General features: G+C 38.5%; 7 long non-coding RNA genes, 4 pseudogenes and 22 gene segments (V, D, J or C); 23 read left to right on the top strand and 10 right to left on the bottom strand.

Annotated features, from left to right (window-relative positions):
* The first annotated feature begins 7,762 nt into the window (after nt 1-7,762).
* On the top strand, nt 7,763-8,911 carry LOC125277365. The segment is given in 2 exon segments: nt 7,763-7,900; nt 8,032-8,911. Coding segments are annotated over 2 exon segments (396 nt in total).
* A 142-nt stretch (nt 8,912-9,053) lies between these two features.
* LOC125277397 lies at nt 9,054-10,703 on the bottom strand. Its single transcript, XR_007186890.1, has 2 exons — nt 10,478-10,703; nt 9,054-9,508 (listed from the first exon to the last, which is right to left on the bottom strand). It is a non-coding gene; the product is annotated as an uncharacterized LOC125277397 (long non-coding RNA).
* Nucleotides 10,704-11,217: 514 nt separating this feature from the next.
* LOC125277386 lies at nt 11,218-11,672 on the top strand. The segment is given in 2 exon segments: nt 11,218-11,266; nt 11,356-11,672. Coding segments are annotated over 2 exon segments (366 nt in total).
* Nucleotides 11,673-15,486: 3,814 nt separating this feature from the next.
* Nucleotides 15,487-16,109, top strand: LOC125277375. The segment is given in 2 exon segments: nt 15,487-15,535; nt 15,625-16,109. Coding segments are annotated over 2 exon segments (384 nt in total).
* A 3,232-nt stretch (nt 16,110-19,341) lies between these two features.
* Nucleotides 19,342-19,805, top strand: LOC125276366. The segment is given in 2 exon segments: nt 19,342-19,390; nt 19,480-19,805. Coding segments are annotated over 2 exon segments (375 nt in total).
* A 683-nt stretch (nt 19,806-20,488) lies between these two features.
* Nucleotides 20,489-21,057, bottom strand: LOC125276365. The segment is given in 2 exon segments: nt 20,489-20,943; nt 21,045-21,057. Coding segments are annotated over 2 exon segments (330 nt in total).
* A 1,543-nt stretch (nt 21,058-22,600) lies between these two features.
* Nucleotides 22,601-23,113, top strand: LOC125277391. The segment is given in 2 exon segments: nt 22,601-22,667; nt 22,764-23,113. Coding segments are annotated over 2 exon segments (387 nt in total).
* A 4,451-nt stretch (nt 23,114-27,564) lies between these two features.
* Nucleotides 27,565-27,928, top strand: LOC125277404. Its single transcript, XR_007186896.1, has 2 exons — nt 27,565-27,700; nt 27,787-27,928. It is a non-coding gene; the product is annotated as an uncharacterized LOC125277404 (long non-coding RNA).
* Nucleotides 27,929-31,732: 3,804 nt separating this feature from the next.
* LOC125276364 lies at nt 31,733-32,222 on the top strand. The segment is given in 2 exon segments: nt 31,733-31,781; nt 31,864-32,222. Coding segments are annotated over 2 exon segments (408 nt in total).
* Nucleotides 32,223-34,001: 1,779 nt separating this feature from the next.
* On the top strand, nt 34,002-34,650 carry LOC125276363. The segment is given in 2 exon segments: nt 34,002-34,206; nt 34,316-34,650. Coding segments are annotated over 2 exon segments (432 nt in total).
* Nucleotides 34,651-39,921: 5,271 nt separating this feature from the next.
* LOC125277376 lies at nt 39,922-40,861 on the top strand. The segment is given in 2 exon segments: nt 39,922-40,114; nt 40,222-40,861. Coding segments are annotated over 2 exon segments (384 nt in total).
* Nucleotides 40,862-41,836: 975 nt separating this feature from the next.
* Nucleotides 41,837-42,487, top strand: LOC125276362. The segment is given in 2 exon segments: nt 41,837-42,038; nt 42,147-42,487. Coding segments are annotated over 2 exon segments (438 nt in total).
* Nucleotides 42,488-45,825: 3,338 nt separating this feature from the next.
* Nucleotides 45,826-50,401, top strand: LOC125277388. The segment is given in 2 exon segments: nt 45,826-45,856; nt 49,208-50,401. A coding segment is annotated over 1 exon segment (318 nt).
* On the bottom strand, nt 46,949-49,098 carry LOC125277402. Its single transcript, XR_007186894.1, has 2 exons — nt 48,350-49,098; nt 46,949-47,403 (listed from the first exon to the last, which is right to left on the bottom strand). It is a non-coding gene; the product is annotated as an uncharacterized LOC125277402 (long non-coding RNA).
* Nucleotides 50,402-53,322: 2,921 nt separating the features above from the next.
* LOC125277353 lies at nt 53,323-53,926 on the top strand. The segment is given in 2 exon segments: nt 53,323-53,462; nt 53,571-53,926. Coding segments are annotated over 2 exon segments (438 nt in total).
* A 618-nt stretch (nt 53,927-54,544) lies between these two features.
* Nucleotides 54,545-55,113, bottom strand: LOC125276361. The segment is given in 2 exon segments: nt 54,545-54,999; nt 55,101-55,113. Coding segments are annotated over 2 exon segments (330 nt in total).
* A 1,450-nt stretch (nt 55,114-56,563) lies between these two features.
* On the top strand, nt 56,564-57,158 carry LOC125277387. The segment is given in 2 exon segments: nt 56,564-56,761; nt 56,844-57,158. Coding segments are annotated over 2 exon segments (363 nt in total).
* A 1,763-nt stretch (nt 57,159-58,921) lies between these two features.
* On the top strand, nt 58,922-60,499 carry LOC125277380 (annotated as a pseudogene).
* Nucleotides 60,500-65,174: 4,675 nt separating this feature from the next.
* LOC125277399 lies at nt 65,175-67,015 on the bottom strand. The gene is made up of 2 exons (XR_007186891.1): nt 66,763-67,015; nt 65,175-65,629 (listed from the first exon to the last, which is right to left on the bottom strand). It is a non-coding gene; the product is annotated as an uncharacterized LOC125277399 (long non-coding RNA).
* Nucleotides 67,016-69,154: 2,139 nt separating this feature from the next.
* LOC125277361 lies at nt 69,155-69,768 on the top strand. The segment is given in 2 exon segments: nt 69,155-69,325; nt 69,434-69,768. Coding segments are annotated over 2 exon segments (432 nt in total).
* A 1,653-nt stretch (nt 69,769-71,421) lies between these two features.
* LOC125276360 lies at nt 71,422-73,145 on the top strand. The segment is given in 3 exon segments: nt 71,422-71,476; nt 71,588-71,787; nt 73,011-73,145. Coding segments are annotated over 3 exon segments (390 nt in total).
* Nucleotides 73,146-78,881: 5,736 nt separating this feature from the next.
* Nucleotides 78,882-82,656, top strand: LOC125277389. The segment is given in 2 exon segments: nt 78,882-78,916; nt 82,319-82,656. A coding segment is annotated over 1 exon segment (297 nt).
* On the bottom strand, nt 80,058-82,209 carry LOC125277392. Its single transcript, XR_007186885.1, has 2 exons — nt 81,467-82,209; nt 80,058-80,512 (listed from the first exon to the last, which is right to left on the bottom strand). It is a non-coding gene; the product is annotated as an uncharacterized LOC125277392 (long non-coding RNA).
* Nucleotides 82,655-85,094, bottom strand: LOC125276359 (annotated as a pseudogene).
* Nucleotides 85,095-86,092: 998 nt separating this feature from the next.
* Nucleotides 86,093-86,464, top strand: LOC125277390 (the record flags this gene model as incomplete). The annotated part of the segment is given in 2 exon segments: nt 86,093-86,145; nt 86,235-86,464. Coding segments are annotated over 2 exon segments (279 nt in total), but the record flags the coding sequence as incomplete, so codon positions are not given.
* Nucleotides 86,465-87,462: 998 nt separating this feature from the next.
* Nucleotides 87,463-89,689, bottom strand: LOC125276357 (annotated as a pseudogene).
* A 161-nt stretch (nt 89,690-89,850) lies between these two features.
* LOC125277379 lies at nt 89,851-90,584 on the top strand. The segment is given in 2 exon segments: nt 89,851-90,018; nt 90,121-90,584. Coding segments are annotated over 2 exon segments (375 nt in total).
* Nucleotides 90,585-92,046: 1,462 nt separating this feature from the next.
* Nucleotides 92,047-92,700, top strand: LOC125277357. The segment is given in 2 exon segments: nt 92,047-92,186; nt 92,295-92,700. Coding segments are annotated over 2 exon segments (435 nt in total).
* Nucleotides 92,701-99,440: 6,740 nt separating this feature from the next.
* On the bottom strand, nt 99,441-100,350 carry LOC125276356 (annotated as a pseudogene).
* A 2,023-nt stretch (nt 100,351-102,373) lies between these two features.
* Nucleotides 102,374-103,171, top strand: LOC125277366. The segment is given in 2 exon segments: nt 102,374-102,434; nt 102,563-103,171. Coding segments are annotated over 2 exon segments (396 nt in total).
* Nucleotides 103,172-103,594: 423 nt separating this feature from the next.
* Nucleotides 103,595-105,146, bottom strand: LOC125277394. Its single transcript, XR_007186887.1, has 2 exons — nt 105,008-105,146; nt 103,595-104,049 (listed from the first exon to the last, which is right to left on the bottom strand). It is a non-coding gene; the product is annotated as an uncharacterized LOC125277394 (long non-coding RNA).
* A 40-nt stretch (nt 105,147-105,186) lies between these two features.
* Nucleotides 105,187-108,051, top strand: LOC125277401. The gene is made up of 4 exons (XR_007186893.1): nt 105,187-105,320; nt 105,636-105,811; nt 105,894-107,784; nt 107,915-108,051. It is a non-coding gene; the product is annotated as an uncharacterized LOC125277401 (long non-coding RNA).
* A 6,058-nt stretch (nt 108,052-114,109) lies between these two features.
* LOC125277650 lies at nt 114,110-114,757 on the top strand. The segment is given in 2 exon segments: nt 114,110-114,323; nt 114,432-114,757. Coding segments are annotated over 2 exon segments (423 nt in total).
* The last annotated feature ends 12,600 nt before the right edge of the window (nt 114,758-127,357 follow it).

The following is a 127,357-nucleotide window of genomic DNA, read 5'->3' as shown; positions in this document are numbered from 1 at the left end:
ATCAATCTCTGACTGGATTTACATCGTGTTTGCATTGTTAGTTATGGTGAAAGCATTTCTGGAGTGCAGAAATGTAGTTGTAATGACGAGATCACTGCATTCACACCATCAACAGACTGTCTGTCATCTGCTCAGTTTCTCATCACTGCAACCTTCCCTGTGATGAACAGATCTAAATATAAGGCAATAATCAACACTTTTCACCATTCGTTCATTTAGACAGCTGTAATAGTAAAAATGTAGTGATAGTATTCGAGAAGGTTTCACATGTAAACAATCAGAGCGCTAAAATCAGAGTGGAAATAGCCATTTATTTCTAAATTATTACAATTATTTGATGTAAAAATCATATTAACATTATAAGTGCACCTCAGGAAACATTATAAATAATAATAAATCAGTTGGTGAAGCGACTCAGACGCCTGCAGTGAAATCTGTTCATCTAGGAAACACATTCACCATGTCCTGTAAAAGCAGTCCTGACGTCTATCAGAGTTGGGATCATCAACCTCTATCCTGGTTCAGTGATAAAGAGTCAAAAACCTCCGTCAGTCAGAGTCACAGTGATTTGTGCTAGAAACACTGAATAAGTTCATTCACAAATATGAGGGCTGCAGCAGATGAGAAGATTTGAAGTCAATAACATCATTTTAGAGCTTCAGACGACTGAGAATATCGAGCACAGGTGAGATTATCAGAGATCCAAACACTGAAGGGTTCATCCTAGACCATTTGTCTATTTAACCCCAAATTTATCTGTGTATCATCTAGATACCCTGAAGACATCAAACAAGTGATCAACAGAGTTTGGATTCATCAGATTGTTGAGAAGATATAGTTTTATAAGTGTATTGAGCCATGGCTAAATGAACTATCTTCTAAACGCTTCGACTAATTAAAATCCTTTTGATAACTTTTGTCATTAGTGTCTCTAGATGACATGCACAATTTCGTGTGAATCGGTCAAGTGATTTAGGAGATCGAAAAAAGTTTTCGGCAACTCAAAATGGCCGACGGACTACAACATGTTGTACTAATGTTGTCCACTAGAGGGAACCACAGGAGAAGAAATCTATTTTTCTATCAGTTTCCATCAGTTTGAATCCAAAATTCACAGAACTTCATACACATGGACAACAAGACTTTCTGAGTAAACATGACGAGTTTCAGGAAAGTTTTTTAAATCAGTCATTTATATGAATGGGATTCAGAGATGAATGTCATAATACTAATGCTATCCACCAGAGGGAGCCACAGGACAACAAATCCTTTCAGATCTCTTGATGAAAGTCTGTGTAAATGGTTCAATAGATTGACTTGTAGTATAAAAAATGCATATAAGCCTAAATTCATTATAGTTTCATAAAGTTTAATAAAGCCCAATATAATTATTTCCAAAATACTTACAGATCAATCATTTTTATATTAATATTCATTTTATACTATACTATTGAAAACATATTTGTTGTTGCCAGACGTGACAATATTATCTGTCTATTTTAATATAGTACATAGAATAATACTTCCATAAAGAGATACTTAAAGACTCATATTTTATTTGGAAAGACACATGGCCATTGCTGTACCGTCTACTACACGATTCAAAGTGTTTCTGGATTGAAGTTTCTGAGCTGTAAAAGATCCCAATAACAATTCAAGCTACAAGTTAATCCTATTATGCTAGAGGATGTTCGTGTGCATTAAAGCTGTCTAAAGACCAAGAGTTTGTCTTACATTGGCCATATAACCTGTTACGGCCAGGACTACAGTACCTGTTTGTCACTTTGGGTGGCGCAATTGCATACAGTGCTATAATATATAGTGTTTAACCGTTTAAATACACACTGGAGCCCCATCGAATAAATTCATCACTGCATTAACTCATTATTATTCACCTCGTCCTTTCCTGTTCATCAGTGTGTCTGTCTGTTCACACCGTCCTCTAGTGGCACAGTGATGTAGTGCAAGATAACATGAATAAAACTGTTGAAGGGTTTCTGTCATCAGTACAGCTGTGATCACCTGCGGTCTCGTACCTGCAGCCGAATTACAGTCGAGCTGATGATCACTAAAGCGCTTTTGCTCATGTGATTTTGATTAGATGATGATAAGTTTCATCTACATTTAATTTTCACTGTTTTTTCACATGTGGTTTGAATTGTTCTAAATTTTATGCTACATTTTTAAAGTTCACACTTATTGGTGAATCATGGTTACATGATACATATTTGATGTTGTGATTGACAGGATGAGATGAACGAGCTCCTCCTGAACCTTCATTTAGAGCCTCATTTAAATACAGAATGAGTTCATTTGCATATTGATCAGATGCTTCAGTGCTCTGAGAGTGTTTATAGTGCTGTGAGTTTAACACTTCATCACTGACACACACAACAATCTTCATCAACATGACCTTCATCATCATCTTCATCTGGACTCTCACAGCGTTTGCTCAAGGTTTGTGGAGCACAAGTTTGATATCAATTCATTTCTTCAAGTATATTGTCAAAGTTTTGAGTTGATTTTCTTCTTGTTGTGTGTTTCAGAGTGTAGAGGACAGATCACCGTCACTCAGAGTCCCTCAATGACAGCAGCTCAACCAGGACAAACTCTGAACATCAACTGTAAAACCAGCAGTAATGTGCATGGTGGTAATCATTTAGCCTGGTACTTACAGAAACCTGGAGAAGCTCCTAAACTCCTGATTTATTATACAAAAAGCCTCCAGTCAGGAACTCCATCTAGATTCAGTGGCAGTGGATCTAACAGTGATTTCACTCTGACCATCAGTGGAGTCCAGACTGAAGATGCTGGACATTATTACTGTCAGAGTTTCCACGTTATCAGTAGTAAATATGTGTTCACACAGTGATAAAGAGTCGTACAAAAACCTCCGTCAGTCAGAGTCACAGTGACTGAACTGATACTGCAGCTGCTCACACACTTTCACACACTTTCACACACACTCAACAACAGACACACTAAATCATAAAGGGATTCTCTCAGAAAGGTTTCTTTAGATCACTGTAAACTGAACACAATCACAAACTTCAGCAAATGTAGTTGTAAACAGAAGCATGTATGTTCATTCATCTTCAGCTGTCAATCATAACACAAGAGCAGCATATATAAACAGCAGCTTACGTCACTCCAGTGAGAATATTCTTCCTGCGTCCCTCCATCACTCCATCTCCACCTTTATGTCCATTTTAATTCATTTCAGAAGTCCTGATGTTCACAGTCGAGTCTTGTGACAGAAACAGATCCTCCATCATGGACACGACAGATGTGTTTACCTGCAGCATTAGTGCTGGTGATTTACAGACTCTTTCTGCAAGTTACATCGTTACGCCAGTAGATGGAGACAAGAGACTGACTTTATGAGTGAATCAATGAATTATTAATCAACTGATTTGTTCAAAACACTGAATCATTCAGGAAAGAAACAAGCATATTTGATGGCTCTGTCCCAATGAAGAGGCTGCATGTTCGTTCTGAAGATCAACCAATGAAATGATCCTTCACAGCCGCACTGAAATGTTATTGGTTCACGCTATAGTCAGTCTCTGAAGGCAGGAAATCAACTCCTTTTTTCCCTTATTAATTTAATTATTGCCTCCAATCTTCTTGACATCATATCATTTTATTTTATTTCATATATATATGGCTCAGAATATCAAGTCAAACAGTGAAACTGAGTGGAGTTAAACTCATTTGCGTCACATTTGTGATTGTGTTCCTCTGAGAATTGAGCAGATCTCGTTTCATCATGTATCTGCAGGTGTTTTCATGCTCCACTGAGTGAAGTTTATTTATAAAATATGAGCTAAAGCCCTGATCCAATGAAAGAGCCGAAACAAAAATGACACAAAAAAGGACGTAATGTTACAATTATGTTTTATTGACTGAACTGTAATGAAATCAAGACTGTAAAAGCACACATATAGTCATCAGATCTACTCTGAACACTGCTGTCTCCTCACAGTGTCTCCAGTGGACGCAGACTGGCCGCTCCGTGTGGCCTCACAGCTCACCGAGACGCTCTTCATCCACTCCTCCTCAGAGAGAGTCAGGCTGCTGCTCCAGCTGTACAGACCGTCCTTCTCCAGGAGCCCAGCGCTGCTCGCTCAGTGACTGAACTGATACTGCAGCTGCTCAAAGGAGGATCTGAAACAACTTTGTCACACAAACATCTGAAATAAAATCATCTAAATTAAGCTTTTTTATAAATTATTGAGGTCAGAATTCAAAGCATTAGCTGAGAGAAACAGACAAAGTCCATCAGTGTCACTGTTAAATTTCCTCATATTCATACCCTCTTTAGACTAAAAATGTTGTGGAAAATGTATATCTGCACATCCTTGAGATTTTGTGCTCTTATAGATCAGTGACATGATTGAGATCTACATGTGAGTCGTCCACCATATTGGATCAGTCAGATCTGGTCCGTGAACACTGGAGAGCAAGTGAACTCCTGACTGCATCTGCAACCTCTGTAATAAAGTTTCATGAGAACTAGTTAAATAGTAAAATCACTGTGGGGCATCGATTATAAAACACAAAGTTCATTAGTTGCTTTTATTTGAGATATGGATCAACATGTGGATCAAGGTGTGGTTATTATACAAAAGAACAACAATACTGACATAAATCACAAGTATAAAATCATCAAACACTCATAAATAGTTGCAGAAACCTCAAGCAGCAAAACAATCAAATCAACTTCCACTTGATGAACACACACAGTCCTCTATCAGAACACAGTCCAGACCTCAACTCTCATTCTAGTGATTTCCAGCATGTCCACGAGCTCCAAGAGGAAGATGTGTGGCAGATATTTAAGGAATAATCAGTATCGCCCTCTACTGCCTCATTCCCTTCATAACCTCATTCACATATGAATATCTATATATGCAATAGACATTAGCTGCTATTTTCACAGCATTTAGTTGATCATTAATGTGATTTTACATATTGAGTTATACAACAACACAAACCAGCACATCCTCACCTCTGAAAGGTTTTCCTCTGTCCGTCTGGAGTTTAAAGCTCAGTGGTTTATATGCTGCACAATGCTGTGATATTTTTGATGAAAGTCATTGATTTGTAAGTGTGAGTGATGAACAGCGTCATGTTGACCGTTGTGTCGATGTGTCCGGAGCGGTCGAATGGGCCTCTATGACACCACCTTATGTTTAACATCATTTTTAAATTCTAATAAAAATTCTTTTCATTTTTAATTCTTAATAAAGGTGTATTTAAGATGAAGAAACCTTCATTTAACACAGGGTCAACAACAATTCTGCCACCATATTTTATTTTCACCTTGTGATATCTATATTTAATATACTTCACCCAGCTAACACATTTTTGTTCAGAGAATGTTTTCCTCCAACGTTATGAGAACATTTAAAACTCTTCTGCAAACAATGTATAAATAATGTTTTTGTGCTAACCTTTTGAGAACTTTATTAAATACCAGATAACGTTGAACAAACACTCTATTAATGTTACTGGAAGAACGTTTATTCATAACTTTGAGAGAACATTTCCAGAACGTTAGCCAAAGTTACGAGAGCATTGCCTGTTAGCTGTAGGAGCTTGTTCAAGTTCACTGAGAGAGCTCCACTGATCAGAGAAAGAGGTTTAGCAAATCACCAAACAAATAACTAATCTAAGCACATATATGCAGTATAAAGCAGTAGTGCAGTTATAGTCCACAATAATCATAAGACTGGAATACTGTGTTTCACACTCACACACCCTTCTGATGAAACTGACCATCCTTTCCTCAGTTTCTCCTCAACTGAAGCTTTGTGCACAATGGTGCAAATACCAGTAAATTGACTAGCACAAACCTTAGTAAATCACCTTGCGTGATTCATTTAAATATTCTCCTCCCATAAATGTCTGAAAGGGAAACTCCTACAAATGCATGTGCAATAATGTCAGGTGCAGAAATAACTACTCACTCTTTTCAGCACTAATTTGTGTGTCTTTAGTAAATCCTGACAATAGTGTTTTAATGCCAAAAGAGGGTTTGCGCTTGTGCTAGCTGTTAGTAAATCTGACCCTTACTGTGATCTGATCTGTGACAGACGGGTTTGACTCAACTAGAATCAGAGAAAACTGAGAGAGTAAACTGATATCAGATCAAACAACCATAGCTTGTTTTTTTTGTTTGTTTTTTGTTTTTTTGTGTATCAAACTCTGCACTGGTCTGAACCTTCTCTGTGACCTCTGACCCCTCCAGCGTCCAGCTCACCTGCGCCCCCTGCATGTAAGGGAATATGTGTGTGTTTTGGTTCAATGTTGTGACCACGTTATCTGACATGACACAGTTCAGAAAGTCTCAGAGAAGGTCTGATGATGTTCTTTCTGCAGAATAAACTCGACCTGTATTCAACCCCTGATGTGTTTTATACACGTTTGTTTCTCACAGTTTTAGAAAGTGTTTCTGGATTGGTGTTTCTGAGCTGTAAAGGATCCCAAAGACAATTCAAGCTACATGCTAAACCTATTATGTTAGGTGGTGAACACGTGCATTAAAGCTATCCAAAGACCAAGTGTTTGTCTTATGTTGGACATATACCCTGTTAAAGGTGCCCTAGAACGTTTTTTTTACAAGATGTAATATAAGTCTAAGGTGTCCCCTGAATGTGTCTGTGAAGTTTCAACTCAAAATACCCCATGGATTTTTTTAATACATTTTTTTAACTGCCTATTTTGGGGCATCATTAGAAATGTGCCGATTCAGGCTGCGGCCCACTTAAATCCTTGCGCTCCCCGCCCCGAGCTCTCGACTCTATATACATTGCATAAACAAAGTTCACACAGCTAATAGAATCCTCAAAATGGATCTTTACAAAGTGTTCATCATGCATACTGCATGCATGCATCGGATCATGTGAGTATAGTATTTATTTGGATGTTTACATTTGATTCTGAATAAGTTTGCATATGCAAAATTTGGGGGCGTACATATTAATGATCCCGACTGTTACGTAACAGTCGGTGTTATGCTGAGATTCGCCTGTTCTTCGGAGGTCTTTTAAACAAATGAGATTTACATAAGAAGGAGGAAACAATGGAGTTTGAGACTCACTGTATGTCATTTCCATGTACTGAACTCTTGATATTCAACTATGCCAAGGTCAATTCAATTTTCCATTCTATGGCACCTTTAAGTAAACTTTGCAGGGCTTGTACCCTTTGGCTCAAACAATGACTTTAGGTCAGATTTCAGGCTGTGTGGCTTTAAGTCAGTTGTAGTTGTGTTTCATTTTCTGAGAGTGCAAACACTGATTCAATGCCATTACCATTGAGTTTTTGTTGAAATTTCAGCATTTTTTCAACATTAATTAAGGGTGCAAAAGTGATATTGATTCAATGAGGTTAACGTTGACACATTAACATTTTACATTATTTCGATCATTGCTTGCTATCTGGGTGTGATCCTCTCAGAATAGAGCAGCTCCGTCTCCAGTGACCATGTTCAAACCCCAAGAGCTTCATTTGACATTTCCTGCTAAATGCAGCTGTTCTCAACTATTACAATCAATCAAAACCAATTTCAGTGTCTAAGTCTTGGAGAAATAAGGCATTATTGTTTTTCAGCTGGGCTCAAAATAATGCAACAAGTCATCAGTACATTTTGCCTTCTAGCAAAGCTTTCACAAACAAAATGACAAAACAGTGTTTCTGCTGTCTTCAGGTAAATGATCTGGAGTGTGTTTGCATATTGATCAGATGCTTCAGTGCTCTGAGAGTGTTTATAGTGCTGTGAGTTTAACACTTCATCACTGAGAGCTTTTCTTCATTCAAACTGAAATTAAACCACCAACAAGCAGAATGATGATCATCAGCGTCTGTATCTGGACTCTCATTCTTTCTGTTCAAGGTTAATTTACTCTATTATTAACTCAAAATGTGATTTATATGCATGTTTGTGATGTTCGGTACAGATTTTGTACTGGACACTTTGACTTTAATAACTGTTGCAAATATGATCTTATGAAAAATCATTCACAGGAATTACAGGACAAGTTTCTGTGACTCAGACTCCCTCAGCAGCAGCTGTTCAACCAGGAGAAACAGTTACTATAAACTGTAAAACTAGCAGAGGAATTGGAGATCGTTCAGCGGGTTGCCGTAAATGTCTCGCCTGGTATCTGCAGAAACCTGGAGAAGCTCCTAAACTCCTCATTTATTACATTAATTCACGACAGTCAGGAACTCCATCTAGATTCACTGGCAATGGAGCAGATTATGGAACAGATTTCACTCTGACCATCAGTGGAGTCCAGACTGAAGATGCTGGACATTATTACTGTCAGAGTCGACACTATATCAACAGTAACTGGGTGTTCACACAGTGATAAAGAGTCGTACAAAAACCTCCGTCAGTCAGAGTCACAGTGACTGAACTGATACTGCAGCTGCTCACACACTTTCACACACTTTCACACACTACTGACACACAGAGGACAAACACAGGAACTACACATGTGCTCAAAACTGACTTGTGACTGAAATCAGCTCTATTAGACTGTGATCTGTCCTGTGACAGACGGGTTTGACTCAAATATGCTCAGAATCAGAGAAAACAGAGTGTGTAAATTGATATGTAGATTCATATGTTGTTTTGTTTTTGTACATTAAACTACACTAAAGTCATGGTGTATCAGTAACATGCAGATGTTTTTCAAGCAGCTCCTTCATCTAAAGCTGTTTCTAAATGTATTACTCATAACTCATTTCTCATGAGCAGAAGTGAAAGTGTTCCAGTTGAGAGCGTTGAACCAATCAAAGAGTGAAACTGTGAGTTTGAGCTGAAAATCACATTTGCATTGGCAGGTTTAGTGATTGTGATCCTCTCAGAATAGAGCAGCTCCGTCTCCAGTGACCATGTTCAAACCCCAAGAGCTTCATTTGACATTTCCTGCTAAATGCAGCTGTTCTCAACTATTACAATCAATCAAAAGCAGCTGAAACTTTAGTGCAGGACTTTGAATGAACGACACACTGATCAATGATGCAGTCGGACACAAATGTAACGCGTTCAGAAGCTTTATTGAATGAACAGCAATGGCAGCACATTGAAAGACTGCTTCAGTATTGAGCTGTAAATCACGTGACTGCTGTGAATCCTGCCGGACGCTCAGATACGGCTCGTCTGGACCGGAGAAACATCAGCACTGGGAGCTCTTGAGGAACGAGGCCTCGTGATCAGCTCCGTCATGTCTTACTCTGCAGACGAAGCGATCCGCGCCTTCCCAGCGTGCTTTGCTGAGGCTCAGGACGCTGCTGCGGCTGTAGCGTCCGTCCCGCTCGCTCTCTGCGCTGGTCTGAACCCCCTCGCTGACCTCTGACCCGTCCAGCGTCCAGCTCACCGTCGCCCCCTGTGGAGAGTAAGAGCTGAGCAGGCAGAGCAGTGCGGCTGAGTCTCCAGAGATCTGCAGAGAAGAGGGCGGCAGCAGAGACACGGAGGGCTTCACTGCGGGACCAGCTGCACAAACACACACAAACAACACCAACGTCTTTAGATCATCAATTAGTCAGATGTCACACACAGTAATGGAGGAAAAATCACAATCATTTCATCTTTACAGAAATTCCACATCACTGCTTTCTTTCATAAACCACATAGTAATGATCCTGCATTTACATTTCAATATTCTCAGTTCAAATAAAATATTCACTGATACTAAATATATGAAGTATAAGATATATGAATAAATATAAATCAGTTCTCTGAAGCAGACATGATATACAGCAAATATTACAGTCATTTCATCTTTTCTGAATAAGGTTCAGTTTAATCTTAAACTGATTTTAAAAACATTGTCCACAAACTGATGATTTATATGTAGAAAACAAATTTAAATGATCATTTCATTATTAACTTAAGACACTCACAATCATAATCATCAGCAAATGTAAGATAAAATTATGAATTTTTCATATCTTTCTCTCTGTCTGATGATGACGCCTACAAAATTATAATTATTTTGTCCGTATCATCAAACTTTTGTTTTGTGCATTACAAAATTTCAGAATTATCAAATTTACCAAAAAATATGGACACAATTATGTATTTTAAGAAATAATTGAAAATGTCAGAAAATATTGCAATCAATATATTAAAAAACAAACAATGTTAGTTATTATAATATCTGAAAATACACATGTAAAAAGAAATAAATATATAAAAGCGACATAAAATATACCTTGCAGTGAAAAAAAGATAAATATCATGAAATATCACTGAATATAAACATGTAATTGTGAAACAGCAGACAAATTTAAAGAAACTATAAAACAATTAAATTTACTATGAAATATTGCAGTTAATTTTTTTTCAAACTCTTTTATAATTTTTAAAACCTTGTTGCAAAATGCTTGTGTGAATAATCTAAAAACAAAACAATTATATAATTATATATATAAACATTTTTAGAGAATTTTAGAGACTTACTGATGGTCAGTTTAGTTCCTCCACCGAAAGTCCACCACAGTGCTTCATTCTAGTGAAAGCGTCGTACAAAAACCTCCGTCACACTCAAATGAACACAAACTCCAGCAGAGAAAGAGACGAACGACACTCACACACACTGATATGAGACTCAACAGCAGCTCTTCTCAACATCAACATGATTGAGCTGAAAACACACACTAAATATTCATCTTTAAATGAAATACTTGTTATTGTTACTTGTTATAATCAGTCAAAAACTACATTGATCACATTTACAAACACATGTGATTTAAACTCCACTAATTCAATTAAACTGCTTCATAATTAAATATTTTAATGAAACAGTGATGAAAATGAAATCCATCCAGATTGAGATGGTCATTCTCTATTGGATGACCTTTGACCTGTTCTACAGTATCATGATGATATCAAATCTGCAGCACAGGTATTAAATGCTCTCAGCATCAAAGTCTGAATGAAACTGATCATTAAAACAGTGTTAAGAGGGAGAAGATCCACCCAAAATAACATGAAGTAAATCAGGAGTGTCTGTTTCTGAAAATGATCAATAGAAATTTATTAGCAAAGATACTAAATGACAAAACAGTGTTTCTGCTGTCTTCAGGTAAATGATCTGGAGTGTGTTTGCATATTGATCAGATGCTTCAGTGCTCTGAGAGTGTTTATAGTGCTGTGAGTTTAACACTTCATCACTGACACACACAACAATCTTCATCAACATGACCTTCATCATCATCTTCATCTGGACTCTCACAGCGTTTGCTCAAGGTTTGTGGAGCACAAGTTTGATATCAATTCATTTCTTCAAGTATATTGTCAAAGTTTTGAGTTGATTTTCTTCTTGTTGTGTGTTTCAGAGTGTAGAGGACAGATCACCGTCACTCAGAGTCCCTCAATGACAGCAGCTCAACCAGGACAAACTGTGAACATCAACTGTAGAACCAGCACAGATGTGTATGGTGGTTATTATTTAGCCTGGTACTTACAGAAACCTGGAGAAGCTCCAAAACTCCTGATTTATTATGCAAACACCCTCCAGACAGGAACTCCATCTAGATTCAGTGGCAGTGGATCTAACAGTGATTTCACTCTGACCATCAGTGGAGTCCAGACTGAAGATGCTGGACATTATTACTGTCAGATTTTACATAATGGTCCAGTGTTCACACAGTGATAAAGAGTCGTACAAAAACCTCCGTCAGTCAGAGTCACAGTGACTGAACTGATACTGCAGCTGCTCACACACTTTCACACACAGAGGACAAACACAGGAACTACACATGTGCTCAAAACTTTAAGTAAAATCTACTCTAAGGCTGCGTTTACACTTGGCATTAATATGCGATCACCGTGATCCGATCAAGGAGATCAGATCATTAGCCAATTAGGACACGGTGCGTTTATATTTAATCACATTAAGTGGCCTCTGTTTTTGGATAACTGATCGGATTTCTGTTTCCCGCACAATATTTAAATTAGGCGCGTTTGAAAGGCAGACGCTTCAAATGGCTTCATAGCGTAAAACAACTTTTACTTTAGTCTGTATCTAGAGCAAACAGCACAGAATTTTTGCTATTTATTCCACAAAAGTACAATCGATCACAAATAGAGAGCTTATTCTACCACTTTAAGTTTCCAACATTAATCTTGTAGGCCTACAGTGAAAAAAAAAAAAATTTCAATGCATTTCATGATTGAAAGGAGCGTGCAACATTTGTAATGTTTGTGTGTAACGGCAGAATCCGAACACTTTGAATTAAAGAAATAAAAGAACGTACATCACATTAAAGGTTCTCTAAGCAATCCTGAGCGGATTAACTTCCTGTTGACGTTCAAAACAGAGGCTAGCTAGACCCTCCCTCCGCCTCCTCCTCCCCTCCCATCCGTGCTTCCTGAAACAGTCATGAACGCGCATTTAAAATCATTCTTGTCGGTTATTGGCTGGAGCATGTTTATTATGATTCGTGGTCCAGGCTGGACCAGTTTGTTTTTGTTGCCGTTTTCGGAGCTTGTGGCGACTACAGAGACCTCGTTTTTTTACAGTGTGTTCAGGGGACAGGCAGCTATCGGATAGTGAAGAGATGTTTGCTGTATGTGACAAAAAATGTTTTGGCCTAAAAACGCTCAGAGGACCTTTAATTATAACTAAACGAGGATAGGTTATAGTACACCAGGGGTGTATTCCAGAAAGGAGGGTTAACTTACTGTCACAACCCTGAACTCTCGGTTGATTAACCCAAACCTTGCTTACTCGTGGTATGCTGGTTCCAAAAATGCGTCCGGGAGTAAGTTCAGCCAACCCAGAGTATGTTCCCGGTTAACACACAAGACATTCTCAACAGAGTGATGAATCGATGATTCACCATGGAAACAGACGCTAAGAAAAAGCGCGCCATTCTACTTCATTCTTCTTCTTTTGTTTAATGGCGATTTACATAACCTACTTGGTGCACATCACCACCTATTGGGTGGTTATGCAATCATTTTTTATTCTTAATATTGTTTGATGCTAATTATTTAATAAGATATCACATATATGATATGTATTTTATTATAGAAATTATAGTATAGAAAATGTCCTGTTACAAAGGATAAAAAGCAGATCCATGTGTGAGATGACAATAAAATACATTCATATATTAGAATTGAATAAACAGTTATATATTGTATAATATAACATTATGTATATAACTGTAACTATATAACAAATTTAGATACATTAATATAACCATATTGATAATATAACATGCATCTGAATTCCTCTTAAACTAACTAACCCTTGAACATAACCTGCTCCGGAGCAAGTTATGTTCAGAGAGCGAGTTGCTATGGTTACTTACATACCCTAAAACTTACCTCCGTTTTTGGAACCGAAAGTTGAGGTTATCCGCTTACTTACTCTTAAACATACCCAGGTATGTCACATCACCTGCTTTCTGGAATACCCCCCAGATAAGAGTAAAGACGGTACAAATTAAGAAATGTCCATTGCTTTCACTCACTTGGCTTTACTTTTTGATGCAATCTCCAGTCTTTGATCAAATTATTTTTTTTAAATGAAAAAAATACTTCCAGAGTTGAAAAATAACTGGGTTGATCATGTTAAACAAGTCACATCAAGTTAAGCATGCAATATTGGAAATAAACTGAAACAATAAAAACATAGGCCTACGCGATCGCCTCGTTTAGATATTGTTGCGCAATTAAAATTAAAACTGACACACAAGGTATCATGTAAGTCTAAATAAACTGTTTTAAAGATAGACGTTTATTGTAAAGTTCAAAGAACTTTAATTTCTTGTCAAAACAGTGTCTGTCTATTATTTTCTGACAGCCACGCGGAGAGACATGGGCGGGGATTTAAATGACGTCGTCCTCTGAATGTAGATGCGATGACTGGATCACGTTTACATTACACTGAGATCCGACCACAATGCGTCCTCAACTACCTCCGAATCAGGACACGTTGATCGGATAACATTCCGATCACAAACGCGTTTACACTTGTCTTTTCAATGCGTATGTGAACAACATCCTGATACAGGTCGCATGTTAATGCCAAGTGTAAACGCAGCCTTATATGGCCAGATTCACTAAACAGGGCAAATTACAGAGAGAGCATAATTCGAAAAAAGTGCTGATGTGATTGGAAAGTTCTGCACTGAATCTACTGACGACGCTCAAATTAAAGAACACAGACGCAGCCATAATGACCAACACAATCAACCAAGAGCAGCGCAAATTATCGTTTAGTTTAAGACATGTTTTTTGGGGCAGTAAATAATGGCGCAAATACCAGTAAGTTGACTAGCACAAACCTTAGTAAATCACCCTGTGTGATTCATTTAAATATTCTCCTCCCATAAATTTTGCATCTGAAAGGGAAACTTCTACAAATGCATGTGCAATAAGGTCAGCCGCAAAAATGACTGTGCTCATGCTTTTCAGTGCTAATTTTCCTCTGCGTGTCTTTAGTAAATCCTGACAGTAGTGTTTTAACACCAAAAGAGGGTTTGCGCTTGTGCTAGCTGTTAGTAAATCTGACCCTTAGACTGCGATCTGATCTGTGACAGACGGGTCTAAACCTTCTCTGTGACCTCTGACCCCTCCAGCGTCCAGCTCACCTGCGCCCCCTGCATGTAAGGGAATATGTGTGTGTTTTGGTTCAATGTTGTGACCACGTTATCTGACATGACACAGTTCAGAAAGTCTCAGAGAAGGTCTGATGATGTTCTTTCTGCAGAATAAACTCCACCTGTATTCAACCCCTGATGTGTTTTATACACGTTTGTTTCTCACAGCTATAGAAAGTGTTTCTGGATTGATGTTTCTGAGCTGTAAAGGATCCCAAAGACAATTCAAGCTACATGCTAAACTTAATATGTTAGGTGGTGTATACGTGCATTAAAGCTATCCAAAGGCCAAGTGTTTGTCTTATGTTGGCCATATACCCTGTTAAGTAAACTTTGCAGGGCTTGTACTCTTTGGCTCAAACAATGACTTTAGGCCAGAAATAAAATACTGTTTGTCACTTTTGCAACCGTTACAGTTACACAAACAGGAGCCCGACTGAATAAATTCATCACTGTATTAACTGTCCTTGTTAATCTCTGTCCGATCCTGTTCATCACTGGTACTTCTGTCTGTTCACACCGCCCTCTAGTGGCGCAGTGATGTAGTGCAAGATAACATGAATAAAACTGTTGAAGGGTTTCTGTCATCAGTACAGCTGTGATCACCTGCGGTCTCGTACCTGCAGCCGAATTACAGTCGAGCTGATGATGCTTAGATAATGATGATATAGATTTGAAACATATAATCGTATCACAATTTAAATTGGTCATAAATTGTATGCTACATTTAGAGCCTCATTTAAATACAGAATGAGTTCATTTGCATATTGATCAGATGCTTCAGTGCTCTGAGAGTGTTTATAGTGCTGTGAGTTTAACACTTCATCACTGACACACACAACAATCTTCATCAACATGACCTTCATCATCATCTTCATCTGGACTCTCACAGCGTTTGCTCAAGGTTTGTGGAGCACAAGTTTGATATCAATTCATTTCTTCAAGTATATTGTCAAAGTTTTGAGTTGATTTTCTTCTTGTTGTGTGTTTCAGAGTGTAGAGGACAGATCACCGTCACTCAGAGTCCCTCAATGACAGCAGCTCAACCAGGACAAACACTTATAATACACTGTAAAACTAGCAGTGATGTGTACAAGGATGGTTCGGGGGGTCGCTTAGCCTGGTACTTACAGAGACTCGGAGAAACTCCTAAACTCCTGATTTATTATACAAGCACCCTCCAGTCAGGAACTCCATCTAGATTCAGTGGCAGTGGATCTAACAGTGATTTCACTCTGACCATCAGTGGAGTCCAGACTGAAGATGCTGGACATTATTACTGTCAGAGTTATCACTGGATCAACAGTAAACATGTGTTCACACAGTGATAAAGAGTCGTACAAAAACCTCCGTCAGTCAGAGTCACAGTGACTGAACTGATACTGCAGCTGCTCACACACTTTCACACACTTTCACACACACTCAACAGCAGAAACACAAATATGATCTTAATATCAGCTTTGTTGAGCTTCATCAGTATTTCTTAAGATATTTAGAAATTAGATATCATCATTTTTAGATCATTTATGGTTTATTTATCCTCATTTCCACTCACTCAGTATTTTAAAGTCATTAATATTTTTGATCATGTACTTTTATTATTTTTTCTTCCTAATCTTAGTTATACAGTAAAGATCTGAGGAACTGAAGCTGTCGATCACACAGCGAGAGTTTATCTGGACACTTCCCAAAACTCCTGTTATAATCAGTGACGCTCTTACACTACACAATCAATCTCTGACTGGATTTACATCGTGTTTGCATTGTTAGTTATGGTGAAAGCATTTCTGGAGTGCAGAAATGTAGTTGTAATGACGAGATCACTGCATTCACACCATCAACAGACTGTCTGTCATCTGCTCAGTTTCTCATCACTGCAACCTTCCCTGTGATGAACAGATCTAAATATAAGGCAATAATCAACACTTTTCACCATTCGTTCATTTAGACAGCTGTAATAGTAAAAATGTAGTGATAGTATTCGAGAAGGTTTCACATGTAAACAATCAGAGCGCTAAAATCAGAGTGGAAATAGCCATTTATTTCTAAATTATGACAATTATTTGATGTAAAAAATCATATTGACATTATAAGTGCACCTCAGGAAACATTATAAATAATAATAAATCAGTCGGTGAAGCGACTCAGACGCCTGCAGTGAAATCTGTTCATCTAGGAAACACATTCACCATGTCCTGTAAAAGCAGTCCTGACGTCTATCAGAGTTGGGATCATCAACCTCTATCCTGGTTCAGTGATAAAGAGTCAAAAACCTCCGTCAGTCAGAGTCACAGTGATTTGTGCTAGAAACACTGAATAAGTTCATTCACAAATATGAGGCTGCAGCAGATGAGAAGATTTTAAGTCAATAACATCATTTTAGAGCTTCAGACGACTGAGAATATCGAGCACAGGTGAGATTATCAGAGATCCAAACACTGAAGGGTTCATCCTAGACCATTTGTCTATTTAACCCCAAATTTATCTGTGTATCATCTAGATACCCTGAAGACATCAAACAAGTGATCAACAGAATTTGGATTCATCAGATTGTTGAGAAGATATAGTTTTATAAGTGTATTGAGCCATGGCTAAATGAACTATCTTCTAAACGCTTTGACTAATTAAAATCCTTTTGATAACTTTTGTCATTAGTGTCTATAGATGACATGCAAAATTTCGTGTGAATCAGTTAAGTGGTTTAGGAGACGAAAAAAAAATGTTTTTAGAGACTCAAAATGGCCGACGGACTACAACATGTTGTACTAATGTTGTCCACTAGAGGGAACCACAGGAGAAGAAATCTATTTTTCTATCAGTTTCCATCAGTTTGAATGTTTGAATCCAAAATTCACAGAACTTCATACACATGGACAACAAGACTTTCTGAGTAAACATGCCGAGTTTCAGAAACTTTTTTTTTTAAATCAGTCATTTATATGAATGGGATTCAGAGATGAAGGTCATAATACTAATGCTGTCCACCAGAGGGAGCCACAGGACAACAAATCCTTTCAGATCTCTTTATGAAAGTCTGTAAATGGTTCAATATTTGTAGTATAAAAAATGCATATAGGCCTAAATTCATTAAAGTTTCATAAAGTTTAATAAAGCCCAATATGATTAGTTCGCAAAAAACTGTAATCTCCAAAATACTTGCAGATCATTGATTTTTATATTAATATTCATTTTATACTATTGAAAACATATTTGTCAAGTTGCCAGACGTTCAACTGAAGGAAAGAGATGATATCATCTGTCTATTTTAATATAGTACATAGAATAATACTTCCATAAAGAGATACTTAAAGAGTCATATTTCACTTGAAAAGACACATGGCCATTGCTGTACCGTCTACTACACGATTCAAAGTGTTTCTGGATTGAAGTTTCTGAGCTGTAAAAGATCCCAATAACAATTCAAGCTACAAGTTAATCCTATTATGCTAGAGGATGTTCATGTGCATTAAAGCTGTCTAAAGACCAAGAGTTTGTCTTACATTGGCCATATAACCTGTTACGGCCAATTTGTAGGTCACTATATTAGGCAGCCTGTATGTATCCTTTGGCTCAACCAATGACTTTAGGCCAGGACTACAGTACCTGTTTGTTACTTTGGGTGGCGCAATTGCATATAGTGCTATAATATATAAATATATAGACCCCTTAAAAGTTTGTAAACATTGCAACGTTTTCTGGTGGGCGGGGTTTAGCTGGAGGCAAAAAGAGACGCTGGACTCAATGTTGACAAGCGTAAGCTAGCATGTTTTAGGAGGGATTTATTAAACATAGATGCAGAAGAAGGTTCAGAATTGTCCGAATATGTACAGTAACTGACTCTGCAGGACCATGACAGCTATTTTTGTAAATTAACTTAAGTTTTGGATATTTCCTAGACAACATATGAATTACTTTCGGGTGGTTCAGGGAATTTTTTCAAGGCTTATTGTCTAATGTAACCTAACGCTGGGCTAACTATGATTATGGCTAGCAATGTGGATTATTTTAAGAGAACATTCAAAGGATGGCACACACATCTATCGCTGTATGTTTGTTTAACATTTAAGCTAGCTAGTGCGCTGAAAGTTGGCGACTTTTCACCTATAAAACAGAAACTTGCTGATTTGTACTAGATAAAAATCAACACACCATTACATATGCATCGATTATTTTACCTGATATGAAGTGTGCACTGCAAACACAAGTATTATTTATGATCGTCTCCATCCAGTCTGTACGCCGTATTGCATTCAACCACAATTATCTTTTTGATTTCTGTGAAGGAATGTCTGCCGGGATCTGGTAAAACTTTAGTTTTGAACCAAAAGTCCTGTTCCTTCTATTCTGGCAGCCAAAAACACAAGAAGACGACATTTTAAAGTCAAAACCTCAAACTTTTAGCGCGCCTGCAATGAGTTCTTATTTATGTTTTGCCTCCAGCTAGAGCGGTGATGTCACAGTGACGTAGGCGATTAAGGGGTCTATATAAGTCATAGAAGAAACTTCCTGTTCATCAGTGGTGTGTCTGTCTGTTCACTCCGCCCTCTAGTGGCACAGTGATGTAGTGCAAGATAACATGAATTTACAGCCTCATTTAAATACAGAATGAGTTCATTTGCATATTGATCAGATGCTTCAGTGCTCTGAGAGTGTTTATAGTGCTGTGAGTTTAACACTTCATCACTGACACACACAACAATCTTCATCAACATGACCTTCATCATCATCTTCATCTGGACTCTCACAGCATTTGCTCAAGGTTTGTGGAGCACAAGTTTGATATCAATTCATTTCTTCAAGTATATTGTCAAAGTTTTGAGTTGATTTTCTTCTTGTTGTGTGTTTCAGAGTGTAGAGGACAGATCACCGTCACTCAGAGTCCCTCAATGACAGCAGCTCAACCAGGACAAACTGTGAACATCAACTGTAGAACCAGCAGAGATGTGGCCAGTTATTCCGGAACATATTTTTTCAGCTGGTACTTACAGAAACCTGGAGAAGCTCCTAAACTCCTGATTTATTATACAAACCGCCTCCAGTCAGGAACTCCATCTAGATTCAGTGGCAGTGGATCTAACAGTGATTTCACTCTGACCATCAGTGGAGTCCAGACTGAAGATACTGGACATTATTACTGTCAGAGTTATCACAGTGGTGGTGTGTTCACACAGTGATAAAGAGTCGTACAAAAACCTCCGTCAGTCAGAGTCACAGTGACTGAACTGATACTGCAGCTGCTCACACACTTTCACACACTACTGACACACAGAGGACAAACACAGGAACTACACATGTGCTCAAAACTGACTTATGACTGAAATCAGCTCTATTAGACTGTGATCTGTCCTGTGACAGACGGGTTTGACTCAGATATGCTCAGAATCAGAGAAAACAGAGTGTGTAAATTGATATGAAATCAAACTAACAATAATGGTGTCATATGTTGTTTTGTTTTTGTACATTAAACTACACTAAAGTCATGGTGTATCAGTAACATGCAGATGTTTTTCACGCAGCTCCTTCATCTAAAGCTGTTTATAAATGTATTACTCATAACTCATTTCTCATGAGCAGAAGTGAAAGTGTTCCAGTTGAGAGCGTTGAACCAATCAAAGAGTGAAACTGTGAGTTTGAGGTGAAAATCACATTTGCATTGGCAGGTTTAGTGATTGTGATCCTCTCAGAATAGAGCAGCTCCGTCTCCAGTGACCATGTTCAAACCCCAAGAGCTTCATTTGACATTTCCTGCTAAATGCAGCTGTTCTCAACTATTACAATCAATCAAAAGCAGCTGAAACTTTAGTGCAGGACTTTGAATGAACGACACACTGATCAATGATGCAGTCGGACACAAATGTAACGCGTTCAGAAGCTTTATTGAATGAACAGCAATGGCAGCACATTGAAAGACTGCTTCAGTATTGAGCTGTAAATCACGTGACTGCTGTGAATCCTGCCGGACGCTCAGATACGGCTCGTCTGGACCGGAGAAACATCAGCACTGGGAGCTCTTGAGGAACGAGGCCTCGTGATCAGCTCCGTCATGTCTTACTCTGCAGACGAAGCGATCCGCGCCTTCCCAGCGTGCTTTGCTGAGGCTCAGGACGCTGCTGCGGCTGTAGCGCCCGTTCCGCTCGCTCTCTGCGCTGGTCTGAACCCCCTCGGTGACCTCTGACCCGTCCAGCGTCCAGCTCACCGTCGCCCCCTGTGGAGAGTAAGAGCTGAGCAGGCAGAGCAGTGCGGCTGAGTCTCCAGAGATCTGCAGAGAAGAGGGCGGCAGCAGAGACACGGAGGGCTTCACTGCGGGACCAGCTGCACAAACACACACAAACAACACCAACGTCTTTAGATCATCAATTAGTCAGATGTCACACACAGTAATGGAGGAAAAATCACAATCATTTCATCTTTACAGAAATTCCACATCACTGCTTTCTTTCATAAACCACATAGTAATGATCCTGCATTTAAATTTCAATATTCTCAGTTCAAATAAAATATTCACTGATACTAAATATATGAAGTATAAGATATATGAATAAATATAAATCAGTTCTCTGAAGCAGACATGATATACAGCAAATATTACAGTCATTTCATCTTTTCTGAATAAGGTTCAGTTTAATCTCAAACTGATTTTAAAAACATTGTCCACAAACTGATGATTTATATGTAGAAAACAAATTTAAATGATAATTTCATTATTAACTTAAGACACTCACAATCATAATTATCAGCAAATGTAAGATAAAATTATGAATTTTTCCAAATCTTTCTCTTTGTCTGATGATGACGCCTACAAAACTAAATTATTTTGTCAGTATCATCAAACTTTTCTTTCATGCATTACAACATTTCTGAATTATTAAATTTACCAAAAATTATGGACACAATTATGTATTTTAAGAAATAATTGAAAATGTCAGAAAATATTGCAATCAATATATTAAAAAACAAACAATGTTAGTTATTATAATATCTGAAATTACTCTTGTAAAAAGAAATAAATATTATAAAAGCAACATAAAATATGCCTTGCAATGAAAAAAAAAATATATCATGAAATATCACTAAATATAAATATGTAATTGTGAAACAGAAGACAAATTTAAAGAAACTATGAAACTATTAAATTTACTATGAAATATTGCAGTTACATTTTTTCAAACTATTTTATAATTTTTAAAACCTTGTTGCAAAATGCTTGTTTGAATAATCTAAAAACAAAACAATTATATATAAAGATTTTTAGAGAATTTTAGAGACTTACTGATGGTCAGTTTAGTTCCTCCACCGAAAGTCCACCACAGTGCTTCATTCTAGTGAAAGCGTCGTACAAAAACCTCCGTCACACTCAAATGAACACAAACTCCAGCAGAGAAAGAGACGAACGACACTCACACACACTGATATGAGACTCAACAGCAGCTCTTCTCAACATTAAATAATGATTATTGGACTGAAGTGACTTTCACAGAAACAGCCTCATCATCTCTAAATGTCTCTTGATGCATGAAAAATAAGAATATAACTGTAAACAAATAACAAATCAAAGTTTAAAAAAAAAATTAAATAATTCAGAAAATGTATGTATGTATGTATTAATCACACATTAGATATCCTAAGTATGGGATTTAAATAATCATGTGTTTCTCAAAGCAAGTTTTAATGATTAAAGCAATTTTAAGTTTTGATGACCTGTGACCTCTGGAATGACCTTTGCCCTCACAGTGATGTACTTGTTTCTGATAGTGATGCAACTTCAGAAAATCCTCAGAAAGCCTCTAAACTCATAATTCCATGTTTCTGAATCATAACATGAGAAAAGATCCTAAACACTGTTATTTTTATTTGCATTATCTGTTGTAATCCTTACACAGATTTACATAGAGATTATTTGCATCGCAGCACAAGCTTCAGGAGGATTTATAACTCTGTTTTTATAAGAACTTTATAACTCTGAGAATCTGAACCAACAGCAACCATGAGCTTCATCACCATCTTCATCTGGATATTAACTATCTACTGTTTCACAGGTGAGGAAATCTGAAGTTAAACAAACTCTATTAGAACTGATTATTTGTGCTAGAAATATTGTCAAAATATTTAATTCTGAATTCTTCTTGATGTAGAATCAAGAGGTGAAGTGACAGTCACTCAGACGCCTGCAGTGAAATCTGTTCGTCCAGGAGACTCAGTTACTGTATCCTGTAAAACCAGTCCTGACGTCTATCAGGGTTGGGGTTATCAACCTCTACACTGGTACTTACAGAAACCTGGAGAAGCTCCTAAACTCTTGATTTATAAAGCAAGCACCCTCCAGTCAGGAACTCCATCTAGATTCAGTGGCAGTGGATCTAACAGTGATTTCACTCTGACCATCAGTGGAGTCCAGACTGAAGATGCTGGACATTATTACTGTCTGAGTTTCCACTATATCAACAGTAAAAATGTGTTCACACAGTGATAAAGAGTCGTACAAAAACCTCCGTCAGTCAGAGTCACAGTGACTGAACTGATACTGCAGCTGCTCAAAAGAGGATCTGAAACAACATCGTCACACAAACATCTGAAATAAAATCATCTAAATTAATCTGCCACTCTTAATAATTATAGAGGTCAGAAAGAGATTTTGTGCTCTTATAGATCAGTCACACGTTTGAGATCTGACTGATTTCAGTTGCCGCCTTTTATTAATAATAGATATTAATTTTCATAATTCTCCATGGTTATTTGATTTGAGTATCTCATCCTAACATGTCATTTGTACACTATACACTGTATTCATACTATATACTGCAGACAGTAAGAGTTTTATATCAGCTGCTGTTTTAATTGTAGTCCTGATCAACAGTTCAGTTCAGACACGCCTCTCCCTCCTCTGCACCAATCACAGCCTCTGATCAGAAAGAGCAAGATAAGAATATTAATTTGTGCTTTTAACTGATTTTTTATTGAAAACTTATTCACAAAACTATGAGAAGATACAAACTGGTATCTGATGATAACATGAGCTGATAAACCTCAGTGTAACTGATGAATATGAACAAACCTCTGATCCAATGGAGAGAAACTGGAACAGGAGAAACTTCTTCAGCTGGTACTTACAGAAACCTGGAGAAGCTCCTGAACTCCTGATTTATTCCACAAACTGCCTCAACAGTGTCATTTACTGAAGTCAAACAGTGAATCTGAGCGAGTTAAACTCATATTTCATCATCAGGTGGAGTGATTGTGTTTCTCTCAGAATAGAGCAGATGTTCATCGTCCTCAGAGGAGTTTGATGATCCTGTGACTCCAGAAACACTCAAAAACATGTAGAAAAGTGTTTTTCAAACTCAAATCAAATCAAACTTTATTTATAAAGCACTTAAAAACAACCAAAGTTGACCAAAGTGCTGTACAGAAAAATATATAAAACATAAAATACTCAACTCATACAAGACATAAAAACAAAAACAAATTAAGAAACAAATGTCAAAATCAGGTGTCAAAGGCCAAAGAGAAAAGGTGGGTTTTAAGAAGTGACTTAAAAGAAGACAATGAAGAGGCCCGTCTAACGGGCAGAGGCAGATCATTCCACAGTTTAGGAGCTGCTACAGCAAAGGCACGGTCCCCTCTGAGCGTCCGTTTGTTTTGGGCACATTCAGGAGCAGCTGATCAGCTGACCTGAGAGAACGGATGGGTCTATAAGGGTGTAGCAGCTCAGAAACGTAGGGTGGAGCAAGACCATTTAGAGATTTAAAAACAAATAAGAGAATTTGAAAATGGATCCTAAAATGTATGGGCAGCCAGTGAAGTGAGGCTAAAATAGGGGAAATGTGCTCGTATTTGCGTTAACAGACGTGCTGCAGCGTTTTGAACCATCTGCAGACGAGCAACAGAAGACCCACTAACCCCCACATACAGTGCGTTACAGTAATCCAGCCGAGTGGTAACAAAGGCGTGGATTACTGTCTCAGAGTGTTGCCTCGAAAGAAATGGCTTTACTTTGGCCAGCTGCCTCAATTGAAAAAAGCTTGATTTAACGACTGCCCTGATCTGACTGTCAAGCTTGAGGTCAGCGTCGATTTTAACCCCTAGGTTAGTGATTGTTTGCTTGTTGTACTGGGCCAAGGCCCCAAAATCAACAGAAGAGGTCCCAACAGTGCCACCAAAAACCATCACCTCTGTCTTTTTTACATTAAAACTTAAAAAAGTAAGAGACATCCAGGCCTGTATATCAGCAAGACACTCGAGTAACGGTCCGACAGTGTCGTTCTCTTTAAGAGGAACATAAATCATCTGCGTAAAAGTGGAAAGACATGCCATGCTTCCTGATTATTGAACCTAGTGGGAGCAAATACAAAGAGAAGAGAAGTGGGCCTAAAACTGAGCCCTGTGGGACCCCACAAGACAGAGGAGCAGAGGAGGACTCAGAGTCACCACAACTGACACAGAAAGTCTGACCATCCAGGTAGGACCGAAACCATTCAAGTGCTAATGCTTGATGCCCACCCACTGCTCCAAACGTGAGATCAGGATTTCATGGTTCAGCAGTTAAATCAAGAAGCACAAGAATAACAGAATCACCAGAGTCAGTAGCTAAAAATATACCATTAAACACTTTTAAAAGAGCAGATTCTGTGCTGTGCAAAGTTTTAAAACCGGACTGGAACATTATTATGGGCTTTCAAAAAGGCCATTAATTGACTGCAGACTATCTTTTCAAGGATTTTTGAAAGAAAAGGTAGTTTGGAGATAGGCCTAAAATTTGCAAGATCTACAGGATCCACACCAGGTTTTTTAATCAGAGGTTGCACTACTGCATGTTTAAAATTTTTAGGAACCACACCTGAAGACAGACTGCTATTAACAACTGCAAGAACATATGGCCCTACAGTAGGAAAGACCTCTTTAAAAAAGCCGAGGAGGAACAGCATCATGTGGAGAACCTGAGGGCTTCAAATGATCAACAGTCTCCTGTAACACAGACAAGGTCACAGGCTCAAACCTGTCAAAAACAGCAGAACAGAGGACAGGGATTGAGGGGTCATAAGCAGAAGGTGAAATAAGAGCTCTGGTGGAAGTGACCTTATCAATAAAAAATGCATCAATACAGACTGTTTGCGGAGCATTAAGAACAGAATCAATAGTTTTAAAACACGAGGCTTGTTACAGTTTGACAGAATAATTCCAGATAAATACTGTCTTTTAGCATCTTTCACAATTGTCTGATAATGACGCCAGCAGTCCCTTAGCATTTGAAGTGATACATGCAGTCTGTCCTTTTTCCATTTGCGCTCAGCTCTACGGCACTCGCGTCTGACAGCACGAGCCGTGTCATTCAACCAAGGCTCAGAGTTAGCTTTAGGCTGCCTAATTTTTTGCATTTTGAAATGTAGAATCTATAAATGTTCAATAATATAAAAGCAATATCACACTTGTAATCGTGATGTTGGTCTGATATTGGGATTAAACAGCGCTCCTGTTCATCTGATGTTGCTTTATCAATAAAGGATTATATTAACATGTGAAATGTTTTGTGAAATCTCAATGAAACCACATGAAACCATCTTAAACCTGTCACTGCTGAAGCGTTTGCATAGAGAGAGTGTTTTACATGAGCGACACACGCTTCAGTGCTCTGCATGTGTTTATAACTCTGTCAAACATCAAACATGATCAACAACTGTTTTTCACTAGAACTGAACCTACAACCAACAAAAATGACTTTCAGCACCATATTGATCTGGACGCTGGCAGTATTATGTCGAGGTTTGTGTCAGTAAAGATTACAGACATTATTTACTTGTTATTTTAAACTCCTGATTTATTTTACAAGCACCCTCCAGTCAGGAACTCCATCTAGATTCAGTGGCAGTAAATTATCTAACAGTGATTTCACTCTGACCATCAGTGGAGTTCAGACTGAAGATGCTGGACATTATTACTGTCAGAGTTTCCATGAAATCAACAGTAAATGGGTGTTCACACAGTGATAAAGAGTCGTACAAAAACCTCCGTCAGTCAGAGTCACAGTGACTGAACTGATACTGCAGCTGCTCACACACTTTCACACACTTTCACACACACTCAACAGTGCAGAAACACAAATATGATCTTAATATCAGCTTTGTTGAGCTTCATCAGTATTTCTTAAGATATTTAGAAATTAGATATCATCATTTTTAGATCATTTATGGTTTATTTATCCTCATTTCCACTCACTCAGTATTTTAAAGTCATTGATATTTTTGATCATGTACTTTTATTATTTTTTCTTCCTAATCTTAGTTATACAGTAAAGATCTGAGGAACTGAAGCTGTCGATCACACAGCGAGAGTTTATCTGGACACTTCCCAAAACTCCTGTTATAATCAGTGACGCTCTTACACTACACAATCAATCTCTGACTGGATTTACATCGTGTTTGCATTGTTAGTTATGGTGAAAGCATTTCTGGAGTGCAGAAATTTAGTTGTAATGACGAGATCACTGCATTCACACCATCAACAGACTGTCTGTCATCTGCTCAGTTTCTCATCACTGCAACCTTCCCTGTGATGAACAGATCGAAATATAAGGCAATAATCAACACTTTTCACCATTCGTTCATTTAGACAGCTGTAATAGTAAAAATGTAGTGATAGTATTCGAGAAGGTTTCACATGTAAACAATCACAGTGCTAAAATCAGAGTGGAAATAACCATTTATTTCTAAATTATGACAATTATTTGATGTAAAAATCATATTAACATTATAAGTGCACCTCAGGAAACATTATAAATAATCATAAATCAGTTGGTGAAGCGACTCAGACGCCTGCAGTGAAATCTGTTCATCTAGGAAACACATTCACCATGTCCTGTAAAAGCAGTCCTGACGTCTATCAGAGTTGGGATCATCAACCTCTATCCTGGTTCAGTGATAAAGAGTCAAAAGCCTCCGTCAGTCAGAGTCACAGTGATTTGTGCTAGAAACACTGAATAAGTTCATTCGCAAATATGAGGGCTGCAGCAGATGAGAAGATTTGAAGTCAATAACATCATTTTAGAGCTTCAGACGACTGAGAATATCGAGCACAGGTGAGATTATCAGAGATCCAAACACTGAAGGGTTCATCCTAGACCATTTGTCTATTTAACCCCAAATTTATCTGTGTATCATCTAGATACCCTGAAGACATCAAACAAGTGATCAACAGAATTTGGATTCATCAGATTGTTGAGAAGATATAGTTTTATAAGTGTATTGAGCCATGGCTAAATGAACTATCTTCTAAACGCTTTGACTAATTAAAATCCTTTTGATAACTTTTGTCATTAGTGTCTGTAGATGACATGCAAAATTTCATGTGAATCAGTCAAGTGGTTTAGGAGATCGAAAAAAGTTTTTAGCAACTCAAAATAGCCTGCATGTTGTACTAATGTTGTCCACTAGAGGGAACCACAGGATAAGAAATCTAGTTTTTTCTATCAGTTTCCATCAGTTTAAAAGTTTGAATCCAAAAATCACAGAACTTCATACACATGGACAACAAGACTTTCTGAGTAAACATGCCGAGTTTCAGGAACTTTTTTTAAATCAGTCATTTATATGAATGGGATTCAGAGATGAAGGTCATAATACTAATGCTGTCCACCAGAGGGAGCCACAGGACAACAAATCCTTTCAGATCTCTTTATGAAAGTCTGTGTAAATGGTTCAATAGATTGACTTGTAGTATAAAAAATGCATATAGGCCTAAATTCATTATAGTTTCATAAAGTTTAATAAAGCCCAATATAATTAGTTTGCAAAAAAAACAAACTGTAATCTCCATAAGACTTACAGATCATTAATTTTTATGTTAATATTCATTTTATACTATACTATTGAAAACATATTTGTTGACGTGACTGAATGTATTGCCGTTCAATTGAAGGAAAGAGACAATATTATCTGTCTATTTTAATATAGTACATAGAATAATACTTCCATAAAGAGACACTTAAAGACTCATATTTTATTTGAAAAGACACATGGCCATTGCTGTACCGTCTACTACACGATTCAAAGTGTTTCTGGATTAAAGTTTCTGAGCTGTAAAAGATCCCAATAACAATTCAAGCTACAAGTTAATCCTATTATGCTAGAGGATGTTCATGTGCATTAAAGCTGTCTAAAGACCAAGAGTTTGTCTTACATTGGCCATATAACCTGTTACGGCCAGGACTACAGTACCTGTTTGTTACTCTGGGTGGCGCAATTGCATACAGTGCTATAATATATAGTGTTTAACCGTTTAAATACACACTGGAGCCCCATCGAATAAATTCATCACTGCATTAACTCATTATTATTCACCTCGTCCTTTCCTGTTCATCAGTGTGTCTGTCTGTTCACACCGCCCTCTAGTGGCACAGTGATGTAGTGCAAGATAACATGAATAAAACTGTTGAAGGGTTTCTGTCATCAGTACAGCTGTGATCACCTGCGGTCTCGTACCTGCAGCCGAATTACAGTCGAACTGATGATCACTAAAGCATTTTTGCTCATGTGATTTTGCTTAGATGATTCAATTCAATTCACATTTATTTGTATAGCGCTTTTCATGATACATATCATTTCAAAGCAGCTTTACAGAGAATGCATGTCAACATTACAATTTAAGAATGCAGTTAGCAAATATTGTAATAATTTAGGCAATTAATTTACAATCATTGTTAGCAGTTCAACTGAACGTAGAAGCAATGAGCTCCTGAAAAATGAATTACATTAACAATAATAGGATATAGAAATTGGGCAATGTGCATGTTAATCCAGATGATTGCGTCTTCTGAAGTCCTCGCCGGAGTTGGTGCCGTCTCTTCATAGGTGTTGCTCATCTGAGGTCTTCTTAAGAGGCTGGATCCAAACTGAAGCAGATGTACTCTCTAGTCAGAACAGAAAAACAGAAAAGCAAATGGAGAATAATTAGCGTAGCTGCTGTTCATAACATTAAGCAAAGATAGTCACATGCAATTGATCTGATATGAGATGCATTATGTGAACGCTTGGCTAAAGAGATGCGTCTTTAATCTAGATTTAAACTGGGTGAGTGAGTCTGAGCCCCGAACATTATCAGGAAGGCTATTCCAGAGTTTCAGAGCCAAATGTAAAAACGCTCTCCCTCCTTTAGTGGACTTAGATATCCTAGTTACAACCAGAAGTCCAGAGTTTTGTGATCTTAAAGAGCGTGAAGGATTGTAGGGCGACAGAAGATCAGTTAAGTACACAGGAGCTAAACCATTTAGAGCCTTATAGGTCATTAGCAACACTTTATAATCGATACGGAACTTAATGGGTAACCAGTGTAGAGATGATAAAATTGGTGTTATATGATCATATTTTCTTGAACTGGTAAGAACTCTAGCAGCTGAATTTTGTACTAATTGTAGTTTATTTATTGAGGAAGCAGGACAACCAGCTAATAATGCATTACAGTAATCTAGTCGAGACGTCATGAAAGCATGAACTAACTTTTCTGCATCAGAAATAGTTAACATATTCCGTATCTTAGCAATGTTTCTTAGGGTGGAAGAAGGCTGTTTTTGTAACATATGAAATATGATTTCAAAGGACAAGTTGCTGTCTAATATAACACCCAGGTCTTTAACTGTCGAGGATGGAGTAACAGTACATCCTTCTAAATGCAGATTGTAGTCTGAGAGATTCTGTGTACAGGTTTTTGGCCCAATAAGTAATACTTCAGTCTTATCTGAATTTAATAGAAGAAAATTACTAGTCATCCAATGTTTTACTTCTTTAACACACTCTGTCAGATTGGATAATTTAGAGATTTCATCTGGTTGTGTTGAAATATATAACTGAGTATCATCGGCATAGCAGTGGAAACTAATTCCATGTTTTCTTATAATATTGCCGAGTGGCAGCATGTAGATTGAAAATAGCAGAGGGCCAAACACAGATCCTTGTGGCACTCCATAGTTTACTATCGTTATCTTAGATTTTTCCCCGTTTATATAAACAAAATTGTGACGGTCTGATAGGTACAACCTAAACCACCTTAATGCCTGTCCCTGAATACCAGTGTAATTTTGTAGTCGATCTAGGAGTATTTTATGATCTATAGTGTCGAACGCAGCACTGAGATCAAGTAACACTAGTATTGAGACACAGCCTTGGTCAGAAGCTAGAAGTAAGTCGTTTGTAATTTTAACGAGCGCAGTTTCTGTGCTATGATGAGATCTGAATCCTAAATGAAATTTTTCATAGATAGCGTTTTTTTGCAAGGAGGAGCACAATTGGACTGACACCACTTTTTTCTAGTATTTTAGACATAAATGGAAGATTTGAAATGGGTCTGTAATTTGCTAATACGTTTGGATCTAATTGTGGTTTCTTAATGAGAGGCTTAATAACTGCTAGCTTGAACGGTCGTGGGACGTGACCTAGAGATAAAGACGAGTTGATAATATTGAGAAGAGGCTCTTCTGCTACAGGTTACAATTCTTTCAGTAGTTTAGTGGGTATTGGATCTAATAAACATGTTGTTGGTTTAGACGCAGTGATAAGTTTATGTAGCTCTTCCTGTCCTATAGTTGTAAAGCACTGCAACTGTTCTTGAGGGGCGATAATTGAGGCTGAATCATAAAACTCTGTTAAAGGTTGTACATTTACAATTATATTTCTGATGCTCAGTAAAGAAATTCATAAAGTCATCACTACTAAACTGCAATGAAATGTTTTGTTCTGGTGATGTCTGTTTATTTGTTAATCTAGCCACTGTACTAAACAAGAACCTTGGATTGTTTTGGTTATTTGATGATGATGATGATGAGTTTCATCTACATTTCATTTTCACTGTTTTTTCACACGTGGTTTGAATTGTTCTAAATTTTATGCCACATTTTTAAAGTTCAGTTATTGGTATATCATGATTACATGATCCATATTTGAAGTTGTGATTGACAGGATGAGATGAACGAGCTCCTCCTGAACCTTCATTTAGAGCCTCATTTAAATACAGAATGAGTTCATTTGCATATTGATCAGATGCTTCAGTGCTCTGAGAGTGTTTATAGTGCTGTGTGTTTAACACTTCATCACTGACACACACAACAATCTTCATCAACATGACCTTCATCATCATCTTCATCTGGACTCTCACAGCGTTTGCTCAAGGTTTGTGGAGCACAAGTTTGATATCAATTCATTTCTTCAAGTATATTGTCAAAGTTTTGAGTTGATTTTCTTCTTGTTTCAGAGTGTAGAGGACAGATCACCGTCACTCAGAGTCCCTCAATGACAGCAGCTCAACCAGAACAAACTGTGAACATCAACTGTAAAACCAGCACAGATGTGCAGAGATGGCCTAGTGGAGATGAAGGTTTAGCCTGGTACTTACAGAAACCTGGAGAAGCTCCTAAACTCCTGATTTATTATGCAAACAACCTCCAGTCAGGAACTCCATCTAGATTCAGTGGCAGTGGATCTAACAGTGATTTCACTCTGACCATCAGTGGAGTCCAGACTGAAGATGCTGGACTTTATTACTGTCAGAGTTTCCATTGCAGAAGACGTTCTGATGGTCATTGTGTGGGTGACCATGTGTTCACACAGTGATAAAGAGTCGTACAAAAACCTCCGTCAGTCAGAGTCACAGTGACTGAACTGATACTGCAGCTGCTCACACACTTTCACACACTTTCACACACACTCAACAACAGACACTCAAAACAATACTACATAAAGAAATTCACTTCAAAACGTTTCCTTCGTTCACTGTGAATCTATCACAAAATTTTAACAAAGCAAGTTACATTGTTATGCCAGTAGATGGTGACAAGAGACTGGCTTAATGAGTGAGTGAATAATTAAGTCATGAATCTAATGCCGAGTTCACACTGCCTGATTTTAGCCCAACAGATTTTGCGAAATCGCCAACAAAAATGAAATCAGAGGCAAATAGGTGCTCATTCGCGCAAATGACAAAGCAATTCTTGCTGGCTAACATTTCGAGACTGGAATTATTAAAAATGACCTTGCATTATCTTTATCACTTCCCGCGTGTTTGGTTGTGAAACGTAGTTTGCGGACCAGAAAGAGTTGACGGCAATTCTTCCTAGTCATGCAATGTGAAACCCTCTGTCGCTGATCCATCATGTATGCACAGCAGAGACTGAACGCTACCCCAGATAGTCGTGCAGTGTGAAAAAAACAGTGATCTGATGACTTTAAAATCACGCAGTGTGAACTCGGCATAAGGCTATGTTCCGCTGTCAGTTTAATCCGATTAATTGTGTATCCAATTGAAATCTGATCTAAAATTATTGACATCCACACTGTGTATCGCAACTGTTCAGATCCGATTTGTGTGTCCATGCGGCTCTTTAGTTTTCCTGAATATCTGCATTGATTTCTATGGCAATGATGTTGCATTAGTAGACATACATTAAAAACAACAACAACCAACATGGAGGGGTTTGCAATACAGATGTTGTCTTATTTACAACATGACATTGTGAAGCTACTCCATCTTATAATACAGCGGAGGGAGGCTGGTATGTTTGGCTTTATTCTGCTCCGTCGTCTTCACTGGTCTCAAAACGTGTCTCCGTTATATTGCCATTTTCTGCTCGTCCCACATTTTGCAACAACACAACCTTCTTTCTGAAGCGACTTTCAACAAGACTCCTACAACAACTTCTGACATTTACGTTTTACGTGGCATGAGAAAGTCACATAAACCATGCGAAATCTGATCAGCTAAAACGGATTTCAAGAATTTGAATAGGATTTCAAACCATATATGAATGAGCTCAAAACAGATTTGTAAAATTGCATTTCATGTGATTTTTGGCTGTTCACACCTGCTAAATCTGATTGGATTTAAATTGCACAAAAATTGGATTTGGACTGACAGTCTGAACGTAGCCTAAGTAAACTGATTCAAAACATTGATTCATCCAGAAACTATTAGGTATGTTTGACTTGAACAGCGTTGTGCAGACCGATGTGTGCGACATTAAAGTACATGAAGAGATTAGACAGCAGATGGCTCTGTATGATTTCAAATGGCTCTCATAATACTTTGATCTCATACACCGATCGGTCAGTGCAGCTCCGCTTCCAGTCGAACACACCTATTCTTTATGAGTGAGTCATTGAATCATTCACTGAAATTATTTGTTGAAAACACTGACTCATTCAGGAATGTGCTGTTCGTTTGAAACTATTTCAGCTGAATGAGCAAAAACAAAGTAACTATTGTCAATATTGAGTTTAATATGTAAATTACTCATAAGTCACTTTTGATCTGACATTCAGACCATCTGATGTTTCTTTATATCAAACATGGAGATGTGAAATGTTTTGTGAAATCTCAATGAAACCACATTAAACCATCTTAAACCTGTCACTGCTGAAGCGTTTGCATAGAGAGAGTGTTTTACATGAGCGACACACGCTTCAGTGCTCTGCATGTGTTTATAACTCTGTCAAACATCAAACATGATCAACAACTGTTTTTCACTAGAACTGAACCTACAACCAACAAAAATGACTTTCAGCACCATATTGATCTGGACGCTGGCAGTATTATGTCGAGGTTTGTGTCAGTAAAGATTACAGACATTATTTACTTTATTGTTTTTATGTGTTGTGAAGATATATGGTTGTAAAAGTGTTTGTGATTTCTAATCTTTCTCTCTTGTCAGAATCTGTTGGTCAGGTGACAGTGACTCAAACTCCCTCAGAGCTGCTCTCTCAAACTGGACAATCAGTCACTGTGACCTGTAAAACTAGCAGTGATCCAGAATCCTGGTGTAATGGACAGTGTCTTAGCTGGTACTTACAGAAACCTGGAGAAGCTCCTAAACTCCTGATTTATGCAACAAACCTCCTCCAGTCAGGAACTCCATCTAGATTCAGTGGCAGTGGATCTAACAGTGATTTCACTCTGACCATCAGTGGAGTCCAGACTGAAGATGCTGGACATTATTACTGTCAGAGTTTCCACTATATCAACAGTAAAAGGGTGTTCACACAGTGATAAAGAGTCGTACAAAAACCTCCGTCAGTCAGAGTCACAGTGACTGATACTGATACTACCGATCGTGATTGCAGAAAGATTTAGGTCTCATAACCGCAGTCAACAGGTCATCTCCACTGAAGTGAATGGATCACGCCGATCGAGCCAGATGTTAAAGGAAAGGGGATGTGAGGATTTGTGGAGACTTGAAGGTAACAGTGAATCCGGGCCTTTGTGTTGAACGTTACCCGATTCCACAAATAGAGGATTTATTCACATCATTAGCAGAGGGTCAACGCTTCACCAAACTGAACCTCTCCAGTGCATACTTACAAGTGCCCTTGACAGAAGATTCACACAAATGCCTCACTATCTCCACGTCAAAGAGGCTCTTCTGTTACAATCAATTACCATTTGGTATTGCTTCGGCTCCTGCAATTTTTCAAAGGGCCATGGATCAGATTTTACAATGTTCATTGCTATCTAGTGACATCTCAAGAATGTAGACGCAGTCCTCAGTCATCTGGATGAGTTTGGGCTGTGTGTCCAACACGAGAAATGTGAATTCTTTAAAGATTTGCTGCAGTATTTGGGGCACATCATTCATGCTCAGGGTCTTCATAAGACACCAGAAAAGGTCAGGACAATCGTGGATGCGTCTGCACCGAAGGACGTCAGTCAACTTAATTCATTTCTGGGAATTGTAAACTATTACAGTCAATTTATCCCTAACCTTGCATCAGTGTTAGCAAGAAATTACTCAAGAAAGTACTGAATTTCTACCAATATCTGTACAGGTGAAAGTTTACAACGCTTACAGACCACCGTCTGCTGACAACAATCTTCAGTCCAACAAAAGCCATTCCATCCATGGCTGCGGCTCTGATATAGAGAAAGAAAAATACATAATTCACCTCTCTGTGTTTAAAATCACCATGAAATCAAAATTGACCATAATGTTGCAGTATTTATTATAAATGATTTTTAATGCACATCATTATTTGTTAATATTCAGCTAAGTTTTTAATGTTCACAATTATATTTGATGTTGTGATTGACAGGATGAGATGAACGAGCTCCTCCTGAACCTTCATTTAGAGCCTCATTTAAATACAGAATTAGTTCATTTGCATATTGATCAGATGCTTCAGTGCTCTGAGAGTGTTTATAGTGCTGTGAGTTTAACACTTCATCACTGACACACACAACAATCTTCATCAACATGACCTTCATCATCATCTTCATCTGGATTCTCACAGCGTTTGCTCAAGGTTTGTGGAGCACAAGTTTGATATCAATTCATTTCTTCAAGTATATTGTCAAAGTTTTGAGTTGATTTTCTTCTTGTTGTGTGTTTCAGAGTGTAGAGGACAGATCACCGTCACTCAGAGTCCCTCAATGACAGCAGCTCAACCAGGACAAACTGTGAACATCAACTGTAAAACCAGCTCAGATGTGGCCTGGTACATAGATTCAGGATACATCTTGAGCTGGTACTTACAGAAACCTGGAAAAGCTCCTAAACTCCTGATTTATAGTGCAAGCTATGTTTGGTCAGGAACTCCATCTAGATTCAGTGGCAGTAGATCATCTTACAGAGATTTCACTCTGACCATCAGTGGAGTCCAGACTGAAGATGCTGGACATTATTATTGTATGAGTAGACACGACATCAACAGTAAATATGTGTTCACACAGTGATAAAGAGTCGTACAAAAACCTCCGTCAGTCAGAGTCACAGTGACTGAACTGATACTGCAGCTGCTCAAAGGAGGATCTGAAACAACATCGTCACACAAACATCTGAAATAAAATCATCTAAATTAAGCTTTTTTATAAATTATTGAGGTCAGAAATCAAAGCATTAGCTGAGAGAAACAGACAAAGTCCATCAGTGTCACTGTTAAATTTCCTCATATTCATACCCTCTTTAGACTAAAAATGTTGTGGAAAATGTATATCTGCCTTGAGATTTTGTGCTCTTATAGATCAGTGACATGATTGAGATCTACATGTGAGTCGTCCACCATATTGGATCAGTCAGATCTGGTCCGTGAACACTGGAGAGCAAGTGAACTCCTGACTGCATCTGCAACCTCTGTAATAAAGTTTCATGAGAACTAGTTAAATAGTAAAATCACTGTGGGGCATCGATTATAAAACACAAAGTTCCATTAGTTGCTTTTATTTGAGAAATGGATCAACATGTGGATCAAGGTGTGGTTATTATACAAAAGAACAACAATACTGACATAAATCACAAGTATAAAAACATCAAACACTCATAAATAGTTGCAGAAACATCAAGCAGCAAAACAATCAAATCAACTTCCACTTGATGAACACACACAGTCCTCTATCAGAACACAGTCCAGACCTCAACTCTCATTCTAGTGATTTCCAGCATGTCCACGAGCTCCAAGAGGAAGATGTGTGGCAGATATTTAAGGAATAATCAGTATCGCCCTCTACTGCCTCATTCCCTTCATAACCTCATTCACATATGAATATCTATATATGCAATAGACATTAGCTGCTATTTTCACAGCATTTAGTTGATCATTAATGTGATTTTACATATTGAGTTATACAAAAACACAAACCAGCACATCCTCACCTCTGAAAGGTTTTCCTCTGTCCGTCTGGAGTTTAAAGCTCAGTGGTTTATGTGCTGCACAATGCTGTGATATTTTTGATGAAAGTCATTGATTTGTAAGTGTGAGTGATGAACAGCGTCATGTTGACCGTTGTGTCGATGTGTCCGGAGCGGTCGAATGGGCCTCTATGACACCACCTTATGTTTAACATCATTTTGAAATTCAGTGTGTGTCTTCCGGTATGATCCGCTTACACTTATTTTTAGATGTATAAAACAGCTCATTGTGCTGCTTGATATTGCAAACTGACATATTATTTTAATGTATTGTCTTCATTATAAACACACTGGTCTGTAGTGTGAATAGTTTCACTGTTTACTGCACTTTATTATTCTTCTCGTTATTTCATTAATGAATCTGAAATCTTGTTCATTCACAGAAAACAGTCTATATCTGCACTGAAAAATAAGAAGGATACATATCTAAGCCTCTGGAATAATTACTTTATTTGTTTATGTATGCATGCATTCATATTTATGAAATTATTTATGCATAACTCTAAATTAAAAATATAAATGCATCATTTATGGACTAAACTACATATGTGTAGCATATGCACACGTATCAGGATAATCAATAAACTTTGGAGTTTTCAGAACGCTTTTAACCTGATGAACTGTGTTTATAAATCACTAAATCGGCTCCGACTGGCTGTGACTTTCGGCAGGTTTGTGGACCCGTGAGGGTAAACAGAAAACTCCAACTTCCTCACTTTGGTGACTTCAAAAGGAGCACCCCCCCCCCAGAGACTGACCAGATCCACATTCCAACACCCCACACACACAGGCACACACAAAAACACACACACAGACACATACAGAAACACACAAACATACATTTTTGACTGTATATGTAAAATACAACTATGCTGAAATATATCCATCATGTATTTCGAGCGTATGCATGTTTCCTAGTGTTTAAATGAGTGTATTTGTGCTAGTGTTAGTTGTAATAAGGGAATTTTGTCTGTAGCCTAAAGCATAACTTCTTGTATATGCCTTTCTGATCAATCGAGTTTGATCTCGTTTTAAAGCTCCGGACTCGAGCTATTCACTGAGAGATGTCACATAGCTGACAAATGCATTTTTCTATGTGTTTAATGATATTATGAAGAAAGCACTCCATCTCGAAATCCGATCTGATAGTCGTAAAGTATGCAAATTCATCTAGGAGACCAAACAAAGAAAGAGCTTGCCCGCCAACTTTGCATCAATGTCATTGGCCATTCCACCTCAAGGAGGTGTGTCGGCCTATCTGTCATAAAAAGGAACACCAGGATTCTCCTGTGTGTGTTCCTGACGGCCCTGAATCATTCACGTGGGGGGTCTCCCGATTGTCTCACGAGCACCTCGTGCACGTCTCTCCTGACCTGGACGCCGCCAGTAACCACGCGCTGCCATCGCGCTCATCTTCGGGACCACTTCTTTGGACTCTCTCTCTCTCTTCGGTTAAGTTACTTATGTTTAAACCTCTTTTGAAAACCCTGCCGGAGAAACCCTCTCGGAAAGGACCAACCAAGCCAAGCGCATTGAAACTGCTACACACGGACTTGAACCAATAAGCAAGTATTATCATTTATCTGAAATTTGTCTAAACTGATTTCTGTGCTGGCTCTCTCAAAAAGGTTTAACTGTGTAATTTGCCATTCTTTGATCATCTTTCTTTCCATGTCTTTTCTTCATTTTCACTCTTGTGTATATATATGTGTATACTTCTGTATATATTTTAGACGTATAATCTCTGTAGTCGTAGCTGCATATATTAAACACATAATTCATGCTCGATTGTTCTGTTTGTTCTTTCAACTGAAGACCAAGTCACTTTAACGTTTTTTCGATCGCTTTATGCTTTGATGCTATAATAGCAAGTTATTTTCGTGGCCAGAGGATAATATTTCTGTCGTAATAGTCTGTGGATAACTTACCGGTTTGCTGGACAGACCGATAGTTCTCTACATAATTATCAAACCAGAACTAAGCATATATGTAATTGATTATAATTAATTGTAATTAATGCACAATATATGTTTAATTCCCCCTTGGGTCGGTATGTGCAAAATAATGATTCATAAATCTTTATGAATTATTATATTCATATTCCACCCATAAATTGATTAATAACCGTTATATATTACATATGTATTTATTTAAGCATGTATTTTGAGTTTTATTTACTTACTGACACCAAGTTTTACCTGATGAGCAAGATAAGAATTTATTTTAAACTTTTAACTGAATTTATGTTTCAGATGTAAACTAATGAATATGAACAAACCTCGTCTCTCTGTTAGTCAAACTCAACTGTCTCAAAGTTTGATGATCCTGTGACACCAGAAACACTCAAAATAACTATAAATGTGTTTGTCATGCATGTGTACCTAAAAAAATACATTTATATATTCTTTTATCTGTGAGGTTCATAATTTGGCCACATGTTCTTGTTTTTTTCATCATGTATCTGCAGGTGTTTTCATGCTCCATTGAGTGAAGTTTATGAAATGAAGGTGGCTTTAAAATAATAAATGTAATCGTGAGAGTCAAAATAAAGACAAAAATGTCACAATTATTTCTAAACATCCAGTTTTCTGCAGCAGTGTTTGATGAGGGAAATTTAATTTCTCAACATTTCTGCTCTGCTGTCAGTGTCTGAGACACATTTGAGAGGAAACGCTTTGAATTTGTGTCCCACCCCTGTGATTGGAGCTCAATATCAGAGCGTCTGTCAGTCCGACTGTAAATCCAACATCAGTGTCCTTCAGTTTCACTCATTCCCAGTAAAGATGAGGACACACACTCTGATCATCTGCTCTCTGCTGCTGCTGCTCAACGGTGACACTCACTTTACTGCATTTACTACATTTACTACAGTACATGAACCTGTTCTGGTAAAGATCATTAATGTCTTCTGCTGATTTTCTTCTTGTTGTGTGTTTCAGAGTGTAGAGGACAGATCACCGTCACTCAGAGTCCCTCAATGACAGCAGCTCAACCAGGACAAACTGTGAACATCAACTGTAGAACCAGCACAGATGTGTATAATGGTGGTTCTGATGATTTCTTAGCCTGGTACTTACAGAAACCTGGAGAAGCTCCTAAACTCCTGATTTATTGGGCCAACACCCTCCAGTCAGGAACTCCATCTAGATTCAGTGGCAGTGGATCTAACAGTGATTTCACTCTGACCATCAGTGGAGTCCAGACTGAAGATGCTGGACATTATTACTGTCAGAGTTTACACGAAATAAACGATGACTATGTGTTCACACAGTGATAAAGAGTCGTACAAAAACCTCCGTCAGTCAGAGTCACAGTGACTGAACTGATACTGCAGCTGCTCAAAGGAGGATCTGAAACAACATCGTCACACAAACATCTGAAATAAAATCATCTAAATTAATCTGCCACTCTTAATAATTATAGAGGTCAGAAAGAGATTTTGTGCTCTTATAGATCAGTCACACGTTTGAGATCTGACTGATTTCAGTTGCCGCCTTTTATTAATAATAGATGTTAATTTTCATAATTCTCCATGGTTATTTGATTTGAGTATCTCATCCTAACATGTCATTTGTTCACTATACACTGTATTCATACTATATACTGCAGACAGTAAGAGTTTTATATCAGCTGCTGTTGTAGTCCTGATCAACAGACACGCCTCACTGAACGTTCTTATAACAAAAATCTGTTCGCTGGGAAAGATGTACCTTTTCACTTTACTGTCCCAGTGACAGAACAGAACAGTGTATCCAAACACTTTCACACACACTCAACAACAGACACTCACACAACAAATACAAAGAGATTCTCTCAGAAAGCTTTCTTTAGATAACTGTAAATCAAAACATATTTTGACAAAAATTTTAACAAATTTAGCTGTAAACAGAAGTTGGGTTGTGCATGTTCATCACCTGTCAATCATAACTGCTTACATCACTCCATCTCCACCTTTAGTAGGCACAGGATGTAGACTCCAACATCAGTCAGACATTGGATTTTGGTTGAAAATGAAAATTGGGTTGACACAGGTGAAAACAGTATGTGACTAAAGAAGTATTTCTGAATTCACAGTACTCATAAAAGAGCAGGCAAAAAGTACCTGGATGACCTACTGCTTCTGGCGAGATTCTGAAGTGTGTATACGATGGTCAGTTTACTATCCCATGAGGCCACTGGAGAGGTTTTGTGAACGAAGTAATTACTAATTCAAAATAAGTACCTACTCAAGAGAGCATGTGATTTCTGAAGCAGCCTGAGTTGTTCAGAGACACTTTATTCTACTGTGATTCATTTGGAATTATTTCAGCTGAACATAAACAGACAAAGTAACTTGCAGAATTGTAAATTACTAAAATGTAAGTTAATCAATAACAGATTGTTGTTTATTAAACTGTTTCATACAGTAAAAGCAATGTCACATTCACAATCATGATGTTGGTCTGATATTCAGAAAAAAAAAGTCTTGCTCATGTGATGTTGCTTTATATCAGTAAAGGATTCTATTAACATGAACTTTCAAAATGTTTTGTGAATGAAATCACATTAAACCATCTTAAACCTGTCACTGCTGAAGCGTTTGCATAGAGAGAGTGTTTTACATGAGCGACACACGCTTCAGTGCTCTGCATGTGTTTATAACTCTGTCAAACATCAAACATGATCAACAACTGTTTTTCACTAGAACTGAACCTACAACCAACAAAAATGACTTTCAGCACCATATTGATCTGGACGCTGACAGTATTATGTCGAGGTTTGTGTCAGTAAAGATTACAGACATTATTTACTTGTTATTTTTATGTGTTGTGAAGATATATGGTTGTTAAAGTGTTTGTGATTTCTAATCTTTCTCTCTTGTCAGAATCTGTTGGTCAGGTGACAGTGACTCAAACTCCCTCAGAGCTGCTCTCTCAAACTGGACAATCAGTCACTGTGACCTGTAAAACTAGCAGTGATGCGAACTGTTGTCACAATGGACACCATTTTGTTAGCTGGTACTTAAAAAAACCTGAAGAAGCTCCTAAAATCCTGATTTATGGAGCAATCAGTCGGGAGTCGAGAACTCCATCTAGATTCAGTGGCAGTAGATCATCTGGGAGAGATTTCACTCTGACCATCAGTGGAGTCCAGACTGAAGATGCTGGACATTATTACTGTATGAGTATACACTACATCAACAGTAAAAATGTGTTCACACAGTGATAAAGAGTCGTACAAAAACCTCCGTCAGTCAGAGTCACAGTGACTGAACTGATACTGCAGCTGTTGTGTCGTCAGTGCAGCACAAAAACAACCAAACGTGATAATATTGAGCACAATTATCAGAATCATCAAAAATCAGTATATGAAAGTGAAGGGATTGTGATTTTTCATGTTCAGTGACAAGTTGAGAAATTATAATGATTTTAGGAGGAACTGAACAACCTTTCTATGAATGAGATACACCAATCCACCTTAATGTTCAACACAGAAGCTGTTTTCCATTCATGATCCACTATAGGGAAATAACAAGAAGAATATCAAAGTGCAGTAAACTTTAAAACTATTTGCGCTACAAACCAGTGTGTTTATAATTAAGACAATACATTAAAATAATATGGTAAAAAATACCAGTTTGCAATATCAAGCAGTATAACAAGCTGGGCTGTGTTTCCTAAAAGCATCATAGGCCTAAATAGATCATCGTAGAGCCTTTGCCACCAATGATCTCTACGATCAACTTAATTCTTAGATGCTTTTGGGAAACACAGCCCTGTTTTATACAGCTAAATATAACTGGAAGCGAATGACACTGGAAGCCAGAAATAAAAACATATAGAAAAAAATTGAAAAAACAATATATATAAAATTTATATTGCATTAAAATAATTATTTGATCACAACACATCACATAAACATCTTCACACAGAGATTGATGAAGAATAAAATCTAAAGATTTCCAAATATCTAAACAAGTGAGAAACAATTAATGACCACAAATATCAGTTTTCATCTGTACATGGACATTTTCATTTCTGAGTGATAGATTTCAACAAACAGAAACAAACAGATCATGCAGACGACAAGTTCAACATCTAAACTGCTGCACATTTACTGAATGTTCAGACTTGAACTGCTGGTCAACAGTCTGACCGCTTATAAAAGCTCAAAATGACTGTTTAATACTCTCAACATCACAAAACACCTGCAATCCAGTGATTCTCAGATCGAGTTTTTGTGCGTTTGTGTTTTTCTCTGTATAATGTGTTGATGACAAGAGAAATAAACCGATGGAGGGTTTTTGCTCAGAGAGTCACTTTGGATCGGCTCATGCTTCAGCGCTCCGAGTGTTTATAGCGTTCAGACTCAAACACTTTATAACACACTGCTGTTTACCACGGTACAAACCCAACAAACACCATGAATCTCTTCAGCAGCTTCATCTGGATTCTGGCAGCTTTTATTCCAGGTAACAGACGTGAAAGCTCGTCATTTTTGAGTCTTTAATGTTCATTTCATCTGATTAAACACATTAATGTTGTTGTCGACAGCATCCAGAGGAATCACTGTGACTCAGCCTGAAGCTGTGACTGTTTCTGAAGGACAAAACGCCAAAATAGAGTGTAAAACTGATACTGGGATAACTAGCTGGGGTTTAGCTTGGTATCAGCAGAAACATGGAGAAGCTCCTGAATTTTACATTTATGGGCTAAATAACGATGACAGTTTCAGTCAGTTCACAGTGACTGGAAGATCTGGAGGAACTGATTTCACTCTGACCATCAGTGGAGTCCAGACTGAAGATGCTGGACATTATTACTGTCAGAGTCGACATCAACAATAACTATGTGTTCACACAGTGATAAAGAGTCATACAAAAACCTCCATCAGTCACAGTGAAAATTTTCATTAGTATTAAATTAAATATAAAGTTTTTTTCACATGGTAAATACTTAAACTATAACACTCTTTATCTTATTAAATGAATCTAACACAATATCTGTGAGGTTCATAATTTGGCCGCATGTTCTTGTTTCATCATGTATCTGCAGGTGTTTTCATGCTCCATTGAGTGAAGTTTATTTATGAAATATGAGCTAAAGCCCTGATCCAATGAAAGACCCAAAACAAAAATGACACAAAAAAGGACACACTGACATAAAGCAACATTTGTGTTTTATTTATTTACTGAATTTTAATATAACAGTGACTGAATGATAAAGCACTGACAAATGACATTGCAGATGAGAAACGAGTTGCGGTGTTGATGAGTGTAATGAGTTCATCTACATCAGGACTGCTGTGAAGCTTAATTGCTCCAGATAAGCCCAATGTGAAGTCATATGAAGACATTATAACTGTTTTGAAAGAACATTTCTCTCAGAAACCGATCGTGATTGCAGAAAGATTTTGGTCTCATAACCGCAGTCAACAGGTCATCTCCACTGCAGCGAATGGACCACGCTGATCGAGCCAGTTGTTAAAGGAATGGAGATGTGAGGATTTGTGAAGATTTTAAGGTAACAGTGAATCCGGGCCTTTGTGTTGAACGTTACCCGATTCCACGAATAGAGGATTTATTCACATCATTGGCAGAGGGTCAATGCTTCACCAAACTGAACCTCTCCAGTGCATACTTACAAGTGCCCTTGACAGAAGATTCACACAAATGCCTCACTATCACCACGTCAAAGGGGCTCTTCTGTTACAATCGATTACCATTTGGTATTACTTAAGCTCCTGCAATTTTTCAAAGGGCCATGGATCAGATTATACAAGGCCGTCCCAATGTTCATTGCTATCTAGTGACATCTCAAGAATGTAGACGCAGTCCTCAGTCGTCTGGATGAGTTTGGGCTGTGTGTCCAACACAAGAAATGTGAATTCTTTAAAGATTTGCTGCAGTATTTGGGGCACATCATTCATGCTCAGGGTCTTCATAAGATACCAGAAAAGGTCAGGACAATCGTGGATGCGTCTGCACCGAAGGACGTCAGTCAACTTTGTTCATTTCTGGGACTTGTAAACTATTACAGTCGATTTATCACTAACCTTGCATCAGTGTTAGCAAGAAATTACACAAGAAAGTACTGAATTTCTACCAATATCTGTACAGGTGAAAGTTTACAACGCTTACAGACCACCGTCTGCTGACAACAATCTTCAGTCCAACAAAAGCCATTCAGATACAGAGAAAGACAAATACATAATTCACCTCTCTGTGCTTAAAGTCACCATGAAATCAAAACTGACTATTCTTGTTTTGTTTTTTTATGGAATATTGCAGTATTTATAAAATGATTTTTTAATGCACATCATTATTTGTTAATATTCAGCTACGTTTTTAAAGTCCACACTTATATTTGAAGTTGTGATTGACAGGATGAGATGAACGAGCTCCTCCTGAACCTTCATTTAGAGCCTCATTTAAATACAGAATGAGTTCATTTGCATATTGATCAGATGCTTCAGTGCTCTGAGAGTGTTTATAGTGCTGTGAGTTTAACACTTCATCACTGACACACACAACAATCTTCATCAACATGACCTTCATCATCATCTTCATCTGGACTCTCACAGCGTTTGCTCAAGGTTTGTGGAGCACAAGTTTGATATCAATTCATTTCTTCAAGTATATTGTCAAAGTTTTGAGTTGATTTTCTTCTTGTTGTGTGTTTCAGAGTGTAGAGGACAGATCACCGTCACTCAGAGTCCCTCAATGACAGCAGCTCAACCAGGACAAACTGTGAACATCAACTGTAAAACCAGCAGTAGAGTGCCCAATTGTAGTGGGAATGATAAATGTATATTCTGGTACTTACAGAAACCTGGAGAAGCTCCTAAACTCCTGATTTATTGGGCCAACACCCTCCAGTCAGGAACTCCATCTAGATTCAGTGGCAGTGGATCTAACAGTGATTTCACTCTGACCATCAGTGGAGTCCAGACTGAAGATGCTGGACATTATTACTGTCAGAGTTATCACAGTGGTAATGTGTTCACACAGTGATAAAGAGTCGTACAAAAACCTCCGTCAGTCAGAGTCACAGTGACTGAACTGATACTGCAGCTGCTCACACACTTTCACACACTTTCACACACTTTCACACACAGAGGACAAACACAGGAACTACACATGTGCTCAAAACTGACTTATGACTGAAATCAGCTCTATTAGACTGTGATCTGTCCTGTGACAGACGGGTTTGACTCAAATATGCTCAGAATCAGAGAAAACAGAGTGTGTAAATTAATATGTAGATTCATATGTTGTTTTCTTTGTGTACATTAAACTACACTAAAGTCATGGTGTATCAGTAACATGCAGATGTTTTTCAAGCAGCTCCTTCATCTAAAGCTGTTTATAAATGTATTACTCATAACTCATTTCTCATGAGCAGAAGTGAAAGTGTTCCAGTTGAGAGCGTTGAACCAATCAAAGAGTGAAACTGTGAGTTTGAGGTGAAAATCACATTTGCATTGGCAGGTTTAGTGATTGTGATCCTCTCAGAATAGAGCAGCTCCGTCTCCAGTGACCATGTTCAAACCCCAAGAGCTTCATTTGACATTTCCTGCTAAATGCAGCTGTTCTCAACTATTACAATCAATCAAAAGCAGCTGAAACTTTAGTGCAGGACTTTGAATGAACGACACACTGATCAATGATGCAGTCGGACACAAATGTAACGCGTTCAGAAGCTTTATTGAATGAACAGCAATGGCAGCACATTGAAAGACTGCTTCAGTATTGAGCTGTAAATCACGTGACTGCTGCGAATCCTGCCGGACGCTCAGATACGGCTCGTCTGGACCGGAGAAACATCAGCACTGGGAGCTCTTGAGGAACGAGGCCTCGTGATCAGCTCCGTCATGTCTTACTCTGCAGACGAAGCGATCCGCGCCTTCCCAGCGTGCTTTGCTGAGGCTCAGGACGCTGCTGCGGCTGTAGCGTCCGTCCCGCTCGCTCTCTGCGCTGGTCTGAACGCCCTCGGTGACCTCTGACCCGTCCAGCGTCCAGCTCACCGTCGCCCCCTGTGGAGAGTAAGAGCTGAGCAGGCAGAGCAGTGCGGCTGAGTCTCCAGAGGTCTGCAGAGAAGAGGGCGGCAGCAGAGACACGGAGGGCTTCACTGCGGGACCAGCTGCACAAACACACACAAACAACACCAACGTCTTTAGATCATCAATTAGTCAGATGTCACACACAGTAATGGAGGAAAAATCACAATCATTTCATCTTTACAGAAATTCACATCACTGCTTTCTTTCATAAACCACATAGTAATGATCCTGCATTTAAATTTCAATATTCTCAGTTCAAATAAAATATTCACTGCTACTAAATATATGAAGTATAAGATATATGAATAAATATAAATCAGTTCTCTGAAGCAGACATGATATACAGCAAATATTACAGTCATTTCATCTTTTCTGAATAAGGTTCAGTTTAATCTCAAACTCATTTTAAAAACATTGTCCACAAACTGATGATTTATATGTAGAAAACAAATTTAAATGATCATTATTAATGTTAATCATAATCATAATTAGCAGCAAATGTAAGCTGAAATTATGAATTTTTCAAATCTTTCTCTTTGTCTGATGATGACGTCTACAAAATTATAATTATTTTATCCGTATCATCAAACTTTTTCTTACATGCATTACAAATTTTCTGAATTATTAAATTTACCCAGAATTATGAACAACATTATGTATTTTAAGAAATAATTGGAACTATCAGAAAATATTGCAATCAATATATTAGAAAACAAAGAATGTTAGTTATTATAATATCTGAAATTACTCTTGTAAAAAGAAATAAATATATAAAAAGCAACATAAAATATTGCAATGAAAAAAGATAAATATCATGAAATATCACTGAATATAAACATGTAATTATGAAACAGCAGACAAATGTAAAGAAACTATGAAACTATTAAATTTACTATGAAATATTGTAGTTAATTTTTTTTCAAACAATTTTATAATTTTTAAAAACTTTTTGCAAAATGCTTGTTTGAATAATCTAAAAACAAAACAATTATATATGAATATTTTTAGAGAATTTTAGAGACTTACTGATGGTCAGTTTAGTTCCTCCACCGAAAGTGTACCACAGTGCTTCATTCTAGTGAAAGCGTCGTACAAAAACCTCCGTCACACTCAAATGAACACAAACTCCAGCAGAGAAAGAGACGAACGACACTCACACACACTGATATGAGACTCAACAGCAGCTCTTCTCAACATCAACATGATTGAGCTGAAAACACACACTAAATATTCATCTTTAAATGAAATACTTGTTATTGCATGAAGGAGGAAATTTTATAATTAGTCAAAAACTACATTCATCACATTTACAAAACATGTGATTTAAACTCCAGTAATTCTATTGATCTGCTTTATAATGAAATCTTCAGCCAGATTTAGATGGTCATTCTCTATTGGATGACCTTTGACCTGTTCTACAGTATCATGATGATATCAAATCTGCAGCACAGGTATTAAATGCTCTCAGCATCAAAGTCTGAATGAAACTGATCATTAAAACAGTGTTTAGAGGGAGAAGATCCACCCAAAATAACATGAAGTAAATCAGGAGTGTCTGTTTCTGAAAATGATCAATAGAAATTTATAAGCAAAGATACTAAATGACAAAACAGTGTTTCTGCTGTCTTCAGGTAAATGATCTGGAGTGTGTTTGCATATTGATCAGATGCTTCAGTGCTCTGAGAGTGTTTATAGTGCTGTGAGTTTAACACTTCATCACTGACACACACAACAATCTTCATCAACATGACCTTCATCATCATCTTCATCTGGACTCTCACAGCGTTTGCTCAAGGTTTGTGGAGCACAAGTTTGATATCAATTCATTTCTTCAAGTATATTGTCAAAGTTTTGAGTTGATTTTCTTCTTGTTGTGTGTTTCAGAGTGTAGAGGACAGATCACCGTCACTCAGAGTCCCTCAATGACAGCAGCTCAACCAGGACAAACTGTGAACATCAACTGTAAAACCAGCAGTAATGTGCAGAGATTGTTTGGGGATGATTGTTTAGCCTGGTACTTACAGAAACCTGGAGAAGCTCCTAAACTCTTGATTTATAGAACAAGCACCCTCCAGTCAGGAACTCCAACTAGATTCAGTGGCAGTGGATCTAACAGTGATTTCACTCTGACCATCAGTGGAGTCCAGACTGAAGATGCTGGACATTATTACTGTCAGAGTTTCCAATGCAGAACAGATTCTGATGGTGATTGTGTGAGTGACTTTGTGTTCACACAGTGATAAAGAGTCGTACAAAAACCTCCGTCAGTCAGAGTCACAGTGACTGAACTGATACTGCAGCTGCTCACACACTTTCACACACTTTCACACACACTCAGCAGTGAAGATTTTCATAAATATTAAATTATATATAACACATTCAAGTTTTTTCACATGGTAAATACTTAAACTATAACACTCTTTATCTTATTAAATGAATCTAACACTATATCTGTGAGGTTCATAATTTGTCCGCATGTTCTCGTTTCATCATGTATCTGCAGGTGTTTTCATGCTCCATTGAGTGAAGTTTATTTATAAAATATGAGCTAAAGCCCTGATCCAATGAAAGAGCCGAAACAAAAATGACACAAAAAAGAGCTCAAAGACACAGTTATATTTCATTTAATGACTGAAGTTTAATAAAATCACACACATAGTCTTGTGTGAAAGGCAGAAAGCAGAGCAGATGAAGCGACTGAAGCTGATGGAGAATGAACGAGTCCCTCATGTGCTGCAGAGAAACACACTGTTGGTCTCCATGAGTGAGAAGAGCAGCAGATCTCCTCTGAACACTGCCGTCTCCTCACACAGGCCGGCCGCTCCGTGTGTCCTCACAGTGTCTCCATCCACTCCTGCTGCTGCTCCAGCTGTACAGACCGTCCTTCTCCAGGAGCCCAGCGCTGCTCTCCTGAGACCTGCTGCTCCCGTCCACCTTCAGCTCAGGCTCCAGTCTGACGGGAAGCCCTTGTTGGCCACACACACCAGTGTCGCTGTGTTCAGAGAGGAGATCTCTGCGCTGACGCTCACAGAGAAATCACACTGACCAGCGGCTTTCCTTTAGGATTCAAGAGAAAACTGGGAGAAATTCTTCAACAGCGAGAGAAACAACATGACGAAGAAAATCACATTATTATTCCATAAACACATTAATGCTCACAAACTCCTGTATATATGAAAAGAGAAAATGATCAGAATATGGTTCACATTCTGGTAAATATGCAGATTGATTATGAAATAACTTAAAAAGAAATATAACTGAGTTTCAAACTGATACTTGAGATGTTAAACTGCCTCATTCCCTTCATAACCTCATTCACATATGAATATCTATATATGCAATAGACATTAGCTGCTATTTTCACAGCATTTAGTTGATCATTAATGTGATTTTACATATTGAGTTATACAAAAACACAAACCAGCACATCCTCACCTCTGAAAGATTTTCCTCTGTCCGTCTGGAGTTTAAAGCTCAGTGGTTTATATGCTGCACAATGCTGTGATATTTTTGATGAAAGTCATTGATTTGTAAGTGTGAGTGATGAACAGCGTCATGTTGACCGTTGTGTTGATGTGTCCGGAGCGGTCGAATGGGCCTCTATGACGCCACCTTATGTTTAACATCATTTTTAAATTCAGTGTGTGTCTTCCGGTATGATCCGCTTACACTTATTTTTAGATGTATAAAACAGCTCATTGTGCTGCTTGATATTGCAAACTGACATATTATTTTAATGTATTGTCTTCATTATAAACACACTGGTCTGTAGTGTGAATAGTTTCACTGTTTACTGCACTTTATTATTCTTCTCGTTATTTCACTAATGAATCTGAAATCTTGTACATTCACAGAAAACAGTCTATATCTGCACTGAAAAATAAGAAGGATACATATCTAAGCCTCTGGAATAATTACTTTATTTATGTATGTGTAACGAAACGGGACTCAGGCAGAGATCCATTTGCAAGCTTTATTACAAGCTTTATTACAGGGTACAGGCAGTAGATCGAGGCAGGCAGGCCTCATTCACAGTCCAGGAAACAATAAACAGTCCAGAGGTATGCAGCAAGGAATCATAAATGGGTAACCAGACAGGATCAAGAACAGATAGGCAGACAGGATACAGGGAAACACTCAGAAATGTAACACAAGTGAAAACAAGACTTCGCCATGAGGTGGTGTGAGTGAAAGTCCTTTATAGTCCTGTTAATGCGTGGCAGCTGGGTGTGGTGATTAGTGTAGTGATTGGTGGAGTGAGTGCAGGTGATTGGCAGAGAGGATTATGGGGAATGAAGTCCGGGAAGTGACAGGAAAGCCACACAGGTGTGTGGCTTTCCTAATCAAGTCCAATCAGTATAATCAAACACTCCTGGACTCAAATGAAGGTGTAGAACCATCTCAAGGATGATCAGAAGAAATGGACAGCACCTGAGTTAAATATATGACTGTCACAGCAATGGGTCTGAATACTTAGGACCATGTGATATTTCAGTTTTTCTTTTTTAATAAATCTGCAAAAATGTCAACAATTCTGTGTTTTTCTGTCAATATGGGGTGCTGTGTGTACATTAATGAGGAAAAAAAATGAACTTAAATGATTTTAGCAAATGGCTGCAATATAACAAAGAGTGAAAAATGTAAGGGGTCTGAATACTTTCCGTACCCACTGTACCTCTTATTATCAATAACAGACTTTCATTTTCATAATATTCAAGAGTGAAAAATCCATTCATGAAGCAATAAAGGCACAGAAAATATCTAAAAACTAAGGAATTACTAAATGTTAAATTATGGTGTAAAATTGTGTTTTCAGACCCGTCAAGCACTGTCACATCTTCAACTTGACCTGTGACCTCTGAGATGACCTCTGACCTCTGCCAATAGTTCGTCATGATGCTTCTGTCACTCATACGCAGCTCAATTATCATAATTAACAGAACCTGGAGATTCAGACAAATGAAGGATGCACAGGTCTTTCTTGTGAAAGAAAAAATCTGATGTACGTATGAATTCTCCTCAAGCTTCACATCTGTCACAATCATTTTAATTTATGTTTTTCCTTAACCAAACTTCAAAAACATAAGGACAGATCCTTTGAGCGCAGCTGATGACGACTGGTGATTTTCTTCTTATTGTGATTCAGAGTGTAGAGGACAGATCACGTCACTGTTTTTCACAGAATATTTCTGTTTTACAAATCCTCAAATCCTCACAGAAGGACTGAGATCAAAGTTTATAGTTCAGATATAACGGTAGAGATTCAAATAGAGCAAATCACCTTTTGAAAGTAACTTGATGCTTCAAATAACGATTGCATCGATTAGATTGTTACACCAGCAGATGGAGACAAGAGACTGTTAAAAATGTGTTAGTCACTGAATCATTCAAGAGATTCGTTCAAAAATGCTGATTCATCCAGTAATGAAACAAGTGAAGCATTTATTAGTGAGTCACTGAATCATTCATTCAAAACCATTTTTTTTTTAAATAATTCATTCAAAGTAATGAAACATTTTTAAATAGACAGTATTTTGTCAGAACCTCTAGCTACATTGCATGTTTAGTTGTCTGTTCAGAGCTGTGGGAAAACAAAAGAAGATTGTGATTCTCAATATATCTAGAATCATGTCGCTCTAATCAAACATTGATTTATTCAGGAATGTGTTGATCAGTAATATGTTCGTTTTGAACCATTTCAGCTGGACTGAAAACAGAGTAACTTCTCTTAATAATGAGTCTAAAGAGTAAATTACTCATTAGTAATGTTTTGTTTACTGAACTATTGTAAAAAAGCAATATCATATTCTCAGTCATGCTTTTGATCTGACAATAACACTAAACAGAGCTCTTGCTCATTATACTGCTTTATATCAATAAATGATTATATTATTGTGAACTCATGAAATGATTTGTGAAATCTCAATGAAACCACATTAAACCATCTTAAACCTGTCACTGCTCATGTGACATGTAAAACACTCTCTCTATGCAAACGCTTCAGTGCTCTGCATGTGTTTATAACTCTGTCAAACATCAAACATGATCAACAACTGTTTTTCACTAGAACTGAACCTACAACCAACAAAAATGACTTTCAGCACCATATTGATCTGGACGCTGGCAGTATTATGTCGAGGTTTGTGTCAGTAAAGATTACAGACATTATTTACTTGTTATTTTTATGTGTTGTGAAGATATATGGTTGTAAAAGTGTTTGTGATTTCTAATCTTTCTCTCTTGTCAGAATCTGTTGGTCAGGTGACAGTGACTCAAACTCCCTCAGAGCTGCTCTCTCAAACTGGACAATCAGTCACTGTGACCTGTAAAACTAGCAGTGATCCAAACTGCTGTTATAGTGGACAACCCGGTCTGAGCTGGTACTTACAGAAACCTGGAGAAGCTCCTAAACTCCTGATTTATGCAACAAACCGCCTCCAGTCAGGAATTTCATCTAGATTTAGTGGCAGTAAATCATCTAACAGAGATTTCACTCTGACCATCAGTGGAGTCCAGACTGAAGATGCTGGACATTATTACTGTCAGAGTGTACATGTCATCAACAGTAAAGCAGTGTTCACACAGTGATAAAGAGTCATACAAAAACTGATACTGCAGCTGCTCACACATTTTCACACACTTTCACACACTACTGACACACAGAGGACAAACACAGGAACTACACATGTGCTCAAAACTGACTTATGACAGAAATCAGCTCTATTAGACTGTGATCTGTCCTGTGACAGACGGGTTTGACTCAAATATGCTCAGAATCAGAGAAAACAGCGTGTTTAGATTCAAATGTTGTTTTGTTTTTGTACATTAAACTACACTAAAGTCATGGTGTATCAGTAACATGCAGATGTTTTTCAAGCAGCTCCTTCATCTAAAGCTGTTTCTAAATGTATTACTCATAACTCATTTCTCATGAGCAGAAGTGAAAGTGTTCCAGTTGAGAGCGTTGAACCAATCAAAGAGGGAAACTGTGAGTTTGAGGTGAAAATCACATTTGCATTGGCAGGTTTAGTGATTGTGATCCTCTCAGAATAGAGCAGCTCCGTCTCCAGTGACCATGTTCAAACCCCAAGAGCTTCATTTGACATTTCCTGCTAAATGCAGCTGTTCTCAACTATTACAATCAATCAAAAGCAGCTGAAACTTTAGTGCAGGACTTTGAATGAACGACACACTGATCAATGATGCAGTCGGACACAAATGTAACGCGTTCAGAAGCTTTATTGAATGAACAGCAATGGCAGCACATTGAAAGACTGCTTCAGTATTGAGCTGTAAATCACGTGACTGCTGCGAATCCTGCCGGACGCTCAGATACGGCTCGTCTGGACCGGAGAAACATCAGCACTGGGAGCTCTTGAGGAACGAGGCCTCGTGATCAGCTCCGTCATGTCTTACTCTGCAGACGAAGCGATCCGCGCCTTCCCAGCGTGCTTTGCTGAGGCTCAGGACGCTGCTGCGGCTGTAGCGTCCGTCCCGCTCGCTCTCTGCGCTGGTCTGAACCCCCTCGGTGACCTCTGACCCGTCCAGCGTCCAGCTCACCGTCGCCCCCTGTGGAGAGTAAGAGCTGAGCAGGCAGAGCAGTGCGGCTGAGTCTCCAGAGATCTGCAGAGAAGAGGGCGGCAGCAGAGACACGGAGGGCTTCACTGCGGGACCAGCTGCACAAACACACACAAACAACACCAACGTCTTTAGTTCATCAATTAGTCAGATGTCACACACAGTAATGGAGGAAAAATCACAATCATTTCATCTTTACAGAAATCCCACATCACTGCTTTCTTTCATAAACCACATAGTAATGATCCTGCATTTACATTTCAATATTCTCAGTTCAAATAAAATATTCACTGCTACTAAATATATAAAGTATAAGATATATGAATAAATATAAATCAGTTCTCTGAAGCAGACATGATATACAGCAAATATTACAGTCATTTCATCTTTTCTGAATAAGGTTCAGTTTAATCTCAAACTGATTTTAAAAACATTGTCCACAAACTGATGATTTATATGTAGAAAACAAAATTAAATGATCATTTCATTATTAACTTAAGACACTCACAATCATAATTATCAGCAAATGTAAGATAAAATTATGAATTTTTCAAATCTTTCTCTTTGTCTGATGATGACGCCTACAAAATTATAATTATTTTGTCCGTATCATCAAACTTTTGTTTCACGCATTACAACATTTCTGAATAATTAAATTTACCAAAAATTATGGACACAATTAAGTATTTTAAGAAATAATTGAAAATGTCAGAAAATATTGCAATCAATATATTAAAAAACAAACAATGTTAGTTATTATAATATCTGAAATTACTCTTGTAAAAAGAAATAAATATATAAAAGCAACATAAAATATGCCTTGCAGTGAAAAAAGATAAATATCATGAAATATCACTGAATATAAACATGTAATTATGAAACAGCAGACAAATTTAAAGAAACTATGAAACAATTAAATTTACTATGAAATATTGCAGTTAATTTTTTTTCCAAACTATTTTATAATTTTTAAAACCCTGTTGTAAAATGCTTGTTTGAATAATCTAAAACCAAAACAATTATATATAAACATTTTTAGAGAATTTTAGAGACTTACTGATGGTCAGTTTAGTTCCTCCACCGAAAGTGCACCACAGTGCTTCATTCTAGTGAAAGTGTCGTACAAAAACCTCCGTCACACTCAAATGAACACAAACTCCAGCAGAGAAAGAGACGAACGACACTCACACACACTGATATGAGACTCAACAGCAGCTCTTCTCAACATTAAATAATGATTATTGGACTGAAGTGACTTTCACAGAAACAGCCTCATCATCTCTAAATGTCTCTTGATGCATGAAAACTATTAAATCTGAATAAATAATATAACCAGAAAGACTCTGTACTGATCATCACACATCTGAACTGTGAGTTTCTAAATGATCATGTATTTCTCAAAGCATTTTAATAAGTTTTGTTGACCTGTGACCTCTGGAATGACCTTTGACCTCTCATGGAGTTCACAGTGAAATACTTGTTTCTTTAGAGATTCAACTCTGTCATTTGATTCATCAGAAACCTGTAGTCTGAACCAGAGACTGAATGGAAAAGAAATGATTTATAAACGTGTTCAGAAGTGAAAACACTCGTCTGTTGGATCATGAGAATAAAACACATTTAAAGCCTCAAAACTGATCAGTTTCATCTGCATGTGCTCATTTTCACGTGTGTTTTACTCCAGCAGGGTTTTTGCTCAGAGAGTCACTTTGCATCGGCTCATGCTTCAGCGCTCCGAGTGTTTATAGCGTTCAGACTCAAACACTTTATAACACACTGCTGTTTACCACGGTACAAACCCAACAAACACCATGAATCTCTTCAGCAGCTTCATCTGGATTCTGGCAGCTTTTATTCCAGGTAACAGACGTGAAAGCTCGTCATTTTTGAGTCTTTAATGTTCATTTCATCTGATTAAACACATTAATGTTGTTGTCGACAGCATCCAGAGGAATCACTGTGACTCAGCCTGAAGCTGTGACTGTTTCTGAAGGACAAAACGCCAAAATAGAGTGTAAAACTGATCCTGGGATAAGTGGATATGGTTTAGCTTGGTATCAGCAGAAACATGGAGAAGCTCCTAAACTCATCATTCATTCTGTAGATGAGCTTTATGATAGCAGTTTCAGTCGATTCAGTGGGAATGGAAGATCTGGAGGGACTGATTTCTCTCTGGCCATCAGTGGAGTCCAGACTGAAGATGCTGGACATTATTACTGTCAGAGTTATCACAGTGGTGGTGTGTTCACACAGTGATAAAGAGTCGTACAAAAACCTCCGTCAGTCAGAGTCACAGTGACTGAACTGATACTGCAGCTGCTCACACACTTTCACACACTTTCACACACACTCAACAGTGAATATTTTCATTAGTATTAAATTAAATATGAAGCTTTCATTAAGTTTTTTTCACAAGGTAAATACTTAAACTATAACTCTCTTTATCTTATTAAATGAATCTAACACTATATCTGTGAGGTTCATAATTTGGCCGCATGTTCTTGTTTCATCATGTATCTGCAGGTGTTTTCATGCTCCATTGAGTGAAGTTTATTTATGAAATATGAGCTAAAACCCTGATCCAATGAAAGACCTGAAACAGAAATGACACAAAAAAGGACACATTGGGATAAAGCTACATTTGTTTTTTATTTATTTACTGAATTTTAATATAACAGTGACTGAATGATAAAGCACTGACAAATGCGAATGGACCACAACTATCAATCAGATGTTAAAGGAATGGAGATGTGAGGATTTGTGGAGATTTGAAGGTAACAGTGAATCCGGGCCTTTGTGTTGAACGTTACCCGATTCCACAAATAGAGGATTTATTCACATCATTGGCAGAGGGTCAACGCTTCACCAAACTGAACCTCTCCAGTGTATACTTACTAGTGCCCTTGACAGAAGATTCACACGAGTGCCTCACTATCACCACGTCAAAGAGGCTCTTCTGTTACAATCGATTACCATTTCACGAGTTCACACTTACAAATAATCAGATAGTAAATAGTATGTGTAGTAGTTTGCGTATTTGGCATGCTGTCCGAGGAGAGGGCTCCGAGCTCGGTATTTTGGCCCGAACCCAGAGTATTCCCCCCTATTCTGGTTAGGAAATCAATAACCAGGCAGATGTGAGGAGACGGGGTGGTGGAGGGATGCTGTCAAACTGTCAAGTGATATGGGTGAGTCGACCGTGTCTTATATATATGCTTTCACTCATGCTGATTGGGTAGATATGTTGATTACTGTTTGCTGACAGCTGGACGAAATGACGTAATGATTAGTCAGATTATTTGAATGTTGATCCTCCCGAATTTTGTTAACAAAACATCATTTGGTATTGCTTCGGCTCCTGCAATTTTTCCCAATGTTCATTGCTATCTAAACAATATATTAGTGACTAGATCAAATGACGAGCAACATCTCAAGAATGTAGACGCAGTCCTCAGTCGTCTGGATGAGTTTGGGCTGTGTGTCCAACACGAGAAATGTGAATTCTTTAAAGATTTGCTGGAGTATTTGGGGCACATCATTCATGCTCAGGGTCTTCATAAGATACCAGAAAAGGTCAGGACAATCGTGGATGCATCTGCACTGAAGGACGTCAGTCAACTTCGTTCATTTCTGGGACTTGTAAACTGTTACAGTTGATTTATCCCTAACCTTGCATCAGTGTTAGCAAGAAATTACACAAGAAAGTACTGAATTTCTACCAATATCTGTACGGGTGAAAGTTTACAACACTTACAGACCACCGTCTGCTGACAACAATCTTCAGTCCAACAAAAGCCGTTCCATCCATGGCTGCGGCTCGGATGCAGAGAAAAACAAATACATAATTCACCTGTTAAAGTCACCATGAAATCAAAATTGACAATTCTTGTTTTGTTTTTTTTTTCTTCTCTTTTTTTATGGAATGTTGCAGTATTTATTATAAAAGGCTTATCAATGTACATCATTATTTTTTAATATTCAGCTAACTTTTTAAAATTCACACTTATATTTGATGTTGTGATTGACAGGATGAGATGAACGAGCTCCTCCTGAACCTTCATTTAGAGCCTCATTTAAATACAGAATGAGTTCATTTGCATATTGATCAGATGCTTCAGTGCTCTGAGAGTGTTTATAGTGCTGTGAGTTTAACACTTCATCACTGACACACACAACAATCTTCATCAACATGACCTTCATCATCATCTTCATCTGGACTCTCACAGCGTTTGCTCAAGGTTTGTGGAGCACAAGTTTGATATCAATTCATTTCTTCAAGTATATTGTCAAAGTTTTGAGTTGATTTTCTTCTTGTTGTGTGTTTCAGAGTGTAGAGGACAGATCACCGTCACTCAGAGTCCCTCAATGACAGCAGCTCAACCAGGACAAACTGTGAACATCAACTGTAAAACCAGCAGTAGAGTGTATGGTGGTGATTGTTTAGCCTGGTACTTACAGAAACCTGGAGAAGCTCCTAAACTCCTGATTTATAGTGCAAACAACCCTCCAGTCAGGAACTCCATCTAGATTCAGTGGCAGTGGATCTAACAGTGATTTCACTCTGACCATCAGTGGAGTCCAGACTGAAGATGCTGGACATTATTACTGTCTGAGTGACCACTACATCAACAGTAAAGATGTGTTCACACAGTGATAAAGAGTCGTACAAAAACCTCCGTCAGTCAGAGTCACAGTGACTGAACTGATACTGCAGCTGCTCACACACTTTCACACACTTTCACACACTACTGACACACAGAGGACAAACACAGGAACTACACATGTGCTCAAAACTGACTTATGACTGAAATCAGCTCTATTAGACTGTGATCTGTCCTGTGACAGACGGGTTTGACTCAAATATGCTCAGAATCAGAGAAAACAGAGTGTGTAAATTGATATGAAATCAAGCTAACAATAATAAGCAAGCAAAAACATTCAATTTGTTCATAATACGACTATTTCAGACCCCGAAGGACGGTTTATTATCATAAACATAACAATTAACAATAACCCGGTAACAATTGCCAACATTTACGGCCCAAATTCAGATAACCCTGCCTTTTTCCACACTTTTTTTCCTTCCATTTCAAATATTTCCAAAGGCCCGGTAATTATAGGAGGAGATTTTAATACCGTAATTGACCCATCACTTGACAGATCCACAAGTAATAAAAGACACTTGCAATCCACTGACACAATAATACAGTCCATGAGAGATTTTGGCCTTGGCGATGGTTGGAGGCTACAACATCCAACTGACAGAGAATATACATTTTACTCACCAGTTTATCACAGCTACTCTCGCATAGACTTTTCCTAACTAGCAATTCAATCTTACCAAATATCTCTGAGCACAAAATCCACTCCATCAGCATCAGTGACCATGCCCTAGTAACATTCATATGGAATCCAGCTAATTTACATAAACACATCAGTAGATGGCGCTTTAACATATCACTCCTTAAAGACCCAGAGTTTGACAGTTATCTTAAAAGAGAGTGGACATCCTTCCTAGAAATAAACGACTCGCCAAAGTTATCAGCTTCATTACTTTGGGAAACAGGCAAAGCAGTATTACGAGGTAAAATCATTTCATTCTCCGTCCATAAAAAAAAATAAATAAAAAAAAATAGAAAAACAAGAAGAAATCAGACTAGAAAATAAAATAAAAGAACTTGAAATATTACATGCAAATAACCCAACAGAAGTAATATATAATGAATTAAGAAAACAAAAATTCCTGCTAAACGAAATCATAAATAAAAAAACTCAATTTCTAATTCATAGACTCCGTCAAGAAACCTACCATCATAGCAACAAATCCAGTAAATATTTGGCCAATCAGATTAAAAGAAACAGAGAAAAAGTAACAATTGCAACTATTAAGGACTCAGCAGGGAAGCCTACTAACTATCCACAAGCAATAAATGCAATATTTCGAAACTTTTATGCTAAACTCTATTCATCTGATAATAACACAAGACAAGACGATATTAATTCATTTTTCAATAATATTCAACTCCCAAAACTCAACACCGAACAAATCAGCGCACTGGATGAACCAATCATAGAAAAAGAACTCCATATTGCCTTCAGTCGAATGCCAAACAATAAAGCACCAGGACCCGATGGCTTCCCTGCTGAGTTCTATAAACATTTCTGCTCCATTTTATCTCCATTATTCATCAGAGCAGTAACGGAAATAAAAGAAAATTCAAGATTACCGGTGCACTACTTCACTTATCCCTAAACCTAATAAAGACCCAACCCTTCCGTCAAACTACCGTACTATATCTCTCATCAACGTAGACATCAAAATAATCAGTAAAGTTCTTGCACATAGAATTGAAAAAATTATCCCATTCATAATCCACCCGGATCAGACTGGTTTTATTAAAGGTAGGCAGGCATCCAACAACACACGCAGACTATACGATTTAATCCATTATTCATCAATACCACAGGAAAACACCATTATAGTCACTTTAGATGCAGAAAAAGCTTTTGACAGAGTCAATTGGAAATTTTTATTCACCACAAAATTTGGCTTTGGTGAGTCGTTTATTAATTGGGTTAAAATTTTATACACAGCACCATCTGCCACAGTCACAACCAATGGACTAACATCACAAAGCTTCACACTGCACAGGGGGACTAGGCAAGGATGCCCACTTTCTCCATCTTCATTGAACCCTTAGCAGCAGCCGTCCGTCAGAACCCTCATCAGAGGAATCCACACACCCCAAACACAACATAAGATCAGTTTATATGCTGATGACATTTTACTCTTTCTGCAAAATCCTCAATCATCTCTGCAAGAAATAATTAAAACCATTGATTTATACTCTACAGTATCAGATTATGCAATACATTGGAATAAATCCGCAATTCTTCCATTACATCAAACCAAATGTGATGTGGTAGCCCAGGTATCACCCATTCCTCTATGCACAGGCCACATCACTTATTCAGGTGTTAGGGTTTCCTCCAGGCTGTCAGAGCTGACTGGACTCAACTTCACTCCTCTACTGAAAACAATAGAAGACGACCTTCACCGCTGGCACAACTTACCACTTTCCATCCAGGGCAGAATAGCTATAATCAAAATGACAGTACTTCCAAAAATAAACTATTTATTCTCAATGATCCCAACCCAACCCTCTCTCAAATCTTTGGACTCCATCATTACCTGATTCTACTGGAAAAATAAACCACCTCGGATAAAATTAAGCACGTTACAAAAACCCAAATCCTCAGGAGGATTAGAAGCACCGCATTTTTACCATTACTCACTAGCAAACCAACTTCAGTACATATATAAATGGATTCACTCCACTCAATCAGACATTATATGGCTAGACATAGAACAATCACTCTGCGAAAACTTGCACATATCAGACATCCCATTCTTTAGTCAGTCCATTAAACGCCACCCATGTTTCAAAGCACTGACAATAGCCTCTGCTCTGACAGCCTGCTGGAAATATCATCAAATCACAAACTCCAATCAGGCCCCATCTAAACTCACCCCACTCTGGAACAACCCTGATTTCACAAGTAACAAAAAAACACTTAATTTCAATAAATGGGCACAAAAGGGCATCACACATATAAATCACATTTTTCAGTCTAACAACTTCGTTTCATTTTCCTACTTAGTCCAGGAGTACGGTATCGGGAGCAATCAATTCTTGAATTATCTGCAACTCAAATCAGCTGTGTTTTCCAAAATCAACAATAGAACTATCAATTTTCACCTTCCTACCGCATTAGCAGATTTAGTTAATATATCCTCTCCGAAAAAATTACTTTCCAAAATATACAAAATTATAACTAATTCAAATAAAACCATAACTTTACCAACAATTAAATGGGAAGAAGACCTTTCGATTGCTCCTGATACCGACTTCTGGACTCAAATTTGTAAAAATATTTATTCCATGACTAAAAACGCCAACCTTCAACTCATACAGTAGAACACACTACACTGGGGAAAGGCTGTCTAAAATGGGATTCACATCAGAAATTTGCTCACACTGCTCACAAAACTGCCCGGACACATATATCCACGCCACATGGCACTGCCCACCCATTAAACACTTTTGGAAAGACGTCACTGAATCCCTATCCCGCCTCATAGGCTGCCACATCCCATTATCCCCCTCCCTCTGTCTACTGGGCGATCTATCAACTCTCAATCAGGAAATAACAAACAAAAGGATGCTTCTTGTAGCCCTAACCATCGCCATCTTGAACTGGAAATCCAGAAACACTATTCACATAACGCACTGGAAAAATTTGCTCATAGACTACATCTCTTTAGAATATTTTTCATCTCATTACAACTGTATATCAGAACCACAACACTCCAGATCAGACCTCCTTCAACTATTACAAATCTGACACACTCATCCTGTTTAATCATTTGTTATTATACATATTTATACAAGGTTTTAGTAATGTGAGTATTTTCATTATTATAATTATTATTGACATTGTTGTTATATTACAGAAACATTTAGCAGTACTGAAATTATGATGAGATGATGTTTTGCTTGATATAAGGACGGTAATGGTATAATGTGTTACGTTTGCTGGTGTACAAAGCACACGACGAGGAAGAGTAACGTATAATAAGTCTTTACTAGATAATCCACAGGGAGAAACACAGAATCCAGAGTAGAGCATACACCAAACATATCCAAATACAAAACGAGACCCGACAAACAACTGAACACAGACAGGAACTTAAATACACTGACACAAACAAGCTAAACAGGTTAACAAGGGGGCGTGGTCCAATGGGTGTCCATGGTGACGGAATGTGGCGGGAAACAGAACAAAGGAACACGTGACAATGCAAACAAACAAACTGAAAGTCCATGTGACTGTGACATAATGTATATCTTTAATAATTAAAAAATGAATAAATGAATAAAATAATAATGGGAATAATAATATAAATATCTAAAATATAAAAATATAACCAAATGAAACCAACACCTAACATATATTACATGCTGATTTTAATGCACCAAATGCTGATTTTAATGCACCACCTCAGCTTAGGCATACCTACAAATAGTAATTGTACTGTGAATGAGAAGAAAAAAGAAAGAAGAGAAAAAAAAGAAAGAAAAAAAAAGCACACTGACACAGAAACTAGGAGAGGTGTGGTATGTGTTAAAGTATATGTCATGCTTTCATTATAACTGTCATTTTATTATTATTATTATTGATATCACTGTCCCGTCATCGCAAAACATCATCATCGCCATCTTTAGCATTACTAATGTTTTTAATTACTATTGTTGTTGTTATTATTATTATTATTATTTATTTTATTATTTATTGTTGTTATTAATGTTATTATATTACTACTATTGCAGTTGTATTGTCAATACAAAATTATCACCATTACCATATTTAGTATTACAATTATCACTGTTGCCATTATTATTGATACAAATGTTATTGTTATTATTATTATTATTATTGATTTTACTTTTTCTGTCAACACAAATTTTTTCATCACCATCTTCAGTATTAGTACCGCTTCTGTTATTATTATTATCAATGTTATCTATGATTGTTACTGATATTACTACTTATCATCACCATCTTTAGTATCATTATTATAATCATTACTGTTATTATCAATGCTATTACTGTTTAAATACTTCTACTATTACTACTATTATTTGTAATTTCTGCTTAGTTTTCATTGCTGTTACTATCACTGCTGTTTTATTGTTGTTTTTGTGTTTTGTTGTTGTGTTTTGTGTTCACCCTATGTTGTAAGTTTTGCACTCCTAAAAAAAACAAAAACAAAACAAAACAATAATGACACCATATGTTGTTTTGTTTTTGTACATTAAACTACACTAAAGTCATGGTGTATCAGTAACATGCAGATGTTTTTCAAGCAGCTCCTTCATCTAAAGCTGTTTCTAAATGTATTACTCATAACTCATTTCTCATGAGCAGAAGTGAAAGTGTTCCAGTTGAGAGCGTTGAACCAATCAAAGAGTGAAACTGTGAGTTTGAGGTGAAAATCACATTTGCATTGGCAGGTTTAGTGATTGTGATCCTCTCAGAATAGAGCAGCTCCGTCTCCAGTGACCATGTTCAAACCCCAAGAGCTTCATTTGACATTTCCTGCTAAATGCAGCTGTTCTCAACTATTACAATCAATCAAAAGCAGCTGAAACTTTAGTGCAGGACTTTGAATGAACGACACACTGATCAATGATGCAGTCGGACACAAATGTAACGCGTTCAGAAGCTTTATTGAATGAACAGCAATGGCAGCACATTGAAAGACTGCTTCAGTATTGAGCTGTAAATCACGTGACTGCTGTGAATCCTGCCGGACGCTCAGATACGGCTCGTCTGGGCCGGAGAAACATCAGCACTGGGAGCTCTTGAGGAACGAGGCCTCGTGATCAGCTCCGTCATGTCTTACTCTGCAGACGAAGCGATCCGCGCCTTCCCAGCGTGCTTTGCTGAGGCTCAGGACGCTGCTGCGGCTGTAGCGTCCGTCCCGCTCGCTCTCTGCGCTGGTCTGAACCCCCTCGCTGACCTCTGACCCGTCCAGCGTCCAGCTCACCGTCGCCCCCTGTGGAGAGTAAGAGCTGAGCAGGCAGAGCAGTGCGGCTGAGTCTCCAGAGATCTGCAGAGAAGAGGGCGGCAGCAGAGACACGGAGGGCTTCACTGCGGGACCAGCTGCACAAACACACACAAACACACATGAACATTATGATTTGACTTCAAATATAAGTTAAATTTTAAATGATCCCCAGAATGATTTTGAAAAACATTGTCCAAGTAAATTAATGATTATATTGTGATGTCGTTATAAGAGAACAAATTTAAATGATCTTTTCAATATTAATTGCATTTCGAAAATATTCTGCTATTCAAACATCAGATTCAAATTTGATATTTTAAGTTGTTTAAATGATTAATTTTCAAAATGCTCTTCAACTATGTTTCTTTTTGTCTGATGACCCCAACAAAATTATATTTTGTCCATATTATAAAACGTTTGTTTCATGCATTTAAAAAAAACTCTTAATTGTTAATTTTACCAAGAATTACAGACAAAATTATGTATCAGAAATAACTGAATAGATTTTAAAGTACTGCAGTCAATACATGAAATTAATGAAATGTTAGCAATAATAAGATTAATAATTATTAATGTAAAATTAAAAATTATATTTAGAAACAATATGAAATTTTAAAATTTATATAAATAATGAAATGAATGAGATAAATATTGGATTTCTTTCAAAAGTTACAAAACATTTTAATCTCAATCTATGATTAATATATTGTGATTTCTTCATAAGATTTGAAAAAAACAAAAACAAATTTACATTTCAGTATTATATATATTTTTTAAATTCTTCATATGTTGATACTCACAATAAATCATAATTTTCAGCAGTTTCAATTATGCATTTTTTAATTCTTCTGTTAAAACACTTACAATCATAATCATCATTAAACTTAATAGTTTAAACTATTGATTTTTAAATTAAATTTGTCTTTGTCTGATGATGATGCTTACACAATTACATTTATTTTGTCTGTATTATTAAACTTGGGTGTCATGACTTTAAAAACCCTTAATTATAACCCTTATACCGTTAATTCACATAAAATGAAAAATGACGTAAATTATATAATAATTCAATATTGCAATTATTAAAGAAACTTTGCAAAAAAAATTTTTTTCTAATAAATGAATAATCTTTTTAACAAATATTTTCTGAAATAATCGAAAAAAAATAATAAATAAAACTATTTAATTAAAATATCATGCATTTTTAGATAATTTAAGAAAGACTTACTTCTGATCACCAGTTCAGTTCCTCCACCGAAAGTGTACCACAGTGCTTCATTCTAGTGAAAGCGTCGTACAAAAACCTCCGTCACACTCAAATGAACACAAACTCCAGCAGAGAAAGAGACGAACGACACTCACACACACTGATATGAGACTCAACAGCAGCTCTTCTCAACATCAACATGATTGAGCTGAAAACACACACTAAATATTCATCTTTAAAAGAAAAAACTGCTTTATAATGAAATCTTCAGCCAGATTGAGATGGTCATTCTCTATTGGATGACCTTTGACCTGTTCTACAGTATCATGATGATATCAAATCTGCAGCACAGGTATTAAATGCTCTCAGCATCAAAGTCTGAATGAAACTGATCATTAAAACAGTGTTTAGAGGGAGAAGATCCACCCAAAATAACATGAAGTAAATCAGGAGTGTCTGTTTCTGAAAATGATCAATAGAAATTTATTAGCAAAGATACTAAATGACAAAACAGTGTTTCTGCTGTCTTCAGGTAAATGATCTGGAGTGTGTTTGCATATTGATCAGATGCTTCAGTGCTCTGAGAGTGTTTATAGTGCTGTGAGTTTAACACTTCATCACTCAGAGCTTTTCTTCATTCAAACTGAAATTAAACCATCAACAAGCAGAATGATGATCATCAGCGTCTGTATCTGGACTCTCATTCTTTCTGTTCAAGGTTCATTTACTCTTTAATAACTCAAAATGTGATTTATATGCATGTTCGATGTTCAGTACAGATTTTGTCCTGGACACTTTAACTTTAATAAGTGTTGTAATTATGATCTTATGAAATGTCATTCACAGGAATTACAGGACAAGTTTCTGTGACTCAGACTCCCTCAGCAGCAGCTGTTCAACCAGGAGAAACAGTTACTATAAACTGTAAAACTAGCAGAGGAATCGGAGATCGTTCAGCGGGTTGTGGAGACTGTCTCGCCTGGTATCTGCAGAAATCTGGAGAAGCTCCTAAACTCCTCATTTATGACATTAGATCAAGACAGTCAGGAACTCCATCTAGATTCACTGGAAATGGAGCAAATTATGGAACAGATTTCACACTGACCATCAGTGGAGTCCAGACTGAAGATGCTGGACATTATTACTGTCAGAGTAGACACTGGATCAACAGTAACTGGGTGTTCACACAGTGATAAAGAGTCGTACAAAAACCTCCGTCAGTCAGAGTCACAGTGACTGAACTGATACTGCAGCTGCTCACACACTTTCACACACTTTCACACACACTCAAAATACTACAATCATAAAGAGATTCTCTAAGAAAGGTTTCCATAGATCACTGCCAAGAAAAACATGATCACAAAACTTTTATAGGTGTAGCTGTAAACTGAATGTTGTATGCTATGAACAGAAAGCTTGTTCATCTGAACCTGTCAATCATTACGCAAGAGCTTCATATATTATCATCTGCTTAACATCACTCCAATGAGAATATTCCTCCAGGGTCCTCATTCTCCAACTTTATCTCCATTTTAATCCAGTAGAGAAGTCTTGATGTACTCAAGATCTCGAGTCTCGTGACAGAAGCAGTTATCATCATGTGTTTACCTGCAGCATTATTGTTGGATTTTACAGCAACTCTTTCCGCAAGTTACATCGTTACGCCAGTAGATGGAGACAAGAGACTGATTTGAGCGAGTCAATGAATCTTTACCTGAACTAATTTGCTCAAAACACTGATTCATTCAGGAAAGAAGAACTTGCTGCAGAACGATAGGCTGAGAAGTGCCACATGTGATTAAGTCAGTCGTTACGCTTTCTCCAGTGGAGACCCTCTTACTGTATCTCCCTATAATAATACAATCTCTGGCTTCAGTGCCATTCATGTCCTCTCCCGTGGCCTCATGGGATAGTAAAATGTCCATTGTATGTCCACATATTTTTCACCTACTCTTTTTCAAAATCTATGAATTGGGGCATACTATGTTGGCATACTGTTTTTCACATGGCCTACTATATAGTAAAGAAGTATTTGCAGCGACAGTCTTCATGAATGAACCATTGAATCATTCTCAAATGATTTATTCAAAGCACTGATTCATTTTAGACACTTTACTCTACTGTGACTTCAATTGGAAATATTTCAGTTGGCCGAATAAAAACAGACAAAGAAACTGTGAAAATTAAAAATTACTAAAATGTAAGTTACTCAATAATAGCTTCATGTTTATTAAACTGTTTTACGGCAAAAGCAATATCACATTCACAATCTTGATGTTGGTCTGATATTCATAAACAACATCTTGCTCATGTGATGTTGCTTTATATCAGTAAAGGATTATAACATGAACTTGAAATCTCAATGAAACCACATTAAACCATCTTAAACCTGTCACTCCTGAAGTGTTTGCATAGAGAGAGTGTTTTACATGAGCGACACACGCTTCAGTGCTCTGCATGTGTTTATAACTCTGTCAAACATCAAACATGATCAACAACTGTTTTTCACTAGAACTGAACCTACAACCAACAAAAATGACTTTCAGCACCATATTGATCTGGACGCTGGCAGTATTATGTCGAGGTTTGTGTCAGTATAGATTACATACATTATTTACTTGTTATTTTTATGTGTTGTGAAGATATATGGTTGTAAAAGTGTTTGTGATTTCTAATCTTTCTCTCTTGTCAGAATCTGTTGGTCAGGTGACAGTGACTCAAACTCCCTCAGAGCTGCTCTCTCAAACTGGACAATCAGTCACTGTGACCTGTAAAACTAGCAGTGATGTGAACTGCTGTTATAGTAATGGACAACCCGGTCTGAGCTGGTACTTACAGAAACCTGGAGAAGCTCCAAAACTTCTGATTTATTATACAAACAGCCGCCAGTCAGGAACTCCATCTAGATTCAGTGGCAGTAAATCATCTGGAAAGGAATTCACTCTGACCATCAGTGGAGTCCAGACTGAAGATGCTGGACATTATTACTGTCAGAGTTATCACAGTGGTGGTGTGTTCACACAGTGATAAAGAGTCGTACAAAAACCTCCGTCAGTCAGAGTCACAGTGACTGAACTGATACTGCAGCTGCTCACACACTTTCACACACTTTCACACACTACTGACACACAGAGGACAAACACAGGAACTACACATGTGCTCAAAACTGATTTATGAGTGAAATCAGCTCTATTAGAACAGATTCACTAAACAAGACAAATTACAGTTAGAGCACAATTCCAAAAAAAGTGCTGATGTGAGTGTAAAGTTCTGCACTGAATCTACTTTAGACGCTCAAATGAAAGAACACAGCCGGATCATTTCCATAATGACCAACACAATCAACCAAGAGCAGCGCCATTTATCGTTTAGTTTAGGACATGTTTTTGGGGCAGTAAATAATGGTGCAAATACCAGTAAATTGACTAACACAAACCTTAGTAAATCACCTTGCGTGATTCATTTAAATATTCTCCTCTCATAAATGTCTGAAAGGGAAACTCCTACAAATGCATGTGCAATAATGTCAGGTACAAAAATAACTGCTCACACTTTTCAGCTCTAATTTTCCACTGCATGTCTTTAGTAAATCCTGACAGTAGTGTTTTAACGCCAAAAGAGGGTTTGCACTTGCGCTAGCTGTTAGTAAATCTGACCCTTAGACTGTGATCTGATCTGTGACAGACGGGTTTGACTCAACTAAAATCAGAGAAAACTGAGAGAGTAAACTGATATCAAATCAAACAATCAATAATGGTACCATACAGTAGGTTGTTTTGTTTTTGTACATGAAACTCTGCACTGGTCTGAACCTTCTCTGTGACCTCTGACCCCTCCAGCGTCCAGCTCACCTGCGCCCCCTGCATGTAAGGGAATATGTGTGTGTTTTGGTTCAATGATGTGATCACGTTATCTGACATGACACAGTTCAGAAAGTCTCAGAGAAGGTCTGATGATGTTCTTCCTACAGAATAAACTCCACCTGTATTCAACCCCTGATGTGTTTTATACACGTTTGTTTCTCACAGCTATAGAAAGTGTTTCTGGATTGATGTTTCTGAGCTGTAAAGGATCCCAAAGACAATTCAAGCTACATGCTAAACATATTATGTTAACTTATTATGTGCATTGAAGCTATCCAAAGGCCAAGTGTTTGTGTTATGTTGGCCATATAACCTGTTAAGTAAACTTTGCAGGGCTTGTACTCTTTGGCTCAAACAATGACTTTAGGCCAGAACTAAAATACTGTTTGTCACTTTTGCAGTCGATACAGTTACACACACAGGAGCCCCATTGAATAATTCATCACTGTATTAACTGTCCTTTTTAATCTCTGTCCGATCCTGTTCATCAGTGTGTCTGTCTGTTCACACCGCCCTCTAGTGGCACAGTGATGTAGTGCAAGATAACATGAATAAAACTGTTGAAGGGTTTCTGTCATCAGTACAGCTGTGATCACCTGTGGTCTCGTACCTGCAGTCGAATTACAGTCGAGCTGATGATGCTTAGATAATGATAATATAGATTTGAAATTTAATCTTCATAATTTAAATTGGTCCTAAATTTAAATACAGAATGAGTTAATTTGCATATTGATCAGATGCTTCAGTGCTCTGAGAGTGTTTATAGTGCTGTGAGTTTAACACTTCATCACTGACACACACAACAATCTTCATCAACATGACCTTCATCATCATCTTCATCTGGACTCTCTTATACTGCTTTATACTACAAGGTGAACAGTATTTATCTAATATAAATCATTTAAATTATATAATCCTAACATATCTTAAAAATATGTCAAATAATATATACTTTACAGACTAATAATTTATTCGTTTTTCAGGCTGTAGAGCTCAGATCACAGTGACTCAGACTCCTGCAGTGAAAACTGTTAAACCAGGAGAAACTGTTGAGATGAGCTGTAAACTCAGTACTGCTGCTGCATCCTGTGGCTCGACACCCTGTGTGAGCTGGTACTTACAGAAACCTGGAGAAGCTCCTAAACTCGTGATTTATTACACAAACCGCCTCCAGTCTAGCCTGGTAATACCAGACTCTGCTACTTCACTTTGCTTCGTAGACAGAGTCTGGAATGGCATAATAGAGAAGTGTTTTCTCTCTCGCTAGGGGGCGCTTGTCTGAAGTTTAAAATCATTGGTTACCCGTAAGCCAATCAGATACGTTTAGTTATGACGTATGTTATGTGCCTGTACAGCCGCATCGAAGCACAGACATCATGCATCGAACTCAAATCTATAATTGAACTTCCACTGTAAACCTGTTGTAAACACATGATGATGCGAGCGAAATACCGGAGTGAACATGGCTGTAAACGACTTTTGCAGATTATGCGAAGTTAATCTACGCATACACGGTAACAATTGATAAATTAAACCAGGGCTCTCAAGTGTCACGCATTGAGCGTGACAGTCACTCATTTCGGTCTTTTGTCACGCACTCCCGCCACACATTGTATTTCTCACGCAGAAAAACTATTTATCATATATTTAATAAGCCGCAGCGCCCAAAATGTATCTGGCCGCGCCGCTCTCTCTCTGGAACCGGGCAGGAATCAAGCGCGTCTCGAACCTGCCACTTATCAGCCAATCAAAAAAAAAGAAAGAGGCTACACAATAGCCAATCAGAAAATAGCACTATTGTATCTGGGTAAGATTTAACGCAACAACCAATGAAAAAAAAAAGCATATCCTGGAATTGTTCACCATCATCCTCGTTCACCCACAGAGGAAACCACTGGAGCTCTGAGCATCACTTTGAGCACAGAGTAAGTCATGATCTCCTGTTTTAATGTTACAACAAATTCACAACTTGTTTGACACAAACAATGACAACTTGTCACTCTTGCCTGTCTTCAAAACTTGAGAGCCCTGTTAAACTTTTCCCAAAACCAGTCGGGAGTAGGGCCACAACATCACCTCCATTTAAAATGTTTATCAAACACTCTTCTTGTTCTGGCTTCAGTTTGAAAAAGAGTTGAATGTTCTCCATAACAGAGCGAATTGCATCCCGTGTCTCGTTTCCCATTTCCGCGGTCGTTTCGGTTTTCGATTTCTCTAACCTACAATGTAAAACTCGGCGCTTAGCATCTACGTCACGGCTCTCAGCCCGCCCTCTGTTCGTTGATTGGCCCGGCTGTTTCCAGACCGGTGGTAAACAGAAAGCTCTGACGCTGTCTCAGACTGAGTACAGAAGCGAAATGAAATTGAGCGGAAGTAGGAAGTCTGACGTAGTCAGGCTACCTCCAGTCAGGAACTCCATCTAGATTCAGTGGCAGTGGATCTAACAGTGATTTCACTCTGACCATCAGTGGAGTCCAGACTGAAGATGCTGGACATTATTACTGTCAGAGTCGCCACAGTGGTGATGTGTTCACACAGTGATAAAGAGTCGTACAAAAACCTCCGTCAGTCAGAGTCACAGTGACTGAACTGATACTGCAGCTGCTCACACACTTTCACACACTTTCACACACACTCAACAGTGAACATTTTCATGGATATTAAATATATAGCATTCATTAAGTTTTTCACATACTAAAAACTTTAAACTATAATTTTATCTTATTAAATCAATCTAACACTATATCTGTGAGGTTCATAATTTGGCCACATGTTCTCGTTTCATCATGTATCTGCAGGTGTTTTCATGCTCCACTGAGTGAAGTTTATTTATGAAATATGAGCTAAAGCCCTGATCCAATGAAAGACCTGAAACATAAAGTACACAGAAAAGGATACACTATGGGTTCAAGTGTACTACAAGTCTTCAACTAAATACATTTTTTAATACAGAGATAGTATGTTAAAAGCACATTTTAGTTTATATTGTGTATTGTTTATACATGCTGTCTCAAAATATCACAGTTGAGTACCCTTAGATGTTCTTAAGATTATCTTAAGAAGTACTAAAGAAGAATTTTTAGTATATTAAGTACAAAATTAGTGCATGAAAATAGAGCACTTTAAAGGGGTCATGAACTGCGTTGGTTTATTGTTTTATAATATTTCCTGCGGCGCACTTATAATGTTAGTATGCTTTTTGCATCCAAAATTGTCATAATTTATAAATAAAAGGCATTTTTCCTACCCTGATTTTAGCCCTCTGGTTTGAACGCTCCGTTTTAAGGGGCGTGTCTGCTATGAGACTGTAAAGTGTTCAGTGTAAATGCCCACTGCTGTGATTGGCTAACATCTTTCCATTTAACGTGTTTTTACTATTACAGCTCTCAAGGTTAACTAATCGTGAAAAGTGTTGCATTACATTTAGATCTATGGCATTATATTAAGATCGTGGCATGAAAGGTTGCAGAGATGAACATTGTAGCCGATCACAGAAAATGTTGAGCGCATGAAAGCAGTAATCTGTACACTAACAAATGCTTTCATCTTCACTAACAGTGCAAATGCAATATAACTAAGAGATTCATTGAATTAAACGGGAGTTTTGTGTGTCAGTCACTGATAAACTCGTGCTGCTCCTACGATTGCAAAGGGAGCTTTCATTGATTGCTTTCTTTATATAATTTAATCGCCGTTAAATAACAGATTATTTTCATCTTACTAAGAGAAACAATGCAGGTTGACATTTAGTCACTGGTTTGATTTACTGACACACAGACAAAGATCATCTGACTGTACATGAATCATTAATATCAGATCAGGCATTAGAATGAACACAGTTTCTGACATGTTGTTGCATTACTGTCGAGTCCAGGCACTGCACAATATTTTGTAATCCTCAACGGCATGTTTATTGTTTGGAAGCTCGATCTGGTTTAGCTCCACGTAGACCTATGTTACTTAGTCTGCTTATTGCATGTCATGCGCAAATCGGTGGGCGGGGCTAAACAGGCAGTGATGAAGTAGGCGTTGATCTTCTTCTGCAGAGGCGGTGCTTGCTGCCCTTTGACGTCATAGATCCCCACTAAATCCTATCGTTTTCTGGGTCTGGTGTCAATTAAAGCTTTTATTGGACTTTACTACACTTTTACTGTAATAAAACTATGGTTTATTTTAATAAGGGATATGGTTGTGCTGTTGTATGAGACTATTAAAATCAGTATCTTACGTCATCACATTTTCCTTGTCTAATTTCATCTGCACAAGACAAAATTGGCAATGAGGATTCTGAATGTCTAAACACAAAACTGAAGAGAATGTCTGCAGTAAATACTCCATTTCTGGTCTGATATTCAGGGGGGAAACAACTTGTCTGATGTTGCTTTAAATCAAAATATGATCATATTATCATATGAATTAGTGAAATGTTTAAAGTCTCAACGAAAACAGCACATTATACTAACATAAACCTGTCACTCCTGAAGCGTTTGCATAGAGAGAGTCTCCCGAACTAACAGATTTTTGTTATAAGAACGTTCTCCAAATATTCAGTGTTGGTTCTGGGAATGTAAAACATGTCCAGTTTTCTTGATGTTAGAGGAACTTGTTTTAAAAGGTATGATGTTCCTCAAATGTTCTTTAAACTTAATTTTGATTAACAATTTAACATTCTTTCAATCGTTCAAACACCTGCTGTGAACAAACACTCAAAGAAAGAGAAATAAGAACACAAACTTTCTTCAGCCACAGCCTTAGATGAAATCAATTGAAGATAAAAAAACACATCAAATCTCTGAAGATCTGATTAAACAATTTCACAAACAGCATTGTTTTTTTGTTTTTTTTTTCATCTAAGGCTGTTGCTGAAGAAAGTTGTAGTTTGTGTTTTTATTTCTCTTTCTTTCAGTGCTTGTTCAGAAGGTGTTTGAATGATTGAAAGAATGTTTCAGGAACATCATATTACATTTTCATTCAACATCCAGTAAGATGAGACCCGGTCTGACATTTATCTCGTTTCACGAGTTCACATATCCATATAATTAAATAGAGTAAAGTTATGCGTATTTGGCATGCTGTCCAGGGAGAGGGCTGCCTCTGATGGGATCGTGCATCGCCAGGTAGACGGGCCCTCCCGACCAATTGACGGGGAGCACGTGATTTGGAGCGGCTGATCGGGAGGGCTCTGGTTACGTCCGACAGGAGACCAATGCTCAGTGTCAAACGGGTGAGCCCTACCAACCGAAAGACAAGGGGCAACATGGTTTAGGAATGACCAGCCAAAAGGGGCCCACTCAGCTTCTGCCGGGAGCGGCCCCCGGCAACAGGTGAGTGGGTTCCATTGGCTGATGGCGGGATGAAAGAAATTGGAATGCCTGGCCAGGAGAGCTCTCGCAGCATCCGATGGGAGACCAAGGCTCCAGGAGACTAATGCTCATGGCATCGGATGGGTAAACCTCACTAGCACACAGGGGTAAAGTAAAGAGCAGAGGCTCGACCGGGCGACTCTCGCGGCATCCGACGGGAGACCAAGGCTCCAGGAGACCAATGCTCAAGGCCTCGGACGGGTAAGCCTCGCCAGACGAGGAAAGAAGCACTGACTGGGAGGCTCTCGCGGCATCAGATGGGAGACCAAGGCTCCAGGAAAGCAATGCTTGTGGCATCAGACGGGTAAGCCTCGCCGGACAGAGAAGGATAGCAAGATGGAAGCTGACAGGGAGATCAAGACTCACTCTGTCGGATGGGTAAGCCTCACTGGACGGAAAAAAATTTAAAAAGATGGAAACTGACCGGGAGGGCTCTCGCTGCATCTGACAGGAGATCAATACTCGTGGCATTGGACGGGTAAGCCTCGCCGGACAAAGAATGAGAAAAGATGGAAACTGATCAGGAGGGCTCTCGCTGCATCCGACGGGAGATCAAGACTCAATGTGTCGGATGGGTAAGCCTCACTGGATGGAAAAAGTTAAAAAGATGGAAACTGACCGGGAGGGCTCTCGCTGCATCCAATGGGAGATCAACACTCATGGCATAGGATGGGTAAGCCTCGCCGGACAAAGGAGGAGAAAAGATGGAAACTGACCGGGAGGGCTCTCGCAGCAGAGTGGGCTCCTGCGGAATCAGGTGAGCAGATGCTGCTGCAGCGAGACTATTTTAGTGGATTGATGGTGTGAATTGCGGTGGATATGGTGAGCTTGTAGGATTGAGCGAGAGAACAAGCTGAAGCTGAAGAATTTGGCTGGAAAGGGTTTGCTGAGCTTCATTAACATGGAAGCGATTGGATTAGATAGGATATAGATCTTTAAAGCCTCTGATGGCCAGCGACTAGAGTGTTTGAATCTGATGCTTGGAGAGGCCTTTTGGGGGAGCTGTGGTTCCTTGCCGCTGTTGCTTCTGGCTTGCTTAGATGGGGACACTTGATATTCAACAATGTTTTGATCTGCCTTCATTGTCTTCACTGCACACCACTGTATGCAAACTGAACTATTTGGAAAAGTGAATAGGTTGGGTCAGGGTCCACCTTTGGAGCCTGCAGCCTGAATTTCAGATCAAATCTGTGCTCTGATCTTGCTGGCGACCTTCATAAAGCAAACAAAACAAGATAATTGTAACAACAATTTAATAAAATAACACATAATACTGACATTTCATATTCATTATATCTTTATATAAGAATGAATTCTCAGTTTTCCTGCTGCTCATTTGACCACTTCTGGAACAGGTGTAATTGTTTATTTATAAAAACATCTTTGCTAAGACAATTCAGACAAATGCAATTCCATTCATCAATATAGCGGCTTTGCACTCGTTATTTTTATTTATTTATTTATTTTTAATATATACATATATATATATATAACGTATTATGTTTTAGTACTGCTCTCCAGTCAAGGTTGGAAATTTCATGCCATGTTCGGTGCTTTCTTCAGTTACCAGTTTAGTAACCATAGCTTTCTGCCAGCAGCAGATGTCACCAGGTGGTACCCAACCTTCCTTGAGTGTTTCGACCCTTAACCACAACACTCTCCAGTTGGTGGGTCGGCAGTGGTGGCCAAATCACTGCCCATCTACTCCTGGCTTCCAGCTTTCTTCCTCTCTCTTACTCCATATCCAGCATGAAGCTCGTTCAGCCTCCTGAATTTTTCCCTCCTCCCTATTTTTTACACATTACTGGAGCTCCTCTCTTGCCTTCCGAACTTCCATTGCAAGTTTTCAAAAACTCACAGATTCTGTTGCATTTAGTCACCATGAAATCAAAATGGACAATTTATGTTTTTTTATGGAATACTATGATATTGATTATAAAAGATTTATGATTGCAAATCATTATTTTTTAACTTCATGTGCCTTGTAATCTACATGCAGCGACATCTGTTCTCTGAAAGGAGAATGGGGCAACCTGTCACTCACATGAGATCCACCAATAGCAAACCACAACCATCCAATCAATTCCCCACAGACAAAATCAAGCCCCGCCCTACATTTATTAATTTCACTAGGATATATATCACAACAATAGGGAAGAAAATATGAGAGCAACGTTTTAATGTTGCAAGGTTCATCATTTATGAAGCAAACTCAATTCAAATAATAATAAAATGGTACAGTAATGAAATGAGAATAGCACATAAATATTAATAAAAACGTCATCTACACAGCAGAATCCCCAGAGTTAAATCAACTCTGCTCAGAGAACATATGGTCCCTCTCTACATAGAGTTAAAATATCACTGAAGCAGAGTTAAAGTTAATGAGATAATGTGCTGTTTGTGGAGTTGTTTAATCAGATCTTGAGAGATTTAATGTCTTTTATCTTCAGTTGATTTCATCTAAGGCTGTGGCTGGAAGTCATTTTTAGTTCTTGTGTTTCTCTTCAGTGGTTCTGCTTGTTAACAGCAGGTGTTCATCACTAATGCTCAATCATCACTTAATTAATCACTTAATTATCTCATTAACTTTAACTCTGCTTCAGTGTTACTTTAACTCTATATAGAGAGGGACCATATGTTATCTGAGTAGAGTTGATTTAACTCTGGGGATTTTGCTGTGTATGAACTTATTTCAGAATCTTGATGATTTGATATATTTGATTGTGTGATTGACAGGATGAAATGAACGAGCTCCTCCTGAACCTTCATTTAGAGCCTCATTTAAATACAGAATGAGTTCATTTGCATATTGATCAGATGCTTCAGTGCTCTGAGAGTGTTTATAGTGCTGTGAGTTTAACACTTCATCACTGACACACACAACAATCTTCATCAACATGACCTTCATCATCATCTTCATCTGGACTCTCACAGCGTTTGCTCAAGGTTTGTGGAGCACAAGTTTGATATCAATTCATTTCTTCAAGTATATTGTCAAAGTTTTGAGTTGATTTTCTTCTTGTTGTGTGTTTCAGAGTGTAGAGGACAGATCACCGTCACTCAGAGTCCCTCAATGACAGCAGCTCAACCAGGACAAACTGTGAACATCAACTGTAAAACCAGCACAGATGTGTATTATTATAGTTCTTTGGGACATTATTTAGCCTGGTACTTACAGAAACCCGGAGAAGCTCCTAAACTCCTGGTTTATTTAGCAAGCACCCTCCAGTCAGGAACTCCATCTAGATTCAGTGGCAGTGGATCTAACAGTGATTTCACTCTGACCATCAGTGGAGTCCAGACTGAAGATGCTGGACATTATTACTGTCAGAGTTTCCATTGCAGAACAGATTCTGATGGTGATTGTGAGGGTGACTATGTGTTCACACAGTGATAAAGAGTCGTACAAAAACCTCCGTCAGTCAGAGTCACAGTGACTGAACTGATACTGCAGCTGCTCACACACTTTCACACACTTTCACACACTACTGACACACAGAGGACAAACACAGGAACTACACATGTGCTCAAAACTGACTTATGACTGAAATCAGCTCTATTAGACTGTGATCTGTCCTGTGACAGACGGGTTTGACTCAAATATGCTCAGAATCAGAGAAAACAGAGTGTGTAAATTAATATGAAATCAAACTAACAATAATGGCATCATATGTTGTTTTGTTTTTGTACATTAAACTACACTAAAGTCATGGTGTATCAGTAACATGCAGATGTTTTTCAAGCAGCTCCTTCATCTAAAGCTGTTTCTAAATGTATTACTCATAACTCATTTCTCATGAGCAGAAGTGAAAGTGTTCCAGTTGAGAGCGTTGAACCAATCAAAGAGTGAAACTGTGAGTTTGAGCTGAAAATCACATTTGCATTGGCAGGTTTAGTGATTGTGATCCTCTCAGAATAGAGCAGCTCCGTCTCCAGTGACCATGTTCAAACCCCAAGAGCTTCATTTGACATTTCCTGCTAAATGCAGCTGTTCTCAACTATTACAATCAATCAAAAGCAGCTGAAACTTTAGTGCAGGACTTTGAATGAATGACACACTGATCAATGATGCAGTCGGACACAAATGTAACGCGTTCAGAAGCTTTATTGAATGAACAGCAATGGCAGCACATTGAAAGACTGCTTCAGTATTGAGCTGTAAATCACGTGACTGCTGTGAATCCTGCCGGACGCTCAGATACGCCTCGTCTGGACCGGAGAAACATCAGCACTGGGAGCTCTTGAGGAACGAGGCCTCGTGATCAGCTCCGTCATGTCTTACTCTGCAGACGAAGCGATCCGCGCCTTCCCAGCGTGCTTTGCTGAGGCTCAGGACGCTGCTGCGGCTGTAGCGTCCGTCCCGCTCGCTCTCTGCGCTGGTCTGAACCCCCTCGGTGACCTCTGACCCGTCCAGCGTCCAGCTCACCGTCGCCCCCTGTGGAGAGTAAGAGCTGAGCAGGCAGAGCAGTGCGGCTGAGTCTCCAGAGATCTGCAGAGAAGAGGGCGGCAGCAGAGACACGGAGGGCTTCACTGCGGGACCAGCTGCACAAACACACACAAACAACACCAACGTCTTTAGATCATCAATTAGTCAGATGTCACACACAGTAATGGAGGAAAAATCACAATCATTTCATCTTTACAGAAATTCCACATCACTGCTTTCTTTCATAAACCACATAGTAATGATCCTGCATTTAAATTTCAATATTCTCAGTTCAAATAAAATATTCACTGATACTAAATATATGAAGTATAAGATATATGAATAAATATAAATCAGTTCTCTGAAGCAGACATGATATACAGCAAATATTACAGTCATTTCATCTTTTCTGAATAAGGTTCAGTTTAATCTCAAACTGATTTTAAAAACTCCACAAACTGATGATTTATATGTAGAAAACAAATTTACATGATCATTTCATTATTAACTTAAGACACTCACAATCATAATTATCAGCAAATGTAAGTTCAAATTATGAATTTTTCAAATCTTTCTCTTTGTCTGATGATGACGTCTACAAAACTGAATTATTTTGTCCGTATCATCAAACTTTTGTTTCATGCATTACAACATTTCTGAATTATTAAATTTACCAAAAATTATGGACACAATTATGTATTTTAAGAAATAATTGAAAATGTCAGAAAACATCACAATCAATATATTAAAAAACAAACAATGTTAGTTATTATAATATCTGAAATTACTTTTGTAAAAAGAAATAAATATTATAAAAGCAACATAAAATATGCCTTGCAATGAAAAAAAAATAAATATCATGAAATATCACTGAATATGAACATGTAATTGTGAAACAGCAGACAAATTTATAGAAACTATGAAACTATTAAATTCACCATGAAATATTGCAGTTAATTTTTTTCAAACTATTTTATAATTTTTAAAACCTTGTTGCAAAATGCTTGTTTGAACAATCTAAAAACAAAACAATTATATATAAAGATTTTTAGAGAATTTTAGAGACTTACTGATGGTCAGTTTAGTTCCTCCACCGAAAGTGTACCACAGTGCTTCATTCTAGTGAAAGCGTCGTACAAAAACCTCCGTCACACTCAAATGAACACAAACTCCAGCAGAGAAAGAGACGAACGACACTCACACACACTGATATGAGACTCAACAGCAGCTCTTCTCAACATCAACATGATTGAGCTGAAAACACACACTAAATATTCATCTTTTAAAGAAATACTTGTTATTGCATGGAGGAAATTTTATAATCAGTCAAAAACATTTATCAAATTTACAAAACGTGTGATTTAAATTCTGCCAAATCTAATTAACGGCTTTATAATGAAATCTTTTGCCAGATTGAGATGGTCATTCTCTATTGGATGACCTTTGACCTGTTCTACAGTATCATGATGATATCAAATCTGCAGCACAGGTATTAAATGCTCTCAGCATCAAAGTCTGAATGAAACTGATCATTAAAACAGTGTTTAGAGGGAGAAGATCCACCCAAAATAACATGAAGTAAATCAGGAGTGTCTGTTTCTGAAAATGATCAATAGAAATTTATTAGCAAAGATACTAAATGACAAAACAGTGTTTCTGCTGTCTTCAGGTAAATGATCTGGAGTGTGTTTGCATATTGATCAGATGCTTCAGTGCTCTGAGAGTGTTTATAGTGCTGTGAGTTTAACACTTCATCACTGACACACACAACAATCTTCATCAACATGACCTTCATCATCATCTTCATCTGGACTCTCACAGCGTTTGCTCAAGGTTTGTGGAGCACAAGTTTGAGATCAATTCATTTCTTCAAGTATATTGTCAAAGTTTTGAGTTGATTTTCTTCTTGTTGTGTGTTTCAGAGTGTAGAGGACAGATCACCGTCACTCAGAGTCCCTCAATGACAGCAGCTCAACCAGGACAAACTGTGAACATCAACTGTAAAACCAGCAGAGATGTGTACAGTCTTTTGGGGATATACTGTTTAGCCTGGTACTTACAGAAACCTGGAGAAGCTCCTAAACTCCTGATTTATTATACAAACACCCTCCAGTCAGGAACTCCATCTAGATTCAGTGGCAGTGGATCTAACAGTGATTTCACTCTGACCATCAGTGGAGTCCAGACTGAAGATGCTGGACATTATTACTGTCAGAGTTTCCATGAAATCAACAGTAAATATGTGTTCACACAGTGATAAAGAGTCGTACAAAAACCTCCGTCAGTCAGAGTCACAGTGACTGAACTGATACTGCAGCTGCTCACACACTTTCACACACTTTCACACACACTCAACAACAGACACACTAAATCATAAAGAGATTCTCTCAGAAAGGTTTCTTTAGATCACTGTAAACTGAACACAATCACAAACTTCAGCAAATGTAGTTGTAAACAGAAGCATTTATGTTCATTCATCTTCAGCTGTCAATCATAACACAAGAGCAGCATATATAAACAGCAGCTTACGTCACTCCAGTGAGAATATTCTTCCTGCGTCCCTCCATCACTCCATCTCCACCTTTATGTCCATTTTAGTTCATTTCAGAAGTCCTGATGTTCATAGTCGAGTCTTGTGACAGAAACAGATCCTCCATCATGGACACGACAGATGTGTTTACCTGCAGCATTAGTGCTGGTGATTTACAGACTCTTTCTGCAAGTTACATCGTTACGCCAGTAGATGGAGACAAGAGACTGACTTTATGAGTGAATCAATCAATTATTAATCAACTGATTTGTTCAAAACACTGAATCATTCAGGAAAGAAACAAGCATATTTGATGGCTCTGTCCCAATGAAGAGGCTGCATGTTCGTTCTGAAGATCAACCAATGAAATGATCCTTCACAGCCGCACTGAAATGTTATTGGTTCACGCTATAGTCAGTCTCTGAAGGCAGGAAATCAACTCCTTTTTTCCCTTATTAATTTAATTATTGCTCCAATCCTCTTGACATCATATCATTTTATTTTATTTCATATATATATGGCTCAGAATATCAAGTCAAACAGAGAAATTGAGTGGAGTTAAACTCATTTGCGTCACATTTGTGATTGTGTTCCTCTGAGAATTGAGCAGATCTCGTTTCATCATGTATGTAAAAAAGGCCACACTCAGGTTATATTCACGTGCCTTAGTTCCACTTGCAATACACTGAAGTTGACTCACACGCAGCATCCATCCAGCGAGCCAATCAGCGCTCCGTACAGGACGTGCAGATCAGCGGTCCCGCCCACTGAGCTGAGTCATATCGATCGGAAAAGCGGACTGATGCTAGCTTGTACTGTAGCGATTTATTCCTTGCTAAAGTTGTGTGCGTGCATATAAAGTGAGTAACAGTCTGTTTATATATATTGTTTCTACATTGTTTGTGAATGTTGAACTGCCCCGAGTGTTTATAAGTTTATGTATGTGAGTGACAAAGACGAACTAGCGTGTAAAGATGTTCATATGTATATTTGCATACTAGTTTCCTCACATATATCACTATTATGTTTATAAGACAAGTTCTATGTGCCATTTGATCATTATATGGTGTATTTAATATATATATTTAATATATATCGCTCAATTCTGAGAGTTAGAGCACTCTTCTGGTGCATACGCACTAATAATTTAGACAGAGCGGCTCCATCTTTATCCTCGCGCTGAGGTGTCGAATTTCAACTGCTCGATATTAGTCATTTCTAGTAGCGCATCTTTCCATATAATGGCACATTTGTTTTCCTATTTGATTGTTTAATTACTGTATTTAGTGTATTCTTTGTGCAGAAATTGTACTGTTATTATATTTATTGTGACCACTGTTATTTGTACTTATATATTTTTCTTATATTTTTATCTTGTAGAAAAACCACACACACATACATGCAAACCAGCCAATAAATGTGGTGACAATAAATGGGTTATTCCCGCATACCTGAACATCTCTCAGAAAGTCTCTTACCGGACGCTCCGTAGTGGATTTGTTATCAACCGGCAAATTCAGATAAACCAAGAAAGCTACCAGTAGCCACTCAGTTTTACAATGTATCTGCAGGTGTTTTCATGCTCCATTGAGTGAAGTTTATTTATAAAATATGAGCTAAAGCCCTGATCCAATGAAAGAGCCGAAACAAAAATGACACAAAAAAGGACATAATGTTACAATTATGTTTTATTGACTGAACTGTAATGAAATCAAGACTGTAAAAGCACACATATAGTCAGCAGATCTACTCTGAACACTGCTGTCTCCTCACAGTGTCTCCAGTGGACGCAGACTGGCCGCTCCGTGTGGCCTCACAGCTCACCGAGACGCTCTTCATCCACTCCTCCTCAGAGAGAGTCAGGCTGCTGCTCCAGCTGTACAGACCGTCCTTCTCCAGGAGCCCAGCGCTGCTCTCCTGAGACCTGCTGCTCCCGTCCACCTTCAGCTCAGGCTCCAGTCTGACGGGAAGCCCTTGTTGGCCACACACACCAGTGTCGCTGTGTTCAGAGAGGAGATCTCTGCGCTGGAGGGCGGCAGGACGCTCACTTTAGGAGGAGTGACGCCTGAGAGAAGCACAGAGAAATCAGTTACCAGTGGCTTTCCATTAGGATTCAAGAGAAAACTAGGAGAAATTCTCCAACAGCGAGAGAAACAACATGAAGAAAACAGTCAAAGAAAATCCCATCATTATTCCTTTAACACATTAATGCTCACAAACTCCTACACATGAAAAGAGAAAATGTTCAGAATTCATTTCACATTCTGGTAAATATGCTGATTAATTATTAAAGCTGCAGTCTGTAAGTTTGCCTCTTTGTCTCCATCTCTGTTTGAAACCTGCAATTGCAGTTATTTGTGGAATGATCTTCCTCACATGGGTTGTGCGTCGGCACGGCTCCTCAGCGCGGACGAATCTAATGTTTTGAGGTGTTTGTGTGGCTGTCAGTCACCGCACCAGTGTGGATCTTCACTTACTTCACAATTACTGATTCACGTCTTGGAAGTTTGTTCAAAATAAGAAGTTTCACCAGAAAATGTCATCTGAACAAGTACGTAACATGTCTGCCACTTTTGTTCTGAACGACTGAGGAAAAAAAAGTTTTACAATAAACCTCGTTACCAATGGCAGGGCTCTACAGTGCGACTGTGAAAAAGTGTTTAGAAGCTCCAGTGCGACTGACCCGATCAGACCCGGTTCTACAGGGGTGCTAGAGGGTACAAAACAGCACAAAAATTTAGCAAATGTGACGCGTCAGTGTGTATTTGTGTTTCCAGTCTGGAGAGTGTGGAGAGAGAAGGTGTTGTTGCAGCGCTGAGCAATGTAGCCAATCACTGATGATTTCATAAATACTGTGGCCAATCAGAGGCATTTAAGTTACACCATTCAAAATGCTAGGGTTTTGAATATAAAATTATAAATTCGATTTTTTTTTCTTTTGTTTTAACAAGTTGGAAAAAGAAAATTTTGACTGAGAAAAAAAAACAACTTTTCAGGTCATTGTGCATCAGTTTTAAAAACAAGAATCTACACTTTTTTGAGTATCTGTCTTCAGGTAAATGATCTGGAGTGTGTTTGCATATTGATCAGATGCTTCAGTGCTCTGAGAGTGTTTATAGTGCTGTGAGTTTAACACTTCATCACTGACACACACAACAATCTTCATCAACATGACCTTCATCATCATCTTCATCTGGACTCTCACAGCGTTTGCTCAAGGTTTGTGGAGCACAAGTTTGATATCAATTCATTTCTTCAAGTATATTGTCAAAGTTTTGAGTTGATTTTCTTCTTGTTGTGTGTTTCAGAGTGTAGAGGACAGATCACCGTCACTCAGAGTCCCTCAATGACAGCAGCTCAACCAGGACAAACTGTGAACATCATCTGTAAAACCAGCACAGATGTGGCTAGTTATTCTGGAACATACTTTTTTAGCTGGTACTTACAGAAACCTGGAGAAGCTCCTAAACTCCTGATTTATTATGCAAACCTCCTCCAGTCAGGAACTCCATCTAGATTCAGTGGCAGTGGATCTAACAGTGATTTCACTCTGACCATCAGTGGAGTCCAGACTGAAGATGCTGGACATTATTACTGTCAGAGTTTCTATTGCAGAATAAGTAGTAGTACTTGTGTAGGTGATGAAACATTCACACAGTGATAAAGAGTCGTACAAAAACCTCCGTCAGTCAGAGTCACAGTGACTGAACTGATACTGCAGCTGCTCACACACTTTCACACACTTTCACACACACTCAACAACAGACACTCTAAATCATAAAGAGATTCTCTCAGAAAGGTTTCTTTAGGTCACTGTAAACTGAACACAATCACAAACTTCAGCAAATGTAGTTGTAAACAGAAGCATGTATGTTCATTCATCTTCAGCTGTCAATCATAACACAAGAGCAGCATATATAAACAGCAGCTTACGTCACTCCAGTGAGAATATTCTTCCTGCGTCCCTCCATCACTCCATCTCCACCTTTATGTCCATTTTAATTCATTTCAGAAGTCCTGATGTTCATAGTCGAGTCTTGTGACAGAAACAGATCCTCCATCATGGACACGACAGATGTGTTTACCTGCAGCATTAGTGCTGGTGATTTACAGACTCTTTCTGCAAGTTACATCGTTACGCCAGTAGATGGAGACAAGAGACTGACTTTATGAGTGAATCAATCAATTATTAATCAACTGATTTGTTCAAAACACTGAATCATTCAGGAAAGAAACAAGCATATTTGATGGCTCTGTCCCAATGAAGAGGCTGCATGTTCGTTCTGAAGATCAACCAATGAAATGATCCTTCACAGCAGCGCTGAAATGTTATTGGTTCACACTATAGTCAGTCTCTGAAGGCAGGAAATCAACTCCTTTTTTCCCTTATTAATTTAATTATTGCCTCCAATCCTCTTGACATCATATCATTTGCTTTTATTTCATATATTTATGGCTCAGAATATCAAGTCAAACAGTGAAACTGAGTGGAGTTAAACTCATTTGCATCACATTTGTGATTGTGTTCCTCTGAGAATTGAGCAGATCTCGTTTCATCATGTATCTGCAGGTGTTTTCATGCTCCATTGAGTGAAGTTTATTTATAAAATATGAGCTAAAGCCCTGATCCAATGAAAAAGCCGGAACAAAAATGACACAAAAAAGGACACAATGTTACAATTATGTTTTACTGACTGAATTGTAATAAAATCAAGACTGAAAAAGCACACATATAGTCAGCAGATCTACTCTGAACACTGCTGTCTCCTCACAGTGTCTCCAGTGGACGCAGACTGGCCGCTCCGTGTGTCCTCACAGCTCACCGAGACGCTCTTCATCCACTCCTCCTCAGAGAGAGTCAGGCTGCTGCTCCAGCTGTACAGACCGTCCTTCTCCAGGAGCCCAGCGCTGCTCTCCTGAGACCTGCTGCTCCCGTCCACCTTCAGCTCAGGCTCCAGTCTGACGGGAAGCCCTTGTTGGCCACACACACCAGTGTCGCTGTGTTCAGAGAGGAGATCTCTGCGCTGGAGGGCGGCAGGACGCTCACTTTAGGAGGAGTGACGCCTGAGAGAAGCACAGAGAAATCAGTTACCAGTGGCTTTCCATTAGGATTCAAGAGAAAACTAGGAGAAATTCTCCAACAGCGAGAGAAACAACATGAAGAAAACAGTCAAAGAAAATCCCATCATTATTCCTTTAACACATTAATGCTCACAAACTCCTACACATGAAAAGAGAAAATGTTCAGAATTCATTTCACATTCTGGTAAATATGCTGATTAATTATTAAAGCTGCAGTCTGTAAGTTTGCCTCTTTGTCTCCATCTCTGTTTGAAACCTGCAATTGCAGTTATTTGTGGAATGATCTTCCTCACATGGGTTGTGCGTCGGCACGGCTCCTCAGCGCGGACGAATCTAATGTTTTGAGGTGTTTGTGTGGCTGTCAGTCACCGCACCAGTGTGGATCTTCACTTACTTCACAATTACTGATTCACGTCTTGGAAGTTTGTTCAAAATAAGAAGTTTCACTGGAAAATGTCATCTGAACAAGTACGTAACGTGTCTGCCACTTTTGTTCTGAACGACTGAGGAAAAAAAAGTTTTACAGTAAATCGCACTATCAACCTTCTTCATGAATACAGACGTGACGTAATGACGCAAACTCCAATTTCCCACAGAAACTGACCCGAACCTCAAATCAGAAAACATTATTACAATCTTACCGTTGTGAATCGAGCTAATGTAAGAATAGTGTTCAACACTGATTGGTTATGTACTTGCTCAGTAATTGATTTGGGATCAATTTTAACCAAAAAAAGATACGGACAGCAGCTTTAAATAAATTTAAATGAAAATATCATGAAGTTTTGAATTGCCACAAAAACTCAAGATCTCAGTCTATACAGAAACTTAAAAGATTGTTGTTTGTAATTTAACATCTTTAAAACTCTCAGCAGTCACAATATCCAGTGTTATTGAACAAAAATTATAAATTAGATTTTTTTCTTTTGTTTTAACAAGTTTAAAAATTAAGATTTTGGCTGAGGAAAACAAAATTTTAGGTCATTGAGGATCAGTTTTACAAACAAGAATCTACACTCTAAAAAATGCTGGTTTGTTTCAGATATGGACAAATCCATTGGATTATTTTTCTTAAATTAAAATTTTAAACCCAACGGTTGGGTTTGTCCATTTTTGACCTAAACCAGGAATTCACTACAATTTAAGATGGACAAAGAAATCATGAAGGAAACATTGTGTGTCTCGTCCACTAGAACTTTAAACTTCATTTCCACAAATATAAACCTTTTCACTCCTCAGAGACGCTTTATTAAGAGAAAATACAGTCAAGAGTTTGGAAATATTGAGTTTGTTTAACAACAGACTAAAAATAATTATCATTTTTGTGATTTTAAAACAGCTTAAGTAAAAATATCAAAACACTACAATTTAGAAATGTTAAGTTTAATTGTCTTACATTTTCAAATAAAAAAAGTGATACCAAAATACCAGTTTAATGTTATTAATTTCAACCATTTATAATTGAATTATCTTTGAGGAAAACAAAGATCCAATGACTATAAACCATCTTTACAAACATTCAATATGAACTAACTGCACAAAATAATATTAATAAATATGCTAAAAAGCGCATCCTTTGTATAAAGTGCTACAAAGTATTTAACAGTCAGCTGTTGTATTAAAAATATTAATATTAATATGTGATGATTTACTTACTGCCAACATCCAGTTTGGTTTCTAAATATCTCACAGCAGATATTCAGATTAATATACTAAAGTTGGTCTTGATGATTCAGAAATGAACTGAATGATTTGTAACAGTTTGTCTATTAGAAGATTGAATGATATGAAAAAGACTGATTTTTACTAGATGTTCACTTCACTGTTAATGAGTGACTGTCTTCAGGTAAATGATCTGGAGTGTGTTTGCATATTGATCAGATGCTTCAGTGCTCTGAGAGTGTTTATAGTGCTGTGAGTTTAACACTTCATCACTGACACACACAACAATCTTCATCAACATGACCTTCATCATCATCTGGACGCTCTTATACTGCTTTATACTACAAGGTGAACAGCATGTATTTGGAACAAGTTAAATTATATAATTTTAACAATTTTAAAATGTGAAAATAATATATTTTAATGACTGATAAATGAATTGTTTTTCAGGCTGTAGAGCTCAGATCACAGTGACTCAGACTGCAGTGAAAACTGCTGCACCAGGAGAAAATGTTGAGATGAGCTGTAAACTCAGTACTGATACAGACTGCAGCCCACCATGTGTGTCCTGGTACTTACAGAAACCTGGAGAAGCTCCTAAACTCCTGATTTATTATACAAACCGCCTCCAGTCAGGAACTCCATCTAGATTCAGTGGCAGTGGATCTAACAGTGATTTCACTCTGACCATCAGTGGAGTCCAGACTGAAGATGCTGGACATTATTACTGTCAGAGTTACCACTACATCAACAGTAAATATGTGTTCACACAGTGATAAAGAGTCGTACAAAAACCTCCGTCAGTCAGAGTCACAGTGACTGAACTGATACTGCAGCTGCTCACACACTTTCACACACTACTGACACACAGAGGACAAACACAGGAACTACACATGTGCTCAAAACTGACTTATGACTGAAACTTCTCAATGCATTGCTAGCGATTAAAGCAATTTTAATTCATTCTGGTGATCTCTGTAATGACCTTGGCCTCTCATGGAGTTCACAGTGACATACTTGTTTCTCTTAGTGATGCAACTTTGTCATTTGATTCATCAGAAAGCCTGACAACACAGACATTCAAAATACTACAAATTGAAAAGATTCTTTTAGAAAAGTTCAGATCACTGTAAAGCAGAATCACAAATTTAACAAATGTAGCTGTAAACAGAAGTTCAGTTGAGCGTGTTCATCATCACCTGTCAATCATAACACAAGAGCAGCATTTATAAACGACTGCTTCAGAGAGAATATTCTTTTGGCATCCCTTCATCACTCCATCTCGCTTTAATTCACTGCAGAAGTCCTGATGTACTTAGAGCTCGAGTCGAGTGACAGAAACAGATCCTCCATCATGGACACAGGACAGGTGTGTCAACGCTCACGACCAATTCATACGTATTTTAGGCGGTGGCTCATATGAATTCATAATTTGTCTAAACTCCAGGATGGGTAGGTTTAGGGGCGGGGTTAGGGGTTACGAGAACGAGTTGGATGTGCAGCATTAGTGCTGGTGATTTTGCAGCGACTCTTTACGCAAGTTATATCTTTATGCAAATAGATGGCGATAAGACGCTAAAACTGGACTGATTTGTTTAAAACACTGATTCATTCAGCAATGAAACAAGGGACTGTATTCATGAGTGAATCACTGAAACATTCATTCAAAACACTGATTCATTCAGGAACTACTGTCGCTGCATCCGAAATCACATACTTCTCTACTATATAGTAGGCAAAAAACAGTATGTGACAAAAGAAATATTTCTGAATTCACAGTACTCGTAAAATTGTAGGCAAAAAAGTACCTGGATGACATACTACTTCCGGCAATATTCTGAAGTGTGCATATGATGGACACTTTACTATCCCATGAGGACACGGGAGAGGATTTGTGAATGGCAGTGATGATTACATTCATTCTACACATTCATACTGTATTGAACATACTTTTTTAGCAGCCATGAAGTAATTACTAATTCAAAATAAGTACCTACTCAAGAGAGCATGTGATTTCAGATGCAGCCTGAGTTGTTCAGGGACACTTTATTCTACTGTGATTCATTTGGAAATATTTCAGTTTGCCGAACAAAAACAGACAAAGTAACTTGCAGAATTGTAAATTACTAAAATGTAAGTTACTCAATAATAGCTTCTTGTTTATTAAACGGTTTCATACAGTAAGAGCAATATCACATTCACAATCTTGATGTTGGTCTGATATTCAGAAAAAAAACATCTTGCTCATGTGATGTTGCTTTATATCAGTAAAGGATTCTGAACTTGAAATCTCAGTGAAACCACATTAAACCATCTTAAACCTGTCACTCCTGAAGCGTTTGCATAGAGAGAGTGTTTTACATGAGCGACACACGCTTCAGTGCTCTGCATGTGTTTATAACTCTGTCAAACATCAAACATGATCAACAACTGTTTTTCACTAGAACTGAACCTACAACCAACAAAAATGACTTTCAGCACCATATTGATCTGGACGCTGGCAGTATTATGTCGAGGTTTGTGTCAGTAAAGATTACAGACATTATTTACTTGTTATTTTTATGTGTTGTGAAGATATATGGTTGTAAAAGTGTTTGTGATTTCTAATCTTTCTCTCCTGTCAGAATCTGTTGGTCAGGTGACAGTGACTCAAACTCCCTCAGAGCTGCTCTCTCAAACTGGACAATCAGTCACTGTGACCTGTAAAACTAGCAGAGATCCAGACTGTTGCTGTAATGGCAAACAGTGTCTCAGCTGGTACTTACAGAAATCTGGAGAAGCTCCTAAACTCCTGATTTATGGAATAAGCACCCTCCAGTCAGGAACTCCATCTAGATTCAGTGGCAGTGGATCTAACAGTGATTTCACTCTGACCATCAGTGGAGTCCAGACTGAAGATGCTGGACATTATTACTGTCAGAGTTATCACTACATCAACAGTAAAGATGTGTTCACACAGTGATAAAGAGTCGTACAAAAACCTCCGTCAGTCAGAGTCACAGTGACTGAACTGATACTGCAGCTGCTCACACACTTTCACACACTTTCACACACTACTGACACACAGAGGATAAACACAGGAACTACACATGTGCTCAAAACTGACTTATGACTGAAATCAGCTCTATTAGACTGTGATCTGTCCTGTGACAGACGGGTTTGACTCAAATATGCTGAGAGTTTAAAAGAAACTGATATCAAATCAAACAAAAAGCAAATTATACTCATTTACAATGTTCAGTCAGAGTGTATAAATTAATATTCATATGTCGTTTTGTTTTTGTACATTAAACTACACTAAAGTCATGGTGTATCAGTAACATGCAGATGTTTTTCAAGCAGCTCCTTCATCTAAAGCTGTTTATAAATGTATTACTCATAACTCATTTCTCATGAGCAGAAGTGAAAGTGTTCCAGTTGAGAGCGTTGAACCAATCAAAGAGTGAAACTGTGAGTTTGAGGTGAAAATCACATTTGCATTGGCAGGTTTAGTGATTGTGATCCTCTCAGAATAGAGCAGCTCCGTCTCCAGTGACCATGTTCAAACCCCAAGAGCTTCATTTGACATTTCCTGCTAAATGCAGCTGTTCTCAACTATTACAATCAATCAAAAGCAGCTGAAACTTTAGTGCAGGACTTTGAATGAACGACACACTGATCAATGATGCAGTCGGACACAAATGTAACGCGTTCAGAAGCTTTATTGAATGAACAGCAATGGCAGCACATTGAAAGACTGCTTCAGTATTGAGCTGTAAATCACGTGACTGCTGCGAATCCTGCCGGACGCTCAGATACGCAGAGGTGTAAAATACTTGAGTAATTTTACTTGATTACTGTACTTAAGTATTATTTTTGGGGATTTTTACTTTACTTGAGTACATTTAAAAATCAGTACTTTTACTTTTACTTGATTACATTTTTTGAGAAAAAAGAGTACTTTTTACTCCTTACAATTTTATTTACAGTCAAAAAGTACTTATTTTTTGGAGATCACTTCATTCTATTTTCTTTTGCTATTACCAAACCAATTGAATTGCGCTGATGACCAGTTTAATTTAATGGTTATTTATTCAATGAGATTCATTTTCACATTCCATGAAATTGGTCAGACATGTTCATTGGTCCTTTGGAAGTGACGTCATGTTGCATCAATTACCACAATGCACAGCACCTTGACCTCAAAGAATATACACTAACAAGAAGCGACACTCAACAGAATGTTCCATTGCAACACCTGCGCCAGCAGCGGCCTTGTATTTCCGCCATTTTGGGGTGAAGGCGACTTGGCAGTCCACTAGTTTCTATGGCAAAATCAGCTGCTTTGTTAAAAAAAAAAAAAAAACTTTTTCACAAAAACTTTTTGCTCTCAGTCAGTTTGGGTTAAAACTCTTTAAAAGATCTAGTATTAGTATTAGACTTATAAACACTGAATTAATACCGACATATGAAATTGAAATTATGATATGCATCAGAAAAATTGGGAATGTTGGACAATAAATATATGAAAATAACAGCTTGATTTTGCAGTGTTGTCTAATGTCCATTGAAGCAAAAGTGTCCAAAAGTGGGAATTATGCGATAATGGACACAGCAGATCATAAGATCATTATGTTTGTAGCGTGATCCATTAAAACGTACAATATAGCTTATTTCAGTTCAGATCTAGATATTATTATTATTACTCCACTAGGTCTGAAATATATTGTTCGCTGCAAACATGATGATCTTAAATTAATTAATTATTAATTTACTATTAATAAATGTGTAAAGTTTCATAAAATGAAAATGCTCAATAAAGTAGGCTAACTACGTTACCTCAGATGGATGAATGGTTGGATTCCACAACTGGTAAAATAAAACGTATATAAGACAATACAACATTTACTGTAGGAGCCATACAATTTACTGGTGACTTAATTTAAAAAACTGTTCTATTGCGCTTCTGATTTGGCAGTGAAATTCACCGATTTGGGGTGCATAAGATGTGAAGGATTCAATGGTCCAGTTAGTATTTTCACCCCATAATGGTGGCCGCGCTACCGGAGCGCCATCTAGTGACTGTTGCCTAAAAAGTATCAGAGTGTCGCCTCTTGGGTTCTAAGCTCTTTGTTGACCTGGAAATTACAGTGGGTACGGAAAGTATTCAGACCCCCTTAAATTTTTCACTCTTTGTTATATTGCAGCCATTTGCTAAAATCATTTAAGTTCATTTTTTCCTCATTAATGTACACACAGCACCCCATATTGACAGAAAAACACAGAATTGTTGACATTTTTGCAGATTTATTAAAAAAGAAAAACTGAAATATCACATGGTCCTAAGTATTCAGACCCTTTGCTGTGACACTCATATATTTAACTCAGGTGCTGTCCATTTCTTCTGATCATCCTTGAGATGGTTCTACACCTTCATTTGAGTCCAGCTGTGTTTGATTATACTGATTGGACTTGATTAGGAAAGCCACACACCTGTCTATATAAGACCTTACAGCTCACAGTGCATGTCAGAGCAAATGAGAATCATGAGGTCAAAGGAACTGCCTGAAGAGCTCAGAGACAGAATTGTGGCAAGGCACAGATCTGGCCAAGGTTACAAAAACATTTCTGCTGCACTTAAGGTTCCTAAGAGCACAGCGGCCTCCATAATCCTTAAATAGAAGACGTTTGGGACGACCAGAACCCTTCCTAGAGCTGGCCGTCCGGCCAAACTGAACTATTGGGGGAGAAGAGCCTTGGTGAGAGAGGTAAAGTATAACCCAAAGATCACTGTGGCTGAGCTCCAGAGATGCAGTCGGGAGAAAGTTGTAGAAAGTCAACCATCACTGCAGCCCTCCACCAGTCGGGGCTTTATGGCAGAGTGGCCTGACGAAAGCCTCTCCTCAGTGCAAGACACATGAAAGCCTGCATGGAGTTTGCCAAGATGGTGAGAAATAAGATTCTCTGGTCTGATGAGACCAAGATAGAACTTTTTGGCCTTAATTCTAAGCGGTATGTGTGGAGAAAACCAGGCACTGCTCATCACCTGTCCAATACAGTCCCAACAGTGAAGCATGGTGGTGGCAGCATCATGCTGTGAGGGTGTTTTTCAGCTGCAGGGACAGGACGACTGGTTGCAATTGAGGGAAAGATGAATGCGGCCAAGTACAGGGATATCCTGAATGAAAACCTTCTCCAGAGCGCTCAGGACCTCAGACTGGGCCGAAGGTTTACCTTCCAACAAGACAATGACCCTAAGCACACAGCTAAAATAATGAAGGAGTGGCTTCACAACAACTCTGTGACTGTTCTTGAATGGCCCAGCCAGAGCCCTGACTTAAACCCAATTGAGCATCTCTGGAGAGACCTAAAAATGGCTGTCCACCAACGTTTACCATCCAACCTGACAGAACTGGAGAGGATCTGCAAGGAGGAATGGCAGAGGATCCCCAAATCCAGGTGTGAAAAACTTGTTGCATCTTTCCCAAAACGACTCATGGCTGTATTAGATCAAAAGGGTGCTTCTACTAAATACTGAGCAAAGGGTCTGAATACTTAGGACCATGTGATATTTCAGTTTTTCTTTTTTAATAAATCTGCAAAAATGTAAACAATTCTGTGTTTTTCTGTCAAAATGGGGTGCTGTGTGAACATTAATGAGGAAAAAAATGAACTTAAATGATTTTAGCAAATGGCTTCAATATAACAAAGAGTGAAAAATTTAAGGGGGTCTGAATACTTTCCGTACCCACTGACTGTAACAGTCAGTGGAAGAAAATGGAGGAAGTCAAAAATCAGCCACAGAATCAAGAGCACCCATGGCCAACAGTTCATCTGATGATGAAGATTTTTTCGCTTCTTTGAAACAGACAACACATGAAGCCAGCAAAGAGTTGGATGGATATCTGGCCTGTGTTTCAGACACCAGTGTTTCAGGCACTGCAGGATTGATTTTTAGCCCCAAAAGAGCTAGGCCTGACACTCACAATTTTGAAAATCAACTTCTGCTTAAGTTAAATCCGAGGTTTTGCAACTTTGAGTAGCATGTTGCATACTGGCATTGGGTAGTAGTCTTATAGTTTGATAATTAAATACAATTAAACACAAACAGTTCTAAAGGAGGATAAAACTTTGTATGTGGTTCATTCACTTCATGTTTTTAGAGATTAAAAGCTTAAACAAGAATCTCTAGTTTTCATTCTTGCTGTTACTTTTACTTTTTAATACTCAAGTACAATTTTAATGTAGTACTTTTTTACTTTTACTCGAGTATGATTCTGGACAGATACTTTTACTTTTAATTGAGTAAAATTTTCACTCAGTACTTGTACTTTCACTTGAGTAACATTTTTGAGTACTTTTTACACCTCTGCAGATACGGCTCGTCTGGACCGGAGAAACATCAGCACTGGGAGCTCTTGAGGAACGAGGCCTCGTGATCAGCTCCGTCATGTCTTACTCTGCAGACGAAGCGATCCGCGCCTTCCCAGCGTGCTTTGCTGAGGCTCAGGACGCTGCTGCGACCCCCTCGGTGACCTCTGACCCATCCAGCGTCCAGCTCACCGTCGCCCCCTGTGGAGAGTAAGAGCTGAGCAGGCAGAGCAGTGCGGCTGAGTCTCCAGAGATCTGCAGAGAAGAGGGCGGCAGCAGAGACACGGAGGGCTTCACTGCGGGACCAGCTGCACAAACACACACAAACACACATGAACAACTGCAGAAATTATGATTTGACTTCAAATATAAGTTAAAATTTAAATGATCCTCAAAATGATTTTGAAAAACATTGTCCAAGTAAATTAATGAGTATATTAAGATTTCATTATAAGAAAACAAATTTAATTGATCTTTTCAATATTAATTGTATTTTGAAAATATTCTGCTATTCAAACATCAGATTCAAATTTGATATTTTAAATAGTTTAAAAGACAAATTTTCGAAATGCTCTTCAACTAAGTTTCTTTTTGTCTGATGAAGCTGACAAAATTATATTTTGCCCATATTATAAAACTTTTGTTTTATGCAAAAAACTCTTAATTGTTAATTTTACCAAGAATTACAGACAAAATTATGTATCAAGAAATAACTGAATAGATTTTAGTCAGTACATGAAATGAACGAAATATTAGCAATATGTTAAATTATTCATGTAAAATAAAAAATTATATTTAAAAACAATATGAAATATAAAATTTAGATAAATAATGCAACACATGAAAACAATATATTCATTTGATTTTTTTCAGAAGTTACAGAACATTTTAATCTCAATCCATTTTTTAAAAACATTGTCAACATAAGAAAATATTAATATATTGTGATTTCTTCATACGATTTAGAAAGAAAATTTCATAATAATTTCAGTATTATATTTTTTAAAATATTCTTCATACTTTGATGCAATCAGTCATAATTTTCAGCAGTTTCAATAATACATTTTTTAATTATTCTGTTAAAACACTTACAATCATAATCATCATTAAACTTAATAGTTTAAATTATTGATTTTTAAAAAGTTCATTAACTAAATTTCTCTTTGTCTGATGATGACGCTTACACAATTAGATTTATTTTGTCTGTATTATTAAACTTTGGTGTCATGACTTTAAAAACCCTTAATTGTTAAACTTACTATTAATTATGGACAGAATTATCAAGAAATAATTGAATATATCATAAAATACTGCCATCCATACATTAATATATAATCAAATGTCACCAATAATAAGTTAAATTATTCATGTAAAATGAAAAATGACGTAAATTATGAAGGAATTAAATATGGCAATTATAAAACTTTTTAAAAACCTATTTTTTTTAACAAATGAATAATCTTTTTAACAAATGTTTGCGGAAATAATGATTTATAAAGAGAATCATAAAGAGATTCTCTCAGAAAGGTTTCTTTAGATCACTGTAAACTGAACACAATCACAAACTTCAGCAAATGTAGTTGTAAACAGAAGCATGTATGTTCATTCATCTTCAGCTGTCAATCATAACACAAGAGCAGCATATATAAACAGCAGCTTACGTCACTCCAGTGAGAATATTCTTCCTGCGTCCCTCCATCACTCCATCTCCACCTTTATGTCCATTTTAATTCATTTCAGAAGTCCTGATGTTCATAGTCGAGTCTTGTGACAGAAACAGATCCTCCATCATGGACACGACAGATGTGTTTACCTGCAGCATTAGTGCTGGTGATTTACAGACTCTTTCTGCAAGTTACATCGTTACGCCAGTAGATGGAGACAAGAGACTGACTTTATGAGTGAATCAATGAATTATTAATCAACTGATTTGTTCAAAACACTGAATCATTCAGGAAAGAAACAAGCATATTTGATGGCTCTGTCCCAATGAAGAGGCTGCATGTTCGTTCTGAAGATCAACCAATGAAATGATCCTTCACAGCCGCACTGAAATGTTATTGGTTCACGCTATAGTCAGTCTCTGAAGGCAGGAAATCATCTCCTTTATTTCCCTTATAATTTAATTATTGCCTCCAATCCTCTTGACATCATACCATTTTATTTTATTTCATATATATATGGCTCAGAATATCAAGTCAAACAGTGAAACTGAGTGGAGTTAAACTCATTTGCATCACATTTGTGATTGTGTTCCTCTGAGAATTGAGCAGATCTCGTTTCATCATGTATCTGCAGGTGTTTTCATGCTCCATTGAGTGAAGTTTATTATAAAATATGAGCTAAAGCCCTGATCCAATGAAAGAGCCGAAACAAAAATGACACAAAAAAGGACATAACGTTACAATTATGTTTTATTGACTGAATTGTAATAAAATCAAGACTGTAAAAGCACACATATAGTCAGCAGATCTACTCTGAACACTGCTGTCTCCTCACAGTGTCTCCAGTGGACGCAGACTGGCCGCTCCGTGTGGCCTCACAGCTCACCGAGACGCTCTTCATCCACTCCTCCTCAGAGAGAGTCAGGCTGCTGCTCCAGCTGTACAGACCGTCCTTCTCCAGGAGCCCAGCGCTGCTCTCCTGAGACCTGCTGATCCCGTCCACCTTCAGCTCAGGCTCCAGTCTGACGGGAAGCCCTTGTTGGCCACACACACCAGTGTCGCTGTGTTCAGAGAGGAGTCATCATCACTAGATGTTCACTTCAGTATTGATTTTTGTGTATGTTAATGAGTGACTGTCTTCAGGTAAATGATCTGGAGTGTGTTTGCATATTGATCACATAAACGAGCTCCTCCTGAACCTTCATTTAGAGCCTCATTTAAATACAGAATGAGTTCATTTGCATATTGATCAGATGCTTCAGTGCTCTGAGAGTGTTTATAGTGCTGTGAGTTTAACACTTCATCACTGACACACACAACAATCTTCATCAACATGACCTTCATCATCATCTTCATCTGGACTCTCACAGCGTTTGCTCAAGGTTTGTGGAGCACAAGTTTGATATCAATTCATTTCTTCAAGTATATTGTCAAAGTTTTGAGTTGATTTTCTTCTTCTTGTGTGTTTCAGAGTGTAGAGGACAGATCACCGTCACTCAGAGTCCCTCAATGACAGCAGCTCAACCAGGACAAACTGTGAACATCAACTGTAAAACCAGCAGAGATGTGTATGGTGGTAATTATTTATTCTGGTACTTACAGAAACCTGGAGAAGCTCCTAAACTCCTGATTCGTTATGTAAGCACCCTCCAGTCAGGAACTCCATCTAGATTCAGTGGCAGTGGATCTAACAATGATTTCACTCTGACCATCAGTGGAGTCCAGACTGAAGATGCTGGACATTATTACTGTCAGAGTTATCACAGTAGTTATGTGTTCACACAGTGATAAAGAGTCGTACAAAAACCTCTGTCAGTCAGAGTCACAGTGACTGAACTGATACTGCAGCTGCTCAAAAGAGGATCTGAAACAACATCGTCACACAAACATCTGAAATAAAATCATCTAAATTAATCTGCCACTCTTAATAATTATAGAGGTCAGAAAGAGATTTTGTGCTCTTATAGATCAGTCACATGTTTGAGATCTGACTGATTTCAGTTGTCGCCTTTTATTAATAATAGATGTTAATTTTCATAATTCTCCATGGTTATTTGATTTGAGTATCTCATCCTAACATGTCATTTGTTCACTATACACTGTATTCATACTATATACTGCAGACAGTAAGAGTTTTATATCAGCTGCTGTTTTAATTGTAGTCCTGATCAACAGTTCAGTTCAGACACGCCTCTCCCTCCTCTGCACCAATCACAGCCTCTGATCAGAAAGAGCAAGATAAGAATATTAATTTGTGCTTTTAACTGATTTTTTATTGAAAACTTATTCACAAAACTAAACTGGTATCTGATGATAACATGAGCTGATAAACCTCAGTGTAACTGATGAATATGAACAAACCTCTGATCCAATGGAGAGAAACTGGAACAGGAGAAACTTCTTCAGCTGGTCCTTACAGAAACCTGGAGAAGCTCCTGAACTCCTGATTTATTCCACAAACTGCCTCAACAGTGTCATTTACTGAAGTCAAACAGTGAATCTGAGCGAGTTAAACTCATATTTCATCATCAGGTGGAGTGATTGTGTTTCTCTCAGAATAGAGCAGATGTTCATCGTCCTCAGAGGAGTTTGATGATCCTGTGACTCCAGAAACACTCAAAATAACTATTGAGCAGAAAAACATGTAGAAAAATGTTTTTTGCATTTTGAAATGTAGAATCTATAAAAACTCAGTAATAGATTCTTGTTCATTAAACTGTTGTATAAAAGCAATATCACACTTGTAATCGTGATGTTGGTCTGATATTGGGATTAAACAGCGCTCCTGTTCATCTGATGTTGCTTCATCAATAAAGGATTATATTAACATGTGAAATGTTTTGTGAAATCTCAATGAAACCACATTAAACCATCTTAAACCTGAAGCGTTTGCATAGAGAGAGTGTTTTACATGCGACACACGCTTGGTCCACTAAAGGATCCCAAAGACAATTCAAGCTACATGCTAAACTTATTATGTTAGGTGGTGAACACGTGCATTAAAGCTATCCAAAGACCAAGTGTATGTCTGATGTTGTCCATATACCCTGTTATGTACACTTTGCAGGGCAAAGTGTGGCTCAAACAATGACTTTAGACAGAACAGTTTGTGACTTTTGCAGCCGTTACAGTTACACACACAGGAGCCCGATTGAATAAATTCATCACTGTATTAATTGTCCTTGTTAATCTCTGTCCGATCCTGTTCATCACTGGTACTTCTGTCTGTTCACACCGCCCTCTAGTGGCGCAGTGATGCAGTGCAAAATAATAGGAATGAAACTGTGGACACTGTTTTCTCTCACTCCAGCTTTGCTCTGAAGGGTTTCTGTCATCAGTACAGCTGTGATCACCTGCAGTCTCGTACCTGAAGACGAAATATTGAGCTGATGATGCTTAGATAATGATAATATAGATTTAAAACATTTCATCTTATCACAATTTAAATTGGTCATAAATTTTATGTTACATTTTTAAAAGTTCACACTTAGTGGTGTATAATGAATACATGATCCATATTTAATGTTGTGATTGACAGGATGAGATGAATGAGCTCCTGCTGAACCTTCATTTAGAGCCTCATTTAAATACAGAATGAGTTCATTTGCATATTGATCAGATGCTTCAGTGCTCTGAGAGTGTTTATAGTGCTGTGAGTTTAACACTTCATCACTGAGAGCCTTAAACCACCAACAAGCAGAATGATGATCATCAGCGTCTGTATCTGGACTCTCATTCTTTTTGTTCAAGGTTCATTTACTCTATTAACTAAAAAATGTGATTTATATGCATGTTTTTGATGTTCAGTATAGATTTTGTATGGACACTTTGACTTTAATAAGTGTTGCAATTATGATCTTATGAAATGTCATTCACAGGAATTACAGGACAAGTTTCTGTGACTCAGACTCCCTCAGCAGCAGCTGTTCAACCAGGAGAAACAGTTACTATAAACTGTAAAACTAGCAGAGGAATCGGAGATCGTTCTTGGGGTTGTAGTGACTGTCTCGCCTGGTATCTGCAGAAACCTGGAGAAGCTCCTAAACTCCTCATTTATGGCATTAGATCACGACAGTCAGGAACTCCATCTAGATTCACTGGCAATGGAGCAAATTATGGAACAGATTTCACTCTGACCATCAGTGGAGTCCAGACTGAAGATGCTGGACATTATTACTGTCAGAGTGTACATCTCATAAACAGTAAAGCAGTGTTCACACAGTGATAAAGAGTCGTACAAAAACCTCCGTCAGTCAGAGTCACAGTGACTGAACTGATACTGCAGCTGCTCACACACTTTCACACACTTTCACACACTACTGACACACAGAGGACAAACACAGGAACTACACATGTGCTCAAAACTGACTTATGACTGAAATCAGCTCTATTAGACTGTGATCTGTCCTGTGACAGACGGGTTTGACTCAAATATGCTCAGAATCAGAGAAAACAGAGTGTGTAAATTGATATGAAATCAAACTAACAATAATGGCGTCATATGTTTTTGTACATTAAACTACACTAAAGTCATGGTGTATCAGTAACATGCAGATGTTTTTCAAGCAGCTCCTTCATCTAAAGCTGTTTCTAAATGTATTACTCATAACTCATTTCTCATGAGCAGAAGTGAAAGTGTTCCAGTTGAGAGCGTTGAACCAATCAAAGAGTGAAACTGTGAGTTTGAGGTGAAAATCACATTTGCATTGGCAGGTTTAGTGATTGTGATCCTCTCAGAATAGAGCAGCTCCGTCTCCAGTGACCATGTTCAAACCCCAAGAGCTTCATTTGACATTTCCTGCTAAATGCAGCTGTTCTCAACTATTACAATCAATCAAAAGCAGCTGAAACTTTAGTGCAGGACTTTGAATGAACGACACACTGATCAATGATGCAGTCGGACACAAATGTAACGCGTTCAGAAGCTTTATTGAATGAACAGCAATGGCAGCACATTGAAAGACTGCTTCAGTATTGAGCTGTAAATCACGTGACTGCTGTGAATCCTGCCGGACGCTCAGATACGGCTCGTCTGGACCGGAGAAACATCAGCACTGGGAGCTCTTGAGGAACGAGGCCTCGTGATCAGCTCCGTCATGTCTTACTCTGCAGACGAAGCGATCCGCGCCTTCCCAGCGTGCTTTGCTGAGGCTCAGGACGCTGCTGCGGCTGTAGCGTCCGTCCCGCTCGCTCTCTGCGCTGGTCTGAACCCCCTCGCTGACCTCTGACCCGTCCAGCGTCCAGCTCACCGTCGCCCCCTGTGGAGAGTAAGAGCTGAGCAGGCAGAGCAGTGCGGCTGAGTCTCCAGAGATCTGCAGAGAAGAGGGCGGCAGCAGAGACACGGAGGGCTTCACTGCGGGACCAGCTGCACAAACACACACAAACAACACCAACGTCTTTAGATCATCAATTAGTCAGATGTCACACACAGTAATGGAGGAAAAATCACAATCATTTCATCTTTACAGAAATTCCACATCACTGCTTTCTTTCATAAACCACATAGTAATGATCCTGCATTTAAATTTCAATATTCTCAGTTCAAATAAAATATTCACTGCTACTAAATATATGAAGTATAAGATATATGAATAAATATAAATCAGTTCTCTGAAGCAGACATGATATACAGCAAATATTACAGTCATTTCATCTTTTCTGAATTAAGGTTCAGTTTAATCTCAAACTGATTTTAAAAACATTGTCCACAAACTGATGATTTATATGTAGAAAACAAATTCAAATCATCATTTCATTATTAACTTAAGACACTCACAATCATAATTATCAGCAAATGTAAGATAAAATTATGATTTTTTTTTCAAATCTTTCTCTTTGTCTGATGATGACGCCTACAAAATTAGAATTATTTTGTCCGTATCATCAAACTTTTCTTTCATGCATTACAAAATTTCTGAATTATTAAATTTACCAAAAAATTATGGACACAATTATGTATTTTAAGAAATAATTGAAAATGTCAGAAAATATTGCAAACAATATATTATAAAACAAACAATGTTAGTTATTATAATATCTGAAATTACTTTTGTAAAAAAAAATATATAAAAGCAACATAAATTATGTATTGCAATGAAAAAAGATAAATATCATGAAATATCACTGAATATAAACATGTAATTGTGAAACAGCAGACAAATTTAAAGAAACTATGAAACAATTAAATTTACTATGAAATATTGCAGTTAATTTTTTTCAAACTATTTTATAATTTTTAAAACATTGTTGCAAAATGCTTGTTTGAATAATCTAAAAACAAAACAATTATATATAAACATTTTTAGAGAATTTTAGAGACTTACTGATGGTCAGTTTAGTTCCTCCACCGAAAGTGTACCACAGTGCTTCATTCTAGTGAAAGCGTCGTACAAAAACCTCCGTCACACTCAAATGAACACAAACTCCAGCAGAGAAAGAGACGAACGACACTCACACACACTGATATGAGACTCAACAGCAGCTCTTCTCAACATTAAATAATGATTATTGGACTGAAGTGACTTTCACAGAAACAGCCTCATCATCTCTAAATGTCTCTTGATGCATGAAAACTATTAAATCTGAATAAATAATATAATCAGAAAGACTCTGTACTGATCATCACACATCTGAACTGTGAGTTTCTAAATGATCATGTATTTCTCAAAGCATTTTAATAAGTTTTGATGACCTGTGACCTCTGGAATGACCTTTGACCTCTCATGGAGTTCACAGAGAAATATTTGATTCTTTTAGAGATTCAACTCTGTCATTTGATTCATCAGAAACCTGTAGTCTGAACCAGAGACTGAATGAAAAAGAAATGATTTATAAACGTGTTCAGAAGTGAAAACACTCGTCTGTTGGATCATGAGAATAAAACACATTTAAAGCCTCAAAACTGATCAGTTTCATCTGCATGTGCTCATTTTCACGTGTGTTTTACTCCAGCAGGGTTTTTGCTCAGAGAGTCACTTTGCATCGGCTCATGCTTCAGCGCTCCGAGTGTTTATAGCGTTCAGACTCAAACACTTTATAACACACTGCTGTTTACCACGGTACAAACCCAACAAACACCATGAATCTCTTCAGCAGCTTCATCTGGATTCTGGCAGCTTTTATTCCAGGTAACAGACGTGAAAGCTCGTCATTTTTGAGTCTTTAATGTTCATTTCATCTGATTAAACACATTAATGTTGTTGTCGACAGCATCCAGAGGAATCACTGTGACTCAGCCTGAAGCTGTGACTGTTTCTGAAGGACAAAACGCCAAAATAGAGTGTAAAACTGATCCTGGGATAGATGGCTGGGGTTTAGCTTGGTATCAGCAGAAACATGGAGAAGCTCCTAAACTCATTATTTATTCTGTAAATGATCGATATGATGAGAGTTTCAGTCGATTCAGTGGGAATGGAAGATCTGGAGGGACTGATTTCACTCTGACCATCAGTGGAGTCCAGACTGAAGATGCTGGACATTATTACTGTAACAGTCGCCACAGTATCAGTGGTAAATATGTGTTCACACAGTGATAAAGAGTCGTACAAAAACCTCCATCAGTCAGAGTCACAGTGACTGAACTGATACTGCAGCTGCTCACACACTTTCACACACTTTCACACACTTTCACACTGAAGAAAAACTCAATATGATCTTATTGAACATCACTTTTGTTGAGCTGAATCAGTTTTTAAACATTTTGATTATGATTTTTTAGAAGTCATATTTGTCTCCTGTTATCCTATAACATCCTTTATGTAGAAATTCAGTCACTTTTGATCTTCACATTTTTTTATCCTTCACATTTTTTTTTGATTTTCTGCATTTATGATTTATCTTTATTCTTCTTTTTAAACTAAATCATATCATAAACATGTTCTGTTTGATCAGTTTAATAATCTATTGATTTATTAACTTCATCCCTCATAATGCAGATATTAACAGCATCATATAAACACATTCCTCAGTTTCACAGCAGATGATAATAATTTATATTAATATCTATGTATAGAGGAATTATCAATTATATTAAAAAAGGTTAAAGACCAGATTACCCAACAGGTGCTGTCCATGATCAAAAACAGCACATGTATGTCACCAAAAAATTTTTGGATGAAGAGAATGGATATAGTGCCAGACACAAATCCAAATAAATTAAATACTCATTATTAAATTAATTAATTAATTAATTTTTAGAGCTTTGAATAGATTATGGGTATGATTATATTGTTAATGTATCATTGTATCTATTTCCGGTGTGATCAATGTCAGTATATTATAATAATAACACGGCACTGATGAAGGATTGATCCCGAAAACATTTTGCACTCTTTGTACTTTATTTGAGGCCTCTGGATAATAAATTCTTGTGAACTTTTATGGCCATTTTTCATGTGCGGATCTTATTTGTTTTTTAATCTTGGAGCTATTTTTGGACCTATGCACCACCAGAAGTTTGTGTATTTAATTTATTTGGACTTGTGTCTGTTGCTACGCTTTTCCAATCTTTTCAACCATATTTTTTAAAATTATTTTATAAATATTTCTAAAAGTGAAGATGTTTCTATCATGTGACTCACAATCAAACTCAGTTGATTCAGTGATTGACAGAGACTCGTGTGTGATGATCCTCATGTCTGTTCAGAAACTGCAGGAACACACATGGATTTGGTGTAAATTTGGGGATTAACAGTGACGTTTCAATCCAACTACAGTAAAAATATTCTCAGAGTCTCACAGCAGATATTCAGATTAATATACTGAAGTTGGTCTTGTAGATTTATTCAGAATTGAATTATACAATTTTTAACAGTTTGTCTGTTAGAAGATTGAATGATATGAAAAATACTGATTTTTACTAGATGTTCACTTCAGTAATTGTATTTTGTGTCTGTTAATGAGTGAAGGTCTTCTGGTAAATGATCTGGAGTGTGTTTGCATATTGATCAGATGCTTCAGTGCTCTGAGAGTGTTTATAGTGCTGTGAGTTTAACACTTCATCACTCAGAGCTTTTCTTCATTCAAACTGAAATTAAACCACCAACAAGCAGAACGATGATCATCAGCGTCAGTATCTGGACTCTCATTCTTTCTGTTCAAGGTTCATTTACTCTATTAATAACTCAAAATGTGATTTATATGCATGTTTTTGATGTTCAGTATAGATTTTATATGGACACTTTGACTTTAATAACTGTTGTAATTAATATCTTATGAAATGTCATTCACAGGAATTACAGGACAAGTTTCTGTGACTCAAACTCCCTCAGCAGCAGCTGTTCAACCAGGAGAAACAGTTACTATAAACTGTAAAACTAGCAGAGGAATCGGAGATCGTTCAGCGGGTTGCCGTAAATGTCTCGCCTGGTATCAGCAGAAACCTGGAGAAGCTCCTAAACTCCTCATTTATTACATTAGATCACGACAGTCAGGAACTCCATCTAGATTCACTGGCAATGGAGCAGATTATGGAACAGATTTCACTCTGACCATCAGTGGAGTCCAGACTGAAGATGCTGGACATTATTACTGTCAGAGTGTACACTATATCAACAGTAACTGGGTGTTCACACAGTGATAAAGAGTCGTACAAAAACCTCCGTCAGTCAGAGTCACAGTGACTGAACTGATACTGCAGCTGCTCACACACTTTCACACACTTTCACACACACTCAACAGCAGAAACACAAATATGATCTTAATATCAGCTTTGTTGAGCTTCATCAGTATTTCTTCAGATAATTAGAAATTCTTTTGATGTTATCATCATTTTTAGATCATTTATGGTTTATTTATCCTCATTTCCACTCACTCAATATTTTAGTCATTGCTATTTTTGATCATGTACTTTTATTATTTTTTCTTCCTAATCTTAGTTATACAGTAAAGATCTGAGGAACTGAAGCTGTCGATCACACAGCGAGAGTTTATCTGGACACTTCCCAAAACTCCTGTTATAATCAGTGACGCTCTTACACTACACAATCAATCTCTGACTGGATTTACATCGTGTTTGCATTGTTAGTTATGGTGAAAGCATTTCTGGAGTGCAGAAATTTAGTTGTAATGACGAGATCACTGCATTCACACCATCAACAGACTGTCTGTCATCTGCTCAGTTTCTCATCACTGCAACCTTCCCTGTGATGAACAGATCTAAATATAAGGCAATAATCAACACTTTTCACCATTCGTTCATTTAGACAGCTGTAATAGTAAAAATGTAGTGATAGTATTCGAGAACGTTCCACATGTAAACAATCAGAGCGCTAAAATCAGAGTGGAAATAGCCATTTATTTCTAAATGATGACAATTATTTGATGTAAAAATCATATTCACATTATAAGTGCACCTCAGGAAACATTATAAATAATAATAAATCAGTTGGTGAAGCGACTCAGACGCCTGCAGTGAAATCTGTTCATCTAGGAAACACATTCACCATGTCCTGTAAAAGCAGTCCTGACGTCTATCAGAGTTGGGATCATCAACCTCTATCCTGGTTCAGTGATAAAGAGTCAAAAACCTCCGTCAGTCAGAGTCACAGTGATTTGTGCTAGAAACACTGAATAAGTTCATTCACAAATATGAGGCTGCAGCAGATGAGAAGATTTGAAGTCAATAACATCATTTTAGAGCTTCAGACGACTGAGAATATCGAGCACAGGTGAGATTATCAGAGATCCAAACACTGAAGGGTTCATCCTAGACCATTTGTCTATTTAACCCCAAATTTATCTGGGTATCATCTAGATACCCTGAAGACATCAAACAAGTGATCAACAGAATTTGGATTCATCAGATTGTTGAGAAGATATAGTTTTATAAGTGTATTGAGCCATGGCTAAATGAACTATCTTCTAAACGCTTTAACTAATTAAAATCCTTTTGATAACTTTTGTCATTAGTGTCTATAGATGACATGCAAAATTTCATGTGAATCAGTCGAGTGGTTTAGGAGATCGAAAAAAAAGTTGAATGGCAGACGAACTACAACATGTTGTACTAATGTTGTCCACTAGAGGGAACCACAGGAGAAGAAATCTATTTTTCTATCAGTTTCCATCAGTTTGAATGTTTGAATCCAAAATTCACAGAACTTCATACACATGGACAACAAGACTTTCTGAGTAAACATGCCGAGTTTCAGAAACTTTTTTAAATCAGTCATTTATATGAATGGGATTCAGAGATGAAGATCATAATACTAATGCTGTCCACCAGAGGGAGCCACAGGACAACAAATCCTTTCAGATCTCTTTATGAAAGTCTGTAAATGGTTCAATAGATTGACTTGTAGTATAAAAAATGCATATAGGCCTAAATTCATTATAGTTTCATAAAGTTTAATAAATCCCAATATAATTAATTATTTCCAAAATACTTACAGATCATTCATTTTCATATTAATATTCATTTTATACTATACTATTGAAAACATATTTGTTGTTGCCAGACGTGACTGAATGTATTGCCGTCCGATTGAAGGAAAGAGACAATATTATCTGTCTATTTTAATATAGTACATAGAATAATACTTCCATAAACAGATATTAAAGACTCATATTTTATTTGAAAAGACACATGGCCATTGCTGTACCGTCTACTACACGATTCAAAGTGTTTCTGGATTGAAGTTTCTGAGCTGTAAAAGATCCCAATAACAATTCAAGCTACAAGTTAATCCTATTATGCTAGAGGATGTTCATGTGCATTAAAGCTGTCTAAAGACCAAGAGTTTGTCTTACATTGGCCATATAACCTGTTACAGCCAATTTGTAGGTCACTATATTAGACAGCCTGTATGTATCCTTTGGCTCAACAAATGACTTTAGGCCAGAACTACAGTACCTGTTTGTCACTTTAAGTGGCGCAATTGCATACAGTGCTATAATATATAGTGTTTAACCGTTTAAATACACACTGGAGCCCCATCGAATAAATTCATCACTGCATTAACTCATTATTATTCACCTCGTCCGTTCCTGTTCATCAGTGTGTCTGTCTGTTCACACCGCCCTCTAGTGGCACAGTGATGTAGTGCAAGATAACATGAATAAAACTGTTGAAGGGTTTCTGTCATCAGTACAGCTGTGATCACCTGCGGTCTCGTACCTGCAGCCGAATTACAGTCGAGCTGATGATCACTAAAACACTTTTGCTCATGTGATTTTGCTTAGATAATGATAAGTTTCATCTACATTTCATTTTCACTGTGGTTTAAAGTGTTCTAAATTTTATGCTACATTTTTAAAGTTCACAATTATTGGTATATCATGATTACATGATTCATATTTGATGTTGTGATTGACAGGATGAGATGAACGAGCTCCTCCTGAACCTTCATTTAGAGCCTCATTTAAATACAGAATGAGTTCATTTGCATATTGATCAGATGCTTCAGTGCTCTGAGAGTGTTTATAGTGCTGTGAGTTTAACACTTCATCACTGACACACACAACAATCTTCATCAACATGACCTTCATCATCATCTTCATCTGGACTCTCACAGTGTTTGCTCAAGGTTTGTGGAGCACAAGTTTGATATCAATTCATTTCTTCAAGTATATTGTCAAAGTTTTGAGTTGATTTTCTTCTTGTTGTGTGTTTCAGAGTGTAGAGGACAGATCACCGTCACTCAGAGTCCCTCAATGACAGCAGCTCAACCAGGACAAACTGTGAACGTCAACTGTAAAACCAGCAGTAGAGTGCATGGTGGTGATCATTTATCCTGGTATTTACAGAAACCTGGAGAAGCTCCTAAACTCCTGATTTATTATACAAACACCCTCCAGTCAGGAACTCCATCTAGATTCAGTGGCAGTGGATCTAACAGTGATTTCACTCTGACCATCAGTGGAGTCCAGACTGAAGATGCTGGACATTATTACTGTCAGAGTTTCCACTGGATCAACAGTAAAGATGTGTTCACACAGTGATAAAGAGTCGTACAAAAACCTCCGTCAGTCAGAGTCACAGTGACTGAACTGATACTGCAGCTGCACAGTAAAAAAAAAGTGTCTGCCAAACAAAAACATCCTAATTCATATCCTAATTTTCTTTGAAGGTTTTTCTAGAATTAATTTTGTGAAACATTCTCTGCAAAAAGTACATCTCTTGCAGTTAAACATTAGCTAGCAACAGCACATACACACATGAGCTGATATAACTATCACTGCATCAACAACTATACAGTTATCGCTTTTAAACAAGGCAACACACAACACAACATCCCTAACTTTCATTCCATTGCTGGACTGAAGCACAGGCTCTACTCTTCTGCACAATGATGACCTAAAAATCTCAGACATCAGAACATTAAACACTAAGGCTGAAAAGGTAACACTGAATCAGTGTTGAAGTTAATAATTAAGTGATTAATTAAGTAATGATTGAGCATTACGCCTGTTTCACACTGCAAGCGTAAGCATAACTATACCGTCACTGCGGTTGCAGAGACGCGTGAGTATTCACACTGCAAGCGTTTGTACAGCGTCACAGCAGCGGCTCGAAGCTACATAATAAAGTAAGCATTTCTTTACAAAGACAGCTATAAATTTGTTTTTATAAGTTGGTCATTTATAAACTTAATAGTCTTGAAAGTTTGTTAACATAGGGAGGTGTACAACATTCTCATATAAACGTAAATACATAAATAAATAAAAATAAATAAATAAAAGCCTCGTGTAATCCATTACTGCACACGAATGAGGTAAGCTTTGTGTTTGACATCATCTGCCGTGTGCACGTTTACAAGACAGCAAACTCTGCGAAAAAAAGCCAGCAAACTCGGGTTTGATTTGGGTATGCTGCAGTCTGTGTAATAACTAAAATAATGTTTATATATATCATATTTTCTGGCTCGTTTACTTTTTATAATATACCATACTTTAACCCAAACTGAATAATTAAAAACAAGTTTAAATGGGTTAATCTTCTATAATTATTTTTGATTCTTAATTTTCTTTTCTGTCGTACTCAAATTCTTGTTAAAATACATTAGACATGCCTATTCTGTGCATTTTGAAAACTTTTTGTGTGAAATTATATTTATTTTGTCCATCAAAAGTGTGCTTTCACTTTAATTGAGCGGCAGCAGCACAGCAAAAATAGACTCGGCGCCGAAACGATCGCAGCACTGCTGCTTACGCGACGCCCCTGCTTTACGCTTACGTGCTGCTCCTGCTGGCAGTGTGAATGCATCCGTTGGTTAACATGGGCGCCGAAAAAAATATGCGCTGCTCACGTGCCGCTTACGCTTGCAGTGTGAAACAGGCCTTAGTGATGAACACCTGCTGTTAACAAGCATAATCACTGAAGGAAAGAGAAACAAGAACTATAACTGATTTCAGTCAGATGAAATCAACTGAAGTTAAAAGACATTAAATCTCTGAAGATCTGATTAAACATCTCCACAAACAGCATTACCAGCTTCACTTATTACTAACCAGACTGACTTTATTTCTGTCAGATGTCTACAGCAGTTCTTATTGAGAATTAACAGAGGTTTAGATGTTGATGTCTTATTGAAAATAAGTTCTGGTTGAGGTCACCATTATGGTGGTTAGTGCTTGCTTTAGTTAAGCAGTTTGACTCTTGACTTTTTAATGTTACTTTTTCTTTGGCTGTTTTAACTGTGTTTGTTATGGCAAGAACAGCAAAAGAAAATGTGATCTGATGATGTTGGCTTGATGATAAGAATGTAATCAACATGTAATCCTCTCATTTACTGATCTCATTCAGAGTCTAGTTTCTGATTATATAGGTTATGTTTTAAAAACTGCACATCATTGATAACAGTAGCCTTGTGACTGCATCTCTTGAGACTCATCCCTGGTGATCATAACTTATAAAATATGAATAATTGTTTAAATTTATATTTAAAACGGACAGATATCAAGAATCAGCATATGAATCTCAACTGGGTATAAAACATATGGCTCCAGTGATACATAAAGCTTGAGTTGAGTTTCGTGACAGAAACAGATCCTCCATCATCACAGGACAGATGTGTTTACCTGCAGCATTAGTGCTGGTGATTTTATAGTGATTCTTTCTGCAAGTTACATCGTTATACCAGTAGATGGAGACAAGAGACTGACTTTATGAATGAATCAATGAATTATTAACTGAACTGATTAAAAACAGGAATTATTGTGTTTCTCAGAGTCGCTGCAGTTTGTTTTTCTGTGGCTTGATTTAGAAATATTTCAGTTAGCCGAACAAAAACTGGCAATATAATTTACTAAAATGTAAAATACTCAATAATAGATTCCTGTTCATTAAACTGTTGTATAAAAGCAATATCACACTTGTAATCATGATGTCGGTCTGATATTGGGAATAAACAGCGCTCCTGTTCATCTGATATTGCTTTATATCAAACAAAGACAAGTGAAATGTTTTGTGAAATCTCAATGAAACCACATTAAACCATCTTAAACCTGTCACTGCTGAAGCGTTTGCATAGAGAGAGTGTTTTACATGAGCGACACACGCTTCAGTGCTCTGCATGTGTTTATAACTCTGTCAAACATCAAACATGATCAACAACTGTTTTTCACTAGAACTGAACCTACAACAAACAAAAATGACTTTCAGCACCATATTGATCTGGACGCTGGCAGTATTATGTCGAGGTTTGTGTCAGTCAAGATTACAGACATTATTTACTTGTTATTTTTATGTGTTGTGAAGATATATGGTTGTAAAAGTGTTTGTGATTTCTAATCTTTCTCTCTTGTCAGAATCTGTTGGTCAGGTGACAGTGACTCAAACTCCCTCAGAGCTGCTCTCTCAAACTGGACAATCAGTCACTGTAAACTGTACATTTAATAATGATCCAATTTCCTGGTGTAGTGGACACTGTCTTAGCTGGTACTTACAGAAACCCGGAGAAGCTCCTAAACTCCTGATTTATTTACCAAGCAGCCTCCAGTCAGGAACTCCATCTAGATTCAGTGGCAGTGGATCTAACAGTGATTTCACTCTGACCATCAGTGGAGTCCAGACTGAAGATGCTGGACATTATTACTGTCAGAGTTATCACAGTGGTGGTGTGTTCACACAGTGATAAAGAGTCGTACAAAAACCTCCGTCAGTCAGAGTCACAGTGACTGAACTGATACTGCAGCTGCTCAAAGGAGGATCTGAAACAACATCGTCACACAAACATCTGAAATAAAATCATCTAAATTAACCTCCTTTATAGATTAAGCTCTTTTATATTGAGGTCAGAAATCAATCAAAGCATAAGTTGAGAGAAACAACTAGACAAAATCCATCAGTGTCGCTGCCCGAGTCTCCCCAGCTAACAGATTTTTGTTATAAGAACGTTCTCCAAATATTCAGTGTTGATTCTGGGAACGTAAAACATGTCAAGTTTTCTTGACGGTAGAGGAACGTGTTTTAAAACGTATGAAGTTTCTCAAACGTTCTTTCAACTTAATTTTGATTTAAAATTCAACATTGTTTAATCATTGAAACACCTGCTGTGAACAAACACTGAAAGAGAAATAAGAACACAAACTACAACTTTCTTCAGCCACATCCTTAGATGAAGATAAAAAAGACCTGATTTGGAAGATAAAAAACATCAAATCTCTGAAGATCTGATTACACAACTCCACAAACAGCATTACCAGCTTCACTGAAAAAGAAGCAACTTAACAAAAGTCAAGGGTCAAGAGCTCAACTAAAGTAAACACTGATCACCATAACGGTGAAACTAAATGTCAAATGTCAAAACTAAACATTTTCAACAAATCATCAACATCTAAACCTCTGTTAATTCTCAATAAGAGCTTCTGTAGATGTATGTCAGAAATAAAGTCAGTCTGGTTAGTAATAAGTGAAGCTGTTTGTGGAGATCTTTAATCAGATATTCGATATGATGTTCCTGTTCCATTTTCATTCAACATCCAGTAAGATGAGATCCGGTCTGACATTTATCTTGCATCTTTTTTCAATCTTTTGACTCTTCCTTAAACAGGTTTTTTTTTTTAGCAATTTGAGATGAAGGTACATAAAATATGTAATGTTTAAATGTAATAGTTATACTTTACAAATAGTGTGATGCATATTTTTTACACATTACTGGAGCTCCTCTCTTGCCTGCTAAACTTAGAATTCCAAGTTTTTCAAAAACTCACAGATTCTGTTGCATTTAGTCACCATGAAATCAAAATGGACAATTTATGTTTTTTAAAGCTGCAGAAGGTAACTTTTGTAAAAATGTATTTTTTACATATTTGTTAAACCTGTCATTATGTCCTGACAGTAGAATATGAGACAGATAATCTGTGAAAAAAATCAAGCTCCTCTGGCTCCTCCCAGTGGTCCTATTGCCATTTGCAGAAATGCACCGCTCCCGGTAAGAAACAACCAATCAGAGCCAGGAGGAGTGTCTTAGCAGTGTCACTCAAGCTCGTGTGCGCGCTGATCACACTCCTGTCATGCACAGCCATAGTGCACAGCGCGTACAGGCGTTCAAATTCAAGATTACTGGTGTGCCGCAGCTTTGCTTATGGCGGACAAACAATCCAGTTTCGTACGTATAACTCATTTTGGCGTATATATTCTACGAGATTACAAACTCGTACTATTGATACGCATTTTCGTGTGATCGGGCTCTATTATGTCATGATATGCAGTTTTAAGATTTTTCAGGCGAGAATTAAAGCTCAAATTTGTGGTTTATTGATAAAGATAGCGCCTTTCTGAAAATTTGATCTGGCGTTGTTTTGAGATCCAGGCGATCACCGGACGCTCAGCGCTCATGTACCCAGCCGAGAGCAGCCTTACCTCGGCTAATCCTTCTGACTTTTGCCGCTGGCTCCGTTTTGGCTGAGGGCAACGTGACATTTCATAAATTTATATATGGCTTTTGTACGCTTGACTGAATTGTTTGGTTTATTTCTTATTGTATATTTTTATACCTTTTATAATGGCTATTATTGAACATTAAAACTGACATTTAACAAAAAGAGAAGGTTGTGTTTTATGTTAAAGCCTATTTCATTTCATTACAGTGAAGATAATCAGAGTATGCACAAATAGTATTCCATTTAATATTTTTGAAGCCAGCGCGAGCTGAGTGACGTTATTAAGTACGCTGCTGTTCCATTTGCAGAATTACCGGACTTTTGTCCTCCCGTCCACGGGAGTTCGTTCTCCGGAGTCAAACTTGGTTTTGAGAAATGCCTAGTGTCAAAACTCTAGCCGCATAACATACAGATAAAATGTCACGCACTGTGGAAAGCAACTATTGAAACCTACTAATTCACTGGCTTATCATTTTGCTGAAATAATGTACTAGCAAACCTTATTTAGCATTACATATCGATAGAATAATTACTTGCATACTGTAACGTTAGTTACCGTTATATTATCTTACTAGCTATTTATTACTTATAGAAATAGTGCAACGTCATATAGTTACATTACATGTATTGCAAAATACGTAATGTTTTGAGGACCAAGATTGTAGTCAAAGTATGGGCAGGCCATAGTCATTGTAAATCATATTGTTGATGTTTCGTCTGTACCAGTGAATGTGCCATAACTGTTTATCCGCCGTCATCGGTGGCCCTGCTTGCTTACCAGCCTGCGCGTTCACGGCAGGCTCCGTTGTGATGGGGGAGGAGCTGTGGAGGGAGGGCTGTAGCGCAGCAGAGAGCAAGGGGGAGTGACCTGTGAGTTGTGCTTGTTCAAATTTTCAGGCTAAGTCAACGTTTTCTAAAAACTTCCTACTGCAGCTTTAATGGAATACTATAGTATTGATTATAAATGATTTATCAATGCACATCTTGATTTTTTAAATTCATGTGCCATGTAATCTACATGCAGCTCTGAACATGAGAATGGGGCAACCTGTCACTCACATGAGATCCACCAATTGCAAACCACAACCATCCAATCAATTCCCCACAGACAAAATCAAGCCCCGCCCTACATTTGTTTACTTCACTAGGATATATATATATCATAATAGGGAAGAAAATATGAACGTTTTAATGTTGCAAGGTTCATCATGTATGGAGCAAACTTAGTTCAAATAAATATAAAATAGTGGTACAGTAATTAAGTGAGGATAGCACATAAATATTAATAAAAAAGTTATCTATTATCTAATTTCAGAATCTTTATGATTTGACATATTTGATGTTGTGATTGACAGGATGAGATGAACGAGCTCCTCCTGAACCTTCATTTAGAGCCTCATTTAAATACAGAATGAGTTCATTTGCATATTGATCAGATGCTTCAGTGCTCTGAGAGTGTTTATAGTGCTGTGAGTTTAACACTTCATCACTGACACACACAACAATCTTCATCAACATGACCTTCATCATCATCTTCATCTGGACTCTCACAGCGTTTGCTCAAGGTTTGTGGAGCACAAGTTTGATATCAATTCATTTCTTCAAGTATATTGTCAAAGTTTTGAGTTGATTTTCTTCTTGTTGTGTGTTTCAGAGTGTAGAGGACAGATCACCGTCACTCAGAGTCCCTCAATGACAGCAGCTCAACCAGGACAAACTGTGAACATCAACTGTAAAACCAGCAGTAATGTGTACAGTGATGGTTGGGGGGGTCGTTTAGCCTGGTACTTACAGAAACCTGGTCTAAGTCAACGTTTTCTAAAAACTCCCTACTGCAGCTTTAAGCCTAAAGAAAGAAAACACATCCAGGTAAGTTGTACTGACCGTCCTATACAATTTTGCAATGCTCTATATGTATTTGTGTGTATATTTATTTTACATATGTATAGATTAATTATATATCTTTGTTATTTTACTAGATAAATGTAGGATTGATGAGGCCACATGAAACTGATGGAACCGATTTAAAACCTCCTAAGAGGGAAAACACTCCCGTTATTTACAGACCCGGAGGTAGCAGCACCTGATCTACTGAAACAATTTGGTGAAGAATTCACTCTGATGAACTTGAAACAGAAAATACCATATGTGTAATGTGATTTGTAACAAAATAATCTTTTTTTTATAAATCTATCTGTTCCCTCTACTACTACCTTTTACTCAAAACTACATTATAGCCTTTATCATGGAGCTAATCATTTTTATGTTTTATCATGTTTCAGAGATGCACCAGGACATTCATCAACAATTCAGCCAGGACAGGTAATAAGGCAGACTGGAACCATGACATTTCTTGCTTTCAGTGTTGTTGTTTCAGACATTTGAATCTTTTTTTTTCAGATAGTAATATCTGATACTGAGGATCTGGATCCACCTGAAAAAAAAAAAAAAAAAAATCCAGAAAAAACTTCTTGCTACAGGTAAATAATAATAATAATAATAATAATAATAATAATCATAATGACTGACATCATTTAAATTTATTTAACTGATTACATGGGGAGGACATTTTTGTTTGTAAGATATTTTAACATGGAAATTATAATTTCCCAACAGTAAATACACAGACCTGTATTCACCAAATGTTGAGCAAGAGGACGAAGAGCCGGTTGCTGTCAATGTGAAGATGAACTCTACTACTTGCCACACAGGTGATACATTAGGTAATAAACAGATAAAAGTATTTAGTCTAACGTTTTAGCTTAAATGAAAAGAAATGCTTATGTTTTCTATTTAACATAGGTTTGGCTCCAGAGACTGTGGATTTCAAATTGAACAGACTGAACTGGATGCCCTTCCTGAAGCTAGCCTGTCAATGACTCCTTGTGGGGACCTAAACATGCAGGAGTACTTGGACTTTGCCATGGAACACAATCAGTTACTGAAGCCAGAGAACTGGGAGTCTGCATCAGAACTGTACATGAAACTAAAAGAAATGGCTCAGCTATGAAATGATCAAAAAGGGAGGGGTTTTTGTAGTGGGGGAATACTGCTGTCTGTCTGAACACAATGTTTATGAATCTGTCACCCACACCTTCATTGTTTTTAAGTGTGAAGTAATTATTACTATTTGATTAAGTATTTATAAAATTTTTGTAGTATAGAAAACAAAACTTCTTGAACTACTTGTTTCTTTATTTAAAACAGTGATTCACAAAGGGATCCCAGTTTAAGAGTCACAAATCTAAAACATTTTCAAAATGTTAACGGTGAGAAAAAAAGAAAAAAAAAAACACGCTCACATACTGTTACATTATAAAAAACAATTTTGGTAACTGCACTTTAAAGTGAACCTTTAACAACAACAATGTTTTCAGAGTCTTAACTCTAGGGGTCATCCATCATTTAGCTTAAAAACAGCCAAATCCTGGACTATTTTAAATTCCAAAGTCCATTTGTGACTTAAAGTGTATGAGTCTAGGAGTGGTAATTTCAAGGAGTTTGTTCATGTATTTGCCATTGGGAACGCGGTAATCCAGGAACTCTATTTGTGGCAGTGGTTCCAAGCCAGATGGGGGAAGTGAAGACAGCCCAGTAGCAAACATCAAAACATCTTCCACAGACACAGCAGCCTGGCCTTCTGCAAAGAAAAACAATTCAGATACATAGTTAGGGTTCAAGCTCGAAGAGCTGAAACCCTATTGTAATTGTACCGATTTTTATTACAGTGAAAAAACAGGAGTGATATAGTCAAAAGCTGTCATATTACATTGCTGTGAGTTGGAAATTCTTCACATTGACAGCAACCGGCTCTTCGTCCTCTTGCTCAACATTTGGTGAATACAGGTGCATACACATAACACATTATCAATACATTGACATTTTTCAAATCCGTTAAAGGATTGTTACGCTGCAATAATTAGGTCGGCCGGAACCGAGAACATTTCCTATAACACTAGATATACCTGTACATCAGAATAAGAATGGCATCTACGCTAATATCAGTCTCTTTGCTTATCCTGAGGTTTGCCGGGTGCTGGATCCAGGCCGTATCCAGATCAGATGGAGAACCTGTGTCTGGACCTGACTACAGCATAGCCCAGGAGACAATGGGCCTACAGATCCAGTTCTGGCTGCATCTATAATTCAGATTTTTAATCTCCGTATCCGCTTACATATATTTATATATAATCTATTTTAATCTCTATAATAAAAATGTATAATTCAGATTTTGATCTCCATATCGATTTACATATATTATATATATCTTCCAAGGGGTTTTTTCCCTCCTAGGACTTTTTTCCCAGTGTTAGCACGCTGGGTTTTTCTCCTAGGGGGTTTTTTCCACCCCTGGGAGTCAGCCGACATTGGCTTAATGTAGCACCATCTTTTATATGTTACATATTACCACGCTTGCTTGTACAGCTTATTTATAACCACTTCTCTTTTTTCTGTGCTTCTAACATGTAAAGCTGCTTTGAAACAATTACCAATTGTAAAAAGCGCTATATAAATAAATTTGACTTGACTTGACTTGACTTGACAGGTCTGTGTATTTACTGTTGGGAAATTATCATTTCCATGTTAAAACATCTTACAAACAAAAATGTCCTCCCCATGTAATCAGTTAAATAAATTTAAATGATGTCAGTCATTATGATTTTTTTTATTATAATTATTTACCTGTAGCAAGAAGTTTTTTCTGGATTTGTTTTTCAGGTGGATCCAGATCCTCAGCATCAGATATTACTATCTGAAAAAAAGATTCAAATGTCTGAAACAACAACACTGAAAGCAAGAAATGTCATGGTTCCAGTCTGCCTTATTACCTGTCCTGGCTGAATTGTTGATGAATGTCCTGGTGCATCTCTGAAACATGATAAAACATAAAAATGATTAGCTCCATGATAAAGGCTATAATGTAGTTTTGAGTAAAAGGTAGTAGTAGATGGAACAGAAAGATTTATAAAAAAAAGATTATTTTGTTATAAATCACATTACACATATGGTACTTTCTGTTTCAAGTTCATCAGAGTGAATTCTTCACCGAATTGTTTCAGTAGATCAGGTGCTGCTACCTCCGGGTCTGTAAATAAAAGGAATGTTTTCCCTCTTAGAGGTTTTAAATCGGTTCCATCAGTTTCATGTGGCCTCATCAATCCTACATTTATCTAGTAAAATAACAAAGATATATAATTAATGTATACATATGTAAAATAAATATACACACAAATACATATAGAGCATTGCAAAATTGTATAGGATGGTCAGTACAACTTACCTGGATGTGTTTTCTTTCTTTAGGCTTAAATCTTCCTTTTGGCCCATAGTTAAAGACTGCCGTTCTTCTGACTTCAAGCTTCTGTACTCCATGAACTGTTTGTATGATGGGCATGGTTGTTCTGCTGAAATGGACAAAGTTCCATTTCAAAACTGAAAATTATAAGCCGCTTAAAAAATCACTATTAGCATTACTGATTTTTATTCACATGGCCTCAGATAGCTAGCGTTTTGCTACACTAAAAATAACAAATAACAGCTTACTTTGCTTAGCACTGTCCGGCTGTCGAGACGTCCCCTGTGTTTCCGTCTGGTCCGCGTCCTTTAGAAACTCCAAACACCGACCACACGTAAAGCAAAACCGCGTTAAGCTGCTCATGTGTTTGCCACAAAACATCCCTCGGCCGCAGTCCATGTTCGGTCACCATAAACTTTATTTACGCCATTTACTCTACAACCACAACACGAATTTACCGCGCTCACCAACAACAACAACACCTTTCACCGCGTCACTTCCGGTGTATGGTACATTCCCTTTCCGTTAAGAATCTGTCATTGTAAATTTGTTTCGGGACTGGTAAAAGTGTTTTGCGTCTTGTTAATTTGTTTTCTAAAATGTAAATTTGTTTCGTCCTTGGTAAAAGTGTTTTTTCTCATGTAATTGTGTTTTATTATAGGTAAAAATGTTTTCCAAAATGTAAATTTGTCTCGAGCTTTGTAAAAGTGTTTCACACTTTGTAATGTTGTTTTGCACTTCCCGGCCACCGTACGCTGCAGACTGCTAACAGCTAACACTAGGCTTGTTTGAGATGCGCCTAGCCTCGCCTGAAGTTCAGCCGAGAGTAGGCGGCTGCAGTTAGGGGAGGAGTGAAAAAAGTGCAGGCAAGACGAACAGTTCCCATTCAGTCGGTCACTTCGACGTACGTCGGATGACCGACGAATAGGAATCTCGCTAGAGAGGCCAATCTACTTCGAGTGTAACTAAACGAGCCAATGCACATTGGCATGCAATCATATGCATCAGCTGCTCGCCTCGCAGCGCGGGTATATAATGAGCAGCAGGTGCGTTGCATCTTCAGCTTTTCGCTTCGGAGCCGAACTACACATGGTAGTATCTACGAGCGAGTGTGAAAGGAACGAGCCAGCTCTCTCTACTGCTCTCTCGTCTGGTGCAGGTGGAACAGCACAGCAGCGGGGCCGATTCTCTCCTTTTGTTTCTTGTTTATTTTCTTTTTTGCCCACTGAGCAAAGAAAGCTGTGTGTCAGCTGTGAAAGCCGTTCTTACGGCTGGTACGGTGCGCTTTAAAGAGCGCTGAAAAGCTGTTTTCACGGCTGGTAAGAGCGGCATCTCCAAGGAGAGTGCACACGACAGGCTGCACATTTCCCTGTCTGTGCTGCAGCGGCTTTCCCCTGCGTGCTTCGGCACTTGAAAGAGCAGTTCCTGAAAGAGCTTACACGAGTAGTTCGCGTCTTTTTAAAGATGTCGTTCTACTTGTGTGTTTCTGGATGCGGTCGTTACCTGGCGCCTCGGGATGGTCACCAGCGCTGTATCGCGTGCTTGGGCTTAAGGCACGCTGAGGCGGCGTTTGTGGACGAGTCATGCACCCATTGTGGGATGATGACCGTCGCGGAGTTGCGGTCGAGACTCCACTTCCTGCAAAGGGGTGGAGTCCCGGTCCCGGCGCCTCGTTCCAATCCTCCTCAGAGGGTTGCTTCGGGCGCTGGGACTGGTGACTTGAGGATCACGGTGAGCGCGCTTCCTTCGGGGAACCAACCCCCTAGGAACCCTCATCCCTCGTGCACTCCGCAGCCAGTAGAGCTGCCGGGGGAACGCGGTGGACCACCCCAGAGGTGTGTACCATCCGTATCCTTCGGAGCTCCCCATGACGACCAGATGTCGATCGCTGCATCGGAGGGTGAGCCTGATACTTTCGGGGATGACGATTCGGCGCAGCTGCCTCCTTCGGGGGTGACATCTGTGCCCGATTCAGACCCGGAAATGATGGCTATGCTTTCCCGGGCCGCCAACAGGGTCGGGCTCGTGTGGAATCCTCCACCGTGTCCCGAGCCCTCGCGGTTGGACGATTGGTTTCTCGGGGTGGCAAGGGCTGGTTCTCAGCCCCCACCCCAGTGCCTTTCTTCCCGGAGGTGCATGAAGAACTCACTGGCACATGGACGGCACCTTTTACTGCCCGAAACCGTGTCGGTGGGTCCTCCTCCCTCACCACCCTTGATGGCGGAGCGGCGAAGGGTTATGCGCGCATACCCCCTGTGGAACGGGCCGTTGCTATGCAACTGTGCCCTAACTCCACCTGGCGGGGGGAGCCGTCTCTCCCTTCCCGGGCCTGTAAGCACTCGTCGGATCTTACCGGCAAGGCTTATCAGGCCTGTGGGGAAGCCGCTTCTGCCTTACACGCTATGGCGTTGTTGCAGGTCCATCAGGCCAAGGCACTGAAGGACCTACACGAGGGTGGTCATGATCCGCAAGTTCTACAAGAACTTCGTACCGCGACGGACCTCGCGCTTCGTGCGACGAAGGTTACGGCGCGGTCAGTGGGTCGTGCGATGTCCACCATGGTGGTCCAGGAACGCCATCTCTGGCTGTGTCTCGCGGACATGAGGGATACCGACAAGGTCAGGTTTCTTAATTCCCCCGTGTCCCAGACCGGCCTCTTCGGCGACGCGGTCGAGAACTTTGCCCAACAGTTCTCGGCTGTACAAAAGCAGTCTGAGGCCATTAGTCACATCCTGCCGAGGCGGTCAGCTGCTGCACCCCCACCGCCGGCGGCACCTCAGTCTGCCCGTCGCCGAGGGCGCCCCCCTGCGGCCGCCCCCGCTCCCACGCCGCAGCAGCAGCCTCCATCCAAGCGGCGTCGTGGAGCCGGTCGCGGGCGGGGTGCCCAGCCCGTCCCGCCACCCCCTAAAAGAAGGGTGGCAAGGCCAAGTCCAAGCGGCCCTAGGACGGGCGACCCGGAGATGGATGGGACTGCTCTTCAGGAGGTGGTGACCGCACCGCTCCTTCCCCCGGAGGAGGGCCGGGTGGAGAATCTTTTGTTTCCCCTTTTTGTTCCGCCGCTGGCCCAACGACCAGCGGTACCCAAATTTTCAATAAAAGAGCAGTTTCCTCTATCTCCGGGTCCGAGGAGGGCTCGGAGAGCAGTGGGAGGGCTAGAACCTCACCACTCTCATCCACCTCTTCTGTCGCCAGCGGACAGCAGCGAGCAGCAGGTAGGCAAAACCTCGACTGCTCCCTCTGTCCACCCGTGGAAGCAGGTAAGTGTTGCACAGCACACTGTGACCCCGCTTCGGGCCGCCTCACACAGAGAGCCCCCCGGGCCGCGTCCCTGCGTTCCACCTCGCTGCCCCGCGGCGGGTACGCCGGTGGTCCCCTTGGTGCCGCTTGTGCGGTCTCTGAGAGCCTGGCTAGCGCTCCCCAGTCCGTCTCGCTGGCTCCTTCGGACCATCAGGCTCGGCTATGCGATTCAGTTCGCCCGGCGCCCCCCCAAGTTCAGGGGCATCCTCTTCACTTCAGTGAAAGATGCCGATGCCCCTGTCTTGCGTGCGGAGATCGCAGTCCTACTGGCGAAGGACGCGATAGAGCCGGTCCCTCCAGCCGATTTGAGGTCAGGGTTCTACAGCCCCTACTTCATTGTACCCAAGAAAAGCGGCGGGTTACGACCGATCTTGGACCTGCGAGTTTTGAATCGGAGCCTCCACAAGCTACCGTTCAAAATGCTCACGCAGAAACGCATTTTCGAGTGCATCCGTCCCCGAGATTGGTTTGCAGCGATCGACCTGAAGGACGCGTACTTCCATGTTTCGATCCTTCCGCGACACAGGCCATTCCTGAGATTCGCGTTCGAAGGTCGAGCATACCAGTACAGAGTCCTACCCTTCGGGCTGGCCCTGTCTCCCCGCGTCTTCACGAAAGTCGTGGAGGGAGCCCTTGTTCCCATGAGAGAACGGGGTGTTCGCATTCTCAACTATCTAGACGACTGGCTTATTCTAGCACAGTCTCGGGATCAGTTGTGCGAACACAGGGACTTGGTGCTCAGTCACCTCAGCCAGTTGGGGCTTCAGGTCAACTGGGAAAAGAGCAAACTCGCCCCAGTGCAGAGGATCTCTTTTCTCGGTATGGAGTTGGATTCGGTCGAACAGATAGCACGCCTCACAGAGGAACGTGCTCAGTCGGTGTTGAACTGCCTGAATACGTTCAACGGCAGGACAGCGGTCCCACTGAAGTTCTTTCAGAGGCTCCTGGGGCATATGGCGGCTGCAGCGGCTGTAACACCGCTCGGTCTGCTTCATATGAGACCGCTTCAGCACTGGCTTCACGGCCGAGTCCCGAGATGGGCGTGGCAACGCGGCACGTTCCGGGTGCCAGTCACTCAGGAGTGCCGCCTAACCTTCAGTCCGTGGTCGGACCCTTTGTTTCTTCGGGCAGGAGTGCCCCTAGAACAAGTGTCCCGGCATGCTGTGGTTTTCACAGATGCTTCTGCCACCGGCTGGGGTGCCACGTACAACGGGCATGCAGTCTCAGGGGTTTGGACGGGACCCCATCTGCATTGGCACATCAATTGCCTCGAGTTGCTGGCAGTACGCCTTGCTCTGAGCCGCCTCAAAGGCCTGCTTCGGGGCAAGCATGTACTGGTCCGTACGGACAACACTGCGACCGTTGCGTACATCAACCGTCAAGGTGGTCTACGCTCCCGTCGCATGTCGCAACTCGCCCGCCATCTCCTCCTCTGGAGTCGGAAGCATCTGAGGTCGCTTCGCGCCATTCATGTTCCCGGTGTGCTCAACCGTGTGGCCGACGAGCTATCACGAGCTGCGCTGCCAGGAGAGTGGCGACTCCACCCCCAGGTGGTTCAGCTGATCTGGAGAGAGTTCGGAGAGGCTCAGGTAGACCTGTTTGCCTCACCAGAAACCTCCCACTGCCAGTTGTTTTACTCTCTGACCGAGGGGACACTCGGGACAGATGCACTGGCTCACAGCTGGCCCCGGGGCCCGCGCAAATATGCGTTTCCCCCAGTGAGCCTACTTGCACAGACCCTGTGCAAAGTCAGGGAGGACGAGGAGCAGGTCTTGTTAGTTGCGCCTTATTGGCCCAACCGGACCTGGTTCCCAGAACTCTCACTCCTCGCGACAGCCCCTCCCTGGCCCATCCCTCTGAGGAAGGACCTCCTCTCTCAGAGACGGGGCACTCTTGGCACCCGCGTCCAGACCTCTGGAAACTCCATGTCTGGTCCCTGGACGGGACGCGGAGGTTCTAGGTGACTTACCCCCTGAGGTACTTAACACCATCACTTCGGCACGTGCACTGTCTACGAGACGTGCTTACGCCTCGAAGTGGAACCTGTTCGTCGAGTGGTGTTCTTCTCGCCGAGAAGACCCCCGAAGATGCTCGATCGGAGTCGTGCTTTCCTTCTTGCAGCAAGGGTTGGAGCGTAGGCTGTCCCCCTCCACCCTCAAAGTCCATACTGCTGCCATATCCGCTTACCACGACCACATAGATGGCAAAACTGTTGGTCAGCACGACCTGGTCGTCAGGTTCCTTAGGGGGGCGAGAC

Source organism: Megalobrama amblycephala, linkage group LG10 (assembly GCF_018812025.1).
Source record: "Megalobrama amblycephala isolate DHTTF-2021 linkage group LG10, ASM1881202v1, whole genome shotgun sequence".
Classification (NCBI taxonomy): domain Eukaryota; kingdom Metazoa; phylum Chordata; class Actinopteri; order Cypriniformes; family Xenocyprididae; genus Megalobrama; species Megalobrama amblycephala.
Note: the sequence above shows the minus strand (reverse complement) of the source record. Positions and strands in the feature narration are given on the sequence as shown.